The sequence below is a fragment of the Hydra vulgaris genome, chromosome 12 (assembly GCF_038396675.1).
Source record: "Hydra vulgaris chromosome 12, alternate assembly HydraT2T_AEP".
NCBI classification, from domain to species: Eukaryota; Metazoa; Cnidaria; class Hydrozoa; order Anthoathecata; family Hydridae; genus Hydra; species Hydra vulgaris.
Window position 1 is genome coordinate 29,113,039 of NC_088931.1, and position 141,962 is coordinate 29,255,000.

Below are 141,962 nucleotides of genomic sequence, written 5' to 3' on the forward strand. Positions count from 1 at the left end.
AATAAAAACTTACACACCTGTAGATATTTTAAAGGACTGGCCTCTCTCAATGCCTTCTTGCTCCATTTTATTTTTTATTATGCCTGAAGCAACTTGCTTATATGATGTGGGATCAAGAGTTTCTGCCAAATTAATTAAATTCAAAACAGCCTGACTAGAACAACAGTTGTTATGACATCCTGAAGAATAAAATTTACTCTTAAATTAATATGGCTAGCGGTAATTGCCGGCAGTGCCGGCAAATAATTCTGGGGTTAATTGCCGGCAGTGCCGGCAAATAAATCTGGGGTTAATTGCCGGCAGTACCAGCAAAATAGCAGTCTTGGAACTTCTTACAATGCAATCAAATATTGCAAATTATCTGTCGGCAGTGCTAAATATAGTATGAACTGCTCGCAACTCAATGAAAGACTTTAAAATATCTGTCGGCAGTACAAAAAACATATCATTGTGAGTTGCTTGCAATGCAATTACAGACATTGAATTATCTACCGGCAGTATGATTAAAGCCTTCGAACTTCTTACAATGCAATCAAATATTGCAAATAATCTGTCGGCAGTGCTAAATATAGTATGAACTGCTCGCAACTCAATGAAAGACTTTAAAATATCTGTCGGCATTACAAAAAACATATCATTGTGAGTTGCTTGCAATGCAATAACAGACATTGAATTATCTACCGGCAGTATGATTAAAGCCTTCGAACTTCTTACAATGCAATCAAGTATTGCAAATTATGTCGGCAGTGCTAAATATAGTATGAACTGCTCGCAACTCAATGAAAGACTTTAAAATATCTGTCGGCAGTACAAAAAACATATCATTGTGAGTTGCTTGCAATGCAATAACAGACATTGATTATCTACCGGCATACAATAACGGTATTGTAGTGCAATAGAACAAAAATGTCAGATATTTGCACGAAATTTGGTCAGGTTAACATTTCGACGCAAAAATTACAACATTTATTTTGAATATTTACTTTAAAAGTAATAGAACATAGGATGCACAGTTTGTTTTCTTATTTTTTTCAAAAACAAATGGTTATATGACTTATCATTTTACTTTAATTTATTAAATTAATTTAAACAAATTTTAACCTGATAAAAGTTTACTAACATTTAACTTGAATTGTCGTTTTTACTTGTTCCATATTTGATGTGATTGTTGCCTAATGATTCAAAAGGTAAATTTCTGTGTGAAATGTACCAAATGATGTCATTTCAACAGTAACCATACCACAAAGACTTCTTAGCTAACCTAACCAACAAAAATAAATAAATTAATATTATGACCATATCGGTAACTGTAAACATGTGTATGTTGTTGGTAATTGTAAAAATTAAAAAATCCTGTGTGCCCGTGTATATATGTATGTAAATATTAGTATCTGTGCATGTAAATATATAAATATATATATATATATATATATATATATATATATATATATATATATATATATATATATATATATATATTATACAAAAATCTCTGTATTATTACTAACTTTCATGCAACTAAAATATATTAGATAGCCACTAATTGTACTGAAAATGTAGCACAAAATCAATAAAAATACTATATCATCTTCAGTTCTCGGTTTAAAAAAACAGATAAAACTAACTGGCTTTCCTAACAAAATTCAACGGCTATTATACAAAAATATAAAAACTCTCTGTATAAGTACTAAATTTTCAATCTGCTTTTATAAAATATAATAAGAAAGTAAATTATTACAATGAAAATAAACAAGGAAGCAATGAAAATACTATATCAACTATAGTTCTTGGTTTGTAAAAGGCCTTTTCAAATTGGTAGGCCTATCACCCTCACTCAGACAACAGCGACAAAAGAACTTTTTCGACGATTTTCCTGTAATACCACTACAGCAAACGTGATACCAGTTTATACAGTGATCACACTGCACCCAATCTGACTGTGGAAATTGTGCTGGAGATTCATTTGATTTACAATCATTGCATCGATACGCCTTTTTATCTGCATTAATGAAACGCTGTATTGATTGAATTAGGCGCCATGCATCAGCCAAAAAGTAAGACTTTAGATCATTTAAACCAAATCGACTATCACAAACAATAGCACTGAAATTACATAGAATATCTTTGCGCTGGCCTTTACAAGCACAATTTAAAATATCTCCAATTGCATATTCACTAACAATATGCTTCAGTCTAAATGAATCTTTTTCTAAGGTTGTCATTTTTTCCCATACTTTCAGACAAGTACTTTTATACACTCGCTGAGAACGAGGCAAAGGAGGTCTACCCTGTTTTATTGCCATAGCAGGAAATTTTAGATGCTGAATTGACATATTCAACTTTTGATCGTCTAAGATTTTACTATTTATACTTTTGTTTGTCAAATTGTTTGTCTCTACAGCTAAATTTTCCTCATCTAAACTATTTTTAAAAATATTAATAGCACTTACTTTATCTAAATTTTCACCATCAACACTTTCCGACTCAACAAGGCATGATTGAGTTTCAAAGCCCTGAGCGTTTGAATTTCTTAATGATGATAAAATAGATGTAGTGACGCCTGCTTCAACTCCATCTGGGATTTGATTATGCTGTTGCCATTCTCCACGTATAACCTGTTGTTCAATTGAATTTAGATATTGAAGAGCCTGCGGAAATGTTGCCTTTGACTCATCACTTAAAATGTTAGCAATCTTCATAGCAATAGAGTACGCTGCCTGGAAAAATTTTAAATTATTAAAACAATTACAACATGATAGTAATTACAGATTTTTTACAAATAACCAAAATAATTAAGAGTTAAATATTTTTTATTTTAATTACTACTAATTGGTATATATTACCAAGCTCAACTAGAGTTCATACAGAAGCACCGGCAAAGTTTGTTTAACTTCGCTGATTGCATTCAAATGAAGGCTGAATACCAAATATTCTTTAAACTTCAGTTACAAATACTTCAGTTTAACGAATACGAGGTATTCCAAATTTTGGTTAAGAAGTTTTACAAATTATGTTTGAATAAAGTTTAAATAAAGTTTGAATACAATCTTACTGCCATGTTGTGCACAACAAACACTCCATTCTATCTAGTGTCAACTAATGGTTTCATTAGACTTATCAAATCAATCAACCCAAAGCATAAGGGTCATCTGAGAGTTTTTTCAGGAGCTTGTCAAGTTGTTACTTTAACAAGATCAAATCTCAAAACTACAAATGTTGAGAAGCTGGTTTACATAGCTGATAAATTTAAATACATTTGAAATAAACATTACTGTCGGCGGTCTATATCTTTATAAAAAATTCAGCAATACCTTACTATATTATTTTAAAATATCAAAAATATGTTATCCATACTTACTCTTTTTAAGTGTAGAGCTCGCTCTTTTAAACTTTCTTTGAGTAGCTAAACTATTTTTATCCACACCATAATGCTTGCAAACATACCTACAATACTGAATGGTGGATTCAGGAACATCAACAATTTTTTGCTTTACTAATTTATTAAAATTAGCAACCTAAAAAAAACATAAATAAATAACGCAATGATTTATATAACACATAAATACATCAAAGTGAATCAAATAACTTGTGATCAGTCAACTATGTTGAAATGATTGTTTATGTTGTTTAACACATTTAAAAGCCATCTTGTTTTTAATAAATGCTCATTTTTTTTTACTTATAAACAAACTCAACTTGTTACAAAAACTGTTTTTTTTTTTTTTTGTTAATTCACCTTCTCAAGGCCAAGAAGGTCGCTACAGATGAGGAGGCTACTTATTTGTGGTATAACCCTCTCTCAACTCTATAACTCTGAAACAGGGACCTTGACGAACAAGGTTCCTGTTTCGGAGTCAACACGGTACTACCAGGGACGTGGTGAGGAGTATGAAGACTATGACTATGAAGACTATAACGACTATGAAGCAAGCGCTCTACCACTACACCACTACCACATGTTTGCTAAATATATCATTTAAAAATACAACTTGTAACTCTTGTTACCAACTAATGATCATTATATAAAATGTAACAACAAAAAATACGAAGTGCAACTTTTTTTCAATAATTGGCAAAACTAATTAATGATACAAATTGAAAGCACAAATATATATATATATATATATATATATATATATATATATAATATATATATATATATATATATATATATATATATATATATATATATATATATGTATATATATTTTTTTACTTACTGCGCTCTAATCAATGAAGACTTGCTGCCTTATGCCAAAACCCTCATTCGATATAGTGAATTGTAAAACATTAATTGGATTTAGTACATTGACTATCTATAGTTCACAGCTGCAAGGGAGTGATGCTACAATAACTGAGGATTTTGTATGCGACAATCTTAAAAAGTCTCACTGATGTAGGTATGTGCGTATCCAATGAGTTACGGCACCAATTATGTAATAAAAATCTTTGACCATTATATCAAAGCGTGCTTACTTTTTAGAATTTTATATCAACATTGACATTTTAAAAAAAGTAGAAGAGCTCAACTTTGTTTTTGAATAGTTTTTTTTTATAGTTACACCGCTTTTATTGAAATAACTTTTCTTAAAAACTTTTTTTGATCAGTTGTTGATCAGACATCAAATGTGCATGCCAAATTTTATTGAAAAAGATAATGTAGCAGACATCTTATATGTAGCAGAACATGTACCTTAATTAAAATTTCGTAAAGAAAACAAAACGTTACGCTTCTAAACAAAAAGTTTTATAATAAAATTACCATTAGCCAAATCTGACATTTTAAAACTGGTTGCAGTGTTATTAAGCAATCCTTGTAATCAAATTTTGTTACTTAAATGAGAATAACTGTTTGTTATGAAATTTTCACTATTGTAATGCTGATTTTAGCCTCTTTTCAATGATATATAATAATCAATAAAAAAAATGGTTTAACATTTTTACACACATCCCTAACTGATGAGAGCACAATAAGCAAAAAAATATAATATTTATAGCCCCCATAACTGTAGCACTACCCACCTTTACACCTTTATTTTGATACTGAGTTATAGAAATTTGATGTGAACTGACAAAGTTGTAGCTAAAACCCTACTTACTAATAAAAATCTCATGAATTTGTTACCTAGGACCTCAAAACTTTTTATAAAATTGACAGAATGAAAATCATTAAGCAATTAGGATTATGAGCGAATAACTTTTAATCTATTTAAATTCATTTTACTTATTATTCCTTTTCATAGCATACATAAATGACTTGCCAGAAAAAATCAAAAATATGGTGAAAATATATGCAGACGACACTAAAATCTTATCAGCTGTATATTCAATTGAGGACGCCAAATTAGTTCAAAAAGATTTAAATATTATAGAAGATTGGTCAGAAAAATGGTTAATCAAACTGAATGAAAGTAAATGTGTAGTTATGCAATATGGAAAAAACAACATAAATTTTAATTACACAGTAAAGGGGTCAAAAAATAATAATTCTACGCATGAACATTGGTGTAAATTTTGATACATCACTGAAATGGAAGAAACACATAGTAGCGTGTTCATCAAAAGCTAATGCAATAATGGGAATGATAAAAAACACTTTTGTTCATTTGGATCAGCATCTTCTCAAGCAACTATATACTACTTTTGTTAGACCTCTGATTGAATTTGCAGCGCCAGTTTAGTCACCAAACCTCAAAGGTGACATTGAAATATTAGAAAGGGTGCAACACTGAGTGACAAGGATGATAAAGAACTTAAGAAGCTTGCTGTATGAAGACCGTTTACAGATACTTGGTTTAACAACATTGTCAGAAAGAAGGAAGAGAGGAGATCTTATTCAAATATTTAAGATTTTTAATGAGATTGAAGCAGTAGACCTTTTAAACAAACCAGTATTTTCAAAATCATGCAGAGGTCACAGCAGAAAATACAGCAGAGAGCAAACCAAGTTTGTGCCAAGATAGAATTTATCATAAATAGAACTGTGAATTTGTGGAACAAATTGCCATTGGAAGTGGTCATGTCGGGAAATGTAAACATTTTCAAAAACAGTTTGGACAAATTTTTGGCATTAAAAAAAAAAATAATAACTTAGAACTAACTATATATATATATATTTTTTTTAATTTGTTCATTATTATCTTGAGTAAATTTTTGTATATTTTTAGATTGTCAAAAGCTGTCAAAGTGAGTTTTTAACTCACTCGCTGTTTTTTTAACAGCTACAGTTTAAATACTACTACTACTACTACTACTACTACTACTACTACTACTACTACTACTACTACTACTACTACTACTACTACTACTACTACTACTACTACTACTACTACTACTTATTCCGCTTTATTTATTTTATTTTACTTATTCCACTTTATTTATTTTACTTATTCCACCTTAGATAAAAGATCATGTTAAACATGATCAAAACATGATGTTTTATTTATACTAAGTGTTTACTTACTGTTCTTTTTGTATCTCGATTAATTGGATGGCAGTTGTCTTTACAAAATTTTAGCAAAGCTTCTTCTGCTTCTTCAAAAGATAAATAAATGGCACCGTGACAGAAGTTAGACATTTATATTAACAAGAATGTTGAAAATTTAAAATATTTAATCTTATAAGCTAATTGTGCTTTTTTTGAAAATTAAAGTATGCGAAGAATTTGATACTTTTTTACGCATATTAATCGAAAATTGATACTTCAATACTTCCTGCCGGCAATTAACCCCAGAATTAATTGCCGGCACTGCCGGCAATTACCTTTTGCGAATTAATATACGCCTAAAGGCTTTTTATTGAAGTTTATAAATGAATATTTTATAACTTTTAATTTACTTATCAAGTAACTTATTAATTTTTAACCTCTTGCAAGGAGAGTAAAGCAGCAGCTGCACATATTTTTTTTCAGAGATTCAACATCTTTTGTATTAACATGAGATGATTGTATAATATCACTAAGCTCAGTACTACGTCTAATTCTTGGTCTGTCAACCTAATTCAAAATAACAATTAATAAAAAATCTATATCTTTATATGTATTATTCGTTTAACTTAAATAAGTTTAAAGTCATATACCTGAGAAACTTTACTTATCCAGTTCGAAAGATAAGTGTTTGATCCCTTTTTCCAGAAAAAAGATGTTTCTTCTACAACTTGAACAAATTACATCCGGACAAACATTAAACTCTGCATTGTACTCAGGCCAAATAAACTCCTTGATTTTATTTGCTACAGATGGTTGTACTTTTACTAAAGATTTTGAATATTTACCTTTTTTTTCCAAACAGACTGCTTTAAATCAGCCATCTTTACCGTATATACATTTTTTTACTTGAATCATTTCAAAACTATTAAAGAAAAAGAAGCCGAGAATGGCGGATTGCATTACTTTTAAGGCTAAATTTTTAGGTCTTTCTAATTTTTAATACTTAAAATACTAACTCTTCTGATCGACTTTAGATTTGTTCTGCACTTGAAAAAGACTTACACAAACTGCATTTACTAAAAAAAAAAAAAAAAAAATTAGAGCTGGGGAAAAGTTGAACCTGACGGTCTTTATGGCTCACAGTACATGATGTAAAAAAAATCTACTAGACATTTTGATAAATGTAGAAATTTTTATTTTTATTTTTTTATTTTTAGATGCCCCAAGAAGTCCTAACGGTCTTGTCACAGAGCACCGCGGAAGTGCGTTTAACCAGGAAGTTCACACCTTCTTCCTTACTGGATCTCCTGCTTATAAAGCAAGCGTTCTAACCACTGCGCCACGGCCGCGAAATAATATACGTTGAAAAAACTTCTTGTCAGATTTAGTGTTAGACTAGGCTCAAAACAGCTTTAATCAGAAATTTGTTACTGTAAAATTGGCAAATTTTACAATTACAAATTGTTACTACAATTTGTTACTGTAAAATTGGCAAACCAACTAGTTTACTTAGAAGTTCTTATACAAGAAAAAGTAGTAAGATTTCTAAGTCGCGTGCACTCATGAATAAACACAGCAATCTGTTTTCTGATATTTAACATTAGTTACGGATTTTGCATAAATTACGCAACGCTAAATTTATTTTAAAAACAGAAGTAGATGTTCTTATACGAAATGATTTTCCATAAACGTTTTTTTCCATAATGCGGTATTTTATTTTTTTTATTTAACTTAAGGTTCTGCGAGGGAAAACCTTCGATCATTTTTGCTAAACTTATTGGTGAAATTTAGCGTAGCGTAGATTATGAACAATTCCTTACTAGAAGTGGATTTCTGACTTTTTGTAGTTTTTTTATTTTTATTTTTTTAGTTTTCTGTTTAATATTTTTTAACTAACAGCGTACGTAGTAGTTGAAAAACTCACTATCATACTTTAACTTTAAGTTATAGAGCATCAAAGTTGTGTATTCTGTTGAGATATCCTTGAATTCCGTCGGAGTACTTTATTTCTCTGCCTTATGTTTAATGCTACGTCAAAACATATATGTCAATTTCTAGCTTAAACTATATAATGTAACTCCTTAACTTTAGATAAAATCCAAATCTTTGTAATGATTATATTTCTAGGAATTTATTTATGAATTTTATCTAAACACGCTTATTTATGCTTTTGTTTTTAATTTTTAAATTAGAAATTAAAAATTAAAAATTTTTTTTTTATTTTAGTTCCGTTCTGTGCAATACATTGGTATAGGCGAGAAAACGTCTGTTCTTTAATTTGGTGGTTTATAACTCTACCTAGTTTTGAAATTACATAAATCGTAGATTATGGCGTTTTTGATTTCAACCGACATTTTTTGATTTTTATATTTACAACTAATTAAAACATGTACTACTAATTTTCTAACCTACTAAATCGTTGACCTACTGTATTTTTGACCTACTGAATTTTCAACCTACTAGATATTCGACCTACTGTATTTTCAATTTTATAACTTCGCCTTTCCGGTATGTGCTTTGTATATTTTGTTGTTGATTTGAATACGAGCCAAATTTAATCAGCCTTGGCGCAGTGGTTGAAGCGGTGTCTTCAGAATTGAGAGGTACAAGAATTGATGAATGCTTGGAAAACTAATTGATTGTTAATTTAAAATACTACTTTAAAAACACAGACCAGATAATCGGTTGAAAATGAAAATCTATAAAATAGGTCGAAAAATAAATTGGTTGAAAACGAAAACATCATAAATCGGTCGAAAATAAAAAAAAGAATAATCGGCTGAAAATAATTTGCGCCTCAGTAGGTTATCTGAAAATAAGCTTCACTTTTTAGTAGATGTTCTTTTTGTAGAACAACTTAGTAGGTCGAGATTTTGTAGGTCTAACTATCTGACACGTTTAATTTTATATAGATGCCCCAAGAGGTCTGGAATCATCACAGAGCACCGCGGAAGAGTATTTGAAAGAAATTCACGCCTTCTTTCTTACCGATATTATAAAACTTGCCCAGAGGTGGCGTTGTACCACGTATCTCCAGATTCTGTGGCTAGCGTGCTGACCACTGCGCTACGGCTGCTTTGCTTACTATAGTAATAAAATTATTAGTGCGGTAAAGAAAAGTTTTTTAAAGTTTTCACAGTTTAAACATGGAATATATAAGAATAGAAAAATTTGGACAAAATTTTTCCTAAAGCTAATATGTTTATTTTATCGTTTTAAAACTCATTTTAAATCAAATGCTAAAACGATAGATTTTTATTTTTTTGTTGTTACTTCCCAGTCGGCATATCTAGTATTGTAAATACTCGGAGTATTGATCACGTATAACATACCGCCGTTGATACCAGAAAAATACGCATTTAGTTTTAAGTTTCGAATTCGAGTTCAATACCACTTATTTATCAAAAATACCTATTATTTAATATTTGATCCAAATCGGATACGATATTGTACTTGATTTTGATCAAATATCAACATATAACGGAAAAACGAAAATCTTTGCTTTAAAGCGCATGCTTAAACTGAAATTGTGAAAACAAAATTTAAATTAAAAAGTTTTCTCTTAAGAAATTTAGTAAAAAGTTTGTCTGGAATGAAAAGGAATAGTCAGGAATACATGCAAAGTTGCATGAAGAGATATCGTTCTGCTAAAGCAGTATCGCATATCTCCAATACAGTTACAGTACTTTTTTGTACTAAAAAAGTTACTAAAACTTTATCATAAAAATATTTATTACTACTTTAAAAGTAGTAATAATAAAATAATAATATAAAATAATAAAATAAGCAAGGTATGAAATAATAGAATTTATAATATATTTGAATTATATTAATTTAGGACTTCATAAAGTTAGGACTTAAGTTAAAGCTAAATAAATTTAAAAGTAACTTTTAAATTTATTTAGTTTTAATTTAAGTTCTAAATTAATATAATTCAAATATATTATAGATCCTATCATTTTATACCTTGCTTATTTTATTATGTTGATTATTATTTTATTAACATTTCTGTTATGCTATTACCTTTTTTTTGTACTGTTTTAAAAAATTTAGAAAAATAAATTAAAATTTCGAGCCAACACTGACATTTTATTGTTGCTAAACGTTAAATTTTGTTAAAGGGATTGCAGTTCTTCTATCTGTTTTTTGCTCTTTATTCAATAAGTATTTGATTTAAATTAAATATAATTATAATTTGATATTTTATTACGAGATATGTCTTTATATATGAATTATATATATATATATATATATATATATATATATATATATATATATATATATATATATATATATATATATATATATATATGAATCTTTTTAAATTTTTTCATATTATTTTTAAATTTTTTGTTCGCGCAATTCAAGTTATATATGCTTATAGTTTGCATATATATTTGTATTATGTTCAAAGTTAAAATGTTTTTGATAAATATATGTATGTGGTAATATATATTATATAATTGTTTTATAAATGTTTCATTAAAATAGTATAAAATGTATCTATTGTGTATATAAATATTATATGAGGTGTTTATATATGTTATATAAAGTTAAATAAATTTATTGTGTTTTATAATTATTATATATGTTTATATTATGTTGTTTCTATGTTTTTAAAGTGTGCCACTTGGCAAACGTGTTAAGCAAGATTTTGCGTAAAGTTGTTATTTATGTTACTAATGTTGTTACATTTAGCTTACCTTTATGTTGGTGTCTATAGTTAAAAATTTTAAGTGGTTTTATTATTGAAACTCACTGCTTTTAATCATTCACTAAAAGCCACTTAAGAAAAATCATTTTGCCGTATGTACATTTTGTTTATATCACAATTTGAATTTTTAGAACCATGAAGTACCAACATGATTTGTTTTCTAAAAGCTAACATAAAATAACAATATTTAACAACTACTACTCTCTTATCATGACATCTTATCTCTATCAGATATAATGATTTTCGATTCATATTTGATGTTTTTCTTTGTATTTACTTATCAATTACATTTTTTCATTTCAGATTTATCATATGAGTGATTTATGCGATATAAAAGAACAAATGTTTGTAAATTTTTATGAATTTTTTCTTGGCTTTTCTAAATGTGTTTCTTGCTCACATTTTATTTTACAAGCAAGGTCTTCAAGCAAATTTTTTTTTAGCTTTTAAGGAGAATTGGCGTTATTCTTTGTTTTATTTAATTTGTTTAAATGTAGTAGTTCTAACAAATAAATGTTTGTTTGTTCTTGGTTTTTTACTTATCTGTTTTCAGATTCTTATAAACTAAGCAATTCAGCTAAGCAAGTTTTTTTTTTTTTTTTTAGTGCTATTGGAAAGAGCTGAAAGTTATTTTTTAGAGTGATTGAAAAAAACTGAAGTGTTTTTTAGTTACTTCACACGGTGTAAGTGATACTGGTTTGAGTAAGTTTACTATTTTGTTTTATTTTATATTGGATTTATTTTATATTTGATATATATTATATTAGATATATATTTTATGTATTTAACTTGGAAAACTGTCTGTAATTTGTTGACACGAAAGTTTATAAACTTAAATCTGCCTATATTTCAGTATATATATATATATATATATATATATATATATATATATATATATATATATATATATATATATAATTACTTTAGAGTAAAATATACTGACTGAAATTGCTTCAATATTTTATACAAGATTGTGCATTTATTATTTTTGTTCATTAAGGTAAAAATAATTTTGTGCATTGTAGATTCTTTGTTAAATTAAAAATAATTGATGTACATAAATATTGTTTAATATTTTTGATAAACAACGTATGTATATAAACATATAAAAAGATATGGATTTCAATAAATCTTAATTTAAATAAAGTCTTTGATTAGAAAAGATCACAATTTGTAAGATTCTTTTACATTCATTTATTCAATTGTAACAATAATAAGATTACTGGTAATATGTTTAATGATAACAGTGAAATTGAAATAGATATTATTAGGCTCAACGAAGTTATTAATGTAAAATGCTAATAGGCAACTTGAAAAAAGTTGCCAAATGAAAAAAATTGATCTAGGCAGGATGAAATTAATCGTTGTTGAAATGTAAGAAATGCAACTCGGCGTGCAGAAAACTTACTTGACAGAATTCCGAGTCAAGCAGTGTTAATGTCTGTTAATTTGATTTTACTTTAGACACTTCAGAACAAAGCAAAGTATGAGTTTAACTATTTATAGTAATAATTAACACTTTTAAATCTAAATAATTTATTTTTTTTATACTTTCTATCATAATTATGTTCTTTTTTTCATTTTTTTTTTTAGTTTGTCTTCCCTTTGTCATCTCTTGATTAGTTAGCTAACTGTTGAAACATGGTTTTTATTTTGTAAATTTAGTATGATGTGAAATTTACTCTATAATTCATTAGTCAACAGTTAGAGAGAAGCCGGAGCTTAATTAAAAATGCTGGAAATGAGCTTTTAATCAAGGTAAAAATAATTTTGTTTACTGGTAACATAATAAAACCAGTTACTACTATTTATTTCGTGCTTTTTTACATTTGTTAACATGCTGCTTTGGAAACACTTTATTTCTCTCTCTCTCTCTCTCTCTCTCTCTCTCTCTCTCTCTCTCTCTCTCTCTCTCTCTATCTCTCTCTCTCTCTCTCTCTCTCTCTCTCTCTCTCTCTCTTAGATGAGAGGGAGATTTAATAAAACTTATGTCATTACTGAGCTCTTACATATTTCTTAATACCACAAATGATAATGACCATTTATAAGAAATATTTTACAAGTTTCTTGCTATTTTATGATATAGTTGCTCAAATTGTTTAACTATAATTGTACCTTGATTGTTCAAATATTGTAATAAATAAAATCTTTTTTGTCCAGGTATTTGAGTTGATAAAATATCTTATTAAGTTGTGGTGTTATTTGCCAGCATTACTATAGTAACAATTTATACATTGTGTTGTCTACGCTTTTTATAATCTTTTTTAATTATTCTGTAGACAGAATATATGAACCTGTCATTTCGAAAAAGACATAAGCCCAAAACTTTTAGCAGTTAGTTTATAATTTTGAATTAAAAATTTCTGTATGATTTATGTTTTTTTTATAAAAAATAAAAAATACATAAGTTATATACGTTCTTTATTTATCTACTTCTCTGTTTAATTTCTTTAGCAACCTAGACATTATTTTAATAAAAATCATATTTTTGTTGATTTTGAAAATTTTTAGTAAATGGACTTGTGCCCTTTTCGAAATGGCAGGTTCATATATTTTCTGTTATTATTATCCTAATTCTACTAACAATAAAATGCAAATAGTACTTTTGTAATTAAAAATTATAATTCTTTTTTCATGTCTTTTTTTAGGTATTTGCAGGCTTTACTTGACTTTCCTTTTTTGGTACTTGTGTTGTGACAGATTTTAAAAAGAACTCAACTGATGTTAATGCGGTCTTTATGTCGTTACCTATAAGCAATGACGTTGCTGATACAGAGTCAAAGTTAAAATATTTATAGATAAATTTGTATTTAATATTTTAGATAATATATCAAGTTATATTGTTGTTAATGTTATTAATGTGTTTTTATTGTTATTAATGATTTAATAACTCATAACCCGTATTACGGGTTGCTTACTGCTAGTCATTATCATTATGTTATGAATTCATAATAGTTAATAAAATTGTATTAAATATTCTCTGGTTATCGTGTTTTATACGTGTTTAAATCCGAGTTTGATACTCAGTGGCGTCGTATTCGATGTCTTTATACGCAACCTGTCTTTATACGCATCTGATGTCTATTTTTAATGCGCGTTTGATACGATAAAATGGCTAACATATTTCGTAAATAATACGTATTCTGGAAAGTTTTAAATGCGCATGTAATACCAGGAAAATATCGTTTTGAATATTCTCTGGTTATCGTGTTTTATACGTGTTTACAAGAGTTTCAAATGCGAGTCTGATACTCAGTAGGCGTCGTATTGTATACCTGTCTTTATACGCATCTAATGCGTATTTCTAATGCGTGTTCGACACGATAAAATGGCTAACATACATACCACAACGATACGTATTTAAACGAGTTTCTAATGCGCATTTACAACTAAATTTGCCGACTGGGTTAGGTGCACCAGTAGTCCTTACGGACTTATCACAGAGTACCGCAAAAGAGCATTTAACAGGGAAGTTCACGCCTCCTTCCTTACCATTGTTGCTTATTGGCCTAGAGCCGATGTCGAACCTAGGACCTCTTGGTTCTGAACTAGAATTCTAAACACTGCGCCACGGTTGTGCAATTAATTCTTAACACTTTACGCAATATTGTGGAACTAAGAACATATGTAATTTGCGAAATAAATTGTAAAAATAATTCAGGCTTCGGGAATTAATGTTACACTTCCGAATTTCCAGACGGAAAGAAAAATAAATGTGGAAATAAAATGATATCGTAAGAATATTAAAAAGACTTCAAACCTTAATAAACATATTGGTTTAGGGAACATATTGGTTCTCAAGTTACTTCAGTAACAGTATATAAACTAGGTTTATGTATAGGATCAAAAGGAATTTAATTTGATACAAATTCAAAACATTAACAAATATCAGTAAAACTCTTAAAAATTAAGCTTAGACAGACCACTTTAATTGATTTAATTAAGATTGAATCAAGACTTATTTTGTCCAGCAAAAAACTAATACAACTATCTAAAATCAATTTTTTGAAATATACCTTATAATTATTATAGGTAACCTGAATTTGTTTATTTTACAAATTTTATTTTACAGTCCCTGGCCACAATATTATGATCACCTATAATTTTAGTGTATTTTTAACTTCAAGAGTTTGTAAAAAGTATAAAAAACCCAGCCGGCAAATTTAGTTGTAAATGCGCATTAGAAACTCGTTTAAATACGTATCGATGTGGTATGTATGTTAGCCATTTTATCGTGTCGAACACGCATTAGAAATACGCATTAGATGCGTATAAAGACAGGTATACAATACAACGCCTACTGAGTATCAAACTCGCATTTGAAACTCTTGTAAACACGTATAAAACACGATAACCAGAGAATACTCAATACGATATTTTCCTGGTATTACATGCGCATTTAAAACTTTCCAGAATACGCATTATTTACGAATATTTGTTAGCCATTTTATCGTGTCAAAAGCGCATTAAAAATAGACACCAGATGCGTATAAAGCCAGGTATACAATACGACGCCTACTGAGTATCAAACTCGCATTTAAACACGTATAAAACACGATAACCAGAGAATATTCAATACAATTTTATTAACTAATATGAATTCATAACATAATGATAATGACTAGCAGTAAGCAACCCGTAATACGGGTTATGAGTTATTAAATCATTAATAACAATAAAAACACATTAATAACTTGATATATTATCTAAAAAATTAAATACAAATTTATCTGTAAATATTTTAACTTTGACTCCCTATCAGCAACATCATTGCTTATAGTTAAAGACGAAGACCGCAATTAACATCAGTTGAGTTCTTTTTAAAATCTGTCACAACACAGGTACCAGAAACGGAAAGTCAAGTAAAGCCTGCAAATACCTAAAAAATGAAATTAAAAAAAAAAATTTAATTACAAAAGTACTATTTGCATTTTATTGTTAGTAGAATTAGGATAATAATAACAGAAAATATATACTTTGTTTCTACAGAATAATTAAAAAAGATTATAAAAAGGCTAGACAACACAATGTAGTAACACTGGCAAATAACACCACAACTTAATAAAATATTTTATTAACTTAAATACTTGGACTGAAAAGATTTTATTTATTACAATATTTGAACAATCGAGGGACTATTATAGTTAAACAATTTAAACAATTATACCATAAAATAGCAAGCAAATCGTAAAATATTTCTTAGAAATGATCTATTTTTTTCATTTGACTACTATTTTGCCTATAAGCATTTACATTATAACTTCGTTGAGCCAAATACTATCTATTTCAATTTAACTATTATCATTAAACATATTACCAGTAATCTTATGTTGCTGCAACTGAATAAATGAACGTAAAAGAATCTTACAAATTGTGATCTTTTCTAATCAGAGACTTTATTTAAACTTAAGATTTATTGAAATCCATATCTTTTTATATGTTTACATACATTAGTCGTTTATCAAAAACATTAAACAACATTTATTTACATCAATTATTTTTAATTAAAAAAGAATCTAAACTACAATGCACAAAATTATTTTTACCTTAATGCATAAAAATAATAAATGCACAATCTTGTATAAAAAAATGAAGCAATGTCAATCAGTATATTTTACTCTAAATTAATTATTTAAATGACGAATGGGGCAAGATGACGACCTACAGTTATCTCTTAGGCAAAACTAAATATAACAGTTGATTTTAGCTGAAAGGGAAGTAGATTAATTTTACTAGATTTATCAATGGTTTCTTTTTAAATATTATTTTTGTGACGAAAGCTAAGTATTAAAAAAGTTTTTCCGGCATTGAGAAAAAAACTTTTTATCCTCGTTTGACTTGATTTATTACATTGCTACATCACCAGCTAAAGGTAAGTTTTAATTTTTGGGACAGACTAAGATACAGGCGTTTTTTGAAACAGTCGTCATCTTGCTCCATGTTCCCCTATATATCTATTCACATACCTTTAAAAAGTGGTATTACACTTTACACAATGAAATATGGAAATACATCATTTTTTTCAACTACTTTCAAAAGGAATTTATTTATTTTTTCTAGTCTGTTATTTTTTCTAAGAAAGAATATTTATAAAGATACAGAGAAATATAAAATATACTGAAATATAGGCAGATTTATGTTTATAAACTTTTGTGTCAACAAATTACAGTCAGTTTTCCATGTTAAATACATAAAATATATCTCTAATATAACATATATCAAATATCAAATAAATCCAATATAAAATAAAACAAAATAGTAAACTTACTCAAATCAGTATCAGTTATACCGTGTAAAGTAACTAAAAAACACTTTAATTCTTTTCAATTGCTCTAAAAAATAACTTTCAGCTCTTTCCAATTGCACTAAAAAGAAAAAAAAACTTACTTAGATAAGTTGCCAAGTTCTTAAGAATCTGAAAACAAATAAGTAAAAAAACAAAGAACAAACAAACATTTATTTGTTAAAACTACTATATTAAACAAATTAAATTTAAAATTGTAACGCCAATTCTCCTTAAAGGTTAAAAAAAATTTTCAGCTCAAATTTGCTTGCATACCTTGCTTGTAAAACCATGTGAATAAGAAACACATTTAGAAAAGCCAAGAAACTACTTAAAGATGACATATGCAACATTGAAGTTTAAAAGTTCACTGGACTAATTATTAGCAGATGTTTTTAAAAAATTCATAAAAATGTACATATATTCGTTCTTTTATATTGCATAAATCCATCATATGATAAATCTGAAATGAAAAAATGTAATGGATAAGTAAATACAAAGAAAAACATCATATATGAATCACAAATCAATATATCAGATAAGATATATTGATTTGTGATTGTGATTGTGAGATAAGATGTCATGATAAGAGAGTAGTAGTTGTTAAATATTGTTATTTCATGTTAGTTTTTAGAAAACAATTCATGTTGGTACGTCATGGTTCTAAAAATTCAAATTAAGATATAAACAAAATGTATATATGGCAAAATGATTTTTCTTGAGTGGCTTTTACTGAACGATTAAAAGCAGTGAGTTTCAATAATAAAACCACTTATAATTTTTAACAATAGACACCAACATAAAGGTAAGCCAAATGTAACAACATTAGTAACATAAATAACAACTTTATGCAAAATCTTGCTCAACACGTTTGCCAAGTCACACACTTTGAAAACATGGTCCATAAATATTATAAGAAGTGTTTATATATGTTATATAAATTTAAATAAATATATTGTGTTTTATAGTTAGTATATATGTTTATATTATGTTGTTTCTATGTCATGGAAACAACATACTATAAACATATATATTAACTACAAAACACGATATATTTGTTTAAATTTATATAACATATATAAACACTTCTTATAATATTTATATACACAATAGATACATTTTATACTATTTTAAAAATGCATTTATAAAACAATTATATAACACATATTGCCACATACATATATTTATCAAAAACATTTTAATTTTGAACATAATGTAAACATTAATGCAAACTATTAACATATATAACTTAAATTGCGTGAACAAAAAATTTAAAAATAACATGAAAAAATCTAAAAAGATTCATATATATACATATATATATATATATATATATATATATATATATATATATATATATATATATATATATATATATATATATATATATATGTATATATATATATATATATATATATATATATATATATATATATATGTATATATATATATATATTTATATATATATATATATATATATACATATATATATATATATATATATATATATATATATATATATATATATATATATATATATATATATATATATATATATATATTCATATATAAAGACATATATCTCGTAATAAAATATCAAATTATAATCATATTTAATTTAAATCAAATACTTATTGAATAAAGAACAAAAAACAGATAAAAGAACTGCAATCCTAATAACAAAATTTAACGCTTAGCAACAATTAAAATGTCAGTGCTGGCTCAAAATTTTAACTTATTTTTCTAAATTTTCTAAAACAGAACAAAAAAAGGTAATAGCATAACAGAAATGTCAATAAAATAGTAATCAACGGAATAAAATAAGCAAGGTATGAAATGATAGGATTTAACGTATATTTGAATTTTATTAATTTAGGACTTCATAAAACTAAATTAATAAATATAAAAGTAGTAATAAATATTTTTATGATAAAGTTTTAGTAACTCTTTTAGTGCAAAAAAGTACTGTAACTGTACTGGAGATAATTTACTAAATTTCTCAAGAAATCTTTTTAATTTAAATTTTATTTTCGCTATATCAGTTTAAGCATGCGCTTTAAAAGCAAAGAATCTCGTTTTTCCCTTATTTGTTAATATTTGATCAAAATCGGGTTCAGTATCATTCCGATTTTGATCAAATATTATAAATACGTATTTTTGATAAATAAGTGGTATTGAACTCGAATTCGAAACTTAAAACTAAATGCGTATTTTTCTGGTATCAATGGCGGTATGTTATACGTGATCAATACTCCGAGTATTTACAATACTAGATATGCCGACTGGGAAGGTACAATTGCAATATTAGTTATATTTTATTGATAAAACATGTCTCCTTAACAAAAAAAATAATATTTCAAAATCAATTTACACACATTTTACACAAACAATTACAAGTTTGTGTTCTAAAACAAAGACAAAAACAAGTTTGTGTTCTAAAAATAGAACAACTTAACGCAGCGCAAGTGATTATGGGATTGATATTCGGACAAACAATTTGATAAACATGAAGAGCAAAGATCATATTAGTACATTATAGGTCATAGTACATTATAAGGTTTCCTAAATCTGGAAGTAATTAGGAAATAACCCAGTCGGCAAATTTAGTTGTAAATGCGCATTAGAAACTCGTTTAAATACGTATCGATGTGGTATGTATGTTAGCCATTTTATCGTGTCGAATACGCATTAGAAATACGCATTAGATGCGTATAAAGACAGGTATACAATACGACGCCTACTGAGTATCAAACTCGCATTTGAAACTCTTGTAAACACGTATAAAATACGATAACCAGAGAATATTTAATACGATATTTTCCTGGTATTACATGCGCATTTAAAACTTTCCAGAATACGCATTATTTACGAATATTTGTTAGCCATTTTATCGTGTCAAACGCGCATTAAAAATAGACATCAGATGCGTATAAAGACAGGTATACAATACGACGCCTACTGAGTATCAAACTCGCATTTAAACACGTATAAAACACGATAATCAGAGAATATTCAATACAATTTTATTAACTAATATGAATTCATAACATAATGAAAATGACTAGCAATAAGAAACCCGTAATACGGGTTATGAGTTATTAAATCATTAATAACAATAAAAACACATTAATAACTTGATATATTATCTAAAAAATTAAATACAAATTTATCTATAAATATTTTAACTTTGACTCCCTATCAGCAACGTCATTGCTTATAGTTAACGACGAAGACCGCATCAACATCAGTTGAGTTCTTTTTAAAATCTGTCACAACACAGGTACCAGAAACGGAGAGTCAAGTAAAGCCTGCAAATACCTAAAAAATTAAATTAAAAAAAAATTACAATTTTTAATTACAAAAGTACTATTTGCATTTTATTGTTAGTAGAATTACGATAATAATAACAGAAAATATATATTCCGTGACTACAGAATAATTAAAAAAGATTATAAAAAGGCTAGACAACACACTGGCAAATAACACCACAACTTAATAAAATATTTTATTAACTTAAATACTTGGACTGAAAAGATTTTATTTATTACAATATTTGAACAATCGAGGGACAATTATAGTTAAACAATTTAAACAATTATACCATAAAATAGCAAGCAAATCGTAAAATATTTCTTAGAAATGATCTATTTTTTTCATTTGACTACTATTTTCAAGTTGCCTATAAGCATTTACATTAACAACTTCATTGAGCCTAATACTATCTATTTCAATTTAACTATTATCATTAAACATATCCAGTAATCTTACTATCGCTGCAACTGAATAAATGAACGTAAAAGAATCTTACAAATTGTGATCTTTTCTAATCAAAGACTTTATTTAAACTTAAGATTTATTGAAATCCATATCTTTTTATATGTTTACATACATTAGTCGTTTATCAAAAATATTAAACAACATTTATTTACATCAATTATTTTTAATTAAAAAAGAATCTAGACTACAATGCACAAAATTATTTTTACCTTAATGCATAAAAATAATAAATGCACAATCTTGTATGAAAAAATGAAGCAATGTCAATCAGTATATTTTACTCTAAATTAATTATATATATATATATATATATATATATATATATATATATATATATATATATATATATATATTATATATATATATATATATATATAAATATATGTATATATATATATATATATATATATATATATATATATATATATATATATATATATATATATATATATATATATATATAGGGGAACATGGGGTAAAATGACGAGTGGGGCAAGATGACGACCAACAGTTATCTCTTAAGCAAAACTAAATATAACAGTTGATTTTAGCTGAAAGGGAAGTAGATTAATTTTACTAGATTTATCAATGGTTTCTTTTTTAAATATTATTTTTGTGAAGAAAGCTAAGTATTAAAAAAGTTTTTCCGACATTGAAAAAAAAACTTTTTATCCTCGTTTGACTTGATTTATTACATCGCTACATCACCAGCTAAAGGTAAGTTTTATTTTTTGGGACAGACTAAGATAAAGGCATTTTTCGAAACAGTCGTCATCTTGCCCCATGTTCCCCTATATATCTATTCACATACCTTTAAAAAGTGGTATTACACTTTACACAATGAAATATGGAAATACATCATCATTTTTTTCAACTACTTTCAAAAAGAATTTATTTTTTTCTAGTCTGTTATTTTTTCTAAGAAAGAATATTTATAAAGATACAGAGAAATATAAAATAAACTGAAATATAGGCAGATTTATGTTTATAAACTTTTGTGTCAACAAATTACAGTCAGTTTTCCATGTTAAATACATAAAATATATATCTAATATAACATATATCAAATATCAAATAAATCCAATATCAAATAAAACAAAATAGTAAACTTACTCAAATCAGTATCAGTTATACTGTGTGAAGTAACAAAAAAACACTGTAGTTCTTTTCAATTGCTCTAAAAAATAACTTTCAGCTCTTTCCAATTGCACTAAAAAAAAAAAAAAACTTTTTTACATAAGTTGCCAAGTTCTTAAGAATCTGAAAACAAATAAGTAAAAAAACAAAGAACAAACAAACATTTATTTGTTGAAACTACTATATTTAAACAAATTAAATTTAAAAAAGTGTAATGCCAATTCTCCTTAAAGGCTAAAAAAAAATTTTCAGCTCAAATTTGCTTGCATACCTTGCTTGTAAAACCATGTGAATAAGAAACACATTTAGAAAAGCCTAGAAACTACTTAAAGATGACATATGCAAAATTGAAGTTTGAACGTTGACTGGACTAATTATTAGCAGATGTTTTTAAAAAATTCATAAAAATTTACATATATTCGTTCTTTTATATTGCATAAATACATCATATGATAAATCTGAAATAAAAAAATGTAATGGATAAGTAAATACAAAGAAAAACATCATATATGAATCGCAAATCAATATATCAGATAGAGATAAGATGTCATGATAAGAGAGTAGTAGTTGTTAAATATTGTTATTTCATGTTAGCTTTTAGAAAACAATTCATGTTGGTACGTCATGGTTCTAAAAATTCAAATTAAGATATAAACAAAATGTATATGTGGCAAAATGATTTTTCTTGAGTGGCTTTTAGTGAATGATTAAAAGCAGTGACTTTCAATAATAAAACCACTTATAATTTTTAACAATAGACACCAACATAAAGGTAAGCCAAATGTAACAACATTAGTAACATAAATAACAACTTTATGCAAAATCTTGCTCAACACGTTTGCCAAGTCACACACTTTGAAAACATGATCCATAAATATTATAAGAAGTGTTTATATATGTTATATAAATTTTAATAAATATATTGTGTTTTATAGTTAGTTTATATGTTTATATTATGATGTTTCTATGTCATGGAAACAACATAATACAAACATATATACTAACTATAAAACACAATATATTTATTTAAATTTATATAACATATATAAACACTTCTTATAATATTTATATACACAATAGATACATTTTATACTATTTTAAAAATACATTTATAAAACAATTATATAACACATATTACCACATACATATATTTATCAAAAACTTTTTAATTCTGAACATAATATAAACATATATGCAAACTATAGACATATATAACTTGAATTGCGTGAACAAAAAATTTTAAAATAACATGAAAAAATCTAAAAAGGTTCATATATATTTATATATAAAGACATATATCTCGTAATAAAATATCAAATTATAATCATATTTAATTTAAATCAAATACTTATTGAATAAAGAACAAAAAACAGATAAAAGAACTGCAATCCTAATAACAAAATTTAACGTTTAGCAACAAATAAAATGTCAGCGTTGGCTCAAAATTTTAACATATTTTTCTAAATTTTCTAAAACAGAACAAAAAAAGGTAATAGTATAACAGAAATGTCAATAAAATAGTAATCAACGGAATAAAATAAGTAAGGTATGAAATGATAGGATTTAACGTATATTTGAATTATATTAATTTAGGACTTCATAAAACTAAATTAATAAATTTAAAAGTAGTAATAAATATTTTTATGATAAAGTTTTAGTAACTCTTTTAGTGCAAAAAAGTACTGTAACTGTACTGGAGATAATTTACTAAATTTCTCAAAGGAAACCTTTTTAATTTAAATTTTATTTTCGCTATATCAGTTTAAGCATGCGCTTTAAAAGCAAAGATTTTCGTTTTTCCTTTATTTGGCAATATTTGATCAAAATCGGGTTCGATATCATATCCGATTTTGATCAAATATTATAAATACGTATTTTTGATAAATAAGTGGTATTGAACTCGAATTCGAAACTTAAAACTAAATGCGTATTTTTCTGGTATCAATGGCGGTATGTTATACGTGATCAATACTACGAGTATTTACAATACTAGATATGCCGACTGGGAATGACTGACTGGCAAAAACAAATGAAAACTTTTAGATTAAAAAGATCATATGTTTGAAAGATAAAATTTTAACAACATTGATGATTAAAAATAAAAAATTATTTGACTTTGTTGGTTCAGCAAAATATGGTTTAAGTTACTAGAATTCTATAACCAAAGATATTACATAAAAGAAACCTAACTAATTATAGGCCTGTTTTACCTTTAAAAGTTGTAAACTTATAAGTAACATCTTCATTAGAGCCATGATGGTGAAATATAGCAAAAATTGAGAACATTATCTGTTTTGCTTAGCAAATACAAATTCTAACCCTGCATATTTATATTTTAAACACAGCAATAAACTATAAAATTAGTTTTTTAAGGATCTTTTTAAAACATCAAGTAAGACAATAAGCAGCGAATAATAAACTCTAGACTCAATTTGCCTTAAATCGTCAGAATGTTTTCAATTTTCTAATATCAAAGTGTGTATAATAGGCTTTAAATAAAAAAAAATTTATATTGCTATAAGGGCCCTAAAATTAAATAGGATTTTATTTATACTCCCTCTGGTATTGAATATCTGCACTAATCTATTTTTATTCCTTTTATATTGGTATAAAAGACTGATACCCTTTAAATTTAAACAAGTAAAAATTATTTTAAAGTTAAGATTCCCTGTAAAGCATAACGTTATATATATATATATATATATATATATATATATATATATATATATATATATATATATATATATATATATATATATATATATATATATATATATATATATATATATATATATATATATATATATATATATATATATATACAGTATCGGACAAAACGAGTGCAACCAAATAATGCTAATTTAGTTTCTTTATATAAAAGTGCTGCATTTTTTCAAATTAGAGAAATAACTATGTAACTGTTTAGAGACAAAGTTCTTCAAGTTTTATTCGTCACAAAGTTCATAATTTGTACACGAAAACTAATAAATTAATCAAAAGTATTAAAAAAAGTTGATTTTTTTCTGGACAAAACAAGTGCAACTCGACAAAATGTTGACCAAGCTGTATTTCGCTATCAATATTTCGTGGCGAATCCTTTGTTGTCGATCACAGCCTTGCATCTTCGAGGCAAAGATTCAATCAGGTGATCAATGAAACTTTGTGGAATCGCTGCCCAGGCCTTTTGTATTTGTTCAAACAGTTGATCCTTATTATGAACACCTTTACGATTAATTCTGCGGTTAACGATCTCCCACAGGTTCTCGATAGGGTTGAGATCCGGAGATTGAGGCGGCCAATGCATCACCGATAGGTGGTTGTCTTGAAACCACTGCTTGACTACTTTTGCAGTGTGTTTCGGATCGTTGTCTTGCTGAAAAACCCATTTTATTGGCATATTCCATTCAGCATGAGGTAACATAACATCTTTTTGGATATTTTTATACATGAAACGGTCCATTATTCCATCGTCTCGATGTATTGGACCTAGACCGTTAGCAGAAAAACATCCCCAGACCATTATATTGCCTCCACCATGCTTCACGGTCTTATGACAGTAACGTAAATCGAGGCGTTTTCCGGCCAGTCGACGTACACGGCAAATGCCATCGCTCCCAATGATTTTGAACTTCGATTCATCACTGAACAGGACAGTTCTTCATTTCTGCACATTCCATTCAATATGAGATGTAGCAAACAAGAGTCTTTTCTTCTGGTTTTTTAGTGAAATCAGCGGTTTCTTTGCAGGGCGTCGAGAAAACAATCCGGCTTCAACAGCACGTCGTCTGATTGTTCGGTTCGAAACAGGCAGCTCTAATTGCTTTTGTATCTCGACTGATGATATCCTTCTTGACGAATCTGACGATCATAGAATCTTCTCTAGAAATGATGGAACGCGGTCTTCCACCTTTGTTATCTGCTGCCAACTTCCCCGTAGAACAATATTTGGAACATAGTCTTGATACGGTCCATTTTTTCACGCGATATTTATCACAAATACTTTTTTGTGACATTCCACTTACGTAACCGCCAATAATTTTCTTTCATAGTTCCAATCCAAGACTGTCGGGAGCCATTTTTGCACTTGAAGTCATAAAAATAATAAAAATAAATAATCACGCTTCTCAAGGTCTACCGTGTTACATTTACCTTGTGATGATACAATAATGCTCTGTGGAACACAACGTCGTGGTTGGATGTGAATTGTATTGATGTAATGAAACACTTGTTGTATTTCACTTCTTGTATTGATGTTCTTCGATAAAACACTTTGATAAAACTCACTTCGATAAACTGTCTTGATAATACTGACTGATTGACTTCCATATACTGACTGAATTACATGTCGATTTACATGTCTCTTATATAGTAAAATGAACCTGTGTGAACCTGTTCTGGAAGATTCTAGATGTTTCTTTTAGATTCTTCTAGAAGCTTCTGGATGCGTCTGGATGCTTCTGAATGTTTCTTGATATTTCTGGATGCTACTGGATGCTTCCAGACGCTTCTTCTGGAAACTTCTGGAAGCTTCTGCATGCTTCTGGAAACTTCTGGATACTTTCTTAAATTATTAAAAAACTTCCGTGACGTTGACACGGACCAGACTTAAGAAAATGAAACAAACCAAAAAAATTGCACTTGTTTTGTCCGCTGCAAAATGGCACTTGTCAACGAAATTCTGCCTGTGTGCTGTCACCTGTCAGCTGATTGCTCATGTCATGGCATGCTATGACTCCTGAGCTGTTTGCTGTGGTAGTATAGTTCGTTTCGGTTTTAAGACATGTAAAATTAGGACCACTTTTTAGCATTGTTTGATGTTGGTTGCAAATGTTTTGTCCAATACTGTATATATATATATATATATATATATATACATATATATATATATATATATATATATATATATATATATATATATATATAGAGAGAGAGAGAGAGAGAGAGAGAGAGAGAGAGAGAGAGAGAGAGAGAGAGAAAGAGAGTTTTTGTCTGATAAAGATATTAATATGACAAATGAATTAAAAAAAAGTATCTGTTTGGTTTAAACAAAATAGATTGTCTCTAAATAAAGAAAAAACTAAATGGACACTTTTTTATACACCTTCAAAAAAACAGAAACTGCCTCATATCATGCCAGACCTTTTAATTGATAATATAATAATAAAAAGAGAAAAAGTTACTAAGTTTCTTGGAGTATATATTAATGTATAAATCTTGAAGAAATCATATCGATAATACCTCTAATAAAATTGCTAAAAGCATCGGAATTCTCTATAAAGCAAGAAATGTGTTATGTAAACACCAGTTAACACAATTATATTATTCATTTATACATTGTCATATAAACTACGCGAATATTATATGGGGAAGCACTCATAGAACAAAGCTAAAACCTCTTTACCTTCATCAGAAACACGCATATTGCTCGCGCAATAAAATGAAAATATTTTGATTTATTTTTAATCGTTTTTTTTTTTTGTTTGTTTTTTTGTTTGTTTGTTGTTGTTCTATTTTGTATATTTTGCTTTTTTATTTAATCTTGGCTTTTTAAAATTTTATTTTGGTTTTCAAATGTTTTTGCATAAAGATGTTTTATTACTTCACTAAAGACATTGTATTTTTATTAAAAATTAACCATATATTGTAAAGGGCTTCATGACAAGATCTACATGATCTTCTAGAAGTCCTGTCGTTACTAATGTAAAAAATTGTAAAATATAATTGGTTATTGTAATACTTTTAAACGGCAAAATATTAAAGGAAAAAGAAAAAAAAAAAATATATATATATATATATATATATATATACCTTGCTGTTTTAACAGTTATTTTAGTTGCATATAGCTTTTTTGACTACTAATAATGCTTATTGTGCCAGTCATGTCCAATCGCTTATCATTTTTCTTTAAATGGTAGACATATGTACGTAAATAATAAGTATCCACAGAAGAATCAATTCCATTTATAGTAGCGACTCCACGGCGCTACAAAAAACATTTGACATTTGACAAAAAACACCGAATTTTCATAAACTTTACTCTCATATTTTTTGTACGATTAAGCAATCGCCTTGAGGTTTTTTGTATCAGTTAGTGTAACTCAATCTCTTTCCAGCCATATATAGAAAGTACTATGCTTGATATGGCTTTACTTAAATATTATCAATATCCTGAGACCACTTTTAATAAAAAAACTTGCCGCGAGACACTTTTTTTCGATAGTAGTTTTTGAAAGTAAGATTTCCTAAGCACCAAAGCACATCTAATTTGTATGAAATCTTCCATATATTATAAAAAGGGGCAAGAAATATAATGGAATGTGGACTCTTTTTTAACATTCATGCATGATTTTTCAGTTCTCAGCGTTTAAAAACTCCAAAGTTAATTTATATAGGAAAAACAGTGTTTTTTTAAAAAGAGTTTATCTTGAAATGGCAATTACAGCCTTTCCTCAATTTAAAACAATTATTTATTTATGTTTTACTTGAAGAAATGATACTTAGAAATTTCGTTTAGAAATTATCTATATAATGTTTTTATTCCTTTGCGTATCGCTTGTTCTGATTTTTGCCCTTGATTTCTGATGGTTATTTATTTTTATTTCGGTGCCATTTCACACCAAATTTTCCATACTTAAGGACAAGGCGTTTTGTCAAAAAATCATCAGTTATTCCAGCAAAAAAAAAAGCAATAACTTTGGATCCAATTAACTTCTTAAGTTGAAAGACTCCTCATTTTTTAAGTTTTTTTAAGCTCTATACAACTATGTTAATCATATAAAATAGATTGACAAAAAAAAAAAAAATCGTCTGGAATGGCTATTTATAGTATTCGAAGTTAAAATAATATTGTCTCGAATATTTTTAATGCTTCAGTATCAAAATTTTTTGACCTTTCTTAAGAAGGCTTAGTTTTATTAGTTGAAGTTAGTTTTACTCAAATCGACATTTTTTTCCACCTTTTTGTCCATGACACTCAATACATTTGACATTAAATTAAAAAAAAATATATATATTTTTTAAAAATGGTTTAGGATCATTTTTTCTAACAAAAAACCTCCTTCGAATTTTTTTCCAATGCTAATATAAACTTATATTGCAGCCATAAGTCTTATTAGAAATACATTATACTTCATAGAACAGCAAAATGGTTAGCGTTCTTTAGGATAATCCAAAGTTAGATTTTTATACAAGTTAAAATATTTACAAATACTTTTCTGGTCTGCATTTTATTAAAAACGCAAAAACTTATTTTGAATCATCCTAAAGAACGTTAACCCAGCAAAATTGCTTACAAGAATGATTTGTCCGAATATCAATCCCAGAATTTTAATTAGCAAAATTTTGTGACGTTGACCAAACGGTACGCTATTGTAAGCCACAAAAAAATATTAATAACTGGTCTTAAATAATTAATATAAAATACTAATAATCCTCCTTTCAACGAAATGGCCTTAGCTATTTGATCTGGATGTGGCGAAATAGTTTCGCAAAATTTTTATTGTCGCAAATTTAATTGTCGAAATTGTAAAAAAGGAATAGTGTCGCAAATTGTCGCATTATTGATCGTCGAATAACAGCATAAGGAATAATGCCGCAAATGAATTTAATGAATAGTGTCGAAAATAGAAAAAATAATGTTCTAAAGGAGTTTAATGAATAGTAACAAAAATAAAAAAATAATAACTATAAATGTTTAGATAACATGTCTTACTGAAATAGCCTGATGCTGGGGACTTCAGTACATACACCAACTATCTTATAGCCTGCTGCCACAAATTTGGGGTTTGGTAGCAATCTTTTCTTTCATTATTATTTTTCTGTAAAAGCCGTATGCTCTAAAGATAAGTAAAACGAGTAAGCGATTGCTGAAATTAACTATTTGCGACACTATTCCTTTTTTTTGTTTTATTTTCGACACTATTCATTAAATTTAAAATAAAAAAATGTTCCTTTTAAAATTTTCAGAGCATCAATTCATTGTGGTGCCAATAATAGACTTTTTTTTCAATCAAATCCCTTTTGCTTGTTGAAACCTCGATAGAGATTTCCTTCTTGAGAATGTTCCACAAATTCTCAATTGGATTTAGGTTAGGAGAGTTCCCTGGCTAGTTTAAAACAAGGATATTTTTTGTTTTAAGAAAGCTTGTGATGTTTTCAGCTTTATGGCAGGAGCACTACCACGCAAAAACTTAAATGTATCGTCATTTGGAAACCATTCTTGTATTTGGGGGATAAGCTCTCTATAACCTTGATACTGTATTTGGTTCATCATCCCATTAACAATATATAGCCTTCCTGTGCCTCTACCGTTGATAACTGACCACACCATAACTTTAGTTAAATGATTAGGAGTTTGTACAATCCAATCTGGATAATATTTTTTGGTTGGTCTTCTTCGGACAAAAGTGTCCAACAAGATTTCAATAGTTGATACGTCTGAAAAACATGCCTGAAAAAAACGACATAATGTGGTTGTAATTAAGTTTATGTCAACATTTAAACACTTTTTCAAAACTATTTCATTCAAAATTGATAAACTTTCACGTTTCTAATCTCCAACAGTCATATGCTTATGATTTTTTGCCCATTGCAATCTCTTTTTTTATCATTGCTGGAGTTAGCTTTGGTTTTTAACCGGTTTGTGTGTGTTTAAACCATTTATAGCCAGACGTCTCCTTACTATGCGCTCCAAAAATTGTATTCCAGAATCTTGAATAAGTTTTGTCAGGAAAAAGAATGGTATTTTCTGTTTTCCAGACAAATATTTATTATAATTCTGTCTGTCCTGGGAGTGGTTTTACGTTTTGAACCACGTCTTTTCCTTTTTGGAGAAAGAGTGATGTCGTTTTCCATTTTGTGTTTGATTTTATTGACAAAAGATTGCGAAATTTTGCACATTTGAGTAATTTCCCTTTATGAATAGTCTGAATACTGTAAAAGTGTTTCTACTTCTAAAATTTTGCTTGGACTTATGTCCTTACACTTACCCATGTTTATTTTTTATTAAAAATTTCAATTACAACCTATTACACAAAAAATGTTAATAAAATGGTACTATATATTAATTCCCACTATTTATTGTAACTTTATAAAATGTATTAAAAAAATAAAACACTTTTAGCTCGAAAAAAACTCTTAAAATATAGAAAAAATGTATGCAACAGACCAACCACGTTTTTTTTTTCAAATTGACGAAAATTCACATTGCTGACTTGAAAGACACTTAGCTTCACATTGGTCATGATTATAAAGAAATTTTCTTTTCTATTTTATTCGATGTCAATATTGTATAACGAGTTAGTATCAATAATGTAATCACCTTAAAATTACTTTACAATAACTTTAAATACAAAAAATCCTTAAAAAAACTGCGATAAACACAAGTGTTTATCGCAAAGAGCATAGGAGCTTAGAATCTTAAACAATTTGGTTAAGTTTTGTTTCGGACCACTATAAACTACATATGATTTTCAAACACGTTACAAATTTTAAAAATCATAACATAATGTTGAAGATTATGGAATAATCGTTTTGGAATAATAAATTATTTTTTTTTGTGGAATATTTAAAAAATCTGAAATCAAAAAAAAGCATTGAAAATATTGCAAATGCTCCTGGAAAAAATATTTATGTTTTCAACTTTACTTAATTATAACTTTTTTATGTTATTGTCACTAAAATATATTAAATTTATTAATAAACAGTATCTCAATCATATGAAACATTAATAAATGTCCTAGGCATGGGTTCATATTTTACGAAAGATGTTTTCCTGAAGGTCGTATACATTTAAAAGCAAAAATTTCAAATTTCTTGCTAACAGAAATTTGGTGATTTTGGTGACATCAAGCCTAAATCTATACATCTTTAATATTATAAAGGAAGTTCACGCCTCCTTCTTAATCGATGTCGTTTTGCGAAATCGGTTAGGAAGGAGGCGTGAACTTCCTATTAAATGCTCATCCGCGGTGCTCTGTGATAAAACCGTTCGGACTTCTTGGGCCACCTAAATAAATATTAAAAAAAAAAAAAAAAACCTAGAAAAATACGACTTACCTTGTAGGGATGTCAAAATCCGGTTATTTATGTAGGAGAGCGCAGGAACTATCTTAATTAAAAAAAGCTTTGTCTTACGCTCACCTCCATAAATAACCTAATTTTGACAACCCTTTTATCTAGATTAAGTCAGCCTCCATACCTAGTCCGTTTAATCAAAATTTAATATAGTTACCGAAGAAGTTATAGAATTACTTTTTTTTATTAATAAAAATATCAATTTCGCTATACATTAAACAGCAAGAAAAAAATAAAAAATAAATACAAATTCATGATATCAAAAACAAGATGAAAAAAAAGCCGAGGTTTAATATATAATATTCATTAATAACAGGTTTAATTACTTCTAAATCAAAACTCTATATTTAAATGCGAGTTAAGCATTTAGAGAAATAAATATTTCTTCTGTAAAAATAAATAGGTCCAGGTTTATTTTGGAGCATTATCTCCGTTAAGTGTTAAAACCATTATCTAAAACGTATATACATAACAACAGCAATATAAAAACATAAAGCAGTCTACGCAGGTGAGTTTAATTGAAATAAATTTCTAGTTAAAAATCTTCCGATTTTTGTAAACAGAATAAGCTTCAACAAAGCGTCATTCTAGCACGTCCTAAAACTCGCAATTTTATCATAACACAACGTGAATGTATTTTAATTGCTCAAAGCACAGTATTAAATTGATTATTATGGCGATGGCCAGGTCCATCAATCAATGGTGTCTCAACAAATGCCAAATCTGCATCATCTTCTTCATTTTCAGTTAAACTAAATTAAATTTTTTTATGTTAACACAATTAGTGAATGTTTATTAAGGTATGTTAATAATAAATATATATATATTATACACACACACAATGTATATTAATATATATTTTTTAATTTAATAACTTTAAATTTAATTTTGAGTATAATTACCTTGTACACCCCTAATTTCGGAAATGAATAAAATTGAAAACATACACACTTAAAAAAATTCATAACAAGAACTCTATGTACTCGGTAAACGGAACTGGATCGAGTTTAGTTTACACGCTGGACAACTTAAAGATGAAACTATTTATTGTCATAATGTTTAGGCAAACATTAAGAGATGAGGGGAAACATTTATTATGAATGACAAAGACACGTTTCTTCCAAATATATGCATCACAATTAGAGACATTTTTATCCAAATATACGCGTGGCAATCATCATTTTTTTTTAAATCTTATAGGTTTTTTGAAAGAAAAAAAAAAGAAGCTAAAACGTTTGTAAGTTAACTAAAAAGTTGTAAAACGTGTATTAAACCTATTTTACATGTTCCTTACAACTTAATGGGTGTCAAACCTGGAACCTTTTTTGTTCCATCATATAGACTGTTATAGTTCCATCATTTTGACTAGCGATACGTGTCAAAAGTATAGACATGTTTCAGCCAAATATATTCATCACAATTAGAATCACTTTTCATCACAAATAAAAAATACGTTTCACAAAAATATAAACTATAAAATTAGAGATTGGGTTGAAAAACAATATTTTTCAAAAATTACAATTAAAAAAAAATAGCAATAGTGTCGATTTTAAGCCCACCCCTTTAAGAGACGTGCTTTACCAAAATATAAGTATCACGAAAAACAATTATACAGTTTATATAATTTACTTTATACAGTTGTATATATGATTTCTTAACAGAGATTTTTATTAACAATTTTTACTAGAGGTATTCTCATTTGACGACAATGTGAGAATAGTACATTATAAATAATACGAATAGATATATAAAATAGTTTCAACTTATAACCTTATTATAAAAAAATAAATAAAAAAAGTTACCTTTGTTCTTTGTGTGGTAACTCATTAGCAATTAAATAATCATCGTTGTCTCGTTTATCTTTAAGATCAATATAGGCGTTAACCTATATAAAAAAAAAAATATATATAAAAATATTAACTGCTTATGTTGCTTATATACCACACACTTTTTTTTTGATATTTGTAAAAAAGAAAATAAGTTTTTACCCCTGATACATTTTGTTTCAAAATATTAGACAAACGTTCTCCAATCTGTGAAAACAATGGCCTATCATATGGGCTTTTCCGCCAGCAATCTAGCATAATTTCATAAACAGATTCTGGGCAATGCTCAGGACTTGCCATTCTATGTCCATCTTCTAAAAATGAAAACAACTCTTCTAAAGGTAAACCAGGATATGGGGCAGCACCAAGTGAAAAAATTTCCCATAAAAGAACTCCATATGACCATCTAAACAATTAAACAAAATAAACTAATTAAAACTTGTTGAAATCTTAAATGCAAAGTCACACACTGAGTCACATATATACACACTTACTCACATATATACAGCTATTTAGGATATACTTTGAGTGTATTTATAGGCATGCATAATATTATTAAAAAAATGTTTCTTTTTATTGAAAAGCACATGAACAATTTAAGATATTAAATATTAGTATATAGTACTTTATATGTAAAATATGTTAGTGTAGCTTTTATTTTAACCCATTATTTTTTCAAATGTCCATTTTTATAAGAGAACCTTGTCGATTTCCCATCAGGGGTTTTGCTTTGTGCACATCCTTTTTAATTATTTATGCTTTATGTACACAAAAAACTAGTATATTGTACTTTATAATATAAGTATTTTCTAATAACAATATTTCCAAAAATAAATGTTAATTTAATTTATTTTCAAAAAATAATTACAATGGGTACCGCAAACTAGTTAACAATAGCAAATAAAAATATTTAACAAAATGTATTTAATGTGACCCCATTAGGTTTATAACATGTTCAAGCAAATGCCAACAGACTCTACAGATATCAGGCATAATTTGCTTGAAGATAATCAAACAAGTTTTCTGCAACCTCTCCTTGAGGAATGCAGAACTTAAGGCTTATGAGTGGTTGTCATTTTTTTGTCAATCCTAGCCAATATGGTTTTAACTAGGTTATGGTCAGGTAAAACTATTCACTCTAGTATGAAATTATACAACATGTTATAGTTTTTCTCTGTTTAATTTAAATTTTAATTCTCCTATTAATTTAATTGTTTCTCGCCCATTACTTCAAGATGTTAAATTTTCAGGCATAGCTTGTGCTATAGAGAAAAAAGCTTGCAGATGGTAAAATTGCAGTTATGTGTAATCATAGAAAATGAACTCGTACATGTTGCAACATTCAATACCATAACAAGAAATACTTCCCCATATTCCAGATCTAGGGAAGTATCTCACATAATGTAAATGTATGTAAACATATTTTTCGAAAAAAATCAAATAATTTGAAAATAGTATTTCTAAAGTACTTTTGAGATATTTTCCATTTAAATATCATTTAAATGTTTTTACTATTTCATAAAGAAGATTTTATCTTTTGTCTCATTCATTTCTTTAATTTTATTACTATTTTACATATTTGTCTTTATTTTTCATTCTCACCCTGATAATTATTTTTTATCCATTTACCCTGGTTATTCCTTATAGGAAAGCAACTAATATCTACTTCGCTTTCACTGATTCTCTGATTTTACCCCTTTTGAAATCTTTTTTCACCATTTGATAAATGAAATTTACAAATTCTATTTACAATAATCTGAAATTTCTGCTAAATAGATAAAAATGCTATTTTTATTTATTTAGCAGAAAGTTCAGAAACTGCTATTTCTCATCGAAAATATATTAAATATGAGTTGTAGAGATAAAATATATTAAATATGAGTTGCAGAGATAAAAGATTACATTTGAAATACTCACAAACAATTTATTTGCATAAAACTAACTATATTAACTTGACAAATTTGAAACTTTCATGCGAGTAATTCCACGTCAAAACAACCAATTTTTTTTTTAAATGCAACCCTATGTCCTTAGATTTTTTTTATATTTTTACCATAGTTAGTACATTATAAAATAAGATAAATCCCAAAATTTCAAGGTCTAACTCCCAACGGTTTGTGAGTAATCGTTGTTTTAATTTTGGCTACTATTATTGTTTTGGTCATTTTCCGCCATTTTTAAATTTACATTTCTCCTTATAAAACCAAGTCTATAAACATTTGAGTTCTAAAAATAAGTGACTTAGTTAATTTCTAGGTGAGGAATTTGAATATATAAATAAAAAACTCATTTTATAATTAAAAAGTACCTAAATATCAATTATAAATATTAAAATAGTGGACACCTGCCCCAGTAAAATTTTTAGGTGTGCAGTAAATTTTTTAAGCCTAAAATTTCAAATTAGATCATTGTATGTTTGAAGAACATTGTGTGAAAAAATCATTTCTGCCAAATACATAGTTTAAAAATTACATGAAAAATGTTACAAAAAAAGCAAATATAGCATATTTCGCTTATCGTAGTATTTAAAATAAATAAAAATGATGCATACTTGAATTGATATACAATCTTTTATAATATATCCATTAAAAATTATTGATTTACAAATATATACTTATTAATTTTGTTAAAATCTTTTTTTGAAAGTTCATATTTGTCTGATATTATTGTTGGTGCACTTATTAATGTTATTACATTGGTGATTGGTATCCAACAAAAATTATTCCTTTTCGGCCAGAAAAACTGTTTAGATGGACCGTGTGGATGCATAAACTTTATTTTTATATCATTATATTCTTCATCTTTTTCTTCAACTACTGCAATTAACCAAAACGAGTTATATGTACATGCGTAATATTTGTATTTCTGCATTAGTTAAAAATTTATTAAACTTAAATTTTGGTAGTTTGATTTTTTAGTTATATTAATAGATTTTGGATTTATATTGTTACTAGTTTTTTTAAATAATATAGATGCTTTCGAAACTGGTATGCAATGGTGAAATCCTCGACTTCCTGGTATTGTTTTTCCTTTCTCAAATCGTTTGTTTTATCTAGCTCTAACATTAACCATAGTTCCTTTATCAATTTTAAAGAACTTTATTGTGAGCGTTTTTTGAATGCAAAATTCAAACGTTGCATCGATTGTTAGTATTTGATTTTTCTTTGGACGTTTTTTTGCTGTTGTTCGTTTTACTGTATCACCTATTGCATCACAAGAATATTTGCCATGACTGGTTGCAAAAAATATCCATTCAGCTAAAAAATCTTCTGAGTGATGGCATAGATTTTGAAAATTTTTATACTGTCCTCCACATCCTTCAGAAAAGTAATACAATTTGAGAATTAAAGAAGGGTTTCTTTGATATAATTACATAAAAAATATTTTAAATCAAATTACCTTTCATTTTTTTTTAATGCACTTTATAAACATTACAATAATTGCCATTTTTCTTTTCAAATCTTTTTCCAAAGTAGTGAAAATGGTGATTACAAATGCTGAATAGTTCTTCACAAGCACGCAACTCAGATCTACATAAAATGTTTTGACGAGTATCAGTGTCTAGGTCATGTAGTAAAAAAATCTCTTTATTTCTAGAATATGAGGTTTTATGGCATTCTGACTTCAAAACTTTACCAATATCACATAAAATCATTTTGATAATGAATTAAAAAATGTTATAATTGCAAATTTAAAAATGCACAAGTATTAATTACATTATTTATGTAGAACTAATTGCAACATTTAAATTAGATGAATATGTCTAAATTCAGCAATTAAACTTATTTTTTCAGTAATTAAACTGATAATTGGAAAAGAAAAGGAACCAAAGAACAAAAAGGAAATAAAAAATACATTAAAAAAACTTTCATAACTTGAGAACCACTTAGATTTAGATTTAGGTAGGAATTAACATTTTTTCCTAAAGTACTTTGGCGAAAATTGAAAAACAAATCAGAGAATTTAGGGTTGTATGGCATGGTTGTTTTGAAATGGAATTACTCTTAGGAAAAGAAATAAAAATTGCACGTTTAATTCAGGAGCGGATCCACGATTTTTTAGTGTTTGAGTTAAATAACTTCCAGGTAAGTTCTATATTCCAAACCTTTGAATGTTCATACTTATGTCATTTAAAGATGTTTTGCAAAAATTTGCGCCGCAAAGAACTTGGGAACAAAAATACCCTAAAAATTAGAAAACTAAAACGTGGGGGAAATAAATTTTTTGAAATATGAATTCTAATATCCTAAACTAGGTAGAAATTTCTTTAAGGTAAAAAAATTTCATTGAAAAATAATGATTTGTTTAGAAATCATACCTAATTAAATAACCCCCCTCGTTTTGAGGGGGTTGTAAACTTTACATGGTTATACCTTCTTAATACCAAATGATTTTTTGACAAAATTTTAAAAATATGTACAATTTTTAGTCTTATTTAAGTAAGTAATTTTTCTGTTTGGAAAAATTAATTCCCTTCACGTTTGGGCGGATGATTTCTACTTTTTAGGGTATTTTTGTTCCCAGGCTCTTTGTAGCGCAATTTTTTGCAAACATCCTTAAATGACATAAGTATGAACATTCAAAGGTTTGGAGTATAGAACTTAGCTGGAAGTTATTTAACTCAAACACCAAAAAATCGTGGTCCGCCCCTGCAATTATATATACATTTTTAGTACAAAAGTAAAATATTTACAGAACTATGTATTTGGCATAAATGATTTTTTCACACAATGTTCTTCAAACATACAATGACCTAATTTGAAATTTTAGGCTAAAAAAATTTACCGCACACCTAAAAATTTTACAGTGGCAGGTGTCCATTAGTTTAACATTTATAATTGATATTTAGGCACTTTTTAATTATAAAATGAGTTTTTTATTTATATATTTAAATTCCTCATCTTGAGATTAACTAATTCACTTATTTTTAGAATTCACACGTTTAAAGGCATGGTTTTATAAAGAGAAATGTAAAATTAAAAATGGCGGAAAATGACCAAAACAATAATAGTAGCCAAAATTAAAACAACCATTACTCACGAACCGTTGGGAGTTAGACCTTGAAATTTTGGGATTTATCTTATTTTATAATGTACTAACTATGGTAAAAATATAAAAAAAATCCAAAGACATAGGGTTACATGGCCTGGTTGTTTTGACATGGAATTACTCATGCATGACTTTCATGCGTGACCATACATGAACTTCATTTAAATGATTGGTGTGACTCTATGATACATAGTGTAACCCTGTAACTTTCTGAGAATCTTTACTAATATATAAAATATTATTAAAAAAAAAAATTATACTTCCAAAAACTTATATTAACCGTGGAATTTATTTTTTTTATTTTTTTATTTACCATTCTTATTTTGCATAATATTTGTATGGATTAGAATTAAATGAGAATAAATTGGAGGTTGCTAGATTTGTTATTATAAAAAGAATAGACAAAACATATACGATTTTCCATGCATGGTTTTTTGGTAATGTCCAGATTTTTAGATTCAATATAAATAAATCATAATTTTAAAAAATTAATAAAAAATATGTTTTTTTTAAAACCAACTTATTTAAACAACCACTATTAGAAGTAAAAAAGTAAAAAAGAGATTTTAGAAGAGAAAAGTTGATTATTTAAAAATAAATTGTATAAGTCAGAAAAAAATGAAAACAGGAAAGAATCCCAAAGTATTCGTATTTAAAAAAAACTGAGCAAATAAAATTTTTTTGAGAATAAAGGAACAGTTACAATAAACTAATGTAATGTTGCCAATTGATAAGTTATGCAGGCTTGTGTTTTGGTGAAACAAATGTTTAATTCATTATTACTTCATTATAAATTAGTTACTTTTCAAATTTTATGATGGTAATTTTTAGTTAAGTCACTATATAAATAACTAAACAATTTTCTATTTACCAGGGGAAATAATTACAAAATCATATTAAAATTAAAAAAATAATCCATTTAGACGCTCAAAAAAAAAATAACTGTATATTAATTTAATTATATCTACACTTATGATCACATAATCCAACCACCCACAACATTTTTAGCAAAATGTTTTTGTATTGTACAGATTTATTAAAAAAGATTTTAATTTAAAAAAAACAATACACATAAACATGAAAAATAAAGGGTCACAGTATAAAACATGTTTTAGCACTTGGTATAGGTTCCTCAAATCTTTAGAACAGCCTCTATTTTTTGCAACAACAAGAAGTTTCACAATATTTGGATGTTATTTTATGGCACCACATTTGTTATGACTTCATCAGATCTACTAGTGAAGTAAAGTTCTTTTTAAAAACTACTGCCTTCAATTTTATCTAGTAGTTTTTGATGAGGTTTAAACTGAGTAAATTGCACAACCACAGGATAAGAGCATTAACTGCATTTTCTTGGAATCATGTCTTAACATTTTTTGCCTGATGACAAGTTAACTTGTCATGCATAGTAAGCAACAAGGGTTAATATTTGACTGAGGCCGCGTTTGATAAAATATAGCTAGGGACCAGGTTTCTGCAAGGGGTTGCATAAACATTGATACATCCTAGAGTATATATTTTTTCATTCAAATTTCATGTTATATTTTGTATACATATGCATATATAAACATCATTATGATCAACATGATCATTATAGTCACTATTACCAACATGATCATCATGATCATGATCATCATCATGATCATGATGATCATTGTGATCATGATGATGATCATCATGATTACCATGATGATGATCATCATGATCACGATAATCATCATGATGATCATGATGTTTATATTTTTATGCATGACTAGGAAGTGACTGGGGCCCTGGCCCCAGCTAAAAAAGAGACTTTTTGCAAACCTGGCCCCAGCAAAATTATAAAATAGCAGGGGTTGATAGCCGGGGCTAGAAAAGAATTTATAATACTTAATATATTATAATTTTATACTTACATTCACTATTTATTAAATACTGGTATATATTTATATATTTTTAAACTCTAATTTACTTCCAACAAAGTTGCAACAGGGCCATACATAAACATACATTAAACATAAATCAAAACTCATTCCTGCTTGGGTTCTTATTTAACAAGTTGCATCCTTTTACTGTATTTGTCCCTTCATGCTATAAAAACTTTTTTTAATCAAGTTTTTTTCCTTTCACATTCACAAAACCTTATAACTCCTAATAAATCTTCATATTTTCTTTTTTTATACAACTTTAGGTGTTAAATGATATCATAAGCAGTTGTCTGCTCATTTATGTTTATGAGGTCCTACTCTTATTACAACTTAATTGGGATCTTTCTATCAAAGTTTTCCATTTAGTAAGCTGCCTTCAACATAGCTAAAGACCTTTACTTACCCTTAGAATATAAAATCAGTTTAGTGCCAAGACTGGGGTATTCACTTTTTAGAATGTACACTAAATTAATTTAGATATAGGGTAGATTAGGGTAATATGAGAACTTAATGGTAATATGAGCATACTTTCTTACAGTGAAGTTAAAGTTGCTTTGTATTTTTTGAATTGACTTTATGTGGTGATAACAGGAATCAGTACAATTTATGTAAATTTATATGCAGTAATTAGTGGCTATCATCTAATTAAAACACTGTTAAATTTTTTGCTTTGTTAAAATAATATCATCACACATGAATAAATCTGTGGCGCAAAATTTTCATATTAAAATAATAAAATTAATTTTCTCATAAAGAAACATATGTTAGCTAAAAATCCAATCTATTTTTAATTTGAAAAACAGTGCATAGAAACATTTAGTTTTGACTTTATTTTGAGATGCCTTTTTTTGTGTAATATGAGCATGCTCAAATTACTCAGTGTTTTTCATTGAAATTACTCAGGTTCAAGTCCTAAAATAGCAGTGGTTTTAATTGCTTTTTGAATAAAAACAAAACATAGTATAAAATTTAATTATTTATTTTAATTATTTAATTAATAATAACATATTTATTTATTTTTATTATTTAATTAGTAATAATAATAATAATTAAGAAAAAAATTTAATATTATTTTTAACAATATTAAATACTTTTCTGTAATTTGAATTAAAAAAATTTGAACTTTTATCGTCCAAAGGTTTGAGTTAAAGATTTGAGAAGTTGAGTTTTTTCTTCTTCTTGCAGAAAACATAGTAGTATTGTTTCAACAAAAAGTGGCTTAAAATTTGATCTTTTAATAATAAGTTTAGTTAATAATGAATCATTATATTCCAAAAATTAGTTCTAATTGTCAGGTTTTTGAACTAATTTACAGTGCTCATATTACCAATTGGTCTAGGTAATATGAGCACTTTTGTTACTTTTTTAAAGCCTCTGTGTTTTAAAAAAAAAATTTTGTGTGCCCAAATATCTAAGTCGATCATGAGTAAGGATCCCTAAAAATTGTTCATTCGCAAAAAATTTTGGATTCAGCATAATTATTTTTGAAAATATTCCAATTATTGCTAAAGGTCCTCATATTAGCACCTTTAACAATAATTGGAAGGGTAGATTATATATAATATAATCTACCCTACCAAATATATATAATATATATATATATATATATATATATATATATATATATATATATATATATATATATATATATATATATATATATATATAATTTATATATATTTATTTATATATATATTATATATAAATAATAATAATAGTAAAGTATAACCTTTAACCTATAATAATAATACTATTAAAGGTGCATGCTGCAGATATTTTTCAAAAATGTTGTTTTTTGAACCACCATAATATATATATATATATATATATATATATATATATATATATATATATATATATATATATATATATATATATATATTTATATATTTATATATTTATATATATATATATATATATATATATATATATATATATATATATATATATATATATATATTTAGAAACCTGGCCCCTTCTCATTTAGACCAAGGAAATTTACTGAATAAAAAATCAGAATTAATTTCTAAATGCAGTCATGAAAATAAGTTTCTTTTAAAAAACTATAAAAACAAATGACCAGTCCAAATTTATCCAAATTCTAAAGAATTCTTTTCATGAATTTTTAATTATCTAATGTAGTTAATGCAACTTCCTGGTTGCAAAATACTACAGTTATTACATAATTAATTATAACAATTTCCAACTACTTGTGAAATAATTTTTTCTATAATTTGAAAATTTTTTAATGTTTAGACATTCTTCTTGATGAACTTACTGATGGAGAAAAACTGTGTAGAAGAAAAAATTAGATAAGTGTTTTTACTAATTTATTATTGCTCTATTCTTTAAAAACATTGAGCACTCTGTTTGTAGAATACACTAATCCCATTAACTCGGACCCTGGATAAGTCGGACAGAATTTCAATTCCCCTTGAACATTCTCTACTAACTTAAAATCATCCGCTTAAGTCTTGCCCTGGTTAAGTCGGACCATTCGCTAATTCGTACTGTTTTTTGAGGTCACTTCGGCAAAAAACTTCGCTTAACTAGGACTTTTATTTTGAATTTGCATATAAGTGCGTATAATAACAAAGCTTCCAATACTTTAATAAAAATTTCAAACTTTAAACGCTCGAAAATAAAATACTTTTGCATCAAATATAATTAAACATAGCTAAATATTTTAACGGAGAGCTTTCAATTCAGTTAAGCTTCGATTAAATTCTATTTGTTAATAACTATTACATTAAAAATTTAAAAGTATCAATTAAAATTCTAAAATTAGAACGTTCGAAAATTAATTAATTAAGCCTCAAACATAATTTAACAAACTAAACATTTTCACTGATATCTTCGATTTGGTTATACTTTGATCAAGGTCTCTCTACTAAAAATGTCGAAGGTTGCTAAAAGAAAGCTACCAAGTAGAACTTTAACTTTAGACTTTTTTCGTTTATAGCATGTATTATTTATACAAAAATATATATTTCACATAAGATTATATTGTTCAATATATATGTACATAATATTTATATATCGAGGAACATTTGATTAGTCTTGAAATCTCAATAAGTCAGACATTTTCAAAAAGTCCGACTTAATGAGAGCTTTGCTCTGAAGGGGTATATATTTTTTGTTGGACAAAAAATATATACCCCTTCAGAGTCCGAGTTAACGGGATTCTACTGTATATGTGTGTGTGTATATATATATATATATATATATATATATATATATATATATATATATATATATATATATATATATATATATATATATACAACCCTGGCAATTAGGAAAAATGAGGTCGGCAATAAATCGCCGACCTCAAACTGTTAGAGGTCGACATAAGGTTGGCAAAAAAAATTGATACAAAGGGTTTACCATAGAACAAAGAAACAAGGTCGGCAATTTTTTGCCAACCTCAAACACTTTAAGGTCGGCAGTTAGGTCGGCATTGCCGAATGTCGACCCTAATTCCGAGGGTTGTATATGTATATATATATATATATATATATATATATATATATATATATATATATATATATATATATATATATATACCATACCAACTAGCAGTTGGTAATTGCACACTTTGACAGTTTTATCAAATATCAATGAAAGTTTTTGAAAATGTGTGTAATTTGTCACTTAAGTATTTTGCGATGACAGCTTCTTCTGGCAAAGAATTCCATATGGTGGGTTTCTATTTGTTAATAAATTATCTCTGATTGCATTGCTAATAATTTCCGTCATACCTGAACTTGTGACCTTTGATGTTTAAATTTTTAAATAATGGTGGATTAACAAGTTTAATTTTTTCTATTTCTTTAAACATTTTGTACACCTGTATCTTCTCTCCTCTGGATCTTTTCTGCTCCAGGGTTGTTAAATTAAGTTTAGCAAGACAATCTTAATATGTTTTTTAGATTGAGAATTATTTTAGTTGCTTGTCTTTAATTTTTTTTCTAAAAAATTGTCTCCTTTTATATTTAAAGACCATACTGTGGCAGCAAATTTAATATGCAATTGTACAAATACTTTGTATAATAACTTTATTAAATGAAGGTTGTGATGCGCAAAAGTTTTTTTATTTGTCCTAAAATTGAATTTGCTTTCAAAGTAGATAATATAATCTGTTGTTTCTATTTAAAATCATTTGAAAATTTTACTCCCAAGTCTGTCACTAAAATTATTTTTTTAACTTCTCTCACAACTATTAGATAAGTAGGACTTTTATTTTTTGCTCCATAATGCATACTTAAGCATTTGTCAAAATTAAAAGAAATTAACCATTTTTTTCACCATTCGACAGCTTTATCAAAGACAGCTTGAATCGTTTCTACTTTTTCTTTATTTTTGACCGTTGATAAAATTTTTGTATCATCAACATAAAATTTTAATACATTTTGAAGGCAATCAGGCATAATCAATAATAAATATAAAAAAAACAACGATCCTTAAATATAAGAAAAAACATCACCCTGTTTGACTTGTTGACACCTGTAACTTATAAAACCTTTTATTTACTCTAAAAGTTTCCGCTTACACCAAGCACATTTAGTTTTTTAATTAAATGTCTATGAGGTACCATGTCAAATGCCTTAGCAAAATCAAGATACTATTTCAAAAAAACAAAATATTTGAAAAATATTTTGAGCATACACCTTAATGTTTTCTATATGATAAAATAACACTGGAATCAAAACTTTTAAATCCAGTATTTTTTTTTACAAATAGAACACATAAATATGTGTTTTATTTGTGTTTGTATATATATATATATATATATATATATATATATATATATATATATATATATATATATTATATACATATATATATATATATATATATATATATATATATATATATATATATATATATATATATATATATACATATATACATAATTTTAATTAATTTTTTGTAGTTTTTATTATAAGTTTGACTACCAAACTTGATCAACAATAACTTTCTTTTCTAGTCAAAATATAAAATCAACTCAAAGAAAGGCCAGCCATTATAAATGCTCTAATATATAAATTTATAATATTTACACATCACTGCTGCTAGTATAAACTTTATCAAACAAAGATTCAGGTGCCATCCATTTGACTGGAACTAAACCTTGAGTGTCTTTCATGTAAACATCATTTTTGAAAATATCACGTGCCAAACCAAAATCAGCAATTTTCATTATATAATCAACGCCAATAAGTACATTTCTAGCTGCTAAATCACGATGGACACACTAAAAAAACAAAAGAATAATAACTTTATAAATAAAACAAAAATTAATCTCCATTTGTTCCAATTTTTTTATACCTAAATATTCAAGTTAGACCAATCAAAATTTAACTATTTGATAAAGAAAAAATGTTTAAAAAAAACTCTAAATAATTTCATTAATAGAAAAAATTTCTGTTATTTTAACTCTATTATAAATATGCATTGACAATGCATAAAACCTGATCATTAAATAAAAGATTAAATTCAGGTAAAAATTTTCAACTCTAAATTGTTAAAAGAACTTTATATGTAAAAATATCTCAGTAACATTATTTTAATGCTTCAAGTTCAACACATAAGCAGATAAAGACATGTCACCAGGGTCTTAGCCTGATGGCACCGCGTATAACGTGGTTTTCCCAATTGCTTTTGTTCTTGTTTCCTCTTTACTATATCAAACAGAGAAGCGATTTAAAAATAAAAACTTAAGAAGAAAATGAAACAAGTTTAATAATCATAATTAAATATTTATAGAAAAATTTATAAAATAGAATAATATTCCTGCTTTGAATATAATCTAGCAAAATTAGAAAATTTATTTTGAATTATTTCTTTTTTTTAAATTAATATCGAAGACAGAAAAATGTTTAAAAACCTCAACAAAAAAAAAAAATTATTTTGATAGATTGTCTGACCAAACCAAAACCCTCAGTTAATGCCCCCTACATTCTTTAAAGGTATTGAGGGCTTGTAACTTGCACTCTTTACATGATATAACCTACCTTTAAACTAGTCAATGTATGTAAACTCCTCGCATGTTCTACCTATTTAAGTCAGTCGATGTATGTGCAATTCATGCATGTTCTATCTATATAAGTCAGTTGATGTTTGTACACTCCCCCATGTATTACCTGTTTAAGTCAGTCAATGTATGTACACTCTGCTGAGCTAATCCCTAAATAAATTAGTTGATAAAACAAAAATGAAAAAATAATTAAATTAGATAAACAAATAAAATAATAAAAACAAAATTCTAGTTTATTAAGTTATGTTTTTGTGGCTTTTTAAAAAACAATAAAAATTAATTAGTTTGCTCAATTATTTAAATGGTTTTTCATAAAGTTTACACAATTTTACACATTAATACAAAGAGTTGTATTAGATTAAATTATAATGGTGACCAACTTAAGTTTAAAAAAAATTATTCCAAACAAAATAGCTACTTGTAAAACCAATTTTAGGAAATAAATCTAAATATTAATACACTTATTTAATAGTAGTACTAATAGTAGTAGTGTCGTTTTTAAAGTAGTTTCTAGGCTTTTCTACATGCGGATCAGTATTAAACGCAGTCTTTCAAGCAAGGTCTGCAAGTGAATTAGAGCTGATAATACTTTTAGTTTCAAGAGGAATTGATGTTGTTCATTGTTTAATTTTACTATAAAATTATAAATGTTTGTTTGTTGTTGGTTGTTTGTATTTTTCTAATTTTTATAGCCTGTTTCCTTTTCTTTAAATAAGACTGTTATTTGTGGACATGTATTTACATAAATTTGCATATATTTCAGTATAATTTATATTTCTCTGTATCTATATGTCTATTTTCTTTTAGATAAAAAAAATAAGGTATAGAAAATAACAAAATAGAAAATAGAAAAAAGTAGTAACGGGTGATGCGGAAGTTATCGGACAAATCCTAATTTCATTATTTGAGCATAATAATTAGTTTTTGTGGTTTTATGCGTAGGCATAAACATTCTATAAAATATAAACTTTATTATTTGAAACACAATTATTTAAAATGAGGTTAAATGCAGCTGGACGAGAATCTTTTCGAAAGCGACTAAAAATGTTTTTTGTAAATAAACCTAATTTATATAAAAAAAAAATTGTAAATCATTTTGAAAAGAAAGGATTTGCTCGAAGTACAATATATGATAACCTAAAAAGACTTAAAACTGTTCAATCATTTTCTGATAGAAAGCACCCTGGTTGTCCGACATCCTAGACTAGAGAAAAGAAAGCTGAATTAACGAGACTTGTTAACAATCGAAAAGGGGTCAGTCAGAGAAAAATAGGTATTAAATTCGGTGTAAATCAATCGCAATTGGTCGTCAGTTAAAAAAATGAATATTAAATATAGAAAATGTGAAAAGACTCCAAAATACACTATAGAACAACAAATAAAGGCAAAGAAAAGAAGCAGGAAACTAGTTAACCAACTCTATAACTCAAAATCGCTTCTAGTCATCGAAAAATGATGACGAAAAATACTTTTGTTTTGCAGGGGACAACATGCCTGGAAATTCTGGATACTACACAAACAACAAAAAGACATGCCCAGAAAGTGTTCGAAAAGAGAAACTTCCAAAAAAATTATTAATGTGGATAGCCATATCTGACCGTAGTATGTCCGAGCCATTGTTTTGCACTTCCAAGGCTGTAGCGATCAATTCATCAATCTATATTAATGAATGTTTAGAAAAACGACTTCTTCCATTTATTCACAATTATCATGGAGACTTTAACTATTTATTTTGGCCAAATTTAGCAAGTTTTCATTATTCTAAAGATCCTCTAAATTGGATGGACCAATTTAGCTATTACGTTGATAAAGAATCCAATCCCCAAATGTGCCTCAAGCACAACCAATTGAAAATTTTTGGGGACATTTGGCACAGAAGGTTTACGAGGGAGATTGGCAAGCTTCAACAGAGCAAGTTTTGATTGATCGCATTAAACTAAAACTACAAGAAATTGATTTAAACTTTTTACAGTCGCATATGAAAGGCGTCAGAGCAAAACTGAGATCAATTGCAGATGGCGGTGTTTTTTCATATAAAAAATAATATATTATAATTAAAAGATAAATGCTTTATTTAAAAAAAATATAATAGTAGTTTGTTTTTTTATTTATAAATAAGTTATTGATGTTTTTATTTTGTCCGATAACTTCTGCATCACCCTTTAGAAAGTAAAAAAAATGTTGGAAGTTGTCAAAAGAATGTTGTGTTAAGCTTCTTTTTAAGATATCTGAATATATATTTAGATTTTTAAATTTTTATCTATAGTAATAAAAAAGATGGTTTCATCTTTTTTATTACTATAGATAAAAATATACTAACTGGAATTGCCAAAAAAATATGGATATTAATAAATCTAAATTAAATTGTTAGAGGTTTTTATTTTGAATAATTATTGTAATAAATTGTTTTAATTTTTGTTTAATAATTTTTGACCTCAATGGTAAACCAGTGGTTAAGCTAATGAGCTAATTGAGTTAATATCATATATATTCTAAAGTAATTGCATTTGATTTTTTTTAAAACAAATTTTTTTTTTTTTTAAATAGTTAAATAAAATTGTTTTATAGATGAGAAACCAAGTAAGATTCAACATTGTGTTTTTGTTTTTATTACCAAATAATATCTTTGTTATTAGGATTGCAGGTTTTTGTTGATTTTTACTTGAACATTATTATTTATCTTTTGTAGATAAAGTTTACAACTTTGTAGATATGTTTACTACTTTAGAATATTAATATTTTGATATTTTTATTTAATTTCTTTTCTCTTTTTTTTTGGGTGGTCGATACTAGGCTTAAATAAGTTATTAGAAGAAATACTATCAACTTAAAAATAATTGATAATTTAGTGAAATGATTAGAACTAGGCGAGCTGAAATTAATTGTCATCAAAATATAAGAAATGCTGCTTGGTATGAAAAAATTAATTTATACCTAAATTAGTACATCATGGTTAGACGAGTTAAAAGTAATTCACATAAATAAAAGAGATCAAAATGTACGAAATGCTGCTAGATAATCAGAATATATTGTATAGCAAGAAGTGATACTATTCTAGATTATAATTATTTAGGAGAAATGAACCAGATCTGTCAACATTGCTGTGCTTAAAATTTTTTTGATGAAACACATTTTTTATGTTGCCATAATAGAAAGTTAGTTTTGCTTCCATTTTCACTATTTCTGCAAGATTTACAGGAAGTTATATAATTCCAATATCAATTTTTATATATATATCAGAATTTAATATGCCTGTCTTTATTTTGCTTTATTTACTGATAATGTGGTTTAACCTATGAATCAAAGGCTGCCATGTTTTAAAATATGTGTCAAGTTTTTCATTGTGTAGGTAATCGTAGGCCAGATCAAGATAATCTGCCAACATTATTAACTGTATATCTCTGACCCACTTGCAGAAGTAAATTTTAGAAAGCAATAACATCCAATCAACTTTGCTTACATAATTTAGTGTTTCAATTTTTCTATTTATAGTAATACTATTTATATATTTAATGTAATATATTGAGTGATTTATAGTATATATATTTATAGTAATATTTAGGTTAATAACAGTTTATAACGATTTATAACAACTTTATAACAGTTTATAATTAGTTAACAACTCATAACAGTTTATAACAATTTATAAACAAACAGTTAATAACATAAATGATTTTAAATTTTTTTATAATTTAAAACATAATTCTTCTTTTTTTTTTAGCTGCCTTTGTCATTACTTGATTAGTTTGCTTACTGTTGAAACAATATGATGTTAAGTTTACTCTATTAATCATTAGTCAACAGTCAGAGAGAAGTTGGAACTTAATTAAGAAATGCTGGGAGTTTATCTTTTAATCAAAGTAAAAATAATTTTGTTTACTGGTAAAATAATAAAACCAGTTACTTTTATCTATTGTGTGTTTTTTTACTTTTTTTAACATTCTGCTTTGAAAACACTTTCTTTCTCTCCCTCTTTTTCTTAGATGAGAGGGAGAATTAATAAAACTTATTACATATTTCTTAATACCACAATTGATAATGACCATTTATTAGAAATATCTTACAAGTTGCTTGCTATTTTCTGATATAATTGTTCAAATTAATAACTATAATTGTGCCTCGATTGTTTAAATATTGTAACAAATAAAATCTTTTTAGTTCAAGTAATTTAGTTAATAAAATATCTTATTAAGTTGTGGTATAATTACGTTGTATTGTCTATCCTTTTTATAATATTGTATTTTTTAATTATTCTGGAGACACATAGTAATGTGTGCTTACAAATATCTTATGCTATGCGCTATTGTTACTGTGTTTTGTGTTGATAGAACTAGGCTGTTATAGCTATTTTTTTGTTCTTTATATTTTCTGTAATATTATTATCCTAATTCTACTAACAATAAAATGCAAATAATACTTTTGTAATTAAAAATTGTAATTTTTTTTTCATTTCTTTTTTTAGGTATTTGCAGGCTTTAATTGACTTTCCTTTACTGTTACCTGCTGTGTTGTGACAGATTTTAAAAAGAACTTAACTGATGTTAATGCAGTTTTTATGTCGTTAACTATAAGCAATGACATTGCTAATAGGGAGTCAAACTTAAAGTGAAATTTATAGATAAATTTGTATTTAATTTTTTAGATAATATGTCAAGTTATTAATGTGTTTTTATTTTTATAAATGATTTAATTACTAATAACCCGTATTACGGGTATTACGGGTATTACAGGTTGCTTACTGCTAGTATTTTATAAAATCTATTATCTTACTTTACATTTTTTGTAGAAAATAAAATCATAGACCATCCAGGTTATATTTTTACAATCCAGAAAATTATTTAGATAAAATATCCGGAAAAATTCCGGAGATATGTTTTTCCTTATTTTTCTTTTTTTGAGTTGTTTCTTTTTTTTTCATAATTTTCTATGAGTGATAACTGAAATTGCTTTAAAAACAAATACATTACAAAAATTTATACCTAAACTTGTATGTATAGAAAATATTTTGGATATCCAGAAAAATTTAAAGTTAAAAAAATCTCTGGAATTTCGGAAATATCGGAAAAAGATAATTCCCGTATAATTCTTTATCTGATGAAAAAACTCCCATGAAAAAATTTGTTTCCTATCAAAAACAAATTAAACTCTCTGAATGTTTGCTGAAATTTGAAAAAAAATTTATAAATAATAAAACCTTTCTCGACTGCAAGAATTCCATTCCATTTGCAACCTGATGAGCTATCAATATTAAATCAATATATGTAAATTCATTTTCCATGCTTGTTTCTTTTTTGAACCAAATTGGTTGGAAGATCACTTTTTTGGATCTTAAAAAATTCAATAAATCCCCCCCAGGACAACATTCCAAGATGACATGCAACTTTTCCCCTTTAGTTGTACATGCACCAAGCAAATTGACAATATTTTTATGCTCTCCTAAATGTATTAGAATCTTTAATTCAGAAGCCAAATCTTTGTACTCAGATTCAGATGCTCCATCTAAAATAAAATTTTATAATATAAAAATAATCTAAATATAAAAACAAGTTAAAACTATAATAAATATATAATAATATAATAAACAAATTAAGAAACATCCTAATTATGTTTAAAGAAAAAATTTACATGCTAGTGAACTAAATTAAATTACAACAATAAATTATACAAAAAACAACAACAAAAATTACAACTTCTTTTGCATCACTAAATATTTAAAGCAAACCTTTTAATGTTTTTACAGCAACCATTGTTTTTTCTAATACTATATTTGATATTTCTTGCTGTTTTTGATATCGAATTGATAATGAATGGTAACGTTTTGTTTGTTTTCGCAGTTGTTTTCTTAGTTTCACTGCATTTGGACTATGATCACGAGGTCTAAAACCTGAAAATAAAAAACGAATAGGCATAAATTGGCAATTGAACAAAACAAAACCAAAAAACAAGACAAAAACACTTACTGTTAATTCCTTCGGCTTCAGCTAGCCATACTTGACCAAATGCACCTGATCCTAATGCCTTTATAAATGTGAGTTTTTCTCTAGGGAACTCCCAAGCCAAATCATAAGGTAACTCGCTACTTTGTTCAAATATGGTTCTATCAGGATCAATCTGATTAAAAAATAAAAAAATAAAAAACTTTTATTTCTTTTTAAATTAAATTCTTTTACTTTTTATGCCAGTGCCGCTGATTGATTTAACATTAAGTTTATGATAAATAATTTTTTGCTTTTTTAAAAAAATAAGTAATTTTTTTAAAATAGCAAAAAATTAAACCTTTATAAAGTTATGACATATTTAAATTTTTTAAGTAAAGACATGAGTTTATTTTGTAAAGTGATGATATAACATAAATTTTTAATAATTAATCTAAAATTAAAAATTTTTAATATTTAATCTAAAAGTGAAAATTTTGGTATACACTGTATTAAAATATATATATATTTTTTTAGGTGCTCCAAGAAGTCCTTACGGTCTTGTCACAGAGCACCGCAGAAGTGCATTTAACCAGGAAGTTCACGCCTCTTTCCTTACCGTGACGTGGAAACTTGTCCAGAGCTCGTTTCGAACCTGGATCTCCTGCTTATAAAGCAAGCGTTCTAACCACTGCACCATGGCTGCACATATATTGCTCACTTTAATTTTTGAAATGCCAGCTTTAATTTAGACAGTATTTTGGACAAAGTTGGAAAAAAGAAAAATGAAAAAAAAATTGTAGTAACAAACCCAAACACTCCATTGACATATCTAACCCAGCCGGCACAAACACATCTTTTAGACATATTTTTAGCATCTAAAATGTTAACACCTTTAAGACATCTAAATTCAGATAACTATAAGACTTTTAATACTAATCATCTTTGAGGCGACGAATATGAGTTCATGTTCATTGTCTCAATGAACATGAACTCATATATTTACTGCAGGGACAACAACAGCTAGCAGAGCCTCTTTCTTTAGAGTACCAATATAAGCTGAAAATTTCAACAATACTAAAATAACTATAAGACATCTAATACTAGTCAGATGACTAGTATTAGATGTCTTATTTGAATTTAGACGTCTAAAAGGTGTTAACATTTTAGATTCTAAAAAGACACGATTGTGCAGGCTGGGAAGTGTTTCTGAGGGCATGACATAACATAAGTAGTGAAAACATATCTATATGTTTTTGGAGGGCATGACATGTGTACTTAAAACATTATATGTTTCTGGGAGGCAATGGCTATTTAGTTGATTCCCTAACATAACTTTAAAACACATCAACTTTCTCATTATTTTAAATATTTACTCAGATACTCACAACAAATTCTTTGTCCGGAGCAAGATAACGTGCATATTTATTCTTCAGGTGTCTTCTGTACAAGAAAACAGCAATAAGAGCGATAATCAAGATAATTACTGCAGGGACAACAACAGCTAGCAGAGCCTCTTTCTTTAGAGTACCAATATAAGCTGAAAATTTCAACAATATTAAAATTGGATTTAGAACATATTAAAAAATACAAATAAAACAATTATTCTATAGTGCAACATTCCCTTTTAACGATGGTGGAAACCTAGTTTTAGTGATTTATTAAAATGCAATGATGCTGGTTAAAAATTATTCAAAATATTTTCTTTTAACAACTGGAAATAAATCATATTTTGTATCATTTTGATTAGCAGTTTGGATTCAACAGAAACGATTGCTCTAAAACCATAGTAAAAATTTTTTTTTTAATTGTGGATAATAAGTGCATTGATGATGTGATGGATGAGATGTGCAGTGATGTGATGGATGAGATGTGCACTGATGATGTGATGGATGAGAAGTGCACTGATGTGATGGATGAGAAGTGCATTGATGTGATGGATGAGAAGTGCATTGATAATGTGATGGATGAGATGTGCACTTATGATGTGATGGATGAGATGTGCAGTGATGATGTGATGGATGAGAAGTGCACTGATGTGATGAATGAGAAGTGCACTGATGATGTAATAGATGAGATGCGCATTGATGATGTGATGGATGAGATGTGCACTGATGATGTGATGAATAAGATGCGCATCAATGATGTGATATGGTAGATAGCATCGAAAAGCATGCATGAGGTAGACAAAAGCTAGTTGAATTAGAAGTTTTTCCAAGAAAAATTTGATTCCTGTTCTTTTTTTTTTTAAGAACTTTGGAAAGATTCTAAAGTTGTTTATCAATACCTCTTTTGATAATAAGGTTTTTGTAAATAATAATATAGAAATAATACTTTTAAGAAACTGCTTAAAAATAACAGTTAAAACATAATATTCATAGAAATAAAAAAAATGTTTTTATTCAAAAACAAAAATCAAAAGTCAAAATAGAAATGTATTGTTGTAAATTTGACAAAAATACTGACAACCTTTTTTTGTTGAATAGAAACAGGAAACTTTAGTATAAAATCTATTTTAATGATAATAAAAATGATAACAAAAGGATAACAAATAATGATAACAAATAATATTATCTATATCAACTAACATGTTATGTCTTGACAAAAATTTAAAAAAGGTGGTTTTATTTTTCTATAAACAACATTTAATTAGATAAAATGTTTAAGGAAATAAATAATATGTTAAGTAAGAGTTTTAATAAATCATAAATATTTAACAAATCCATAATAATCCCAATGCCTTATCAAGAAAATGGTAAATAACCTGCGAGTGATAGCATTAAAATAAAACAAATATATAAATTAATCACAAAATTTTGATTTTTAATAAACCAAAATATTTGGTGTTTAACTTGCAAATTAGTGCTTTAACTTTTTTGTGATATAAATGTGATATATTGTGATCATTATTAATAATAAACTAATGTAATACTATATCCAATATATTAATGTTTGTTTTTCTAGGATTCCTTAGAAGGCATAGAACTTGCTAATAAAAACATTTAAAATATAAAATACAGTTAAATAGTAATGTTATATAATAACTATAATATAATAATTAAATAGTAATCTAATTATAATTAGTCCAGTTAATGCTTATCATTGCCGTTAGTTACTGAGTTATTTACAAAATTTCTAAAAACTTTTCTTTTTTTAAGCTGCATGCATCATGATATTGTCCTTTTAATAAAAGTTTAATGTTACATTTAAAGTCATATAAAGTACATTTAAAGTCATATAAAGTACATTTAAAGTCATATAAAGTACATTTAAAGTCATATAAAGTACATTTAAAGTCATATAAAGTACATTTAAAGTCATATAAAATACATTTAAAGTCATATAAAGTACATTTAAAGTCATATAAAGTACATTTAAAGTCATATAAAGTACATTTAAAGTCATATAAAGTACATTTAAAGTTATATAAAGTACATTTAAAGTCATATAAAGTACATTTAAAGTCATATAAAATACATTTAAAGTCATATAAAGTACATTTAAAGTCATATAAAGTACATTTAAAGTCATATAAAGTACATTTAAAGTCATATTTCTGTTTTCTGTTTTATAGAGCTTTTTTCTAAATTACGAGTGTTGTTTGAGAAAGACCATAATTTGAAAAAGACCAATAAATTTTTCAACAAGTTCTGTGGGTAGTGTTTTCTTTTGTAAAACATTTATATCTTTTGTTTTAGATTTTTACATTTTGTTTTATATTTATTTAATTTTTTTTAGCTATGTTGTTTATATATGTTTGCTTTTTTTAACTTTTCTTTAAATTTTTAAAAGCTTTAAAGATTTTACAGCAACCAAGTAAGTGCTCCTCTTTGTTTGATCTTTTTAATTTGTCTTTTTTAGCTTTTCTGTTTGCTATATCAGCTTTCTGTTTGCTATATATGTCTGTCTTTAAATAAATTTGCTATATATGTCTGTCTTTAAATAAATTTGCCATATATGCCTGTCTTTAAATAAATTTGCTATATATGTCTGTCTTTAAATATATTTTGATTTTTTTATTATTAAAGATGCAAACAATTATTAATGATAGTAAAGGTAACAGTGAAAACATCAATAATCTATCTTTAATTTGCTTCTAATACTTCTTGCATCTTTGGAGTTTAATCTTTATCTATCTTAAATTTGTTTTTAAGTATCTGAATTGTTTTGAAGTAAGTTGCATATCAATACAAGCGAAGTAGGTTTCAAAGTAAGTTGCATTTTAGTTTAACTTTGTCATAGAATTTGCAGTTTGAATATATTATTAAATTCAATACAATGTATTTAAACTCAAATTTTCAGGTTAGGGGTCATCCATAAATAATGTCAGTGTTTTTTCTCAATTTTTCAACTCCCCCCCTCCTTTGTCAAACTCTAAATGGTCAATTTTTGGCCAACCCCCCGTTATAAATGATGTCAGTTTTTGCATACTCCCCCCTAAAAAACAATAAAAATGCTTAAAAACCATTGATTTTTTTTCTGACTAAATTATACATTTATATAAAAGTAGATCTCATCAAATTATATTATATGATAGTCGATATCTCATTAAACAACCAACTAAGCAAATAGTATTATATATCTTTAATATAATCTTCCCATGGGTTGTTGAAGTGATCATCGATTGAAACGATAGGTAGTGAATGCTCTCCTCGTTCTAAAAGGATATCGTATTCTTGAGGTACAATCAAGTTTATTGCGTCAACTTCATTTTCATCTAACCATTCAGCAGTTTCCGAACTCTTCTGCAAGGCGATGACTGCTGAAAATTCTGTCTGACGCTTGGCAGCGATACGAACAGGTTGGACCCTTTTGATTAGAGGGAGTGTTATAGCAGAAGAATGGATAGTAGTATGCTTTTTCAACATAGCTTGAGAGGCAAAGTAGATATTGTACTTTTTACAGATTCTATCAGCTAGGCAAGACTTAATTGATGGACAAAACGCATCATACGGCGAAATTGGAAATTTTTTGGTAGTACGAGGAAGAATACTTTCAATGTTTGATGCCATGAGCATAAAGACGGATGATGGAAACAATTCTTTTGCTCCTTCTGAGACATTTACTGCTTTGAGCCTATCTCTCGTTGGGTTGACAGGGACAAGTGACGGAAGAAATCTTGCTCTAATTAGAATAAAGTAAGAGCTTCTAATAGTCCAACAACAAGAACGATTTTCACATTTCACAATTTGAGTAAAATATTGACTTGTACGAAGATGATCCGCAATCCAACGTTGATCTTGTAATAAAAGGCTCCTTGACTCTAGCTCTGATTTGTCTGGATCAATATACTCTGCAATGGTTGGATAACCGTCAATTTGTATATCAGACCAAATATCAGCCAAAGCCTGTTCAGCAATACCAAAGTTGTGTTTTTCTAAATTTTCATCTATTGTCCTGCCTGATTTAAAAAGATATGTTGGTTATTATAGGTTAAAAATTATATTAATATTTTTACAAATTAACTTTTGTCAATGTAATTACCTTGAGAATCAAGATGAGTTCTGTAATGTTTGTGCAGAAGAATCACCCCAGATAATTCTTTACTTAGAGGTGCCATTAGTCGCTCAGCTCTGTCGAATGCACTGGGGCCTGGAGCGTTTGTCATGATGAAAAGAGCGTCAAGATTATTCTTCAAGAAATGGTGAATCCCGATTTCAATTACTTTCTGGTATCTGGGATTTTTGTTGGGTCCTCCATCGACGCTAAACACAACGATATGCTTAACCATATTAGTTTGAGGATCTCTGGTAATAGAGTCGAATTCTTTGATAACCAAGAGCCGCTGATTCATGAGTCAAGTCTATTCCATAAGCGAAGGCGGTCGAGGATGCATATTTTCCTGATTGAACAGCAATGCAGGTAGGTCCAGAATAAGTAACAGCATCTGTTTTTCCGAGACCATCTTTTTTGATCGTAATTCCAGCGTATACAGATGGTATAAGCTTGTGTTTAACAGCCACGATCCAGTCGTGGTCCGGGAGAGTTACCTGGTATTCCAAATGCATCAACAACAGCGCCTGTTTTTTGGCTGCTATGATTCCAATTAACACTCTAGCCTTGTTGTCTTGGCTAATGAAACACACTTCATCTGGCCCTAAAATAGAACAAACTTCTTCCACATTTTTTATAGTTGAACTGCAAAAGATTTTGTCAACATATTTTAAATGAGATTCATTCTGAGGACTGATCAATCTAAAGGGACTGTTTTGACGTGCCTTTTGCCTTATTATTTTCCGTAACTTCTCGGAAGTAGATGAGTATAGAGGGTGCTCTTGCTGATTGCAAATCCAATTTTGTTCATATTGGATGTCAATTCGTCGAGAGTTTTAATGCTCTAAATAATAAAAAAAATATATTTGGATATAATTAACTTTTTTTTTTACAGAAAACGGATTTATTTCGTAAATTATATTCAAATCAAATCTTAAAATTAGTTGTTAACATTTCAAGGATATTTACAATAGTGCAAGTACTAATTAAGAGTAAAATTCTAACAAATACAATAGTAACAAACATAGCTAAGCAATTATTAGCCGAAGAACCTCTTACCGACGTCTTTCAACAGCGGAAGAACCATGGCCAGTTCTTTACATAGATGAGCTAGTTTCTTCTTTTTCTTTTTCAAATCATTCTCTTCAGCTTCAGCAATGAATCCACTTCTCTTTCTAGTCTTCAATCCAGCAACTTCACAATTTAAAGCTACAATCTCAGAATTGAGTCAATCTTGAGCCATTGTTCTTGCATTTTTTTGATTTTTCGTGGTCAACAAACTCAAAGTTAATGCACTTTGTTGATCATCAATAACAGAACGCTCATTGGTGGGCTCAACAAGCTGTGAGGAATTCTTGTCAAATTCAAGAGGAGTATACGTGGGGGCAGACTGTTTTGGAGTATTGACCAAAAATGATAATTGCTTGCTCTTGAACTTCATTGCCTTTTCATTAAATAAATTGATTAAATACATTACTCTTGATTCAAGATCCTTATGCACCAGTTTCTCTTCTTTTAATGAATTCCATATACTATGGACTTCTTTCTGGATATTAGCCTTTTTTTATCGGGATGAGTATTTCCATACGAGACCATCAATAAGTTAAGTAATGCGGTTTTATCCATATTTTAATATTGATTTATTAGTATTGTTTACATCACAATCAGAATAATGATTTTGCTCCTCGTTAGCGCAAGCTTTTAAGAGTTTCTTCAACCCGCTAGGGAGAAATTAGCGTTTCGAATTTTCAATAGACATTATGTGTTTGCATTGCATCACATTTTACAATCAACTAGAAAGCAATTAGAGTTTCGTATTTGAAAAAATGACAATTTAATTTCAAAAAATGACAAATTTATGAGTTTACTTTCATGAGTTTACTTTGAACCACATTTTATAATTCGCTAGGGAGTGAATGACGATTGTGAATTTTACATAAAAAGAGTTGATATTTCTAACATAATTTGATTCACAGTTAAATGGTAATATATTAATAAAATGATAGTAATTTTTATTTTACGTTAGTAGTTGTTATTCATTTAATGTCTCTGGGAAACTTATTATATTAATTTATAATATTATATTATAAATAATTTAATAAAATATAATATCAAATTCTCTACATTTAATATTAATTTCCCAACAAACAAAACATCATTTCTATACCATTTAGTAGATGTAAATACCGTTAAAATCTGCTCCTTAAAACTAAAAAAATAATTTAAATTGACATCATTTTGGCCTCAACACCCCCTCCCCATTGTCAATTAATGTCAAACTTTCCAGCACTCCGTCCCCCCCTATATTTACTGACATCATTCATGGATGACCCCTTAGTTAAGTTATATTTTATATATGTAAACTACCAAAGTTAAAAATGCAACTCGCATATTGCATATTCATAGTAATTAAAAAGTTCTTCAGTTTTAAAAATATATTTGTACAAAAAACATTCATAAATTAAGACTTATTTAATAATAATCTTTTTTCTTTCTAAAAAGCTGAATTAAAAATATGAAACTTTATCAAGAGTTTATTACAAAAATTGATGTTTATACATTTACACTTCTTTTTTGTCACACTCTTTTATTTGAAAAATGACAATACCATATGCATTTTTTTTTTATTGAGAGGCAATGAAAAGAGACTAAGTGGTGTAAAAAAACTTTATTTACAAGTTATATAATAACAATAATAATAATTAGAGATTGACGTGACATTATTTACAACAATCACAATAGTGATGAAGTAATTCAGATGCACCAAAACAAGTTAGCTACGAGTTTGAAAGAATGTTTATAAAAAGTTCATATTTTAGTATTTTTTTAATTGTTTCTAAAGAGGTTGAGTTTCGCGTGTTCATTGATAAACCATTCCAAATTCGAGGTGCAGTCATACAAAAAGAATTTGAGCTCAGAGAAGTTTTTTGTTGACGACATGTAAGGTGACAACTGTCTAATGATCTAGTATTTTGTTTTGAAGTTCGGACTTCTAGGAGTTTAAATAAATATGCAGGAGATTTAAATAATAAAATTTTATATGTGATAACTGATATCTTATAGATTATTCTTTGATTTATTGGTAACCAATGAAGAGATTTCAGCAATATTTCTGAATTTGAATGAATAGGAGAATGGAAAACAATTCGAGATAAGCTATTTTGAATTCATTGGAGTTTTTTACGATTTTTTTTTTATAAGTATTAGATAAAAGACAACAGTCAAGCTGGAGTTAACAATGCCACATGCAATTGTATTTGCAGCTTCTTTAGTCAGACATGGACGAATGTGGCAAATATGGTAATTGCAGGATTTAATAGTGTTGTTTATGTGCTTGTCCATAGAGAGGGATGAATCTAGGGTGACACCAAGGATTTTTACAGAATTTATTGCAGTTAGTGCTGTTCTAGAAAAAACAATTTTTGAATCATTTTTATGTTTGCTAATTTGTTTTCTAGATCCAAATAAAACAGCTTCTGTTTTATTTTGGTTTAGCAGAAGTCCATTTTCTAGAAACCACTTTGTTACTGCATCAGCACACACATTGATTTCATTATTGCTATCTTTGCCTGGGCTGATGACAGTATAAAGTTGGGTATCATCAGCATATTGATGATGATTGATACCGAGTTTAGCTATAATACAATATATAGGTGAAACAAACATGGAAAATAGAAAAGGGCCTAATACACTACCCTGTGGTACTCCTGTTGAACTTGCTATTAGTCTAGATTTTGTTGATCCAATAGAAACAAAAGATTTTCGAGAGTGCAAGTATGATGTCAGCCATTTTAGTGCAATATCTGTGACACCAAATTCATCTTTAATACGGGAAATCAGCAGGCTGTGATCAATTGTATCAAATGCTGAAGATATGTCCAGAGATAAGAGAATAGTGTTCAAAGAATCATCAATGTTTAGCAGGATGTCATTGCATATCTTTAATAGTGCTGTTTCGGTTGGGTGATTCAATCTAAAACCAGATTGTAAAGGATTGAAGTTAATAGATAAAGTTACGTGTGGAAGAAGACGAGATAATGCAAGCTTTTCAAGAATTTTGGAAATTGCATTGAGATTTGATATTGGGCGTAGATTTAATAAGTCAAACTCTGCTAGCCCTGATTTTTTGGAAATTGATGTTATTTGAGCAACTTTATATGAGGCTGAGAAAATTCCAGATTTGAATGAGAGGTCAGCAAGGTGAGCTATAATTGGAATGAAAAGTTCTGAACAAGATTTAAGGATGTTTGTTGGAGTAATATCAAGTGGCGATGTCTTAGGTTTGAGAGCTTTGATTATTTTTGACACATCTGTAGGTGTGACTGTACCAAATGTTGTTAAAATATCTACCGGAGGATATAACTCTGAGATGAATTTAGATTTTGGTTTTTTTGCAAGCCTTTCCTGGATAGTATTTTTTATACTTTCAAGTTTGTGTATGAAATATTTACTTATTATATTGCATTTTGCATCTGGTATTGTGTTTTTAGTTTTAGAACTATTTGAATGTAGTAATGCTGAATTTAGTTTTGCCTTATGATTACATATGGATTTATGAATTGCTGCTAATGCCTCACGATATGCAATTCGATATAGTTTTTTATCTGATAAGTTTCCAGTTTTTTTATAACAACACTCCAGTTTAGGACGCCTGATTTTTTTTTATTCTTGGCATCTGAAGATAACCATGTTTACCAGGTCGCATTGAATATTTTCAAATGGGTTCTAAATGATCCAAAACAGTTGTTATATTTGCTCTTATTTGTTCAGCATAATCATCCACATTGTTTTCAGGTGATAAGCAACATGGCATTACTTGCAATTCTTTTATAAAGCATGACAAGTTTAGTTTTCTAAAGTTTTGTTTTGAAAACCAAACAGTTTTACTATTTAAAGGTTGATAATAAAGTGCAACCCGAATCATATAGTGATTTGAAATACCCTCATCAGTTACTTAAATATTGTTTAGTGAAATGTCATCATGTCGATTTATTACTAGATCAAGCAAGTTGTTGTTGTAGGTCTCTAGAATCTCAGCAAGTCTTGGATTGCAGGTTGTTGGAGTAGTACCTGGGCAGTTAAAGTCACCACACAGAAGTATTTCTCCAGATAATGTTTAAAGTTCTTCTCGGAGATCAGATAATTTGAAAAAGAAAATACTTGTTGGAATGATTGGATTTGATCGATAAATAGCAATAATATTGTAGATATTATTTGCCAGATTTAGTTTGGCAGATGTATGTTCATAAGACAGGCAGGTAGACAATAACGAGAGTGGTTTGATATTTAAGTTGTTCCGGTATATTATTGCAACGCCTCCTCCACGATGATCTGATCGACAGTACTGAATTGTTTCAGCGCCTGTTGGGGCCATATCTTCTTGAATTGCAGTAGGGTCGACTGACTTTATCCAAGTTTTAGTGAGTATAAAAATATCTAGAGAATGATTATGCACTATATCATGAATGATAGCAGATTTTTTTATAGCAGATTGAACATTTTGTATACCTAAGTTTATGTAGAGGATCTTTTAATTTTTATATGTAAATTATGCTGATTTGATTTCAATCCATTTGAGTTCACCTGATCGTATACCCCAATAATATTTTTTTCCATTGTGCACATTGTATCGTTGCCTCCCATTTGTTCCCTCAACTTCATGAGCAAGTGCTGCATTTCTAGTATTTCTAACTTTTCTGAGTTCACTGTCGAACAATCTCTCGTTTGCAGTTTTGTTTTTGTTAATAAAGATATTTTTGAAGTTGACATTACCATTTAACTTTTTGGAATTTTTTTGAAATTTTGAGTTTTTTTGTTCTCCAATTCAACTAAGATGAGGTTAGGTGGTCCTTCTGGTCTTTTAGGATTTTTAGTTAATCGAATTATTCTTTTTGTATTTGTTATTGAAAAATCTGGTTTTATTGATTTTAGTAATGTTTCGATGGTTTTTTTTATCATTTTCTCCATTAATTTTTTTGTCTAAAGTAGTATGATCAGCTACCCCACTTATAATGATGTTGTTTTCGATTCTTTTTTTATTATTAAACTCATTTGTAATTTTTGCCATTATTACCACCCTGAATAACAGTGGATTATTTCCTTAGTATATATATTAACCTTGTAAACACAGTATCAAACTAAAAGTTTATGTGTTTTTTCCGTCAATATATACATGAGTTTGTTAGGAGAAATTCAGTCGCAAGCAAGAAATTTTAATGAAATTGTTTTTTAATGAATTGGTAGATTTAATTTGAATAAATTTGATAAGCTCATAACAAATTATCAGGTTTAAATAAATGTCAGGAATAATTTAAAAAGAAAAGAAAAAGAAAATTTTTGAAATATCTTTTAAAAACAGATTCTTAATGTAAGATATCAATAAAAAAACATTTTCTTTTTGCTTTTCATGCTTGTTGCATAATTGCATTAATATAGTGTAAAAACGCTTTTTAATTTTAATATTTTAAGCTTGCCTTTTTTTGCTTAAGTATATAAGATACGAAACAATCTTTCAAGTTTAATAAATACAAACTTTTTTATTAAAATATAAAACTTTCCATATTTTAATCAAGTTTTCTCCCGCGTGCTTAATGCAAAAAGAGGAAGAGTGTTAGTGGAAATTTTATTACAGATCTCATAAATTGGAGAGAAGGAGAAAGAGTGGTATCTTAATAAAAAGGTAGATTAGAATTAATTTCTTAAATCTAATTTAATGATAACTAACAATTTTGAAACTGAAAAAAACAAAAAACAACCTATATTAAAAATTTCGAAATCCAAGTTAATATTTTTTACAACACACGTTTACTAAACAATTTAACACAAAACAATTTAATTCTAGTGTGGCTTGCAGTTAAATGTGCATTCATCAACAATTATTTCATTATAATTTAATATAATTTAGTATGCTTATATAAGTTTAATTCTATGGCAAGGAATAAACCAAAAGCTCATTTTCAACAAATCAATTTCGATTATTATAAAATAACTATAATATAATAGTACAAATAAATAGTAATATTATATAATAATTATAATATAATAATAATTAAAATAAAATAAAATTAACTTCTAAATAATAAAGAACAAATTAAACAATATACTACCAGTTGCTAAAATAAAAATCATACCAGAGTTTTTTATTTTAACTGTGACAAATTTCTCTAATCTTCCCCTTATATTTACAGCTGAACATTTATACATGCCAGAATCTTTACTACTAACTTTAGAGATGATGTATTGATTTTTGCCAACTTTAGAACTTAAAACTTGTGTTTTATTAGTGGCAATGAACTTTAACCATGTCACATTACTAGGTGGATAACCTCGCGGAGAACAATCCAGCTCTGAGGAAGTGCCAGATATCATTTCTATATCAGATTTCCATTCAACATGAAAGTATGGTTTAGCTAAAGAAAAACATAACTTTTAAAATTTATGAAAAAAAACTTTTAGTTTTACTTTTTTTTATAATTTCTCCACAATACTAAAATTACCAATACCCTCCATTTTCTAGTATACTCTACAACATTGAATTTGCTCCCATATTAAACTTTTTAATGTTTTCCATTATATAAAACTTTCTAATGCTCTCAAATACATTAAACTTTCTAATATTTTGGAGAATATTAAAATCTTGAAAACTTACAAAAGCCTGCATAAAGAAATGTTCCTTTTGAAATGAGACTTTTTTTATATAAACTCTTACTGAGTCCACTTCTTTGCATCTTTTTGAATTATTGTTTACTACTGACCTTTCATGGAAACCATATATAAAATTGATTGCTAAATTAGCATCTGCTAAGGTTTATCATGCTCGCCATTTTCTCTCTCTTGATTTCATTCTCTACCTCTACAAATCTCTTATTCGTCCCTGTATGGAATACTGTTGTCATATTTGGGCTGGTTCTTCTAATGATGCTCTTTCTTTTCTAGACAAGGTTCAAAAATGCATTGTAAGATAGTTGGACCCTTTCTATCTGCCAAGCTTGAGTCTCTCTCCCATCATTGCAAAGTTGCATCTCTTTCTTTTTTCTATAAATACTACCATGGTCGCTGCAAAAAGGAACTAGTTTCTATCTCTAGTTCCATCAACCAAAACTCATTCTTGCTTGACTCTACATTTAAGTCTCATTCTTTTACTGTAACTACCCTTGCATGTTTTAAAAACTTTTATTCGTCTAGTATTTTTTCCTCGCACTTTAACTCTTTGGAACTCCTGACTCATACAACCTTCAACTTTTTAAGTCTTCAGTCAATCATTTCCTTGCTAACTCTATTCTTTTTTTCCAGTAACTCCCAACTTAATTGTGGTTGCTTGCAGCCTTTTTGGGAGTGAATAATAATTTAAAAAAAAAAAACTAGTTAAAATATTTAATCAGAAAATTTGAAAGCACCCATAAATTATAAATGGTACTTTTAAGATAAGGGATTTTTTAGCAGTTAAAAGTGAATACTTATAAACCTTCTATCTCATGTGAGATACATTTCAAATTTATTTTCAAATACATTATCCATGAAAATATATAAAAATTTACACAAAAAATAAACAAAAAGGTGCTGCATTCATATTTTCAGATAAGAACTTGAATTTTTTTTAAATTTGAATAAAAAATCATTTGTAAGAAAATTTTGAACATATAAACTTAATAAAAGTAACCAAAAATATAAAAAAAGTAATTATAAAAAAAAAAAAAAAAAAAAACATATCTATAAAAAAACTATAATACTTTTTATTGGTTACAAATAAACAGCACATTTTTATTTTTTAAAATAAAATTAACAAACAAAATTATTAGAAAAAGAAAGAAAACTTTACCTAGTATAGTCAACTTCATAGTTTTGTTTACCAAACCAACCTTGTTTGAAGCAATACATTGAAAAGTACCCTGGTGCCTTTCATAGTTAGTTTTGCACAACAATAACGCACTTGCTATCTGTGAATGTTTGTAAAATCCTGGAGTAGAGTAATTGCAACTATTAATGGAAGGAAGAAAGGGAAGCTCATTTAGGATTTTGCTGTTGTGAGTCCATTCAATTAGAGGTGGTGGGTTTCCTGAAGAATTGCACATCAGCATTATATTTCTATCTGTGTCTTGTGAAATTGTCCTGTCATTTAAGATTCCAATAGAAGGCATTAACAGTTCTAAATAAAAATATTCAAATTTATATTAATAAAACCTTTAACCAAATTCAAAATAAAAACATTAAAAAAATTAAAAACAAACAAATAAAAATCTAACTTTTAACATGAACAACTAGCTTCTCTATCCTCTGTCCTCCTCTTTTTAATTTTGCAATACATTGATATGTCCCAGAATCTGATATATCTGCTGATAAAATATCATACTCTAGAACAGTAGCTCTAGAGTTGTTACTTAACTTAGTAAGAAGAACTTTCTTATCCTTGGTCATTGTCAATGAAATGTAGACATAAAACACTGCTTCACATGTAAAGTTCAGCCTATCTCCTACATTCACCGGACTAGTGACACCAAAAGAAAACTCAGGCTTAACATTTTCTAAAGTGCATAACAAATAAACTTATTTTTTTGCATAAACACTCAAAATACTTAAAATCATTTTATATTATATATTATTTCATATTATTTTCTAAAATTTTAATTTTGAACAAAGAATTCTGAGAGAATCGATCTTATGTTTAACTGATGGAATTTGCTCAGATTTTTCATACTTATTTATTTTATATTATGCTTTAATACGCATGCAAACAAGTAGCATTTTCAAACTTTTAGAAAAAAAATTTAAAAGTTTGAAAATACTACTTATTTGACTTTTAATTTGTAATTCTAAAATTTTTAAAAAAAAATTTTTATTCAAAATTTTAATTTTTCAAATATTCAAAATTTCCTCAAAAGGTCATTAGGAAAAAAATGGTGATCTTCTACTTTTTTAAACTTTTGATTTAAATAATTAAAAAAAATTAATTTTATATTATGTTACTATATACAATTATATATATATATATATATATACATATATATATATATATATATATATATATATATATATATATATATATATATATATATATATATATATATATATATATATATATGTATATATATATATATATATATATATATATATAAAATACTATATACAATTGCCCTTACAGAAATATGCCATGGAACGCCATGGTTATTCCATGGAAAACCCAAGGAATTCTATGATTAAACCATAGTTTTCCCATGGAAAATGAAAATTCCATGGAATTTTCATGGGTAAATTTCCATGAAAATTAAAATCCTATGGAACTTCCATGGTTGAACCTAACTAAAAAACATACTCACAAAGTTGGAGAAACAATAATCTTGTTTAAAAAATAATGAAAAAAGAAGATCTGCTAATACTTAGCAGAAAAAACCTTTAAAACAGTCTTTTGGGTATACCAAATTTGAAAAACATATATGACATAAAAAATCAAAAATAAAAACATAATCCACTGAAGATAAACTTGAAGATTTGATGTTTTTGGAAGACTTGGTTGAAGAAAGCTCATATTTTGGACAGAGAGTATTAACTTTAGTAGAAAGGTTGAACTTTACAACTAACAATTTTAGCTAATATTTTTAGTAAGTATTTCAGTTAAATCGAAAAAAAAAAAAAAAAGGATTTCAATTAAATTTTTTTATGCTTGCAGGCAGAAGAGAGTAACAAAAAGATAAAAAGAAAAAAGAAAGTGCAATCAATGGAGTCTAATTATAAAAATGAACTTAGTTCTAATACAAAGTAGCAGCAGAAATTCCAATAGATGTGTCTTAAGGTGTGTTGATTTTTTTTTTGTTCAATTTCAAAAACGGCAAGGTTACATTTTATGAAGATTTTTATCAAGATTCCGAATCTGCAAAAAAAAAAAAAAATGTCTTTGCTGGGTGGGTCAGCGTTGTTTTGAACGGAAAAATGACTAAAATGTGACTAATTAACAGGGCAAAACTATAAATAAAAAAAAAAAAAATTTTAAAGTTTTTGATTAGCTCAATAATTATTATGTTGAATTTTATAAAAATTGATTATTTGGTTCAAAAAGTCATAAAAATAAACACAGATATAGAGTTTTTGTAAAGGGTATTTTTACAAAAATCAAGCACTTTTTTCATATTTTTAGACAAAGAATGTTACAGTAAAGTGTGCTGTTTTTTTCCAGTTTTTATCAAACTTTAAAAGTAAGGGGAGTTCATTCATTTCATTTTTGTGGGGAATGTTAAAATACAATATTGCTTGTTGGGGGAAGGGGGGGGGGAGACAATTAGTTTTCAACAAAAAAATTACTAAAAAATGAATAATTAAAGAAAAAAAATTATTAATAAAAATTTTTTTTTTTCAATTATTTGATGAACTCAATATAATGAACTTTATGAAAATGTAATATTTTGTTAAAAAGTCAAAAAACAAAAACACATAATGGGGGCTTTTGTAAAGATTGTTTTTAGAAAATTTGATTTTTTAATATTTTAAACAATGAATGTTATTGTAGGGTGTGCTGTCTTTTCTAAAACTAATAATAAGTCAAACACTCGTGTTATAACAAACAGTATATTATATACTAATACATTTTATAATACATATTATATAATACTGATATCTTTATTAAAATTTACATATAATTAACAATTAATAGTTTATAAATTTTATTTAAAAATTGTGAGTCCAACTAAGTTATATTTAGCATTGTTTGTGTTCATAAAACCCCAACTGATTTCTGGTGCTCTTATATATCCAATTCGCTTCTCGTGGGAATTTGTTTTGGCTCAAGGAATTCGATTGGAATAAAATAGGTCAAGGTCCCTCTAATACAAACATGCAAACAAAATTATTGAAAAAGTAACTTTAAGTGAACCACTTATTGTTTTGCCAGACAAAATATTTTATGAATTTTTGGCTGATCAGACATACAAATACAGAATTTTAACAGCAATAAGATCTGGAGTGTTATCTGAAAATTTAAAAAACCTTGAAATAGGACCTGTTTCTCATTCTAGATGGCTTATTACAGCCAACCGTTTTTGTAGATTGTGGGTTTCAATTCATTATCTAACAGAAAAAAAACTTAGAAACATTTAATTATTGAATTTACAGTTGGTTTTTTTTTTTGCTGGTTTCAAATAATGGTAAAACATTCCTGGTTTAATTAAAATAATTGAAAAAAAAAACTTTTTTTTTAATTTTTAATTTTTTCTCTTTAATTATTCCTATTTTAGTCATTTTTTCTAAGGTTGTTCACGGAAGAAAAAGTCGAATTTTTGATTAAAAAAAAGTTTTCGAAACTCTATTTTTGTTTCAGTAAGTTCGAAACAATTTCAAAATAATTAATTTTGGATCGAAATGATTTTTTCATTTCGAGATAAAATTTGTTTCAAAATATTTTTGTGATTTCAAAATTCTGGAAATAATACTAAAACAATACCAAAACAATTTTTTACTTTCGAAATTCTAAAATTTGCTTTAAAATATTTTTGCAGAGATTAGAACCCCACAGGTTCTTTTAAAGGGATTAGAACCCTCAGGATAAGATAGGGGGTTAATATTTTGTGGCATTTTGTGGATAAGGGAGTAGGGGGATTTGAAAAGTTTTTTGCGTGACATAATTTGCGAATGACCATCTACATAGTGAAACATTTATATAAAATATTGGCCCTCTGAAAGTGAATAAAACCTACCTACAGCAAAAGCTACTTAAGTGTTTTTGTTTACAATTTAAATTGTAAATTTTGAACGTGAATTTTAAAAATGGTATTTGTTTGTAATAAAAATAAGTACTTTTGTATTATTGCTGAGAAACATTTTGTTAAAATTTTTTTAAAAGTCTAAAGCAATTTTTCACATAATTTTTTTTGTCAAAAAATTTTAAGTAAAAATATTATCTTTTCTAAAATCTCTATGAAAATACGCTTCTTTTGAAACCCAGGTTGACATACTTTTGAATAACTTTTTTTTCGACAATATAAGGGACTTTACCTTAAATACTAAAGATTTGAACCCAAATATCTTTACAACTTGACGTGATGGTGAAAAATGGTTTGCATATTTGAAATCAGCATATTTAATTTGTTTTAAAAAACCACCTAGTTAACAAGACGTGCACAATAAAATTTTATTTGTTTATCAGTGTTATCCTTAGAGCCCTAGTTAAAGAATGGAAAGGATCGGCATTGTATGCAAATATTTTCAATAATCACATACAAAGACTGCATAAAAAACAAACAAAAAAAAAACAACAACATATAACTATAAAGTTTTTTAAGTATAATAATTATTGTCATATGTTATGAGGTTGTTTAATAATGCAGGGCCATCAAGAAAAATCTTTAGACCATAAAAAAGCAGATGCCAAAAAGCATACAGAAAAAACCTTTTTTGGCGAGCCCTCGTTAAATGATCAGTCGTAAAACCAGAAATACAGAAGCTAACTAACAGTACTTTAGATTTAAATTAAGTGGGATATCGAAAAAAAAAATTTGTAATTTTGATTATTTATTATTTATTAAAATACTAAAGAATTGAAAAAATATGTTAATATAGTAAAAATAGAAAAAAAGTATGCAAAAATAGTGAAAGATGAAAATAATATTATTTGTACAAACACACACCCAATGAATCTTTCCCAACCTCTTTTCAGGCCTGGTTGTTTGTATATTATTTTTTAGACACTATGTTAGAACTAAGATTCGGCAAGTTACTCACTGTTACCATTATGCATTTACTCACTGTTAACTTAGGCGGAATTTAATTCTAGTTACCATACAGTTACCGGAAGTCGTTATGAAGCAACTTTCAGTATATTATAAGTTACTCTTGAGTTACTTTCAGTTGTTCCCAAGTTACAGCAGATACTGGTAATGGTAACTAATAGTAATTTTTTTGGAAGTTGCTGAAACCCTCAAACCCTTAATAGAACTTCAAAGTGTAAAAAAAAAAACATAGCTTTACTATATTTAAATTTTTAATTCAATATAAAAAAATAAAAAATAAAAAGGGGGGGAGGGGGAGGTTAATAAAAACTACATTCTATTCAACAGTCATATTTGCATTTTTTAACAAAATAAAATTAAAAAGATTTATAATGTTCAATCAAATAAAAAGATATTAGAAATACAAGTACTATTATTTGACTAAATTGACTTTCAGTTGATTAGTAGAAAATCCAAAGTCAATTAGATCGACTATTAAATTTATCAAAGTCAACTAATTTCGACTTTCGCCTAGTCGACTTTTAGTCGATTAAGCCGAGTTCAATAACAACACTAGTTTAAAAATTTTTTAATTTTAAATTTGCATAATGTAAGTTTAAACTTTAGATTTAGAATTTACAAAAAAGTTTGTGCGCTTTTCCTAAATGATATAATTATGATGTTTTAAAGTTATAATATGCAATTCCTTTAAGGCTTCAAACGCATGTATATGAAATCATTGTTGCAATGCAAACGGCTAATTACTCTCTAGTGGTTATTTAAATGAGATTTACAACAATTTCAAACAATTATATTTATACCTTAGCAATCTTTTTGTTACGTAACTCTAAAATGTAACTAAAGTAAGAATAATCTCCTCAAATCGCTCGGTAACCTTAGTGAAGTAACATGTATAACAAATTTACTAATAACATAAGTTACTAATTTATTAATATTTGTTGTATGCGTACGAGTAAAAAAACAACTTGCTTTTTAGTTTGAATAAACATGTCAAAAACAAATAAATCTGTTATTAAGAAAGGAATAAGAAAAAGAACTTTGTATGGTCTATTTCGAAATATGTCGTTTGGACATTTCGAAATAGACCAGACAATGGATCGACAACCAAAATAGACCAGACGAACCGACAGACAATCGAAATAGACCAATCAAACAAAAAGTAACATATGTTATAAGATTCTACCTTACAACAGTTCGACCAGTTCAATACGATTCCATTTATCAATTGGCCATTGCATTAATTCAAAAATATCTAAAAAATCAACAATTTTACTCAATGATGACGATATATCCGATATTGAGAGTGGTAATGAGAATGGTTTTGAAGAGACTGGTCATAAAAAATTAAACAAGTTATTGGTGAACTTTATTGTTAGTACTGATCAGCCGATTTAATAATACGTCATCCAGACTTTGTAAATTTAGTGAGTTAAGCAAAAGCTACAAAATGCCATGCATAAATATGGTGAGCAAGAAATTAATTCCATTAATTACAGACAATTTAAAATCAATTTTAATGCTAGAATTGAAGGGATGTCATTTCATTACAATTACTTGTGATGGTTGGTCATCATTGAGTAAAAACAGCTACCTCGGTGTGACTTGTCATTTTATTGACAAAAATATGATTCTGGTTGACCAAAACCTGGATCTTAGGTTTATGTCTGAAGTAAAAACAGCTAAAGATTTATTTAATACGTTTAACGAAATCTTCAGTGAATGGACAATCAGTAATAAGATTTTTGCACTAGTTACTGACTCAGGTGCAAACATTTTCTCTGCAGTAAATAAAATGCTCTTAAGATTCCATGTGCTGGTCATCGTTTGAACCATGTGGTTAACGATCTTCTAAACACAAGAGATATAAAAGTAACAAAATTAAAAAATGGGTCAAAGCGTTACAAAGTAAAAGATAACAACGGTAATGGAAAATTAATTAATAAAGAAATTACAAAAATTGAAGTTAAAGAAGTTGAAAAAATTAACGAAAGAAAATTGGAAATCGCCAAGGTAATTTCATCCTGCAGGCACATTGTTGGTTCTTTTAAGCATTTGGAGAAACACTTCGATATGAAACTAAAATAAAGTTAGTACAGGATATAGCTATTCGCTGGAATAGCCAATTTGATATGATTGTATCTATATTAAATTGATATGATTGAATCTATATTAACTAATAAAACTGCGTTGGATATGATAAGCATCGAATACCAAAATATAAAAGACTATCTTCCCACTGCTAATGAATTTAAGGTGCTGGAGGATTAATGCAATTTGTTACACCCAATTAAAGAGCTAACAAAACTTTTTAGCGGAAAGAAATATGTTACAGTAACACTTCTGTTTCCAACATTGTATTCTCTACTAAATGAAATACTTGAATCGCAACCCATTTTTACAGAACTAGTTAAGACTTTTCAAAAGGAATTATTAAGGTCTCTAAAAACGCGTTTTAAATACATTTTTGCTAATGATTTTTTCTTAGCAGTTACTTTTCTTGATTTCAAATTTCATAAATTTGAGTTTATCAAAAATGATATCTATAGATGTGAATGCATTACAAAGACAAAAATGTTTATAAAAACATTTTATGAAATGCATCTAAAAGAATCTGAAAAAATTGATATAACAATTGAAATCAATTGTTTAAACTCATTAACACTTTAAACTCATTAAACAGCTTCACTGACAATACCATAAAAACATTTCAGCAATAGTCAACGCCACCGTTTGCAAATACTACTACTTTAATTAACAACAAAAGACGAAAGCCAATCAACTTAATTGAACTAGTAACAGATAAATCATATTGTAATTTAATTGAAAACAATGATAAACTTGAAAAAGAAATAAATGATTACAATCTGCAATACTTTCAGAACTACGAAAATACTGCAATCAAATTTTTCCAAGCTAATCAAAAATTGTTCCTGGTTTTGACACAAATTGCACGGGTAATATTCTCAGTTCCAGCGACATCGGTGCCATCAGAATGCTTATTTAGTTCAACCTGTTTAATAGATACGGAGCTACAGAACCGGCTTGCGCCGAACATATTGAATCAGTTAGTTTTTATTAAAGAAAACAAATAATAAAAAACATTTCTTTATCAAATAGTGTTTTGCTAAAAGAGTTCGAATTGAACTGAAATTTGTTTTCACTTATAGTTCTTAGTAACTTAAAACTCTTGTATTCTTTTTTGTTTGCCTGATGAACTTTTTTACAAACAGCTTAACTAATGACGAATTGTTTTCTTTCCAGTCTTTATTTTCTTTTCCAGTCTGGAAAAGAAAATAAAGACTGGAAAGAAAACACCAGTATTCAATCATTGAGCTGCCACCAGAGCAGGCGCTAGTAGGTGTCACGTGGTGGGGTGCAATTAAAACTTTTGCTAAGTAAAAAATAAGGTCCTTGTTTTTTGAAATTCGACAACTGACTGGCCTAAAAGGGTCTACATTTGCCGACTTCTTTAAAAGGGTAAGGTTGAATTCTTGTTTTTTTTCGGAATTAATTTCACATTTCGAAATTCTTTTTTTCTTTTTCTAAATTAATTTCACCTTTCAAAACACTTGTTTTCTTTCGAAATTTATTTCACTTTTCAAAATCCACTTTTTTTTTGAAGTTAATTTCACTTTTCGAAATTCTGTTTTTTCTTTCGAAATTAATTTTACTTTTTGAAGTCCAATTTTTTATTTCAAAATTATTTTTAAATTTTGAAATTCCTTTTTTATTTCCGGAATTAATTTAGCTAGTTTTATTATTTTCATAAGTTTTTAGAGATTTCGAAAATAAAGAAGTATTTCAGTAACTTTTAATTGAGAATTTTCAAAATTAGCAAATCGATAATGAACCCTAATTTTTTCGTTGAGACCTAAGCATTTCCCCAACAAGCAATATTGTATTTTTATTTATTTTTTCAGATTCAGATTCCCTACAACATTCCCCACAAAATGAACTCCCCTTACTTTTAAAATTTGATAAAAACTGGAAAAAAACAACACACTTTACCGTAACATTTTTTGTCTAAAATATGAAAAAAGTGCCTGATTTTTGTAAAAATACCTTTCACAAAAACTCTATATCTGTGTTTATTCTTATGACTTTTTAAACAAAATAATCAATTCTCTTGAAATTCAACAACAATTATTGAGTTAATCAAAAATTTTAGAATTTTTTTTTTTATTTATAGTTTTGCCCTGTTAATTAGTCACATTTTAGTCATTTTTCCATTCAAAACAACGCTGCCCCACCCAGCAAGACATTATTCTTTTTTTACAGATTCGGAATCTTGATAAAAATCTTCATAAAAAGTAACCTTGCCGTTTTTGAAATTAATAAAACAAAAATCTACACAGCCTACTGGGAACACTGCTATTATGGCTACAATAAGTGATGTTTTACCAAATGTTAAGCAGAAGTGACAAGTAACATTCTGAATGAAGCTGCTGTTGATCTTAGAGATATAGATTGTAGTAAATCTGGCTGGACATTTTTAAATGAAAACAAAGTGAAGTAAGACATTTATAACGAGGTAGAAATAAAAATACTAAAACTGAAAAAGACCTAATAAGTTTAGTTTTTTTATAAGATGAGTTTTGTTTCCTTATTTTAGCTTCCGCGATTAAACAGGAAAAAAGATAAAAGATAGAAACAAAGTTGGCAATTTTTCGCCAACTTCAAACACTTTAAGATCAGCAGTTAGGTCAGCATTGCCAAATGCCGACCCTAATTCTGAGGGCTAATATATATATATATATATATATATATATATATATATATATATATATATATATATATATATATATGTGTATACATATATATATATGTGTATACATATATATATATACATATATATATATATATATATATATATATATATATATATATATATATATATATATATATATATATATATATATATATATATATATATATATATATATTTATGACCTCAGACCTCAGTGGAAAAACCAGCACTGTCACATTTTAAATGTTTTGAGAATGTTTTTGATCCTTAATAAAAGTCTTTATATAAAGCAAAAAAAAAAAAGAAGGAATTTTTAATAAAAATTATAAAAATTTTATTTTTAATTAAACTTTAAATAAACGATTTTTTTTTTCTCATCTTTAATTTTCTTTTTCCTCAAAACTTTTTAAAAGTGACAACGCTGGTTTTTCTACTGAGGTCTTCATATATATAACCCTCCGAAATAGGGTCACAGCATTTGGCAATGCTGACCTAACTGCCAACCTCAAAGTGTTTGAGGTTGATATTTCTATGTTTTATGGTAACCCCTTTGTTTCAAATTTATTTGCCAACCTCTAACAGTCTGAGCTCGGCAATTTATTGCTGATCCCATTTTCCCTAATTTTGAGGGTTGTAACCCGCCTTCACTCCAATGTAAGTCACAAAATGAAGCCTGCGCAAAATAAGAATTTTTTGGTAAAAAAATGTTAAACATGTTGATGTTTTTTCAGTTATTTATTAAAAAATTCTCATATGATATAATTTTAACATGGGTGGCAAAACTTCAGGTTTAAAGCTGTTTCTTTTTTAAATGAAAAGTTAAAAAATCTAATTTAGCATGTACTAAAAAAAATTTATTTGATTACCAGTGTTTGTATTTGTGGTCGGCAAAATTTCGCCGACCTCATTTCTATGTTTTATATATATATATAAATATATATATATATATATGTATATATATATTATTACTATTATTATTAGAAATAAAATGTTTTATAAAACAGTTGAAAAAATTTGTTTAGAAGATTAAATCAATCAAGAAAACTATTCAAAATAATAACTATATATAACTATATATATATATATATATATATATATATATATATATATATATATATATATATATATATATATATATATTAGGGATATGACTTTTTAATTTTTTTTCAAATAAAATGTTTCCTGTATCATAAATCGATGAACTTTTACCTAAAATCATGAAAAAAGGCTCAAATAGCTTTCTGCAACAAAAAAAGGTCACCCCCAAAATAAAAATTTGATTTACCATTTTTATACATTCATTTTTGACCGATGTTTTAATCTTAAGCTTAATTCTCAGCTTAATTCTATTTATTTCATTATTTTGTTATGAATTTATAAATATAACGCCACACGTTACCATGGCAACGAAACGGCCGTGTGCCGGCAAATACTTGGAATTGTTATGTGATGACGTCATTGTGTTACCACGGTGATAAGACGACTGTAACAGACTGTAGAAGATTATAGAACTTAGTAGAACATTCTGGAAGCTCTAAATAATTATATAAGCGAGCTGCTGTCAGAGCTCAGTGTTGATAATGTGAATAGTTCTATGAAGTACTCTGCATGTAACTGAGCTAATAAGGAACTACTGTAGCGAACTAAAGACGCTGTAAGTGTACGAAGTATAAGTAGTTGTAGCATTATCGTTAGGATACGGACTGGATTATCGAACTGTTATCAACATTGACTGGATTATCGAACTATAATTGGATTACTATACAGTTAAAGTATTTTATTAATTAAACGACTTTATTAAACGGATATTTACGCTCAGCTATCCGTAAAGTCGTAACAATATTATATGATGTCTCACAAGAAAAGTCATGCCACAGTAACAAAGAACAAGAAGACTTGGACTAAAAATTTGGTGAGATTTCAAGAGTCACACAGAAGAAGAGGAAGCGTGGCTGTAGAAGAACATTCACTCGATGAAAAATCCAGAATACCACTTCAATTGCAGATCGTAGGAAGATACCAGTTTCTCGGAGCATATGTTAAAGGAAGAAAAGAACGAATAGACCAAATTTCTAAGGAAATTACAAAATTGTGAGACAATAAACTGAATTTTCCACGTGTGTCTGATCAAGTGATAAGAGCAAAGCTTATGAAGGTGCTGAAGGTCTATGATGAATGTGTCAAGCGTGGAAAATATGATGTTCTCAATGCATTATTTGACATCACGAAAGTGAATGGCCAGTGGTTATCCTCGGAAGATAAACGTCTATACCACCTACAAAAAGAAAGTAAAGGACAGGTGGGGTACTCAACAGGACAAGTGGCAAGTAAAGAAACCATTCACCCTTCCAAGAGAAGGAAAGTCCAGTCTGGAACAGCAATACCTTCCACATCACAAGTCCTGTCTACCACAGACAGTGGTACTGAATCTGAAAACTGCAAAAGTAAGAGTGAAGATGATGAAGACGACGACGGTGATAAAGACGATGATGAGGACACTCAGAAAAAAACTAGAAAGCACTACAAAAGTAAATTTGCTGTAAGTATGGTTACATCAAGTGGAGTTTCTACAAAGAAAGCTGCTAAAATATGCAATGTATTATCACAACAAGGTATTGATATTCCAACTCCAAGTCAATCAGCAATTTACAAGTCCATATTCAAAGAGGCAGGTAAATTAAAAAAAGAAATGATACAACAACTTAAAATGAAACAGTGGTCCTTACACTTTGACGGCAAATGAATAGATGATAAGGAATATCAGGTAGTTGTACTTCAGAATGAAAGAACTGACGTGAAACTTGATGCACTGCGTTTAAAAGATGGCAAAGCTGAAACTGTTGCTGAAAAAATTGCCAAACTTATTGATGAATACAATTTGTGGAATTCAATTAAGATGATCATTACTGATACAACAAACGTCAATACTGGGAAGAGAAATGGAGTTGTTGTGAAGTTGCAACGTATGTTTAAATTAAAGGGTGTCACAATACCACAATTTATCGGTTGTCAGCATCACGTACTAGACAGGATTCTCCGTCTGGTGATGGACGAAGAACTTGGGGGTGATACCAAATCTCCAAACATTGAATACCCATTTGTGTCTGAACTGTTGAATAAGTATGATGAACTGAAGGATAAGTTTGTGAATGGAACTGTAGAAATTCTTGATAAATCAGGGTGGAGAGACGATATGAAGTTTTTGTACCATTTAACAAGAGTGTTTAGGTTCTATGAAGAACAAAGAAACTTCCCTCTGATTCACTTTCAGAACATTCCTAATATGAGCAATGCCAGATGGAACTCAAGAGCCATTCTCGCCATTCTGGCGTTCATTCTTATGCCTGAAGCGAGAAAGAATTTGGAGAAGGTTTGCAGGTTCATTTCATATGAGTGGGCAGAACATTGGTTTAGTAGTCAAAAGTACAATGACAATGACTTCAAGAATTTATCTGATGTATTGAAGCCTTACAAAAAGGCATTGCAGTCATTCAAAAATCACTGGAAGAAAGAGCCATCCGTCATCGACATACCACAAAGTAATCAGATAGCTGAACGTGCAATCAAGGTGATGCAAGACCTGTATGCTTCCTGCAGAAAAAAAGACAAACTGCAACTTCGATTCATTCTAAGTAATAAGCGCTAGACTCTTTATAAGACGTGAGCATCATGTGACCCATGTACTAAACACAGTAGGCCTATAGACACAGACAGTTATGTATATTGTTGTACTAGACGCTTTGATACTGTTAATTTTGTAATACTTGTATAATTATATATCACATAATGTTTTTTGTTATATCACAGTACATGTTGCATAAATAAATAAAATAACAACAGGAGTACGACTCTTACAACATCTTCAGCCTTTAATATTCCTTTACTGTACAAAAGTGTACCTATTGAAAATTCGATTTTTTGGTTTTGGGGTGACCTTTTTTCAAAATATGTCAAAATGAAACATCTATTCGTTCTTTTTACATAAAAGTTCATTGAATTACGATACAGGCCTAGTAGGTTGCAAAAAAGTCATATCCCTAATATATATATATATATATGTATATATATATATATATATATATATATATATATATATATATATATATATATATGTATATATATATATATATATATATATATATATATATATATATATATATATATATATATATATATATATATATATATATATATATATATATATATATATATATATATATATATATAATCATTAGAAATGTTAAGTAAAACCATACCACTCCTCATCAATGCAACCTGGTAAGTATCTTCAGATCGACCATTTGTAGCTATACATTTATATATCATGTTTGTTGTTGACTTTTTGCTAATTATGTAACTAAAATTTGTAGGTGTCTCACTATTTGGAGTTTGCTAAAAGTAAAAAGTGCTAAGCTTAATAAACACTTTGTAACAGACAGGTCAATAAGTCTTAACCTTTAATAAATACTACTAGCGCCTTTAATAAAATATTTGTATAATATCTCAATACAAGCAACTATTAAAAAAATATGTCAAAATTTAATGGCAATCTGACCTTTAGTTAAAAAGTTGGCTCAAGTGATTTTTGTTGTTTTAGAAACATTTAAAGATTTGTTTTAGAAATTTAAAACAACTTTGTGTGTTGTTATTTAATAGAAATAGTTTTTTAATATAAAAAAATTTTCACATCAACTTTTATTATACTTAAATGTTAAGCTGAGTATTGAATCTTATCCAGACTCTACTCAATAACTACAAATGAAGGTTTGCTGATTTCAAACAATCAGCTCTTATCATCCAAATGAGGCTGTCAATCTTGAAAACATAGAAAAATCTTAAAAATAATATGAGCAATTGCAAAGGAAATTTGCAAGAGATTGCTGACACCTTAAAGTTATCAATGTCTTTACTATTATACACAATCATTTAATTTACTAAAAGAATTTGAGTATAATTTGTATTGACCTTAAACACGGATAATCAACAACAGATATTAAATTAAAGCATTTGAAGAATGAAATTTCCAAAAAAAAAATCACATTTGAAATGAAAAGAAATCTTGTTTCACCAAAACAATGCAAAGTGCTATGAATCACAGCAAGCAAAGGAAAAAATACATGAATCAAGCCTTAATATATTATTATATCCAATAATATACTGTTTACATATTCCAATAATAAACTGTTTTACAAAGACAACATTGAAACGTTAAAAGCCATTAAAATGATTATACTTACACCAAAGGAAACTATATTGGTGAACAAAAGATGTTTAATAAAGGAAGTTTTTAACAAAAAAATGTTGCTTTACTATTTAGGCCCAAGACTTTTTAATTCATGTGTTAGTTAAGATTTGAAATAGCTGTAAATTAAGGAGACTGGTTTAAATAACAGTATATTAAGGAGACTAGTTTTTAGTCGTTGAACTAGCAGATCCCAATAAAAACTACACTTCAAATGTTTACTCGATTTTATAACTTCTTTTATTAATTAAAAGCTGTTCACGCTGTAAACAAAAACAGAAAAAATTCAAGTATTAAATATTCAAATGAAATTTATCATAAAATTAGGTTAATAAAGTTTTAGACCTTGGTTCCAAAAGTTCTTTAAAACTATGAGCTATACATTAAATAAAGACTTATCTAACCCAAACTTTAAAAATAACATGAAATGCTTAATGAATGGTTTATCAATTTGTTTTGCATATTACTATAATTTTTAATTTATACAAAATATATAATTTTTATATATAATTTTATATATATAGTTATATATAATTTTTATATAATTTTTGATTTATACAATATAATACATAATTATGTATAATTTTTGATTTATACAAAACAAATTAAGTTTTCAAACTTAGTTTCCATCTTTTCCACTTTTAACAAAATAAAATGTAATATAACAAGATGTAATATAAGTAACAACAAACTTTAGGAAGAATATGGAAATAGATAGCAGCAAGAACTAATAGTGGATAATTATGCTCTTTAATTAAAAAAGAGTAATAATTAATAATTATTGAAAAAATGAACAATGATTAGTTGTCCTCCTCTAGAAGGTCTTAAGAATGGTTTTAGGAGTTGCGATGTCTGACACTTATATTAACCCCTGTATATTACCATGTATGTTTAATATGCTATTATATTTATCAAGACAAAAGCTAGAACTATGATAACAGACAACCACAACAACAAAGCTATGAATTTCAATACTTAAGCAGGTAGCATTGCACAGATAATTTATTTTTAAACATTTTTATCTTAAACATATAGTATAAATTCAATCAAATGACAATTTGTAAGCAAGACTATAAGAAACAATTTTAGTTCATTTAGCAATTAAAAAATTAAGTGGTTTATTATAGATTATACTAATAAGACTAATAAATTTTATTCATAACTATTTATTTTTAAGTCTTGGATTTTAATTTGATCTGCTTTGATTAAGAAATTTATAGTTTGTTTATAAGATATACAAAATATACTTTTTCATAAATTGGCATCTGTTTTTTAATTGTTGTAAACATATTTTTAAAGATGAAAAACACTATAAATTAGGTTTTACAACAAGAAAGTTGTAAAACCTAATTTATATCTCAATTAACACCTTAACTAAGTTCAAAAAAGTCATTAGTAAAGAATAGCAAAATACAACAAGCTTTAGAAAAATAATAAAATACAACAGAATTAAGAAGTCATACAACAAGTTTTTTAAAGTACTTTAAAGTAGTAAGTGACTGGGTTTTAAATTTGACTGGGAAAAAATACCCAGGGCCTGGTTTGTGACTGGTGTTGCATAAACATTAATACAGTCTAAAGTTTTTATTTTTTCAAAATTTGTGTTTTAGTTTATATACAATATGATATATTTTACATACATCACACATCCATCTGATCATCAACTTTTCTTTTGGCAAATAATACACTAATTAAATACTAAAGTTTAAAGAAATATGTAAAGATATTGTATGCCAGCATTTAAATAAATAGCAAACATATATGACTATATCCATATATATCCAAATTATGTATGCATAAATCTGCTCCTACCTAACTTCCTACATAAGGAAACTTTATTTCTTCTGGATGTTTTTAAATTAAGCTTCATTCTGCTCCACGTTTTCCACCTTCTCGTGCAGTTGTTAAATTAAACTTTATTCATCTTTTTTACAAAAATATATCTCTTAAGAACCAATGTCTTTTTACTATTGTAAGAACTCGATTAACCATTGCAAGAATATAAAAAAGGTCTTGTCTGATACTAAGCTCCGTTATTCTCAGTTTAATAAATCTTGTATCACAGATGTTAGGTTCTGAAACTTTTAAAATCTTTAACAGAGTCATAACTAAAGTAAGTCTAACATTCCATCTCTAATTCAAGAACCTAATATTATTACCTCTACCAAGTATAAAGCAGTTTTATTTGCATAGAACATTTACTCTAATTTGACTCTTGAATCTTATAGTCATACTCTTCCAGTGATTTCAGTTAAACAGATTAACTCAATGTTAAGCACCCAAATCACTCTGGCTTTCAATACTATTCAAATTTAATCTTCTATGTTTTAATTTTAATCTTCTATGGCTTTTAGTTCAGATATCATTTCCATCATAGTTTTGCAAAAGTGTACTTCAGAACTTATTTTATTCCTTGCTAAACTATTACTAAATGCTAAATAAGTGGTCCCAATATTTAAAAACTCTAGTAAACACTCTGACCATTCCACCTATCTTACGATTAGTCTTCTCTTTAGTATTAGTTTCTTCATATAAAAGTTTTAAGATTAATAAATTGTTTCTTTCTAAAAGTATTAAATTCATTCTTTTAGGCCTAAACTCTTCTTCATTTCCAGTAACTTTAAGAGTAACTCAACATTCTATCTTTGCTCCTGTATTGTTTCTTATCTTTAATAACAATCCTCCTGACAATTTTACCTATAGGCATTTTAGATAAAATTTATATTATAAGATTTATATTTCTACATATCAAAATATCAAAATTAAACAAGAACATTAGAATAGAGTAATTTTAGTAATTTTACTTTATATTAATTTATATATATATTTATGTGTGTATATATATATATATATATATATATATATATATATATATATATATATATATATATATATATATATATATACATATATATATATATATATATATATATATATATATATATATATATATATATATATATATATATATATATATATATATAATATATATATAATAATAATAATAATAATTAATATTAAACTTTCAAATAAAATATCTGTGATGCTGCTATAAAAATCTATTGTAACTGCAAAATGCTTTACTGGTTGCATTTGTGGAAGAAGTTCAATAATCTGTATAAACAATGTCAACTCCCATTATTTCTATTTTCAATTGCCATCCTAAATTATATTATTTTATGGGAAAGTCTATTGATAACTGAATATTTGGTACTATGAGCATTGTTAGAGAAAAGCACAATGAAAAACTGAGCAAAATACAAAACTTCAAAGTAGTTTAAGAGAAGCTCTAAAGTAGCTTCTAAAACATACAAGATAAACTAAAATAATAAACCGCTTGATTAATTTTGTAAATAAATTCTTGGGAAACTGAACAAATTGCTGTTGACATAATTCAGGAAATTAAAATATTTAAATATTTAAAATATTTATTTTCACAATGGAATATTTGTATTCAATATTGAATATGTATATGTAATATTAAAATACGATATGAACAAACATTTCATAAATATATTTAATAATGCATAGACTGCAATTTTTTTAGAAAGAAAAAAAAAACACCTCCATTAAATCTGTCCAGTCTTCATCCAAGATATTGCACTCTGTTTCTGAGCTACAGTCATTTCTAGCGAACTGCCATTTAATAATTGGCAAAGGATTCCCATTCTCAATGTCGCAATGAATCTCTTTATCATCATAGAAGCTTGCAACAAACATAGGTGAAGGCTTTTTGATTTCAATAGGAACTAATATTTAAAAATTAGTAAACCAAAAAAATTCTTTTAAAAGTGTTTAAAAAAGTAATATATACTAATAATAATAATTGACAATTAAATTTTTTTTCTTTTCTATAAACTTATGTTAAAAAAGACATAAAATAAAAAAATTCTATGTAATTATCTAAATAGAACTTGTGAATTCTAGACTATAGCAGATAAAACTTAAATTTTTAGACAACAATTTAATGTTTATCTATTATAATTCAAATAATTTATTAGTAAAGCTCGGTAAAGGTAAATAAAATAAATTTAAAAAAAAAGCAAATCCAAATGTTTAAAAAAACAAAACTAAATGATTTTTAACTCAAGAAATTAAAAACCATTTTTTATCTCCAATTAGATTATAATTTTACTTATAAAATATTCTCTTACCAAGAACTTGAAGTTTAATAGACTTATTTGCTTCACCAACTTCATTTTCTGCAATACATGTGTATTCCCCTTCATCGCGAGGATATGCAATATCCTGAAAATACAAGTAGCAAAATTTGTTTTCAACATCATCATCATCACAAGTTTGAAACACTTCATTGTTTTTTTTCCACAGCATTTTAGGTTTTGGTGATCCATTTACTTCACATTGAACTTGGTACCCATTTCGACCATTATCCACATCAATTAAAGTAGAACTTAATTGTGGAAAGGTAACAGTTGGAGCTGTACTAGCTTTTTTAAAAAATATTAAATTAATTTTTTTTCATAACTATTATTTAATGTTATTTAATTACTTTATATAAATTTAAAAACACAAGGAAACTCATTTCTGATCTAAATAATTAAAACATATAACAGTACAATTCTAGTTTTTAGTTATAAAAAAATATTTTAAAAATTATAAAAATAAGAATTTATTCAGTTGGCACATCTATCCAAAAACGGTCCCAACCTCAATTTTGAGGACCAAAAAAATGACCTATTGGACATTAATCTGCAAGGTCTTTTGTATCACCAGATGTAAAAATTAAAATCTAATCTCTATAGCCTAAGGAGAAAAACACATTTAAAGTTTTATAGCTCTTTGCGCTACTGATTGCACTTGGAGCTCCGTTGTAAATCTATTTTGTTTTTTTTTTCACTTTTGGGTTATGGAGTTTTTAAAAAATATCAAAAACTCTTTACATATATGTGTTGACTATAACCTGACAAAAAATCACCTCTTTAACACTTGTGGTTTGTGTACAGGGACCTAAAGTATAGAGTATAGCACTAAAACCTCTTCAAAAAGAGACAACGGATGCCTAACGTTTTTATTATAACCTTATTATTGACTATGGAAGTTTTAATAGAATGAAGCCTTGGCATGTATCTTTTAGGCAAAAAAAAATAGATGCAAGATATCTTTTATCTGTGAAAAGATATAGCTCTTAAAGTAGAAACCTCACCTTTGAAAAAGCGGCCAAAATGTAGCAGTTTTTTGTGATTTTTATGTCTTTTAAAGATTCAAAGTTACATTAAATAACTAATCTAGTAACAATATGAGGTGACTAGTGGACATGGGATTCTATGGTTGTTAGACATCACATCTGTGTGTACTTTGTCTGCAAAAAGAGTGCTTTTTTTGACCTTGTTTGTACAACTGGGTCAAAAAAACTTTGACCCAGTTGTACAAACAATTATTGGATATAATAACAACTTTTTTCATATTGCAAAAATTATGTTTGAATTGTAAATTCAAAATTAGTTGGTAATTTATAAAATAGTTTCAGTATTAATGTTAGAATCAAGTTTTTTTTACATAAATCAAAAATGCATAACCTTGTTGTGCTTTTTTTTGTTTTGAAGTATCTCCTAGACCTCCTATCTTTTATTGCTCTGACCAAGTTTGTTTCTACTATTTAAAAATCAAAAGCCACAACTTCAAAGTAATTACTTTTAAGTAATTACAAAAGCCGCAACTTCAAAGTAATTAAAACCTTAACAACTAAAAAGATTTTTTATCTTCACAAGCTTGTACTGAAATTATTTTTCAAAGATCAGTTTTTTAACCATTGAAATGCCATATAAAAGAAAAACTCATCATGATTGTCGGCAATCTGTATGCTTTTTTTGATTCTCAAAATGTGACAGACATATTACTGATTTCATCAAGGAAAGGATACTAGATATTTTTTCAGAAAATTCCATTGATTTTAAGGATGATAGAGTTCCATTGGGCATTTGCAATTCATGCAGAGCGATGGTACAAAAGCATGGCAAGGGTGATAGAAACTTGCCTCTTCCCAAGCCTCATGACTATAACAAAGTGATTATTAGACCAAAGACCAGAAGATTGAATTCTTGTAACTGTTTAATTTGCCAAGTTGGCAAACTAAAAGGACATTCTACAAAGCTCACTTTTTTAACCAATCAAGATTTGAAAGAAACATCAAGTAGCTTTAATAAACTATGCTCAAACTGTCTCAGTGTAGTCAAAAGAAGAATAACACATGTTTGTTCACAAACCACCAAGTATGAAAACTTAAAGAAAATGATAGCAAATGATTCAAGAACTGCTGAAAAATTTGTATCCTCTGTAATAACTCAAAAGGTATCCTCTCCACAGGGCACAATTAGGTTGAGCAGAGAAAGTGGTAAAGCATTAACTATTACTCCAGGTACCTCCAGAGATCAGTGCATATCAAGAACTTTTCTAACTACTTTGGACATGGTTCAAGTTCAAATCAATACTAGTCTTTCAAATAAAAAGATCCAAGAACTGGCTGTAACATTAAACAAGACTACAAATTCAAAAATTGTTGAAACAAAATTTAGGGAAAATTTTACAATGGCTGGTCGAAAAGTTGAAGGTTTATTCAAAGTTTCTAAAATCTCACTTACAAAGCCATCAACAAAAACTGAAGATTTGGTGGATGTTGTTCATTGCAAGAGTTTAGGAGATTTTTATAACTCAATTCTCAGTGTTAGAGCAATCACTTCATCGTCTCTCATCAAACTAGGTATTGATGGTGGAGGATCTTTTCTAAAGTTCAGCTTGAGTATTATCTCCAATGTTGGATGTCGAAATGTCACAAAAACTTCAGCCTCAAATGACAAAAGCTTACTGACTGTAAAACATGGGAAAGAAACAAGTGCCAAGCGTCAGCTACTTGTTGCTGTTGCTGAAAATGTTTCAGAAACTTATGAAAATGTCAAAAATATTTTAAGTTTAATTGGAAAAATTGATGTGCCTTTCATTATTGCATGTGACATGAAGTTAGCCAATATCATTTGTGGCATTCAGTCTCACTTAAGCAAATACCCTTGCTGTTGGTGTGATGTTAAATCTGATGACCTCAAAGAACAGGGAACTCCAAGAAACTTCAGATCCATTAAGATGCAATACAAAGCATTCATTGAGAAAGGGAATGGAAAAATGTGCGCAAAAGATTTTCATTATGTTGTTCATAATCCATTGTTTGACCAAGAAGATGTCAAACAAGTTATTGAGTTTATTCCCCCAATGGAACTTAATCTTCTCCTTGGAATTGTAAATCATCTTTACAAATCAATGCTAAAGATATGGCCTAAAGGCAAAGATTGGCCATTACTTCTCAAATTGAAATTGCAATCTTATCATGGTGGAGAGTTTGTTGGAAATTATTGTCATAAGCTTTTGAAGAACATAGATGTTTTGCAAAGAATTGTTGAAAGCGAAAAAGCAGAACACATGCTTGGTTTTGTAAAAACATTCCAACATTTTAAGAGTGTTGTTAGCTCCTGTTTTGGAAGGACATTAAATACTGCATATGTTCAACATATCAAAGACTTTAAGAACTCATATCTTCAACTCTCAGTTTCAGTCACTCCAAAAGCCCATGCAGTGTTCTACCATGTTCCTGAATTTATTGCTCTAAAGGGTTCGGCATTGGGCATTTTTAGTGAGCAATCAACAGAAACCTTGCATTCAATCTACAGTGCTCAATGAGCAAGGTACAAAAGAAACCATGATCACCCTAGTTATGGAAGCCAGTTACTGAATTGTGATATTGACTATAACAGCAAGCATCTTTGAATTGGATTATTTAAATAATTCTTTTTTTTTTTAACAGTTAAACAGTGATTTCTAGAATTTCATTCTGGAAATACTTGAGACAAATATTGTTGATAATAAATATTCTTGTCTGAAATTTTTGTTTAGAAACTATATTTATTAAGTTTATAAAAAATTTTTCAGAAGTATATATCTTATTTTGCAAGTACTAAATAAAAAAACATCAACAGCAATTTGAAGAAAAAGTAATAAATATCACAACAACACCATAAAGTAATTTTTTTTAAAGGAAATCATTTCATGTATGTGTGTATGTGTGTTTTCAATGGGAGATTAAAGTTATATGGGATTTTCTTCTGTTTGATATCTTATTAAAACCCAATTCAGTAAAGATATATTTCTTATTTAAATAAAAGAAGTTGTTATTATTGTGTGTATTTCCAATATTTGGTCAATAATGTTTAGAAAAAACAACAAAGCAAACCTGTGGGTTTAAATACTAAAACAAAAAGAGGTTTTTATGCGTTTTAAATTCAGAACAACTAGAAAAAAATTTCTCTATGTGTTTTTTGCTCCTACTTTTGTACAAACAAGGTAAAAAAAAGCACTCTTTTTGCAGACAAAGTACACACAGATGTGATGTCTAACAACCATAGAATCCCATATCCACTAGTCACCTCATATTGTTACTAGATTAGTTATTTAATGTAACTTTGAATCTTTAAAAGACATAAAAATCACAAAAAACTGCTACATTTTGGCCGCTTTTTCAAAGGCGAGGTTTCTACCTTAAGAGCTATATCTTTTCACAGATAAAAGATATCTTGCATCTATTTTTTTTTGCCTAAAAGATACATACCAAGGCTTCATTCTATTAAATTTTGAAACTTCCATAGTCAATAATAAGGTTATAATAAAAACGTTAGGCATCCGTTGTCTCTTTTTGAAGAGGTTTTAGTGCTATACTCTATACTTTAGGTCCCTGTACACAAACCACAAGTGTTAAAGAGCTGATTTTTTGTCAGGTTATAGTCAACACATATATGTAAAGAGTTTTTGATATTTTTTAAAAACTCCATAACCCAAAAGTGAAAAAAAAACAAAATAGATTTACAACGGAGCTCCAAGTGCAATCAGTAGCGCAAAGAGCTATAAAACTTTAAATGTGTTTTTCTCCTTAGGCTATAGAGATTAGATTTTAATTTTTACATCTGGTGATACAAAAGACCTTGCAGATTAATGTCCAATAGGTCGTTTTTTTGGTCCTCAAAATTGAGGTTGGGACCATTTTTGGATAGGTATGTTGGGTTAAGCTTCCCAAAAATCGTTTTACAAAATGATCAAAGAGATTTGTTTTTTAGCTAATTATGGTTTTTTTAAATTAAAAATATTGAATAAATATAAATAATTTATTTCATATTTAATAGTTAGCAATTATACTAAAACTTATGTTTGTCATTACAAATATTTTAACTTTTATTTTTAATTAGGTTTAAATATAACGTAAAGAGATTTTTTTTATATATCACCTAATTAAATAATTATTTCTAGGGCTAATATACATATATATGTATTAGGCCACTGCCAGGAGTAAGATTTAATAAAAGTCACCCTGGAAAATGTTTTTATGCTATAAATAAAAAAATTCCAATAAATATAAATTTAAAAAAATTAATGACTATTTAGGGATTTGAGTTCAAATTAATATTGAATCATCTGTTTTAGTGATGAGGGGCACTAGGAATTTTGGTAAACAAAAAGTCTCATAATAGAATTCATAGTCATGATTAAAACACTTTGTGTTTTAATTATGACTATGAATTCTAATTATGAGACATACATAACATAATTAGAATTCATAGTCATAATGAAAACATAGATTCTGTAAAAAAAAAAATTCCAAAGATGGAATTTTTTTTTTTACAGTATTTATGTTTTCATTTTACACTATTTCTAATGTAATATTAAATAAATATGTATGTATATATATATATATATATATATATATATATATATATATATATATATATATATATATATATATATATATATATATATATATATATATAATGTGTGTGTATATAATATATACACACACATATTATATATATATATGTAATACATATATAATATATATATATATATAATTATATATAATAAATATATAATATATATATATAATATATATACACACACACTTGAAGGGAAATGCCTAAAATAAAAAAAACCCCAAGAACTCGTAATGAAAGCAAGAGATATGGTTTGCCATCAGAGCTTCCAATAAGCGATCTTCCAACCTACAGACAAGTGAATCAATATTCATATCTTATTTGTAAAAATATGTATGAAGTAACAAGTATTAGTTCTCCAAAGATAATTTCAAAAGTGACAAATGAGTTAATCAGTCTGTGGAGTAGAGTAAATCCTAAGCTTCCTTTGATCCACGAGAAGTCAGTAGCCAAAAAAATTTCTAGACTTCTTAAAAGAGTTTTATCTGCTGAAGGAAAATGCAAAAATGCAAACAAAAACAAGGAATATCTTGATAACAACTTTGAGCATTTGTTTGATTTGTCTTGATTTGCCTACAGACAAGTGAATCAATATTCATATCTTATTTGTAAAAATATGTATGAAGTAACAAGTATTAGTTCTCCAAAGATAATTTCAAAAGTGACAAATGAGTTAATCAGTCTGTGGAGTAGAGTAAATCCTAAGCTTCCTTTGATCCACGAGAAGTCAGTAGCCAAAAAAATTTCTAGACTTCTTAAGAGAGTTTTATCTGCTGAAGGAAAATGCAAAAATGCAAACAAAAACAAGGAATATCTTGATAACAACTTTGAGCATTTGTTTGATTTGTCTTCTTGTGGTTGTGGATTTCCAGTAGTCGCTTGCAATAATAGGTTAGGAAAATTGTTAATTTCATTTTTATATGCAATACTTATTTTTAGCTTGTGCTAAACTTTATACAAATAATTGTTTATAACTTGATATGATATTTTTTTATAAGTTAAATGCTAAATTAAAAAGATTGTATTGGAAAATTTTATATAATTTTATAATTTTAATGATATGTTTTTGTTTTCAGTTTTTGTGTAATGCTTTTTTATAAAAATGATATTAAAATTATTCTAATAGATTTTAAATATTTTTATAATGCATGCAATTTTTTTATGCATAGATCTTTAAAGTGTAAGAATCCTTTGGATTGCAAAACATCACACTTTGCTTGTCTCTGTGAAAGCGGCAAAAAGGTAAATAATTTTAATTTTAAAAATTAGACTTTATTCAACTTTTTAATCTGTAATAATTCGGAGAGCTATGAGTCTGGTAGTAACAATCAAATGTCAGAGTGAAAAAATAGTGTACTTTTCTTCCATTTTGTCAGAAAAATACTTTACTTTGTTTTATTATTAATAATAAAAAAGCCTAAGAGATGGTTTGAACTGTAATTTTCTTAAGTGTTTAGGATATTGTAAAATATATTTGAGACTATTTTATTGTATTTATTCTATTCTAAAGTTACTTTAACAAGTTTATTATTGAGCTGAGTAAACGCTTGTTAAAAAGTTTAAAATTGTTTTAGGTACCACCATTGGATAGAGAATATTTAAAAGATTAAAAATCAAAAAATTGGAATAACAGGAAGATTTCAAATTGGTACAGTAGATAAAAAAACAGCTGCCAGAGAAAAAAAGAAAGCAAGAGAGAAAAACTAACGAGCAGATAAAAAAATGTATTAAGCGGAAATTCAATGTGATTCCAATCTGGATACTGAGATATTTGATAACAATAATAAATTTGAATCTGATCCAGGCTTTTCTATAACCGTGCCAGTTGAAAAAAATTATACTCATTTAACAAATTAGGCAAAAGCTGTTATACGGTTTGAAATAAGCGATGCTGCAACAGCTGTATTAATAGACTATGGTATTGTAAAAAAATTTAATAAATCACAAATAATAACTGAAAAAAAGATTTTTGGAGAAAAAAAAAAGAATTAGCACTATCATAAGTTCTAAACACTTAGCTGATGTTAAAGAATTAAAGGTTATTGGAATTGATGGAAAATTGACAAGTCTACATTAGTACATTCTGTCAGTTATAACACTAATGAAGATCCTATTATTGTTGCTTCAACCAAAGAAGAACATCATCTTACATCTTACATACAGCAGAATATGGACCAACAGCACAAAATGATTTGACTCATGTAGTTATACCTAATAAAACTGGCGCTACCATGGCAAACGCTACTGAAAATATTTTAACAGAATATTTTTTTTTTTTTTTTAGATTATTCACCTCCCCAAGGCCCGAGGGGGCCACTACAGTCGAGGAGGCTACTCATTTTTTTGTGTTTTTTATTTTTTAGTTGTTATTTGTGGTGCAACCCTCTCTCAACTCTTTAACTCCGAAACACAAACCTTGCCGAGCAAGGCCGCTGCGCGGAGAAACTAAGTTGAGCGCGGTACTTCCAGGGACGTGGTGGGAGTCGAACTCCGAACCTCTCGCTTACAAAGCGAGCGCTCTTACCACTACACCACTACTGCATATAATAGTGTTCAGAGCTTAATCGTTGTTATTGTAGATAACATAACTTCTAATACAGGTGCAGATAACGGTTTGGTTATAAAACTCGAAAAAATTCTTAAAAGAAGTTTGCACCTTTTAGGATGTTTGCTTCATCAAGTTGAACTTCCACTGCGACACATTATATGTGAGTTAGATGGAAACACAAATGGTCCTAAGTCTTATAAGGAGCCTATTGGAGATGCTGCATCTCATCAAACAACCAATAGCTGTTCTTCATGAACAGCTATTGGTTGAGTTTGTTCCCATATATTCAAAAATAGAGTTGTTTGTTAGCAGTGAGGTTATAAGCGATCTTAGTGCAGACCAGCTTTATGAGTACTGTGCGGGTATCTCAAAAGGTTTTATATCTAAAAAAATTTCTTGCAAAAAAACCTGGACCAATTTTTCATGCTAGATGGCTAACTCTAGCCTTAAGAATAATGATGGTTTATGTTAGGACTGATAAACCATCTCCTGAGTTATTAGTAATAACTATATATATTGTTCAAGTCTATTGTGTAATGCGGTTTGTACAAAACCATTCAATTAGTCAAGCTTCAAGACAGCAGGATTCAAAGCATTATTTTTAAGAACATACAAGGAAATTCATATTGTTGTTTGCAAGAAAATTTCCTGTACTGCATGCTGCTGGATGAAAATCTGAGTATAAGAAATCAAGCCCTCAACCAAATCCTTAAAATAAGAGCATTGAAAGAAGACATTACTTTTAAACCAAAGCTTAAGCCGAAATCCATAATGAAAATAAATTTTGATGCTAAGTCTTGGGATTATCTTATTTCTGTTGATGATATTCAGGTTGAGCCCCCAACAACTCTTTGCATAAGGTCAGAAAATCTGAGAGAGGCTATTAAATCAAACCTAAAACTTTGTGTAATAGATATGCCTAACAATTCTCAATCTGTGGAGATTCTGAGTCAAATTAACCTCAGAGGCATCTAAACAGGTTTATGGTTACGAAAAGAGACACAAATTCATTTTGACTAAAACCCAAAGTCGAAGAGAGAATAAAAGAAACGTAAAAAAGTGTGACTATTTTATAAAATGAATGTCTAGTATGTTAGTTATACTTTTTGTTTATTTGTTTTTTTCTTTAACTGCTGAATGAAATATTTACTGTAGTCAATAATCTAAGTATAGTTCTATTGATATTAAATTCCTAATTACATAGACTTCCAGGACCGGTTTTCTAAGGAGGGGAGCAGTTGGTGAAATGGATACAAGCTCCATGATTTAGGGGCCCCCAAACGCTAATGAACTTCCTATTAAAACTTTTTTTTTTTGTAATTAATTTAACAACTATTCAAAATGACTAAAAATACGCATAAAATTATTGTAATTATTAAAAATTTGGTTTAATCTCAGTTTTCAATAGTTTTTCTGTTTTTTATCTTCGAAACCTTTTTTTTTCAACCAGCTGCAAAAATTTAAGAAGCCTGTTAATATAAAATTATATTTATATCTGTGGGCCCCTTATATTATTGTTGCACTCAGGCACCAGAAGTAGAAAAATAGGCTATAAAACATATGAAAATAGCTAAAAAGTGTGATTATTAAATCCAATTTCCCGAAGGGAAAATAACTTTAAAAAAAGTAAATGTAATTGTTTTGTGTTATTAACATTGCAATAAACAAATGCCAGGGTGACTCTTTATGATTTAAAAAAAACACACCTAGTAGGCAGTGGCCTAATATGTATGTATGTGAGTGTGTGTGTGTATATATATATATATATATATATATATATAAATATATAAATATATAAATAAATATATATATATATATATATATATATATATATATATATATATATATATATAAATAGATATATATATATATATATATATGCACTCTGTTGAGAGTCAGGCTATAAGATAGTCGATGTGGCAACACTCACTTGTAGCAGCAAGCTATAAGATAGTCAATGTAGCAACATCCGCGCATGATTTACAGTGGAAAAAACAAACATTTTATATAAAAAAATAAAAATAAAAACATTGTTTAAATTATTAAAAATTCAGAATGTTTTTAAAAACATTCTGGTCAATTAAATTTGCGTTTTTGTGGTTTTTTTAAAAAGTGATTAAATTCCAATTAAATTAATGGTTTTAACTTTATGACAACACAGAAATGTTGGATGAAAGTCAAAAGTAATTAAAAGTGATGTATTTGTTGTCAAATTTTTTACCTTCCGTACTCTCAAATGCAACAATTTATAGAACTATATATATATATATATATATATATATATATATATATATATATATATATATATATATATATATATATATATACAACCCTTAGATATTGTCTGAAAGTTTTTTCCATATTTTGTTGACAAAAAGTAAAAATTAAAATGCAAGACCGGAATTATTTTTTTCTATTAATTGATAGACTGCCTGCCCCAACTGCCCTAGATGTAGCAGCACTCCCTTGCGGGTCAAACTATTTGTCAGTCGATGTAGCAGCACTCCCCTGCGAGTCAGGCTATTTGTCAGTCGATGTAGCAGCACTCCCTTGCGAGTCAGGCTATAAGATAGTCGATGTAGCAACACTCCGCACATGATTTACAGTAAAAAAAAATAAAAATAAAAACATTTTATTAAAAAAACTAAAAATAAAAACATTTTATTAAAAAAAATAAAAATAAAAACATTGTTTATATTGTTAAAAACATTCAGAATGTTTTTAAAACATTCTGGTCAATTAAATTTGCAATTTTGTGGTTTTTTTAAAAAACGATTTGTTTGTAATTAAATTAATGGTTTTTACTTTCGTCCAACACGCAAATGTTGGACAAAAGTCAAAAGTAATTAAAAGTGACGTATGTGTTGGCGTAAGAATCACTTTTTTCCTTCCGCTCTTCCCAAAGACAACAAACTATAGATCTATATATATATATATATATATATATATATATATATATATATATATATATATATATATATATATATATATATACATATATATATATATATATATATATAAATACTCTATGGTATATCTAAATATTAATGCGCTAATGAATATTAGTGCCCATAGTTACGCATAGCTTCGCCTATTGTTCGTATTGTTACTTACAGTTCTGTATTCTGTAAAATACACTATTTTTTAGTTTTTAAGTAGTTCCTAGACTTTTTTTTATGCGCGGTTACATTTTCCATGCGGTCTTTCGAGTAAAGTCAGCTAGCGAATTAGAAATGATGTACTTTTATTCTCAAGAAGAGTTGATGTTGTTCATTGTTTAAAACAAAAATTTAAATAATCATTTGTTTGTTGTTGGTTGTTTTTATTTTTCTATTTTTTATAGCCTGTTTTCATTTTTTAGAAGTTAGAAATAAAATGTCTGGTAAAATAGTTTTTTTAGTACTATCTAAACATGAATACTGTAATTTATCTAATCTTCTAAATATGAATACTGTAATTTAATAGTGTTAGTGTCGTTTCACTTTCTTTTTTAATAAAGAACTTTCTAGGCTTTTCTTAAAGTGTTTCTTTACTCCACGCGGTCTTTCAAGCAAGGTCTTTTAGCCGATTAGAGCTGATAAATCTTTAGTTTCAAGTGGAACTGATGTTGTTCATTGTTTAAAAACTAAAATTTGTTTGTTGTTCGTTGTTTTTATTTTTCTGTTTTAAAAATTGTCCAGGAGAGAGTAAATAGTAAAATAATTAGTCTTCATTGGCTTTTTTATTCTTGATGGTTAAATTTATGTTTTATTTAATTTGTCTTGAGGCACATGAAATATAATTTTGACAAAAATAAAAAGTTAAATAAAAGAAGTGAAAAGTCATTTCTGAACTACAGACGTTTTTCCTTTGAACATTGTGGGGACACCAGACCCTTTATATTGACCAAACTTTGTTTCACATTGTTGCAGGAAAACAGTTTTTATACCTATGTAGATACTGAAAAAACTAAAAAGGTCTCATACATAACTCATTTTCACAAAAAACTGGATAACCGACCTTTGTCTTCTGAGGTACAGATATTAAAATATAAAGTTTATTTTAGTTTTTTAGTTTTGGTTTAGTTTAAAGTTAATTTTAGTTTAGTTTTTATTAGTTTTAGCTTCAGTTATCTTTTTTCTTACTTTAGACAACTTCGTGGAAGAAATGAGGGGAATAGGTAAAAAAAATTATAGTTATATATTTATTTATATGTAAATATAATTATTTTGAGGTATATTTTTTGTCTTTAGTGTCTGGTAGAAGCATAACTGGTAGGGCTGTGTTTTAAATTTTATATATTTTTTATAGAGAAATATGTGCAATAGGTGAAAGAATTATTTAATATAAATATGACATTTTTGAACTGTTTGCATTTTACTCATATTTTTATTAAAATTAAATTTCTCACAAGTTTAACTCTTTTTAATTTACTTTTTTTTAATTTATTTTTAGCATCCTCTTCATCCTGTGAAAATGGTGAGGTTATGCTTTATATTTTGATTTAAAAAAATTGTAAAAATGTTTAAATTTTATTATATCCTTCTATTTGTAATTTTAGAGTCCTTAACATTTGAGGAATATCAAAGATATCGCTCCCAACACCCAGGGCCTCTTTCGGAGAGGTCCTTCAATAAGTGGCAAAGTAATGGCGGTATGGATGAGCCATCCTTCAAATGGAGGACTCATCCATACCGGGGTGTTGGGAGACACCAAAGAAAAAACAGCAACCAAAAGGTTGTAAATATCTTCTATCAGTGAAGATATTTATAACTTTTTTGTTGGCGTTTTTTCTTCGGTGACTTATTTTTATTTTTTTTAATTTTGTAATTTTTTTTTTTATTTGTAATTTTTTATAATATACTATTGTATATTTGGTTTGTTTTTGTCTTTTTTAATTGAAATTTATTTGTTTTTCACCAATTAAACTTAAATATAGTTAAATTGATTCACTACCCAATTATCATAATATGTTGCTACATTCTATTTGTTAAAAATAATTAATTGGTAGTTTAATTTATTGAAAACACTGCTTTTAAAACTTACTATAAGCCAAGACTATTTAGGTATATAAATGCAATTTATTTATATCTATTTGATTTTTTATCTTTAATGTTTTTAGTTTGGCTCCTTGAAGCATTTGTTTTTTTGCTTTTTAATTAAAATATTTTAAATCTATTGTAATGTCTTTAAAATTTAACCAAAGTTTACTAAAAGCCAACGTGAAATAATGTCATAAAACAACACCGACAAGTTGCATCATGACAGCATTTAAGTATGACAACAGGCTACCGAAAAGCAGGTAAATTGTATTCCAGTTGTTTTTTTTTGTTTTATTTTTTTTTTCTTTTATGTCTACTTATCTGTTACAATTTTTATTTTAGGTTTGTCATATGACGCATTAATGCAATATAAAAGATCAAAGTTTACATATTTTTACAATTTGTTATACACATTTTTGATTGTAAATCGACTTTTTTTTGTTTGAAACGTATTTGTACTCAATTGCTTAGTTATTTATAATAAATTTATTTAGTTGTGTGCATTTATTGTTTTAAAGACAATTTCCTTTTTTAAAGAAACATGTATCAAGGGGATACCAAAAAATTAATAACTCATAAATAATTTACGTTCACTTCATATTAATCTTATTAATTAAAGTTCATGTTATAAAAAATATAACAAGAATTTAGCTTTAATCTTTCATCAATTTAAGGCATGATGAAGTGTTATTATTTTGTGTCAGTAACTAAAAACGTATTGTGTTGAACTTAGTAATGTCTAGGAAAATGGTTCTGCCATACACTGATATGACCTATGTCAGTTGTAAATTACTCAAATAACGTTAAATAATTGGTAAATAAATTTATTTTAATTTTACAGATGGTTTAATTTTTTCATTTGAAGGCGTTTTTTTCTTACAGGGTATTAGTTAAGGTTTTGCAACTTTAAATTGTGGAAAACAGCCACTATAAATTAAGTAACAGACCGACCATAACCCGTATTACGGGTTGCTTTCTGCTAGTATATATAAATACTCTATGGTATATATATACCATAGAGTATTTGGATTTTTTTTCAAAAGAGAATCAAATTTTTTTCCAAACAATCAATTTTAATTTTTGAAATTTTCACCTAAGTTTTGTAACAAAAACATTTTATCCATTACACTTTTTGAGTTTGGCCAACACTTCATGGGGTCATTGTTATAAAGCCTGAAAATCAACAAAAAAAACTAAATCAAGGAAAAAGTTAATCAAGAGTAGTTCTTTTAATAAATTAAAATATAATTTTTGTATTTTGCTTTTAACTCTAAATAAAATTTTTTAATTTTTCATCCAGCTGTTTTAGCATATTATTTCGAATAGTCCAAAATAAATAATAGCTTTTTAAGAATCTGCTTAGATAAAAGTAAAGTTTTACTTTTTTTACAAAAAAAAATTGAATTTTTTACTTTTAATTAAAACACTCCCAAAGAATAAAGTTAGTTTTTTTTTTTACTTAGCTGATGGTTTAGATACTGATTTATTTTTTAAAACTTTACTTTTTTCCTAGCGGGTCTTTTCTTTATGAAAGATAATTGCAATTAAAAAAAGCTAACAGATGGGAATATTTGTTTTTGGTGATTTAAAATAATATAAAAAGATAAAAAATTTTCTTAGAAAAAAGTAAAAAACCTTTTTCTTTTTTTTCTTTCTTTTTTTTTTTTCTTCACTTCCAACAATATTGCAAGCAACCACTATTAGAGTTGGAAAATACTGGAAGAGAAAAGATGAAGTTTATAAAGGTTATTGATTAGACAGATGATTTAAAAGATTGCAAATTATACGAATCAGGAAAACAAGATGAAGAAAGTGAATTTCAAAGAACTAATATTTGAGGGAAAAAACTAGATGAATAAGTCTGCCTATTTTATGATTATAATTGTTTTATAGTTTTTAATTTAATTAATTTAAAATGTAAAATGAAAAAATAAAACAAAAACTATTACATCATTTTGATGATTAATGATCTAAAAAACTTTTGTGATTATTAAACAATTTAAGCAAAAGTTAATAATTATTTTGTTTAAATTTTTATGATTGCTATATTTTTTTCTTTGGACTTTAAAAGAAATGTTAACAATTCTAATTATTGTTTCAGTAAGTCAGAAAAGAAAATTATGATATCATTTTTTACAACTTTTTTTATGCTGTAAAACTTAAGATTGTTATGGGCTTAAAATTATTATTATTCCAATAATCAAAAATATTTAGTTTTTTTAAAAAACTGCATGTTATTGCAATAAAATAATTGTAACTAAATTACATCTAAATAAAATATATTATTACAATTGTTTGTAGTTGTTAATGTTTTGAAACAATGAACAACTGAAAACAATTTAAAATAGCTTTAATGATAATCATAGAAACTTTAATATAAAACTTACATGCCAATCAGAATGTTTAAGTGGATGAAGGTCTGAACATTGTGATTGGGTCTTAAATATGAAACGTTATAACTTAATTCCTTAACTATTGACTAATTTATATTAACACTTTACTTTTTCAATCTTTCTTTTTAAAATTTTTAACATAGCTATTCTAATTTTTATGTTATTTTTTATCAATCAAACTCTTCTTTAGAAAATTAGTTAATTAAACTTACCAAAACAAAATATTTATCAAGATATTGACCAATAACTTGTTATTGGTCATATCTTGATAAATATTTGATAAATAATCAGTTATTTGTAACACCTTTTTATTTCTATTTCTAAACCTAATACTCTGCTTAGTTTTTTTCTACAATAGTATCTGGTTTATTTAATGAATGGTATATTCACCATAGAGGGTATTTTCAAAGATTTAATCTATGTACAAGCTTGGGTATTCTCTTTTTTAATTTGCAATTACAAGTCTTTTTTGTTGCATTTCAGTTTAAAAAACAATTATTATGACAAATGTATATTAAAATAATATTTGAAAAAAATTATATTAATAATAGCAAGTTATCATATATATATATATATATATATATATATATATATATATATATATATATATATATATATATATATATATATATATATATATATATATATATATATATATATATATATATATATTGTATATATATATATATATATATATGTATTTAAAAAAAGTAAGAATATCAATTTTAACTTTTTTTATACCTAACATAATAAAAAAAGAAAAACCCTAAAAATCAAAATATAATTAAACTTTAACAATACTAATTTTTATTGACAATTTTAACAATACTAATTTTTATTGACAATTTCAACAATACTAATTTTTATTCACAACTTTAACAATTATTTTTATTATTTAACTTTAACAATACTTTAACAATACTTATTTTTATTGACAACTTTAACAATACTTATTTTTATTGACAACAAAGATATATGCGTTAATTGAAATTTCTTTTGAAAGAAAAAATCAAAAAACCAGAATTCTCCTTAATGAAAAACAATATAGCATTAGAAATAAAAAAGTCTTTTGGTAATATCTCTATAAATAATTTGTTTTAGTATGTTTAGTAGGTTTATTTAAGATGAACATTTGTCACCTTTTGTCACTTTTGGATCTCTTTACTAAAACTCTCTACAACTATTTTAAAACTGACAATGATTTAATATCTTTACTATTGATCTTGGAATGATGCTTTATATTTCTCAGCTGACAATTGTCCTTTTTATATTATAATCTTTTGAACTTAGATATGTATAAATTTCATTTTTATCTGTTCTCTATTCTTCTCTACAATTTTATATCTCTTGTGTACAATATGAAATCGTACTTAAAAACTGCTTTATAAAAATGTTCTTCAATCTTAATGATATTTGTTTATGTTAGATTCTATATATTTTCAAACTTTCTTCAAACCTAGTGAGATGTTATATTCTTAAAACTTTCTTAAAACCTCATCAAAAATTCTTTAAATTTTCTCTTATCTCAAGAAAATGCATCAGCCAATATATATATATACACCATGCGAATGTGAACACAACAAAGTGCATATTTTTGCTTTATATAAACGCCATGTGCATATTAAGCACAACAAAGTACATATTTTTGCTTTATATAAGCCAAGTGAATATTAGGCACAACAAAGTGCGTATTTTCGCTTTATATATACGCCATGTATATATTAGGCACATTAAGGTGAAAATTTTAGTTTTATTTTGCAGTAAGATTACAGGATTTAATAATTTTGTATAAAACTTTTTGACATGTTTATAAAAAATGTATTCATCCATTTTAATTTTAAATTTGTCTAAAATCAGTTGGATTTCAGTGAAAAATAAATCATGATGAAGTAAATGAAACTTAATCTGGTCATTGGGTTTATTAGTAAATAACAGTACTACTGTAACTTGGAGTAAAAGCAACACACATTTCTATACTATAGTTTTCAATCACTTACTTTATGATAAATACGCCATCTTGTTTATTATAAGGCAATTATTAAAATGATTTTAAATAATTTCAAAGAAGATTTATTAATTTATGTTTTTTTAATATATCTAAGTGCTTTTAATTTTTTGTTTATATGTTTTTATATATTTTATAAAAATATTAATGAGATCCCAAACTGTCGACACACATTGTGTTCATACTTAAACAGACTAATAAAAAACGCTTGGGCTAAATTTTTTTGATTAAAGCAAAAGAATAAATGAATAACAAGAAAATTTTTTTTGTTTTATTCGCAGCTCATCTTCTCTGTTTTGTTGTAAATCAAAAAGTATTTAAAACTTGCCTTCTCAGTTTTGTTGTAGGCCAAAATCTACAGACTTGATAATTGATTCAAGCAACATTTTATTCCTAAGAGTTTTAGTGTGTACTAAAATTTATAGAAATAAAATGCGCTTAAATCTACAGACTTGATAATAAATTATCAAATCTGTAGATTGCTGCATATATTTTGAAGACTATTTGTCCCACAATAAAACAGAGAAGGTGAGTTTCGACTAAAACAAAAAAATTAACTTTTTTTTGTATGCATTTATACTGTTTTAATCAAAAAAATTTAGACTAAATGTTTTTTTTTTTAAATCATTCTTTTTAATATGAACACAACATGTCTTGACTCTGGGTTTGGGATCCCTTTAACAACCTAACATTTTTTTCTTTTTCAATCCTCTTCAAGAATATAAAAGAATACAACTTATTTTATAGAAGAATATTATTACAGTTATTTATGAACAATTTTTATAAATTTTTTTTTGTTTATAATTGAATATCAAAAATATACAGAGCAATATGTTAAAGTACTGCCAATAGAACAAACTTTATTGAACTAATACAAGTCTAGTTCAGAATTATTAGGATAACCCTGCTATTAGTAATATGTAATCCAAAAAATACTGCTTTTTTCTGGCTCCAATGGAAACTGGGTAAATACTTACACATCAATTTACTTATTTTTCTTGAAATCAGGATTGAATCCTCCAATCATTCCTACCCTATCATTACATTAATAACTACTACCAGAAAGCTAACTGAGTTTATTTCCAAAGCTTTGTTTGTGAGTCTTTAGGCTGATGTCTTTTATCTCTCTGCTGATATATGTGTCTCCTAAATAATCCTCTGGATTCAGACAGAAATGGAAGCTTTCTTCTTGTTGGTTTGATGTCATAATTCTACCCCATGAATATCAGGCAAAGACCTGTTCTTGACATACCAAAGGCTTTCAACGAAGTTTGACATACTGACCTTGTTCATTACCTTGCTTCATTTTTTTTTAACATTTTCACTTCCAACTATAAGTGTTAAAAGTTACTGGAAGAGAAAAGATGAAATTTATAAAGCAAGATTACAATAAACAGATGGCTTAAAAGATTACAAGATATTTTAATCAGCAAAACGAGATAAAGAAAGCGAATTCAAAAGAACTGAAGTTTGAGGAAAAAAACTAGACGAAAAAGAATTTCTGGAGCACTTAAAAACAGTCATAGTAAAAAAATGAGACTTAATTAAATGACAAGTAACACAAGAATTAATTTTAGTAGATGGCACAAAAGATGTTAGCTGGTCTTTAGAGCAGCGCCCATTATAATATTTATAGAAAAGAGAATGAGAAACAACATTAGAACAATGTGACAATCGTTAAAGGTTGGCTGCAAAAGGAGGTTCAATTATGTTTACAATGCATTTTTGCACCTTGTCTGAAAGAGAAAGGGTACAATTTGAAAATCCGCTTCAGATAGGGCAACAGTAATCCATTCAAAAAAATATTACAGATTTCTAGAGATAAAGAATAGAATAAGGAGAAAGAAAATGGCAAGCACAATAAAGAGATGCAAACTTAGCAGATGCTAATTTTGCAATGGATTTGATATATGGTTTCCAAGAAAAATCTGAAGTAAGAGTTAATCCTAGAAGACAAAGGGCAGATGACTCATTGCGTACATCACTGTTCATAAATATAGGAAAATACATTAGTATAATAACGATTAGCTGTAAAAAATTGAGTTTTATCTGAGTTAAAGTTCACCAGCCACTGAGAGCCCAATGCTGTAGCAGTAATGAGATCCTTTTCAAGCTCAAACGCCCCTCCAAACAATCAGAGAGTGTGTGCATCTTATCAAGAAAATAATAAGTTATAGTATCACCAGTGAACAATGCCACCTTAGATGTGAGAATTTCTGGGAGAGTATTAATGTAAATTAAAAAAAGTATACAGACAAAGCAGAGAACATTGAGGAACCACTGAAGCTACAGGACATGAAGAAGAGTGCTATCCATCAAGAACAACTTTTATACTAAATAGGGATTCAATAATCTTAAAGATGTTACCTGATATACCATATGATGATATATCATAAACTTTTGATAAAGTTTGGCTTGCTGGTCTTCTCCATAGGCTTTCTTCTTATCATAAGAAGAGAGCTTATGAAGATGACCAGTAAGCCAAACTTTATCAAAAGCTTTGGAAATGTCGAGAGCGATAACCCTAACCGCTTCACATTTATCTGATGAAAAAGAAATAAAATTGAAAAGAGTCTTGAGATAAAGGAGATAAATAAAAAAAAGGTGATAGAGTGAAGTGGTGCTTAATAAAAGAATAGTCTGTGCATTCAAACCAAGTTTCCCGAAAAATGGGTGAATTCTTACAAATGTAAATGCTCATGCCAAGCATGTGACTAATGGAGTCTTTACAAATTAAAGGAAGATAATCATCAACACTAAGATAAAAAGATGAGACAGCTCAACTCAAATTAGTTTCACAAAAAGCAAGTAGGTCTGGTGAGCTTTGCAGGAGATAAGACTAAAAAGAAAAGTTACTTTACTTCTCTTGAGTCTTATCTCAGACCACGAATATTAGTGAATGATAGATTAAGTGAAATTGGTGATGTTGATGGTTTTTTGTGCTTTATAGTTTTGATACTTAAATCCATTTTTTAATTTGTTAAAGAACTCAACTGAAAGCACAGATAGTATTCAGTACACTATCTAACAGTCCAAGCATTTTCCATATTACTATTAATAAACCCTAAGCCGTACCTAAGGGTTTAGGGTTTATTTGGTAAACCTGATTACCTTCAGAACCAGAAAACTGAGTTTTAGAGCTGTACCCTCATTAGGAGATAATAGAAATAGTTGTCTTGTCATAAAAACGCAAGCAAAACGCATGCAATGAGAGTAAAGAAGATCCAGCATTCAACATGCTAAACTGGAAACAATGTAATATAAATACATCTATGCCAGCCTAATAGATAAAGAAGGGGTGCGAAGCTTGTCAACAGATAGAATCTGTTTACCTCTGAAGTCTTTGCATAAGAGGCCTTCTACAAAACAGTAGCTAGATACATTTAATGACTGCCCAAGATAAGTATTTTTATTGAGACATCATCTTTATCCTTTACTCAACCAAGAGTGTGTTAAGTCAGAGTTGGCATCTTCTAGCTTTTGCCTAAAAAAGCATATCCTTCAAGGCACCAGAACATAAAACAGGTTGAACTAGGTTACATTTTACCAGTAGCAGGATAACCTAACCCAATAATGAAAGCTCGCATCATATTGCTTATTTTTTCTGGGAAAGTTCAGACAGCCAACCTTGAATCGATCTCTCTTCTGTAACAACTTGAGGCTTGCAGTGACTTGTGAATTATAATTCCAACAAAACTCAGTTATACAGAAATAATAAATATAACCGATTGCTAAGTCAGCAACTGCTACAGTTGCCTCTCTTTATCCTGCTTTCCATTTCTTTATTTATGATATTTGTCCTTATATATGATTCCATTCTCTGCCTACTGATCCCATATTGATCCCTAAAATTTTTTTCCTTCTTTGCATGTTTTTAGGGCTTAATTATCAATCTGAATTATTAATGAGTGTTTTACAACAATGAGTGTATTACCAAATAGAGATCACTTCTCAACAAATTTAAAGATGAGAGTATTCAGTATCTTTATTTTCTTTTTAAAACGAATGGTGCATACATTTAATATGGTTATTACTATATTTTTAGAAGAACAAAACCATTTCTATTTATTTATTTATAGATTATGAAATAAAATAAAATAATTATACCAATGTTATATTTTCAGAGAAATAATGATTTATTTCTTTACAAAAAAAAAATTTGCTTTTTCCTTTTATATGCATGAGTGAGAATTAATTTATTTGTTAATGAAAGAATAGCTTCCATACTTTGAATGCGAAATATCAAATTTGATATTTAGACATTCTTCCTGATGAACTAGCTGAAGAGGATTGCTCAGTTCTTTATAAACATTGAGCCTCTATTTAAAGAATACACTAACTTAACTTATTTATATCTTCTTATACATTAACTTATCTTATTTATATTTAAAATTTATATTATTCCAAATTAAAGTGCACTTTTTACCTTAAGAGCAAAAAAATGACATTAGGAAATTGCAACCTTACATATGGATTGAATATAGTATATATGTATATATGTATATATGTATATATATATATATATATATATATATATATATATATATATATATATATATATATATATATATATATATATATATATATATATATATATGTATATATATATATTCATATATATATATATATATGTATATATATATATATATATATATATATATATATATATATATATATATATATATATATATATATATATATATATATATATATATATATATATATATATATATAGGCACAATAAATTTTTTATAGCTCTAGAACTCTAAACTCAAAAATGATGGAATAAAGTATCAACTAAAAATGATGTAAGATTGGCAATATAAAATGTATTTTTTGTATTAAATGCATTAAATACAAATTTGTATTTATAAAGATCTCTAGATGCAGCAGATATAACTTTTTAATTAAAAAGATCGTTTTTTCTATTTAAAGGTATTATGCATTTAGCATTGAATTGATTAAAACTTAAAAATTAAAAAAATACTCACGCTTTAGAACAACATTAACAAAACTAGATGTTGGAGCTTTCTCAGGTTCTTTTCGGGTGCAAACATATTTTCCAAAATCACTAAACTGAAAATTTGTAAACATCAAAATTTCAACATCAATGTAAATATTGTTTATTTCTTCAAGTCTAACAATTTTTGATTTGTCCACAGGTGATTGCATACCATTAATATCTTCTTTATACCAATTTAAGTATGAATCATCTACTCCTCTAGCACCAGCAGATTTGCAAGTGATATTTTTGTTACTTTTAAACTCTATTTCTATTGTGTTACTTATTGGCTTTGGAAATATTTCAGGTTCAGGTGGTGGAGTTTCTAAAAGAAACATCGATTCATATATATATATATATATATATATATATATATATATATATATATATATATATATATATATATATATATATATATATATATATATATATATATATATATATATATATATATATGCACTCGCTTATTTCTACTAAGGCTTATAATATAAATATATACATTTATGTGTATATTATATATATATATATATATATATATATATAAATAATATATATATATATACATATATATATATATATATATATATATATATATATATATATATATATATATATATATATATATATATATATATATACACTAAAAAATAGAAAGAACTTTAAAAGGCCACAATGTTGCATTGATTAAAAAAATTAATTAATAAAAATTAATTTCTGAGAGAAAAAAAACTAAAAATTGTTATTGCAAACAAAAAACTGATTGCCCTATGGATGGAAAATGCTTATCAAAAAATGTTATTTACAAATGCATTATTTCCTAATAAAATAACCCTTATAAACAATAAATTAGCTTAACCACAAGCGAATGGAAAAAACATTATGTCAACCACAAACAATTTTTTAAACATAAAAAATACTCAAAAGAGACAATGTTGTCAAAATATATTTGGCAATTAAGAAAAAAAAATTAATTTTAAATCAAACTGATCTATTCTAAAAACTACACTTACAAATAATATTATTTCTACAGAATGTATGCTATGTTTACAAGAAAAACTTGAAATTACTACTTGTATGGATCAAACAAAACTTACAAAAAAAAACTTATTTTTAAATGCAGATATAAAAATAAGTAACCTAAAAAATTATAAAAATAAGTAACCTAAAAAATTATAAAAACAAATGACCAAACAAAAGTTATCTTAATTCTAAATAATTCTTTTTCACAACTAATTTTGTGAAAAATAATTTAACTAATGTAACTATGCTTCCGATGAGGCTGCAAACAACCACTATTAGAGTTAGCAGTTACTGGAAGAGAAAAGATGAAGTTTTTAGAGCAAGATAACGATTGACAGACGACTTTAAAGATTGCAAATTATATGAATCAGGAAAGCAAAATGAAGGAAGCAAATTCCAAAGAACTGATGTTCGAGGAAAAAAACTAGACGAATAAGAGTTTTTGGAGTACTTCCTTATAATTACTTGCTCTCGCTTGGAACTATTTCAGTGCAATTTTTAAACTTTTCAAACTAAAAAAGAATTTTTACAAAGAAGAAGAGTAACAATAGAATCTTTTATATATGAAAATAGGAAGAAACGTGAACATCATTTTTATTCAATATTATATCAGTGTTCAATATTAGGCTAAAGACAGAAAATGTTTAAGCATATCATAATACCAATTTACACACTTGACTCACCATTAAAAGTCATCTATCTAAATATGCAGTTATTTAGCCAGACTGTAACTTATTGACTCATTTTCCAGATACCTCTAATCGCTCACCTTCATTCCTTGATTTGTGTCTTTTCTCTGACTCTAGCATGTGTTCATTTTCTCCTTAGGCTCCTTTAGGTGACTCAAACCATTCAATGATCTCAAATCTTTTATCTTATACTTATTCTTTTAAATAACCCTGTCATTGCACTTATTACTTCTACCATAAGGCTGACTAGGATTCTTTTCATGACTTCTTTGTGAGGTCCTAGGGCATAAGTCTTTTTTCTCTTTGTTACACTGGTACATAACCTCCTGTATCCAGGCACATATGAAGGCTTTTATTCCTTCTCCTCAGTTTCAGGTTAAACATCATTTTACTCTATGGTTTTCACCTTCTTGTTCAGCTGCTGTATCTAATTGTAATCATTTTTTTCTTCTTTTTCAAAGGAACAATTCTCTCAAGAAACACCTTTTTACATTAGTTTCTTGCAAAATAAAATCTTTTTATTTTGCAAGAAACTAATGCAAAAAGGTGCTGTCTAATGCTAAGCTTCATTCCCATTTTACAAATATTTTTATCTCAGAAGTTAGGCTCTAGAGAATTAGCAAAGTGTTTTCAAGAACTCTCTTTAATTTTCTCTAAACAATTTAACTTATACTTGACTGAATCTTGTTTTCCTGCATGCTGGAAAATGGCATCTGTAGTTCCAACTTTTAGAAACTCTATTATTAGCAAGGTCTTTGAGTTTTTAATCAACAAATTTCTGATGTCATACCTTGAGTCCAATAATTTACTCTTTGTGAATCAATATGGTTTTTATTCTTCTTGTTTTTCAATTGACTTTTCAAATGCTTTAACTAAAAGATTCTATAATGCATTAGATGTAGGTAGCAAGGCAAGGGCATTATTACTCTTGACATAACTAAAGTTTTCAACACAGTTTGGCATGCTGGTCTACTCCATAAGCTTGTTCAAATTGTGTATCTGAGGAAATTTTTGAGATTATTAAATCATTTCTCTTCTTCATTTCTAGTAACTTCTGGGGTACCTCAAGGTTCTATCCTTGGTCCTGTATTGTTTCTTATTTGCATTAATGATCTTCCTAAAAATCATCTATCTAAAATGGCTCTGTTTGCTATACCTTTTTTTTGTTTACAGATCTCTTTTTTGTAACAGCTTGGAGCTTGCAGTGGCTTTTGAATTTTAACTTTTACAAAATTTAGTTATTTACTGCAAACAACTATCACAATATTGTCAACATTCATTAATAAATGGTAACCCTCTCACTGAGTCCTCTCTTTTATATCTATTTAATAATTTATCATTTTTACATTCATATAATAATTATCATTTATTACTGACCTCTCATGAAAACCATATATACAATCTATTAAAAAGTTAATATTTACTAAGGTAGCTTCTGGTTTTTCTAATAATACTCTTTCTCTTCAAGGTTCAAAAATGCATTCTAAACTTAATTGGACTTGCTTTTTCTGCAAAGCTTGAGCCTCACCTCAATTGTTGTAACGTTGTATCTCTTTTTCTTATCTACAAATACTATCATTATTCCTTATTAAAAGAATGTATTATCTCCAGTTTCATCAATCAAAAATCATTCTCGCTTGACTCACCATTCAGATGAGTTAAATCCTTTTACTGGATCTTTCCTTTCAAGCTCTAAATATAAAGGACATTGTAAAGGAATAAAATTCTGGTATAGAGTTAATTGTGAAACTCAGAGGCCCTGGTAACAAAAAAATTTCAAAACTGGTAATAAAAGAGAAAAGTCAGAATAACTCCAGATTTTAACTCTAATGCAACAATGCTTTAACAGCTTATCAACTGATCTGATATGACATCAGATAAAGTGAAACAAAAAACATTTTAGCCTATGATTATTACAAGTTAGCCTTTTCATAAGTAGTCAATTAAAAGAAGACTTAAACAGGTAACCTAAGCAGCAAATAAAGCATATTCTTATAAAAATAGGGATGGTTTTATTGGCAAGCCTTATCGAGAAAGATTATGATTACTAATCAATGTGGTTATAAAAACGATAAAGAAAATTTTTTTTAAATAAATAAAAGATACATAATCATCAAAAATATGTAACTAATGAATTAAAATAATGTATTAAGGTAAATGTTATTAATCTATTATAAATGCTTATAAAAAAACAACAGAAACTATTTGATTAACTCATATGTTGACAAGAATATACAATCATAAGCAAAAATTTACTAATTTTGTAAGAAATTTTTACATGAACATATATAATTTCATTCAAGCATTTCAGATTTTTAATCTAAGCTTTTTTTTAGTTAAATATTAGTTTTTGGAATACAGTGTTTTCAACTTGGAATAAAATAATAGTACACATGGGTAATTCCACATCAAATCACCTAAAATTTAGGATAATTTGAACCATGGGACTCATATTTTCTTCAAATTTTTTTGGCTGTTGAACACAAAAATTTGGCCCAAAATGTCAAACAGTTCTGAGATATTTCATTTTTAATATTAACCTGGTTTCACAAAACAACCCAGTTTTCATAACATTTTGAAAAAACATTTTCCTTAACAAATGTTTTTTTGATGCTGAATTCAATAAAAATACTTTAAACATGAAGGTAACATGCTTAAAAGTTAATAAAACAACTAGCTTTTTATGTATTTTGAGATTAACTCAACTTTTTAGGTTGAGTTAATCTCAACAACAGTAACATAGAGAACAACAGTAACATTGAGAACAACAGCAACATAGAGAACAACAGTAACATTTAGAACAACAGTAACATATAGAACAACAGTAACATATAGAACAACAGTAACATTTAGAACAACAGTAACATATAGAACAACAGTAACATATAGAACAACAGTAACATATAGAACAACAGTAACATAGAGAACAACAGTAACATATAGAACAATAGTAACATATAGAACAACAGCAACATAGAGAACAACAGTAACATATAGAACAACAGTAACATATAGAACAACAGTAACATATAGAACAACAGTAACATAGAGAACAACAGTAACATATAGAACAATAGTAACATATAGAACAACAGCAACATAGAGAACAACAGTAACATATAGAACAACAGTAACATATAGAACAACAGTAACATATAGAACAACAGTAACATATAGAACAACAGTAACATATAGAACAACAGTAACATATAGAACAACAGTAACATATAGAACAACAGTAACATATAGAACAACAGTAACATAGAGAACAACAGTAACATATAGAACAATAGTAACATATAGAACAACAGCAACATAGAGAACAACAGTAACATATAGAACAACAGTAACATATAGAACAACAGTAACATATAGAACAACAGTAACATATAGAACAACAGCAACATAGAGAACAACAGCAACATATAGAACAACAGCAACATATAGAACAACAGTAACATATAGAACAGTAAAATATAGAACAGTAACATATAGAACTATAATTTTAAAGATTTTTTTACTTTTTCAACAAATTGTTAAAAAAAAACTTGCCAATAGAATTCTAAATTAAACTTGGTTCATAGACTCTTTAAAAGATAAATCATAACAGAAAACCTAAAATTCACAAGTCATGATTAGAAGTAGCTTGAATATAGCTCCTTGGAATAAACTTTGCATAAAACAGTAACATAAAAAATACATAAAAAATCTCTTCTATAAATTTTTTGTAAACAAAAAATTGTTAGAAGAGATTTTTTTCCAAATAAAGAATAAAATAAAGGTGAACAAGATGATGAGGACTTTTGTAATATTATCATTTAAAGTGAAAATACACAAGATCAATATATATCACCAAAATTTGAATATATCACTTTTAAAAATTCATTTAAAAACATCAAAATATATACTCTCAGAAGGAGAAAATGTGTCATGAAACAAATAGAAGGCTGAAAATAATGATGAAATTAGAAGTTTAATAAAAGTGAAAATTCTCTATTCTGACAATAAAACTTTTGTTCAACTTCTCACAATGGCACCACCAAATTAGTTGATATTAGAAGTAAAAAATAACTTTAAAGTTGGATAATTCCATATCAAATGACCCAGGTCATGTCACCATACATCTCAGATTTTGCTGATTTTTATATAGTTAAGAGTGCTTAGTAAAATAAGAATTCCTTGAAAAAAGAATTGCTTGAAAGTGTGTTAAGATTGTTTCCAGGGTAGACAACCTGAGGTTCCATGGCCAGGGGCACTGGGACCATGCCTCAATTATTTTCTCAAAAAAAAATTTTTTCTAAACTTTCAAAAATCTAAAGATAACTATGAAAATATTGTCTTCAAAAAATTTTTTGGTTTGTACTTGTTACGTTTTATTTTGTTTGTACTTGTTACGTTTTATTTAATTATTGACAAAGTAAAATACAAAAATATAAAGTTTCAAGATTGTGTTAAGATTTGCTTAGATGCGTTAACGGTCAAAATACAGGTACGTCCAGTTGTTGTTACAGGTGCATCAATGATACAAATTATGTTGGTAATTGTAAACCAACACTCATCTGCTCTAGATGGCCATAAAAGTTTATTAAAAGAAACATGCAGGTGCATAAATGCAACAATAACATCTTGCTCAATATTATCAATTTCATTTATCATACCAATCTAATGAAACGTATCATATTTACACAGAATAAATTTCAATGTATTGATGTTAATTAGCTGATTTGATTGAATACTTCGAATACCAGAAAAAGAAAACATGCCTGTTATATTAAAATCTTTACTTGTTCATTTAAAGGTAACAGTATTTATAGATTCTGCATTCAGTTATAGCTCTAGTTCCAGAAATTATTCTACTTAGCTGAAAATATTTTTTCAAAGTGGTGCGCAATTCTGTCAGTCTTTCTTTTATCAATCTTGAAAAAAATAATCCCTTCAATTTAACATCTGATCATTTATGGGCCTTTGTAGACTTGCATTTGCAGTTAATCGTTTTGCAGTGCCACCAATATCATTACATGGTGACTTATTGTATCAAAAAATGTATACTCTGCATCAATGTCAAAATCTTCTTTACTGAAACAGATATTATAGAGGTTTTTGTGGTTTTTATACTATGCAGCACTACCATCTGAAACCAACCATCACAAAAAATCTTTAAAATATAAGGATGAATTTCTTTTAAGTAATTAACTATTTGTCTGAACTACATACAAAAAATGTCATGCTCATCATCTTCTGACATGAAGCAAAATGATTTTTCTTTAAGCTGGTCATTTTGGTTTAATAAATAGAGGGTATCTTGCTTGACATTTTGCAATGTAGGAATGAGCTGTTAATTTGTTAATTGCTTCTGATAACATCAATTTGTATTCTTAAATTGTTTTTCTTTGACAGATCAACGTTGTTCTGTCTGTTTTCTTTTCAATTCAAAGAGTTTTAAATTATACAGTGTAAAACTCTGTTAAATTCATTATTTTAGATGGATGAATGTATTTAATCCATATACTTGCAAGTAAAAAATCCTATAGACTTATGTACTAAAGTCCTATAGACATATGTACTTTCTTAAAGCATTTTATAAAGATCATTGAATACAGAATGTTCTAAAACGGAATGGAACAAACATAAACTCAAAAAAAAATTTCAAAACTGTTTTCAAAGTAATCTATACTTTATTAACAATTCAAAAAAAAAAAAATTTTTGAGAAAATTGGGGCATCTCCCCCAGTGCCCCAGCCCTCTGGTCCTCTCCCCTGAAAACAATTTTAACACATGTTCATTAGGAATACACAAATGCAGAATGTTTCAGAGCAGTTTGTCTGGGAAGTAGTGAGAAATCAATCACAAGATTCCACTATAAAAAAGTGGGGCACTAGTCCCAGTCCCCTCCCCCATTATCCAGATATGGAAATCCATATACTTGCAGTTTAAAATCTTTACATTTTTTGAAAGATTAATGAATATAAAATGATGTGTAATATATATTTTTTTTGATATCACAAGGTCACATGGGTTTCTTGAGCATTAAAAACAGGTATATAATAAATTGCCTAAATTTATTTAAATTGATAAATACAGGTATTTAAAAATATTTTTGTACTTTTATGATCATTTCATTAAATTTGTCACCCCTGAAAATAGCACAGACTTTTAAGTAAGAAGATAAAATATTTTAAAGTTATGTGACTTGAAACCTCTAAATAAACATTGCCATTTTGTAGGGACAACATCTGTTAGAAGTAAAATGCCAACATCTGTTAGAAGTAAAATGGTCATATTTCAGGATCTTCTTGGAGCTAGAGGCTAAAATTTTCAAGGAATTTTTATTTTACTAGGTTCTCTCAACTGTGTTAAAATCAGCAAAATCTGAGATATAGGGTGACAATATTAAAAATTTCTGGGTCATTTGACATGGAATTACCCAGTTACAAAATAGAAGGCAAAGATGGCTAGACAGATTTTAAACAAAAAATGATTGTTAGCTGTTTCTCCATTTTATCAAGGTAAAGTTTTAAGCATAATTAATTAAACATAAAGATGTAGAAGATTCTATAAAAATATTTTATGACTCAAATAATTTATATTGAACTATGCCTGGAAAAAAAGATGGTGTAAGCATTATAATGAACACCAACAAACAAACAAAAACTCCTTTTGTGTGACTTATTAGTTATTGATGAAGCGAATAAAGATCTACTTTCAAAAACTGCTCAGTAAAAAACAAATGCATGTTTGCACAATGTTATGATTGTCCAGGTAAAAAACCTTTCACCATCTATTTGTATGAGATTTTTGGAGAATATAAAGATGATTTCGAGATAAACTACCAGCAATGGTAAACTAGAGATTGCACAGAACTATTGAGTTTGACAGCAGATGTTCCAACATTTCTTGAACTATTATAATTTTTTTTTTGAAACACTTCAAGCTCATTCTTTAATTGCCTACTTTCAATCACTGTACCTTAATCAACTAAAACAAAATATGGATCAATCAAGCATATTAATTACAGAAATATATGCTTTTGAAGTCCAAGATGAAATACAGAGCTATCACAAGTGGAAACAGATGATATACTAAGCTATCACAAGTGAATACAAAGCCATTACAAGTGGAAAAAAAAAAGAAATACAGAGCTATCACAAGTGGAAACACATAACATTTTTACATCTATTATAATAAAATATAAAGACAATGAACATGTACTAAAACATATTTCTTATTGTTTTACATCTGCCAACATTACACACAATGTAACCCATGTGCAAAACATTTAAACTAATCTTATCAAATTTATTTGGTGATGGATATGCAGGGTAGTAGAAAAATATAAAAGCTTTAACAATCAATGCTAACTAGCAAGTTAATTGGGTCTTAAAGCTAAAAGAAAACATTTTTACATTTCCCACAGAAAGTAGTTATGAGATAGAATTGGCAAAGTTAAGTCATATTAACTAGTTGTTTTATTAACTTTTAAGTGTGGTTCCTTCATATTCCAACATTTTAAATAAATTTATTAAACTCTGTTTCAAAAAAGCATTATAAATGCTTGCTTTCATATTTTTTCCCTTGTTGCTTATTTTATTCAAAATAAAAAATTTTAATGTCATGAAAACCCGGTCATTTTAGGAGACCAGGTCAATTTTAAAATTGCCATATCTTGTCAGCTGCTTAACATATTTATGCTAAAATTTTGCATACCATGTTTTTTTATAAATAGGCAGAGTCATAGCTAGGCTCCCTCATATCCCTTAATTGGAGCGAGGGCTAGCAAATTTAGGGGGCCCATTTATAAATTAAGAAGCTTTTTTTCAAATATAAATGTTTATTTTTTTTTTTTAGTAATACCTAGAAGTAACATTTTTAAAATTTTGAGGCCCTAATGGCAGGTTTTTTTTGGGGGGTGGGGGGAATCTATGACCAACTGGCCATGGTACTGTAAATAGGAATCATATGTCAAAAGATGAAAGATACATGGTTCAATGGACTGGGTGACTTGATGTGGAATTACCCATTACTCTTTTTTTTATTATTAATGATTATTCAAATTTTAAGATTTTTTTTTTTAATAATACTTATTTAAATTATTATTTTATAAATTTTTATATTAACTAAATATTTATTACATTTCTTTGTACTTTATTGTTATACATTTAGCTTTACCAAAAAATACTTAACCCTTAAATTAATAATACCTTTTGAAACTTTCAAGTCTCCCAAAATAAGATTAATTTTACTGATACCATTATTTGCTTCACAGCTAAAAGTTCCACCATCTTCAACTAACACTGAACTTATATAAAATATCTGGTCAACAACTGTAAGACGATCATTAAGATATTTAGCTGGAGTAGGTGTTGATACGTTTTTTCTATATAAAGTAACTTCAGCATCAGGATCATTTGTTTTACAAGATATATTTAAAGCATAGCCTGCGTAGACAAACTTCATAGGAGGAAATATTGGATTATTGTTAAAGACCCATTTTGTTGTCAAAAACTTCAAAACTCCTTTAAAAAAAATGTAAAAGTAATGAAATAAAATTAAACTGTATAATCTTATAAATAAAATATGCATAGTTTTATATATATATATATATATATATATATATATATATATATATATATATATATATATATATATATATATATATATATATATATATATATATATATATATATATATATATATATATATATATATATATATACATATATATATACATATATATATATATATATATATATATATATATATATATATATATATATACATATATATATATATATATATGTATATATATATATATATATATATATATATACATATATATATATATATATATATATATATATATATATATATATATATATATATATATATATATATATATATATATATATATATTATTAGAGTTTATTTCAGAAGAATTATTTGTATGGTATAAAAACTTACCATCAGAAGGTAATGCAACTGAAAACGATATAAAAAAACACAAAAGAATAATGTTAAACATTTCATATTTTGATTGATATGACCTGTAATTAAAAAAAACCTGCAGAATTCAAGCTATCATAGCATTCATATTAAATCATAAGTTATTGATGAAGTATTGCAAATAAAAAATTTAATATTAAATGATGTTCTTAAATAGCTGATTCTTTAAGAAGGAACATTTTAAATAAATAATATTTTGATATCACTTTTTACGCAAATTTTATGTTTTAATCGATTTTAATGGAACATCTTAAATAAATAATATTTTGATATCATTTTTTACGCAAATTTTATGTTTTAATCGTTTATAGCGCAATTCTAATGTTTACCGTTTATTGTCTAATAAACGCGCCTTCTTGCTTTTATTGTTGTACGATTTCTAAGGTAAAATTTTATAAAAATAGTTTTTCAAACACGTTCGTGAAATCTTCAAACGCTTAAACACGAGCGTAATTTTGTTGCTTTAATAAAACTTTTTCCAGTCGCATTTGTATAACTTAAAAGGTATACTTTTTATAGAGCTTTACTATTTTATTTACTCAATAATTGTGCAAACTTCCATCATTCTTCCTCCAAGTAGACAATTTTAAATATCGCCGCTGCAATTTCCTCATTTTAAAAAAGACTAAAAAAATGTAGTGGAAAAAGTGTAACGATATAGATTTCCTCTGAGGAGTTGTTGATATATAAACCGTGACAAATCTTTTAGAATTTTTCCTTTAAGAAACTTGGCATCTACTTCCACCCTGCGGCTGCATTTAGTGCAATGCGCGGGAATTAGAGTTTTCGATCAAATTTTTGATCGAAAGGTTCATAGCTTGATACCTGGTTCGACCATAAGGAGACATAGCTAAAAAAAGCTAAACTCACTTGTAACAGCTACTCGAGGTGCTCTATGACAAGGCCATTAAGGTTCGTAAAAAAACATTGATGCCAGCAGTATCCTGATATTTTCATATAAAATCCGATGAAAGAACTTAATCTTAGTTTTTAAGTTTTTAAAAGTTAGATCAAATTTAGTCATGGCTACAGATAACACTGGTCAAAAAAAAAAAGAAAGATACTGATTTAGTGGAAGATAAAACTTGTTCGGACTGTTATATACAAAATATACATTACTTTGTTGAAATAAAAGCTTAGAGTTTTTGATGATACGATTTTAATAGACTTAATCAAATTATCTATGTAGATAATTAGATTATGCCTATTACAATTTGATTTGGAACATCAACTTGAAATTGAAGCGTATGGCAAAAAATAGCTGCTTAAATTTCACAGTATTATATTTTTATACAAGTATAAAAAAAACAAAAAGGTTTAATAAAATACGACATGAAAAATGATTAATCAAAGTTATTTAATAAGCAAATAAAATTGATTACATAAATATCTAATCAACGTTTAAAAAATTAAAATTGTAAAATAAAGAATCGATTAAAAGACTTGTAAAATAATAAAATTAAAATACAAACAATATTGTTATTTTTCAAATTTATTCAATACAATTTCCGTTTACATCGCTTTTATTACTTTAACATAAATTTAATATAAAAAACATCGTTTTTTTGATATGCTTTTTACTGACGTAATTTTGCGGTTAAATGATAAAACGCTTTGATTTATGATAAATGATAAATTTTCGGGTTTCATTTTTTACCTTATTTCTTCAGACCTCTGGAAATTAAATTATAAAATTTTTACCCTCAAAGGTTCATTGTTTTTGGTATGATATTATACTGCTTTGTTCGTATTTAAATACATTTATAGTACATAGTAAACAAGGGTTGTCTATTTAATTTTATGATTTATATAATGTATATTGTAAACCCTTTCATTTTCATCTCTGCCAAGAACTCACCAGAGACTATCATTAGACTGTTATTAGAGTTTTTCATTTAACATTGCATATATACATATGTATATATATATATATATATATATATATATATATATATATATATATATATATATATATATATATATATATATATATATATATGTATATATATATATATATATATATATATATATATATATATATATATATATATATATATATATATATATATATATATGAATGTATAAATAAATAAGTAAATATATATATATATAAATTTAAATAGAAGTTTCGTAATATTATGGTGCAAAAAAGCGTTTTCTCCAGTTTTTTGCAATAACCTAGCTCTATTCCTCTGGGAATAGTTTCTCTGAATAGGCAGGTAAAACAGGGCCAGATAATAGTCTTCTTGCTAAACAGTATATATCGGGATAGTAAACCTTATTATTGCTCCACCGTATTAGCATTGCTTCTTCATTTTCCAATCTACCTATTCCATTTCCAGCCATAAAAAAACCTTCTTTTTTTTTATCTCTTTATCTGCTGTTTCAATATTATTTTTATGCTTTTTTTATGATTACTTTCTTTCTTTTTTTCTTGTAATTGGGAATTTCTAAAGCTTTTGATAAAGTTTGACATGCTGGTCTTCTCCATAAGCTTTCTTCCTACTGTGTATCTGGTAATATCTTTAAAATTATTGAATCCTTCCTTTCCAATTGTTGTATAAATATTGTCCTCGATGGACAGCACTCTTCTTCTTATTCTGTAACTTCAGGGGTTCCTCAAGGTTCAATCCTTGGCCCTATACTATTTTTAATTTACATTAACGATATTCCAGATATTCTCACATCTAAGGTGGCAATGTTTGCTGATGATACTATCATTTATTCTTGTCGTGATAAGAAGCCAACACTCTTTGATTGCATGGAGGGGGCATTTGAGCTTGAAAAGGTTCTCACTTTTGCTACAGCATGTGACTCACAATGGCTGGTGAACTTCAATTCATATAAAAGTCAATTTTTTCATCGTCGTAATGTTGCTTCTCTTTCGCTTTTCTACAAATACTATAATGAGCACTACTCTAAAGTGCTAGTGTCACTTGTGCCATCTACTAAAATTCATTCTCGTGTTACTTGTCATTCAATTAAGTCTCATCCTTTTTCTGTGACTGTTTCTGAGTGCTCCAAAAACTCTAATTCGTCTAGTTTTTTTCCTCAAACATTAGTTCTTTGGAATTCGCTTCCTTCATCTTGCTTTCATGATTCATATAGTTTGCAATCTTTTGAGTCGTCTGTCAATCGTTACTTTGCTCTACAATCTTCACCTACTCTCTTCCAGTAACTTCCTGCTCTAATTAGTGGTTGCTTGAAGCCTTGTTGGAAGCAAAGATGTTTAAAAAAAAAACGCATAGCAGATAAGATGGCTTTTCTCAGGTTCATTCTTAAATTTGATATATATGAAGCTGATCTAAATGGCTGACAACACTTATTGGTTGGTAAAAATCAAGCACTGTCGGAGTACGATAAACCAGTTTCTTTCATACTTGATACTTTATATTATACATTTGTACATTAAAGTGATCTTTTAATAGAATATCACTCATTAAACTTCTTTCAATAAACTCATCATAAAAAGAAAAGTTTTGAGTCAATTGAAATTTAGTTTATAAGCTTTTTGATAAACTGTTTCGTGAAACTTAATTTCGTATTTATGTTTTATTTTTTTATTTAACTTAATTTATGTTTATTGGAGTTTATTCTATTTATTGTCTTTTTCTCTAAATTTATAACGGAGATGCTTATTTTTCATTTTTATCGGAGTTTTATATAATTTTTATTTACAATTTTATTTTATTTACACTTTTTAAAAGCCCGAATAGGGGTTCTATGAAAAGATTGTGGTGACTTCGGTCATTCATACCTTCTTTGAGTCCCTGTCTGTTTATATAAACCGTTTTTTCTTATTTTATGCAAACGCTTTTTTGTATTTTTATTTTTTAATGTATGAATAGCAAATTATATGTTATAAAAAAAAAAAAAAACTTTTACATGACCAATCCAATAATTTTGCTGTAAAATATATTGTTTTTGTTGTTGTTTTTGTTTTTACTTTGAGAAATTAAAGCATTTTAAGAAGAAAATAAATTGTCCAAAAATTAGTTTCGTTGCAAACCAAATGTCATTGGGCTCTCATCACAGTCTCCGTGAAAAGACATTCGGAATTTTTATTGAGAACCACGGCGAACATTCAACTAGAAAGTTTACAACTCCTTCATTTCCAATGTTGCTTATTTGGCCAGAGTCGGCATTAAACCTCGGACCACTTGGTTTGATGCCGGCTCACTTCTGAGCCAGAACTCTAATTGCGCCACGTCTGCTTTATTATACCCATATTTTTTTTCGAAGGTAATGATTTTCGAATGAAGTAAAAACACTTTATTTTCTATTCATTACTTTACACGTTTTTTATAATATTTAATAAGCAACTTGTTTACGAGAAAGTAGTACAGGATGCCCCAAAATCTTAAGAATCTTTCTGTTATAGGGGTAGGTTGCGTATCTTGAACATGTTAACAGTGTATTGTTTTTTAGCAGCCAAAATATTATAATACTTATATTTATTTTTGCAGATTATAATAATTTAATCTTTCCTCTTAAAGAATATAAATAAATAGTTCATTTTAAAAAAATTTTACACCAAAAATTGCGTTATTTTCAACACACCTAATCTTCTCATCTTAGAAAACCAGTTTCCTAAGATGAGCTTTTTTTAAAAGCGCTTTTTTTAAAAACGTATTATCTTAAGCAACTTCGCCAAGTACTATCAAAATTTAAATAGCGTGACAACAGCTTATGTATTATCTCATGAAACCCATGGAACTTGCTGTAGATTAGCATAAAATATTGAGGAGGTAATAAATTTTTGATGATCTTGTTTCGTTCTGACGTAATTACAAAATATTGAATAATTTATTTATTTTGTCATTAAAAAAATAATACATTGCCGTTTTATATAAATAAAATCTACATGACCGGGGCTAAAAGAAGACAATATTTGCCTTATCACTATGCCCCCGACGTGCTTTCATCAATCATTAAAATGTAAACATAAAATTACTTTGTACCATATAAAAAATAAATACAAATTTTACAAGTATGTTAAGATCAGTTACTAATCTATAATCGAAAGAAAATCATAAAAAAAGATGAAAAAAATAACATATATATATATATATATATATATATATATATATATATATATATATATATATATATAAATATATATATAATAATTACACCTAAAACATAAAAATAAGTTAATAGGATAATTTAAGGAAAATTTAAATTAAAGACCAGTTAATAAGATAGTTGTTAAAAAAAAAAAAAAATTAAAAACTATAAAAAAAATTAAAAAAGAAAAAAAGAATCTTAAAAAGAATTTAGTTCATTAACATTGCTAAGAAGTTTTTGTTTGAGTTATTGTTTGAATAGAGAAAGTAAAGAACAATTTTTCAGCTGGTTATTTAATAAAGTGTTACGTAATTTAGGACCTCTGATGGCAATAGAAAATTTAGTAACCATATAGTGCATTTTAGGTTGCTCATAATTGTAATTTAAAAACCTTGTAGGGTACTCGTGATTAATTTTATGGAAAAGTATATTAAATATTATAGGAGTTACTTTATTATGAAGTTTGTACATAAATATAAGCATTTGATAAAGGTTTAACTGAAAAACATTAAGTATGTGATGATTTTTTAATAGTTCTTTAGAATGTGTGAAACGACATGCACCTGAAATAATTCTGACTGCGTGTTTTTGTCTACTGAGTAATTTTTAACTTTACTTACATTAGAGCTGCACCATGCAATATTTGCATAGTTTATATAATAATGTATTAGGGAGAAATTTTTAAGGAAGTTATAGTCAAGTAATCAGTTTTTCCTTCTTCGTGTGCTATTTATTGTTTTCTATTACTTAGATAACTTTTGAGCCATTCTAAATATATGCTTTTAATTCCATAATTTTCAAGTTATTTTCATAAGAATGCTATGGTATACTGTATCAAAGGTTTTGCTAAGAGCTATAAAAACTCCGAGGGTAAACTTACTTTTGTCAAATGTTTTAAATATATCGTGAACAATATTAATAATGGCATGGTCAGTTGAATACCCTGGCTAAAATCCAAACTGTTTATTATATAGAATGTTATTTATATTTAGAAAAGTTAAAATTTGGTTATACATATTTCGCTCTAAGATTTTCGAGAAGCAAGAAAGAATTGAAATTGGTCTGTAATTTTCAGGATTAGAAATGTCTCCATTTTTGAAAATAGGTATGATCCTCGCAATTTTAAGTTTTTCCGGATAAATACCTAGTTTTAATATAGATTAAAAATATGTAAAAGAAGGATTGCTAAGTATTTTATCGATTTTTTAATTACATTACTACTAACATTATCATACCCCACACAAAGTCGAACCTACACTGATAAAGTATTGGTTAAATGTTTCAGCAATTAAAGATTTATTTGTAGTTTTATTTTCAATGTTTAGTTTAGTGAACAAATATGCAAGTAGTTGTTTTATTTACAAATAAATTTTAGCAAATCTCTTATTTAAGTGAAAAAACCTGCAAAAAATGAATTTGTCTAATTTTAGACAAAATTTTTCAACGTTCCAATAACAAGCTGCTGATAAAACATAATCGTTCAAGTTGCAAAAATAGCTTAAAAACAAAAAAACCCAACTTTTTGAACAAAAAAATATTTAGAATACATTAAACGCATCCAATATTTTTTTTAATGATAACTCGTGAAAGTAAGAGTTTAAGTAGAGTTGCAACTATAGAGTTGCAACTATTGATTTTTAAACATATCTAGCACTAGAAGCTTATTTGCTGCAAACATTGAATAATTCTAGAGTAAATATTATATATTTAATCATTTAATGTGCTTTCTATAAATTCGTATTTTCCTTCTTTTTCTATCATTGCAATATTTGAATTCATTTTGTTTATAGATTTTGTTATAAAAGGATTTATAAAAAAGTAACTCAAACCAACTCCACACATTACTAAAGCTATTATACCAACGTTAAATGTCATTATCAACATTGTTAATACGTAAAGCAAGATCAATTTTAAAACGTAAATTAGGGTTGCTAACGCGTGCTTTTTCATTCTAAAAAAAAACACAAAAAAATCATCTTTTAATATATATATATATATATATATATATATATATATATATATATATATATATATATATATATATATATATATATATATATATATATATATATATATATATATATATATATATATATATATATATATATATATATATATATATATGTATACATAATTATATATATATAAATTAGTAAAAACACTTATCTAATTTTTTCTTTCTTCTACACAGTGTTGTTCCATCAGTAGGTTCATCAGGAAGAATGTCTAAACATTAAAAAATTTTCAAATAATAGAAAAAATTATTTCACAGGAAGTTGGGAATTTTTATAATTAATTATGTAATAACTGTAGTATTTTGCAACCAAGAAGTTGCATTAACTACATTAGATAATTAAAAATTCATGAAAAGAATTCTTTAGAATTTGGAAAAAGTTGGACTAGTCATTTGTTTTTATATTACTATATTTTTATATTATATTTTTTCTATAATTTGAAAATTTTTTAATGTTTAGACATTTTTTAATGTTTCTTCCTGATGAACCTACTGATGGAGAAACAGTGTAGAAGAAAGAAAAAATTAAATAAGTGTTTTTACTAATTTATTATTGCTCTGTTCTTTAAGAACATGTTTGTAGAATACATTAACATAATTTATATATATATATATATATATATAAATTATGTTAATAATTTCTCTGTTTGTAGAATACATTAACATAATTTATATATATATATATATATATATATATATATATATATATATATATATATATATATATATATATATATATATATATATATATCCAGTGTTGTAAAGTGTTCTAATTACTGGTATTTTAAATACTTTTGAAGTATATTTGTTTTGTATTTGAAATACTTTTTCAATCAAGTATTTTGTATTTGTATTTAAATACAACTTTGGATGTATTTTGTATTTTTAGTATTTTTCAAACTACAAAATTAAAATTTTTTATTTAAAGTTTTTTCAGCTGATAATATTTAAAGTATGGCTGATTACAGGCCGTGTGAATAAAGAAAAGCAATTGTTTTCACTGAGCGTTGTTGGAGTAATGGTTCAGCTTTACATGATTATGTAAAGCTGACATTCCAAAATTGATTAGAATTGGACAAGGTTTTTATAAATAACAACACTTGGGGAGCAATAGCTAATTGCTCAAAACTGTAGTCACGTGTCAGCCGAAGTACACAAGCATTCGATGTTGTGGAGAATTTTACTAAAATTTCATTTAGGACACCAGGGGAGACTCAATGAAATTTAACTTATAATGCCATATGTCGACTTTTGGAGCCAAGGGTAAAAGAAAAGCTCCCCCAAATCGGGGATGCATTGAAATTACGTCGTTTTAAACTAGTGGAGTTGGAGGTATTGGAAGAATAAAAGCGGTTTATGAAACCTACTGCTGATGCTTTAGAGAAACTCCAAGGAAAAAACAACTGTTTCCTGGGATTCCTGATGCTGAAGGTTTAGCAAGTTCGAAAGAAACTTGTGTTGCTTATTCCAAAAGTTATCCAAAGTGGATATTTTAAAAGTTATCCAAAGTGGATATTTTAAAAGTTATCCAAAGTGGAACTTTATTTGAAGGATTGATTTAAAATATTTATCAGCAGTTTCCATATTTTTTAGAATACCAGAGTTCATCCAAAATCTATTCGATTGCAGCTGAATCTCATCCTCATTTGAAACTGCGATGGGTTTTTAGAGGAAAAGAGACTGGGTTAAAAAGCCTTCATAGAAGAGTCACAAACTATCAGTTTAGCTGAAAGCTCTTCAGATGCTGACAATGCATCAACATCTAGAACTGATAATTTTTTTGAATTCAAATCACTAAATCTGCATGCAAGCTAGTCAGTCAACAGTCACTATCGAGTGTTTACAATATCGAGTTGTTAAAAAACTTTTCAGAGTTGTTAATGCAACTATTCCATCGTCTGCTCCAGTTGAATGCCTGTTTTCTAAAGGAGCCTCAACAACTGTGCCACGCTGCAATCGGTTATGAGATAAAAATTTTGAACAATTGTTGTTGCTGAAAGCCAATAAGCGTTAAAATTAGATTGTATTGTCATTTTAAACTTTAGCTGCTTTAAAGCACTTTTAATTGCACTTTTTTATTTTTTGCTTTCCAAAAGTATTTTGTATTTTAAATTTTTAATTTTGTAATTTTTACTTTTATATTGAGTATTTTGTATTTTATATTTTAAATACCTTCGCTTGAGTGTATTTTGTATTTGTATTTTAATTACTTTTTGATCCAGTATTTGTATTTGTATTTTAAATACAACACTGTATATATATATACATATATATATATATATATACATATATATATATATATATATATATATATATATATATATATATATATATATATATATATATATATATATATATATATATATATAATATAATAATTCGTAACCTCATATACACACACATGTATATATAATAATTCATAACCTCATATACACACACTCATACATGCATACATACTTTACAATCACGCTCACATACACATATATAAATATATATATATATATATATATATATATATATATATATATATATATATATATATATATATATATATATATATATATATATATATATATATATATATATATATATATTAATTCATAACCTCATATATATATTTACACACACAAACACAAACAAGCACACACATGCATGCATACATACTTTACAATCACGCAGATTATAGACGCAAAAAACTTTTTTTTTTAATTTATTCTTAACACATAGTTTTATAATGTAATTCTGTATTTATAATGATTGCTTAATACAATCGTTTTATAATGTATTGCTGGTTGTGGATAATAAAAACTGAAAAGTTTTAAAATGGTTTAAAATTAAAAAAAAACGATAATGCAGCTAATGTTTTTGTAATTGGTGGATGTTTATGGATTTATATTTTTCAGAATCCAGAATGGGGAAAAGAGTTTTCGTAGGTTGTAAAATGCTGCAATAAAGCCAATTGACAAAATAAAGCGAAAACCTTTTTTTCATACCCTCAGGCATATATATTAGTGGTATTAGGGTATTGATAGTAATTTTTTCGAGGTAAAGTGAGGCTTTTAGTGTACATAATGAGAGAAAAGTTAAAATTCAGTGAATTTCGCAACATTTTTATTTACATTTCAAAATGGTGTCAAGACAAAAAAATATGTTTTTTCTAAAACTACAAGTTTTTTAATAGTTTTAAAATTTTTTATATCTAATAAAAGAACCTTTTATTTCTAATAAAAGAAAAAGTTTATGAAATCATGCAAATTTTCTTTAACTGTATATCTAGAACTATAATTAAAGACATGTTTTCACAAACTTTTTTAAATTCAACTTCTGCGTTTAAAATTAACTATAAAAAAAGTCTCACATGATCCCACAGTGTTTTCGACTTTAACTTTGCATTTTACACTTTAACTTTGCATTTTTAAAGTGCATTTTATGATTAAATTATTTTTGTATATTTATTAACTATTATTTTGCATATTTTATAGAATAAACAATAATAAAATTAATAATACTTGTTAAATATAGAAGCGCGCGTGTGTGTGTGCGTGCGCGTGTGCGTGCGCGTGTGTGTGTGCGTGTGTGTGTATCGTCAAAAATTTAAGTAGTAAACATAAATTAGTAACTCTAAAAGAAATTTCGAAATGAAGAGACAACATATTTTAGATCAAACTATTGGCGGCTTTACATGCCCTAATCTAACAAAACAGTTAGTGGATTTTAGAAAAATAAAATAGTCATTAAAATTGAAGATTTTAAACAAACTGTTGATAAAGTAGTTTTAAAATTGAAGGCATAATTCAAAAGTCCCAAAAAGTTCATGTCAGAAGCTCATATAGAGTTTAAAAAATGCGATAAGAAAAAAATTATTGCGTTATAGAGTTGCGGTGTTAGCTCAACAGCATCCAGAAGCATTGATCATAGCAATATTTAAGGCTCAGAAAGTTATTAAAACAGATGAATAAAATTTGTTACAGTAAAAGGAAGCATACTCGATAAATCAGATAAACCCATAAAAATTAGTACATTAGATACCCTCAGTCTCAAATGATAAGAAATAGTTCCTTATCGCACAATGCATATATTTATCCAACATTTCATGATCTGTTTGCAGAATAACAAAGTTTTTATCCGTATTGGGTTCAGGTGGATAAAACTGAGGTAGTTTTTGGTCTTCAAAGTATTTTTAATCATACTCTCCAGCGGTTAATACAACTTCTTGAAAGCCGAACAATTCTAGTAAACTTTTATCTTGATGAAAATCAATTTTTGCATCGCAAATTAGATTTTGACGGGGGATTTTAAGCCAGAGTATTTACAAACAAAAATAAAGTAACACAGATCTACAGCAGCCAATATCAAATGAAGAAAGCATATTTGGCTATTATAGTACCTTTAAAACTAACTGTTGACAACCAAAAATAACCAAACTCACGCATTTTCCGGCTAGTTAAAATTCAGTATGGAAAGAAGTCCAAGTTGCTTTGTGTCGAGAGAGAGGAGAGATTAAGATCCAAAGTTTTAAATCAACAACAATTTTTGATCAAAGCAGGAAAAACTACCCACAAAATCAACTATAAGATTGAATTTTACTATTTATGGTATAAAGGCAGTATATGCTCTAGCGGACAATAATTCAGGTTGGACCTGACCAACCTAGACCAGTTTGGACCTGACCAGACCTTTGGTAATACAAATGATGCAAGAAGAGCACTTTAAGATTCAGAATTTTTTTCTAATACCATTAATGTGGATAAAGAACTTGAAGAAAGACTGAAAACTATTCTGATATCCATATGCTATGACATTGACCCTGAAACGTTTTAAAACTACTGCAGAGACACCACTGATTAAGTTGTTTTAATCTACAAATGGTATGTAATACCAATTAATGTTAGTTTTTTATTAATTTAATAGAATTAAAATCATTTAAATGCAAAATATTATTTGATTATTATTATATCATTAGACACGCTTTAACCCAATGTTTAGTTTATTTAAAGCAGTTGAACATTTGTAACTCAGCCGGAAACCATTAAAAATAGACATTTTCGTCTTTGGTTTTAAAGCAATGTGTAATATTTTATCTGATTAAATAAAGAAATTCCATAAGATCAGGCGCTACTAATTTATAGGAGAGTCTGGACTTATTTAGAAAAAGGGTTTTCTTTTTGATTCTTTATACTGTAAGTTTAAGGTTTTTTTTATTTCTTTATTTTCTAATTATTAAGGTGCTCTAAGAAGAACTAACGATCTTACACTGAGCACCGCGGAAAATAATTTTCCGCGTCAAAACTCTAACCACCAAGCCATTATAAGGCTCTAAAAAAAAAAAAAATTATGTTCGCTCAAATAGATATATAAGATACAAATTTTACAAGACATTTTTATATCATAAAACTTTTATTCCAATAGCAGAAAAGAGAAAAGGAACAATATTTACAGTGCCATAGCGTTCATCAACTATTGGTTGCTCCTAATTCGATATGGTTTCAACATCTACCATTTTTTTATTATATTTTTGTAGTATAAAAAGTTTTACTATTTTTTGATAATTGAAGCATTCAAAAAATTTCTGGCTTTTTTTTTTTGTTATTTATCTTTCATAATCAATTCAACCTAAACCAAAATTGAGGAAAATAAAATATTTTATTTTAGGCCTGCTCGTACGAGCAAGCCTTCATGCTTGCGGAGTCATTTCACCATTATGCCTGTAATTTCACCTTCAATGATTTCATTTCATCTTCAGTGATTTCGTTTCATCTTCAGTCATTTACTTTCGTACCTTGATGCCTGCGGAGTCATTTCACTATAGAGTCAAATATGTAATGGAATAAAAAGACGTTTTAATATTAAAGATGCAATAAAGTCATTTTTTAAATATAGTTCTTAATTTGGTAAAATAGTTAGAAAATTAATTTTACCAAATTAAGAGTTATAATTAGTTTTCTAAATATAATTCCTATGAGGACATTTATTATTGACCAAAAAAAGTTCTTTGATCTCAAAACTAAGAAATAAATAGATTAACGAATCCTTAATTACACGATATGAAGCAATTAAAAGGTGATGAATTCTAAATCTGGTGTTTGAAAATGACCAAAATTAAACTGAGAAAAATGGATTTTTTGAAAAACCATCATAGGAGGGCATAGTAGAGCAAATGACGCAAACTATTAGTATCAAAGGCAATAGAAAATTCAAAGATAATTCTGCAACGGAGAAAAATGGATTTTTTGAAAAACCATCATAGGAGGGCATAGTAGAGCAAATGATGCAAACTATTAGTATCAAAGGCAATAGAAAATTCAAAGATAATTCTGCAACTTTTTATAGTAGTAGTAGTAGTAGTAGTAGTAGTAGTAGTAGTAGTAGTAGTAGTAGTAGTAGTAGTAGTAGTAGTAGTAGTAGTAGTAGTAGTAGTAGTAGTAGTAGTAGTAGTTGTTGTTGTTGTATTAGTTCTAACAAAAAAGATGCATAAATTTTATTTTCCTATTACTTTATTATCTAGGCAATCTAATGTTTAAATAAAAAATGTATTTTCTTATAGATTTAGTACCCAGTACTTAATATTTTTAATTTATTATCTCAGCCGTTTTTTAGAACAAATTTAATCTATTTTTTCATTTTATACTCCGCACTATTCCTTTGTAATTAGATTATTTTGACTAACTTTGATTTGCTAATAATTTTCCAGTTCACTTTAAAAATGAATTAAAAACTTCGTCGGGTTGTATTTTTAAAAACTTTTGATATTGTGTAAATGTAAATACATAACAATATAAATTTTTTATTAAAAAGTAAGAGGGGAAGAGGGGATGCATACCTCCCATTTTTGAATAAAAAAGCGAGAGGGGGATGCATAAAACCCATTCCACCCCTGGATCCGTCACTGCCTTTAAGATATCTTTATATTTTAATTTTTAATGTAGACTTTAAATTTACAAGTTTTATTATTTATATGTTCTAAATGTTTTTATTATCTATTAATAGGAACAAAAATAAAGTTATGCGTTAAAATCAGAAAATCAAAAGAATAAAGCTTAGTGTTGTTACTACTATTAAATAATTCGACTGTCGATAAATCGACTAAAGTATTTTATAAAGTTGATCAAAATCAACTAATACATTTTGAAATCGACTAAAAGTCGGTTTAGTTGAAATATAGGAATAATTTATTTATTTGAAATAAATAGTAATAAAAATAATAAAAAAATTTATATTTACTTTCTATTTTTTATTTTAACATCGTTTAAACTAAAATGGAGCAAAACAACAGAGAAGGGCTGCTACGATAGCGAGACAATCTATTCCCAGACCCCAATGATTTAGAGACTGTCTTTAATACTTGCTATATATTAAATAGTCATTACAATCATGTTTACTATGTGATTGTATAGATGACATTTAGATTTTGGAGTTTCACAATTTAGATTTGCTCCAGGGTCCCGAGTCAGCTTGAAGCAGCCCTGTATTTATGAAAATCATAAGCATCGAGTAAACAAAAGAAAAGAAAAAAATTAATAAAATACATAATCGAAAGCATAATTAGGTATAAATAATGCTAACATGATTTGAATTAGATAAAACTTCAAGAGAGTAAACAAAAAACTAATAATTATAATATACACTATTGTTATTAAATGAACAAACAAAAATTCAAAATTAAAAAATTAAAATCGAATAAAGACATAAGGATTTTAAGATTAATTCTCAACTAAATCGACTTTTAGTCGATTCGTAAGAAGTCCATAGTTGATTAGATCGATGATTCAATTTTTTAAAGTCGAATAATTTTGACTTTTGACTAGTCGACTTTTAGTCGATTTAGTCGAAGTTGATAACACTAATAAAGCTATTTGTAAACTCTGCGTATCATAAATTAACCGTTTAATTAAATTTAGAAATAGTCAATATTTTAGAATTTGTAATTATAAATTTTAATTTTTATTAAAGTTCATTAAATTGTCATTAAATCTTTTTTGTTAAGTCGATATTAGAAATTTACCTTGTTTGAGAATCTTCAATTGAACTGTAGCGTAAACAGTATGTATAATAAGTGTGTAGTTCTTTGCAACAGCCGAATGTGAATGACAGGACAAACACAAACAGAAAGAAGCCAATTATTTCTAGTTAAAAACAAAAAAGTTTATAAAACTCGTTCTATTGCTATCATAGTTTATTATTATTTTAAAAACTAGAACAATTTTTCTAAAGGAAAAGTTTGTAAAACTTGTTTTGAATTATAACGTTAAACAAATAAGAAAAAAGCATTAATAGTGCTTTTTATAGTAGTAGTAGTAGTAGTAGTAGTAGTAGTAGTAGTAGTAGTAGTAGTAGTAGTAGTAGTAGTAGTAGTAGTAGTAGTAGTAGTAGTAGTAGTAGTAGTAGTAGTAGTAGTAGTAGTAGTAGTAGTAGTAGTAGTAGTATTAGTAGTAGTAGTAGTAGTAGTAGTAGTAGTAGTAGTAGTAGTAGTAGTAGTAGTAGTAGTAGTAGTAGTAGTAGTAGTAGTAGTAGTAGTAGTAGTAGTAGTAGTAGTCGTAGTAGTAGTAGTAGTCGTAGTAGTAGTAGTAGTCGTAGTCGTAGTCGTAGTCGTAGTCGTAGTCGTAGTCGTAGTCGTAGTCGTAGTCGTAGTCGTAGTCGTAGTCGTAGTCGTAGTCGTAGTCGTAGTCGTAGTCGTAGTCGTAGTCGTAGTCGTAGTCGTAGTCGTAGTCGTAGTCGTAGTCGTAGTCGTAGTCGTAGTCGTAGTCGTAGTCGTAGTCGTAGTCGTAGTCGTAGTCGTAGTCGTAGTCGTAGTCGTAGTCGTAGTCGTAGTCGTAGTCGTAGTCGTAGTCGTAGTCGTAGTCGTAGTAGTAGTAGTAGTAGTTGTTGTTGTAGTATTAGTTCTAACAAAAAAGACGCATAAATTTTATTTTCCTATAACTTTATTATCTAGGCAATCTAATGTTTAAATAAAAAATTTAATTTCTTATAGATTTAGTACCCAGTACTTAATATTTTTAATTTATCTCATTATTTAACTTTTAATTTTTTAAAAAGATTACTCTTTTATGAGGTTTTTTTTGCTATATTTAGGGTGGAATGCAAGAAGCGAACTTGAGTCAAGTTCGACTTGAACTTTACATAGTAACCAATAGCGGCAGAGTATGGGTTTTCCCCTCAAAAAATACTCTGCCGCTATTGGTTACAATGTTCCAAGGGTTCAAGTCATGTTACAAGGGGTCAAGTCGAATTTGACTCAAGTTCGCTTCTTGCATTCCACCCTTAGTTTTCGATCATTGATAAATAGCGGCATGATTTTAAAATACACAACTGTTTTTTATCTATTGAAATGTAAGAACAAGTATGATAAAATAAACATGTAAGAACAAATATGGCTTCTTGCAGTTAAAATAAAATCTTTAATGCAGCACTGTCTACAACGCTTCAGAAAAATCTAAAAGATTTGACAGGTGTTCTATTCTCTAAATTAGTTAAAATGTTAGTGTTTAATTTTTTGCACGCAGTTTGTTTTAAACTAAACCTCTTGCTTGATTATTTGTTACTTATAAAAACAATTTCAAAGTTTACCTCTGGTTACGTCTTTTATTCTTTTACATAAGTAAGCAAAGCATGTCAAATATTTTCTATTTTTAACTTTGTACCTTTTTTTGTAAAATTTTGTTGCTTCTTATGTACAGATTCTTATGTATTTGGTGAATTACACTGGCAATTGTTTCGAATAAGTCATTAAAAATTGTTATGACTAGTGCACAACGTTTTAAAATAGCTAATAAATTGATTAACGCTGAATGATATGATTTTTCAGAATTTTTATGTCTTATAAGAAAAATAAAAATTCCTTAATTTTTTCATTAAAACCCCAATTTTTTTAATGCAAATAAAATTACCGCTTTTTTTTTTTTTCAAAAACATCGCAAAAAATATCGCAACAAATTGAGTATCTGAAAGTGGCTTTCCACGGAGGGTATTAATTCGCGCGAAGCGAATTAATTCGTGTCTAATTTTTCGCTGAACCAGAATTTTAATTTGAGTTAAGAGTTGCTTTCGTTCGTAGCGCCTATCATTGTAAAACAGAGAACTACCATGAGAGACCCTGTTAGTCCTAGTGAAAGGTTGGTCATAACACTTAGATTCCTTGTAACAGGTGATGCTCAGTGTACTATTGCTGCAAGTTACAGAATCAGCACTTCTACTATCAGTAGGATTATTAGTGAAACGTGTGCTGCTATTTGGACTTCATTGAAAGAGAGAAACTATCTACACATTCCATTAGGAAAACAAGAATCAAAAACAATTGGAAAAGAATTTGAAAATATGTGGAATTTTCCGCATGCTATAGGTGTAATAGATGGCAAGCACATTGTTATGCAAGTTCCTCATAATGGCGGATCAGAGTATTTCAACTATAAGAAAACGCATAGCATAGTTCTTCTAGCTGGTTGTAATGCTAAATACGAATTTACTGTGGTAGACATTGGTGACTCTGGAAAACAGAGTGATGGTAGTGTTTTTAATAACTGAATTCTTGATTATGCAATTGGAAATAAAAAATTGAATATTCCTGATCCAGAAAATATTGGTAACTCAGTTAAAATTCTACCGTACGTTTTAGTTGCTGACGATGCTTTTGGTTTAAAAAGGCACATGATGAAACCATATCCCAATCAAAACATTCTTTTAAAACAAAAAATATTTAATTACAGACTTTCAAGAGCCAGAAGGGTTATAAAAAATACATTTGGTAATTGCTACATCACGCTTTCGAATATTTTGCAGACCAATTATTGCTAATCTTGAAAAAGTAATTTTAATTACACAAGCGATTGTAGCCTTACACAACTTTCTGATAAAAAAAGTTCAGCAAACAATTATCTCTACAGCCCCACAAATTACACTGATATCGACGGTCCTGCTGGGTTTAGACCGGGTGATTGGAGGCAAGATAATTCATGTTCTGCTGCACTGCAACCACTGTCATCAGGTTCTAACAACTACTCAAAAGATGCAAAGCAAGTTAGAGATGACTTTAAAGAATACTTAAATTCACCAGAAGGTGAACTCGAATAGCAATTAGACTTAGTAAATAGAAAATAATAAAAAAAACGCATTAAAAAACTGTTAACACGTCAATTTAGAACTTCTGTAAATTTCTATAATTTCCGTAAAGTTTCTGGATTTAAATATATATGTTAATACTCTTGATAAAAATTTAGAAATTCATTCCAATGTTATTTCGTATAATTTATTTTATTTGTATCTGTAACACAAATAAAAATAAGGCATTAGCAAATACAAAATATATAAAAAGAGATTTTAAAAAACATATCGGTGAAAAGCAAATATAAAATACATAAAAGTAGATTTAAAAAAAAAATTTAAGGTGAAAAGTCTCCATAGTAAACCATGTAGTTTAAGGGTAGTTGCTATCAACTATTAGTCAAAACATTACGACACTTTATATTCTGATATTTTATTAAGACAAAGTTAGTAATGTTAACAACTGATATGATAAAAAGACTTTTAGAGTAAATTATAATATAATTTATATATATATATATATATATATATATATATATATATATATATATATATATATATATATATATATATATATATATATATATATATATATATATATATATATATGTAAATTATGTGAGTGTAATTTACAAATAGAGTGCTCAATGTTCTTAAAGAACAGAACAATAATAAATTCTCTTCCTGATGATCCAGCAATGGTGAAAGTTAAAGAAAAAAGTTAGATAAGTGTTTGTTACTAATTTGAATATATAATATATATATATAATATATATATATAAATATATATTTATGTATATATTTATTATATATATATATATATTTATATAATAATAATAATATAAACCTATATATATATAATAATATAATAATACATACCTAAACACTCTATAGTAAGTGTAAATATATATATATATATATATATATATATATATGTATATATATATATATATATATATATATATATATATATATATATATATATATATATATATATATATATATATATATATATATATATATATATATATATATATATATATATATATATATATATATATATATATATGTATATACATATATATTAGGTACGTAGAATTACGCGTTTTACGGAAACGATATTTGTGCTAAAATTCTGTGCCACGTTTTTTGAAGTTTGCTTTTCGCTATTGAGGGAAAAACGTATTTTGAGGTTTTTTATTTAGAGTTATATATTAGTATAGATGTTTTTTAAAAAATAGAGTAATTAAAATTTATAAATTTGTACCTTTTGATTACAATAAAAACTTTTTAAAGTAAATTTTTAAATGACAAAAACTTAGTTATACTTACAATACTGTGCATTCAGTAAATATTGAAGAAACGCTTGTTTTTTTTTTTTTGCAATACTATTCTCGATGTTAAGTTTACACAATTTCTTTGCACCTGCCAAATTTCATTGATTTATTTCATGCAGCACATACTCTATTTGGTGCAGCACTTTTGGTACTTAAATTTTGATTTTCCGCTTTTATTTTAAGACATGGGGAGGGGGAGGGGCGGATGAAGAGGAACTTCAATCTGCTTTTAAAATTATAATAATTGGTTCAGATTTAACTAAAAATAAAAATGAATAAAAATGAAAAAATAAAATTTTTTGTGGTAATCAAACGTTCTGTAGCCGTATTCTCATCTCTCCGTTAAGCCTAACGGAGCGTTAGTCAAAAATTTCTTTTAAATTACATTAATAAAAAATTTATTTAAAATTATAATTTTTTGAACATAAATGTTTCATTTTGGTATAAGTTTTATTTTAACAAATTTGTATAAATTTTCGTCATTTCTTTACTTAGAAATATTGTAATGAAATTTCAGACAAAAGCTCCGTTAAGCTTAACGGAGAGATGAGAATACGGCCGCTCCTCAATAATCCTCTTATGGCAATCAAAGTAGTGGTAAAATTATTTTAATGTTGTTAAAAAATTTTAATGATGTTACCACTACTTTTTGTTGAATGGTAATTTATTTGAATCATATTAAGTATGATTCAAATAAATGATTTAGCTAGTTTCAATTTTTATAAGTTTTTATGCTAAGTATTGAGACGTTAATATTACTACAGAAATATGACAGAAGGTACTGTTAAAATGATCAAAAAAAGTTACAATGCTTATCAATTATTTACTTATGACTTTGGTTTCATTTATTTAAACTTGAAAAGTTTATTTGATTCATTTCTTCATAATTGTATTTTTGGAAAAAAAAAAATTTTATTATATATTTTCATTTCTTTTATAATTTGCTATTAATTAATAATTTTTCAATTAAAACAGTTAATTTGCAATTTTAAATAGTTCTTTAACCAATTTTTGTTTAACTTTTTTTTAATATGCAGTTAATAAGAATAAAATTGGTTTTATATTATAAATTCAATAATACATGTTTTTTGCTCAGTCCAATCATATTACATTTTTAAAAAGCTTTATACCATATAATAATATAGGGTCATTTTGGATAAAGCGAGCCATCGGATAAAGCGAGCCGGTCGCCTAAATATTGCAATTTTACGAAATCAAATTATGCTTTCGATTTATAACAATTTATTTAATATTAGTTATTCATTTTAAAATCTAATGAATATTTTAAAAACAGTTGCTAAGCAATTATTTTCGCGGTGGTATAATTATAATCATTCGAGTAGTAACAAAACGTTTTTTCGCTTTAAGACCTTATATTTTGTTTAGCTTCAATTAAGAAAAGTGAGTATTTCATATTTGACACTATTTATAGTAAATATGATTGTAATATTAGTAATATGAGAAACTATTTCAAAAAATACAGTGTTGATATGTATTTGAGCGATGATAAAGTTTTTTAATCGAATTTTCAACCTGGCTCGGTTTTGCATAACTGTTAGATAAACCGAGCCAAGGGCATTCAGGTAAACCGAGCCATTGGATTCTCAGCCCAATATGTTGTCAAATATTCAAATTCTTGTTTGCCACTGCGATCGAGTATTGAACAGCCACCTGTACCTAATGCAGCTATGAATTTGCAGTTGATTTCTGTGACCGAATCCGTTGACATAATTAATCTGAATGAAATGCAATTGCCAGATATTTCAAATAGTTCTAGTGCTAAACTTGTTGATACAGTTAATAAAGATAATATTAATGCATCTAATTCTAATACTCGCCTAGATAAGCAGCATGAGCAACATGTCAATACTGATATTGCTGGTAGTACTTATTTACCTACCACTGATGAAAATGCAATTGTGTCAATTGAACAAGCAGACCTCGATGTGTCTTTCGAAAACTTGATGCCAGTGCCACACAGAGATCAACCACAAAGCAATTGGACACGTAAGAAACCACCATCTTATGAATTGACATCAGAAGAAAATGTAGCATTTATTCAAGAAATAACCAAACCAATAACAAAAAAAGCAGCTAAAGAGAAAGAGACCAGCAAAGAAAAGAAACAGAAGAAAACTGTTAAACAGAAGGTTATAAAGAAAAAGAAAGAATCCAAAAAAGAAAAGAAACAAAAAGAAGAGGACATTTGCAAATATTGTGGGTTTGCATATGGTGAAGCAACTGATCCTCTCATTGATGATGAATGGATTGAGTGTGACGCGTGCCGTGATTGGTTACATGAGAGCTGTATGGAAATAACCGTGCGTGGACAACTATGTGCTGATTGTGTTCAAACAACAACTAAGTAAATTAACTCTAGTTAAGACTTGATATTTTGCATTTTGTACTGCATCATTTATCTGCAGCTTTAGCAGTATTATTTTTATTAGACTAGTCGCTAGGGTGGTGCTAAAAACAACTTTTTTGAAAAAAATCTGCTCCCACCCTTTAAATGTGTTCTATATAATACAAAAACACTAGGTTTAAAATTTTGTTGAATAAAAAATATTTTTAGAGGTCCCCCAAAACCCTTTAATATTTAACGGGTCCCTAATATTTAAAAAAAAAAAGTTTCTCGAAAATAGGTCAACCTGGTACTCAAATGAAGCGAAATTATATAAAAATTTCAAAAATAACATTCATTTTGAAATAATATAGTTATTTT

The 141,962-nt window shown here is 27.2% G+C and overlaps 2 protein-coding genes and 5 long non-coding RNA genes across 8 annotated transcripts in view; 2 read left to right on the forward strand and 5 right to left on the reverse strand.

Annotated features, from left to right (window-relative positions):
* The first annotated feature begins 12,068 nt into the window (after window positions 1-12,068).
* On the forward strand, window positions 12,069-13,996 carry LOC136088639 (uncharacterized). The gene is made up of 2 exons (XR_010642344.1): window positions 12,069-12,899; window positions 13,790-13,996. It is a non-coding gene; the product is annotated as an uncharacterized LOC136088639 (long non-coding RNA).
* A 1,827-nt stretch (window positions 13,997-15,823) lies between these two features.
* Window positions 15,824-18,404, reverse strand: LOC136088641 (uncharacterized). 2 transcript variants are annotated; one of them, XR_010642346.1, is made up of 3 exons: window positions 17,701-18,404; window positions 17,410-17,506; window positions 15,824-16,020 (listed from the first exon to the last, which is right to left on the reverse strand). It is a non-coding gene; the product is annotated as an uncharacterized LOC136088641 (long non-coding RNA). The 2 variants fall into 2 exon arrangements; XR_010642347.1 differs by lacking the exons at window positions 17,410-17,506; window positions 17,701-18,404 and adding an exon at window positions 17,108-17,403.
* Window positions 18,405-20,546: 2,142 nt separating this feature from the next.
* LOC136088640 (uncharacterized) lies at window positions 20,547-23,279 on the reverse strand. Its single transcript, XR_010642345.1, has 3 exons — window positions 22,610-23,279; window positions 22,315-22,411; window positions 20,547-20,742 (listed from the first exon to the last, which is right to left on the reverse strand). It is a non-coding gene; the product is annotated as an uncharacterized LOC136088640 (long non-coding RNA).
* A 9,301-nt stretch (window positions 23,280-32,580) lies between these two features.
* LOC100209153 (fibroblast growth factor receptor 3) lies at window positions 32,581-120,160 on the reverse strand. The gene is made up of 18 exons (XM_065812839.1): window positions 120,115-120,160; window positions 119,744-119,826; window positions 118,984-119,298; window positions 109,066-109,401; window positions 86,501-86,794; window positions 85,911-86,095; window positions 81,361-81,496; window positions 67,888-68,166; window positions 67,464-67,790; window positions 65,776-66,054; window positions 54,541-54,692; window positions 53,198-53,348; window positions 52,960-53,121; window positions 52,432-52,736; window positions 46,261-46,454; window positions 34,401-34,644; window positions 34,215-34,297; window positions 32,581-33,164 (listed from the first exon to the last, which is right to left on the reverse strand). The coding sequence occupies exons 2-18, from the start codon at window positions 119,802-119,804 to the stop codon at window positions 33,059-33,061; spliced, it is 3,609 nt and encodes a 1,202-aa protein (XP_065668911.1). The 5' UTR covers window positions 119,805-119,826; window positions 120,115-120,160; the 3' UTR covers window positions 32,581-33,058.
* On the reverse strand, window positions 36,739-37,768 carry LOC136088642 (uncharacterized). Its single transcript, XR_010642348.1, has 2 exons — window positions 37,638-37,768; window positions 36,739-37,555 (listed from the first exon to the last, which is right to left on the reverse strand). It is a non-coding gene; the product is annotated as an uncharacterized LOC136088642 (long non-coding RNA).
* A 6,612-nt stretch (window positions 120,161-126,772) lies between the features above and the next one.
* Window positions 126,773-141,962, reverse strand: part of LOC105848648 (uncharacterized) — a 32,928-nt gene continuing 17,738 nt past the window's right edge. Inside the window, exons 2-3 of the long non-coding RNA XR_010642349.1 lie at window positions 134,869-134,989; window positions 126,773-126,803 (exon numbers count right to left, since the gene is read on the reverse strand). This is a non-coding gene — a long non-coding RNA (uncharacterized LOC105848648). The remainder of the gene's footprint in view (window positions 126,804-134,868; window positions 134,990-141,962) is intronic.
* On the forward strand, window positions 135,133-135,765 carry LOC136089110 (uncharacterized protein DDB_G0271670-like; the record flags this gene model as incomplete). The annotated part of the gene is made up of 1 exon (XM_065814835.1): window positions 135,133-135,765. A coding segment is annotated over one exon (633 nt), but the record flags the coding sequence as incomplete, so codon positions are not given.

Bases quoted from the DNA above. Each gene is read 5' to 3' on its own strand.
- LOC100209153 (XM_065812839.1), bottom strand. From the start codon at position 119,804: ATGTTTAACATTATTCTTTTGTGTTTTTTTATATCGTTTTCAGTTGCA. The intron at 109,402-118,983 runs GTATTATTAATT...TGTTTCTTTTAG, and splicing joins AGACTTGAAAGTTTCAAAAG to AAACTCCACCACCTGAACCT. The intron at 34,645-46,260 runs GTAAATATTATA...TTAATTGTTTAG, and splicing joins TATACTAGCAGCAGTGATGT to ATGGTCATATGGAGTTCTTT.